We start from the raw sequence: 144179 nt of genomic DNA on the forward strand, positions 1-144179 counted from the left end.
GTACATAGGGGGTAGTATTATAGTAGTTATATTCTTGTACATAGGGGGTAGTATTATAGTAGTTATATTCTTGTACATAGGAGCAGTATTATAGTAGTTATATTCTTGTACATAGGGGCAGTATTATAGTTGTTATATTCTTGTACATAGGGGCAGTATTATAGTAGTTATATTCTTGTACATAGGGGGTAGTATTATAGTAGTTATATTCTTGTACATAGGAGCAGTATTATAGTAGTTATATTCTTGTACATAGGGGCAGTATTATAGTAGTTATATTCTTGTACATAGAGGCAGTATTATAGTAGTTATATTCTTGTACATAGGGGCAGTATTATAGTAGTTATATTCTTGTACATAGGGGCAGTATTATAGCAGTTATATTCTTGTACACAGCTGCCATTATTATTATTCCCACATTGACACACATTAGCTCATCGTGTCCCTGGTTCTTTTATCTTTATGAGCAGTGAATTGCCATTGTCCAAAAGAAAATAGCCTCCTATAAAAATGACCATACTGATAAGCTAGGAGTCGGCCATAAAGCTGAGCCGACCATTTGTCACCTTCATCCCAGCTCTCCCATCACCTGGAGTATAAAGCCAGTGCACATTGCTTACAGATGAGGATGATGATGCCAGTGCCGCCTGTGTCTCCACACTGTGCCTGACACAGATAATGAGGGGTTATTGCTGAGGGCTCTGGTGACATCTCCTTACATCAGGGTCACAGACCAGGAGCAGCAAAAGGACATAGTACAGGAGGGATCTAAGGCCATGTTATCACAGTAAGTAGAGGACTATGTGCGCCCTGCCCACTTGTCTCATTTCTTGACAACTTGTTACAGCAATCACCCTCGAATGATTTTTATCCAAAACAGATTTGTTTCTGCAACTTTCTAACATACTTTTTAAGATCTCTGCTTGCTGTTAGTTATGAGGTGGATTCTTCTTCTTGGGTTGTTAATACTCCCACCTGAAAATAAAGCCACAATCAGGAGTCTGGCTTCTGAAACTCACAGTCATCCTTTTGTAATAGCCGGGGAAGTTGGGTCTAGTAATTAGATTTGAGCAAAATGATTCACACTGCACTGATCCCGTGTCCAATCCGGTCCTCTGACCAATCCGGTCCTCTGACCAATCCGGTCCACTGACCAATCCTGTCCACTGACCAATCCGGTCCTCTGACCAATCCGGTCCACTGACCAATCCGGTCCTCTGTCCAATCCACTCCTCTATGGCAGCTAGACCAGGGCAGTCTTCACTTCAATCGGTGGCATCCTTAGTACCTATGGCGTTTACTAGATCTCGCACCGTAACAACATCACGGCACAATGCACATAATGGCATTTTGTGAAGCTTAGGACTAGGCCTTATAATGTCTCGGAGGTTAGTAAATACCTAGGATGGCAGGCCGAGGAGGAAGAGTGAAGAAGTGAAGACTGCCCGGTCCGCCTGTCATGGAGGATCATACTGGACAAGGAGGAAGGAAGGGAAGAAAATTGGTTTGTGGAGGTTCTCAACTTGAAATTGCTGTTAACAGGGAACAATAGACCGCATTCAATTACACACCAATGTTAATATACACTTGCGCTGCGCAGTGACTTGTGGCCAAGCAACATAAGATCACAAATTCAGCAAGTTTGGATTTGTGCAAACTGTTGTGCTGCAGCAACTTGCGGGTCGCAATGTGGCCACATTTCCGCTGCCTGGTTGCAGTACAGCAGAGCGATCTTAGGTTGCATCACTTATCCATAGCTTTAGTATATCTACCTGTCCAAGTCCTCTGCAAATACATTGATAGACGAGATAAAAATTAGTGAAGCTATCACAGTGATCCTAAGTGATTATTCGACTGTGAGGCTCCAAAGACTTTGTCTCCATTAGAGGGACTCTTCACTTGATGTTGCAGGCATGGACTGCAGACCGTTGGCCTGTATTGTAGTCGAGAGCTGCAATCATAGTTCAGCTAATTGTCGTTGGAAACAGTCAGTAAGCTTGTTATCTTCTTATCTGAGCTCCTGTATTTCGACCAATCTATATGCAGACATTAATTAAGCAAAGAATGTTAAGAGATTTCAGCTCTGAAGCATGCAAAGTTTAAAGAGGTTAAGCCACTAAATCACTAAATCCATTTATCACAAATATATAATCACTGGGGGTGTCCCAGCCTTTCCCCAAATCTCAAGTTTCAATGGAGCATTAATGCGCATGTGTGATCACTATCAAAGTCCGGCCCCGATTGGCAATGTGCAGTAATGGGCAGTTACCTGGTGGACCACGCTATCCAGGACTGGATAGGCAATGTGCCTTACCGGGTAATTTCCCGGCAGGCCGTACAGCCTATCACCACAATGGTCGACCTGTCCCAAGCCCTTTAAATTCCATAATTGTCTTTTTTTATACTGCAAGTCTCAGTGTTTTACTACAGTATGCAGCACACAAAATCCCCCCCATCCTTCCTGCTGCTGGCTAGACATTCTGTGTTGGCGCAGCTAAGCCACCTTCAAGTTATTTTACCCGCTTCTGTCGTTCCTTCTTGTGCACAACCAGGCACTGAGCGGCAGACTTTTTTCTTCGCTTTGTCCTCTCTTGAAATCTAGCTCCTTATGGTGGGCAGCGATCCTGCCTGGTGACAGGGTGAGTCAGTTTCCAACTGACACGCTGAGCAAGTGAAGACTACTCAGACCAGATTTGGAGGAGACCACCTAGATGGCTGCTGTGCAGTCTCAGATGACCAGTCCAGGGATGACTGATTGCGGGCTGAATTCCCTGGGGAGATGATCAGTGCTGACTACTTTCTATATGGATTGGGCTGATTTCTGTTCTACTGGCTAATATTTTAAAAATGAATCATACTTTCAACTAGCATTTCAGAATAAGCTGTCACATGTGTGTAGATGAGGAATAACTCTATTTCTGGCCATTATATGACTTTATATTCTGCATTTTCATCAGTTTTTCTCTTTGCAGGCTCTATCTGTTATTTACTATTGACTCTGAGCTGGTGGGAAAATACTAACTACTAAGGTGTCTCCCATACACAGCACAGCACACAGAGAAGGATTTCTGCTCTTCACTCCTTTTAGAGCACCTAGTGAAGCAGCAGCATGACGTAAATTATACAGCAGTGCTGAGCTGTGTGAATGTGAATCAAGCTCTGATGTGGTGTTAAAGACTTGTTAGAAAGCTCAGCACAATCTTTCTGTGTCTCCCTCTGCTTATTTCCTCCTCACTCTTCCATCTCACCATCAGTGAGCTGGAACGATCTTGCTTGAGCAAGACAGATTTGAGCCGTTTTTAAGAGTGGATAAGTTCAAAAGGCCGGAGGGAGAAGAAAAATGGGACTACTAAGTGGAGAAAGAAGCAGATTTCTCTGATAAGTTACATTACAAAGTTTCTTATATTTACTTGTACTTTATTTTAATTTATGCTAAGTTTGTTGAAAATACTGGTCCCACTTAAGTGAGTGCCTATATTAATTACCAATAATGTTTTGGTGGACTGGAGACAGTGCAGGGGAAGTTGCACTCTAAATTCCTCTCTCCTACTGTCAAAACATGCAAAATCTGAGAAGAGCAAGTTGCGAGCGGTATTGTTTTTTTCTGTTTCCCAGCCTTCTAGTATCTATCGTCAGACTGGTGAAGGGCTCCTTCACAAACCTAAAAGCTGTCTCCAATCGACTTCCCTACATCATTAGCGGAAGCCGGCACGGGTCTAAGAAGTTAATATGCAGGTCAAGCCGCTGGAACGGAGAAACATTCTGCCAGCAAAGCAGTGTAGGATACCATCAGTGTGCACAGCAGAGCTATGTGCTTGCAATGTGCACACAGTTTGTTTCCGATACACTGTATTAAGCACAATCATAGTTTGGCTTTCTGCACATTGCAAAGTATGACTTGTCTTCCACAGCCTCACCTTTTAGCAGAGTTTGTCTCTTCCGCACCCAGTTTTAAACCTCTGACACAGCTATTTCAGTTAATGACATTTTTTCAATCTACATATGAAAATGATGATGATTGTCACCTGTTTGGTATAATTGGTTACTCATAGGCCAAACTGTAAGGCACTTACAGATGGCACAGTACACAGTAGTATCAAGCACTAGAATTAGGAAGGCACAGAAATGTGACATAAACCCGAATTATGGATAAATCATAGTTGTGTTTAGGATGGTGAGAGCATGCTCGGAAATATGGCGGTTGTATTATTCCACTAAGAGGTTCCTGTGGGAGAATATGCCATGACTTAGAATCATGTGTGTGCCCCATTTTTTGTGCATACAGTTAGTCATGCTCCTGACCAGAAGGTGGGGTGGAGTGGGTGTGGATGAGACCTTTTGTAATATTTCACCTAGAAAACCTCATTGTCAAATGCAGGAGAGACAACGGCCCCCGATTCCTCAGAATTCTGGAGCAAAACACTTTAAAAAGTCGAAAAAATTCAAACATTCCAAAAAAAACCTTCTTCTTTCTAAGTCGAAAAAAATTAAAAAATTCCTCCAAAAAAATTTCCTAAGTTGAAAAAATTTTGCGCAATACGAGCTCGCACAAAAATGTAGTGACTTGGGCATGTATATGGTAGTTTTGTAAGTCATGTTCACACTTTGAGTATTTGGTCAGTATTTTACATCAGTATTTGTAAGCCAAAACCAGGAGTGGGTGATAAATACTGAAGAAGTGACTGGTTTCTATTATACTTTTCCTCTGATTGTTCCACTCCTGGTTTTGGCTTACAAATTACTGATGTAAAATACGGACGAAATACTGAACGTGTGAACGTGGCCTTAGGGCACAGCTCCACTATCAGTATTTGGTCAGTATTTTACATCAGTATTTTTTCTCAGGTGTGGGAGCCAAAACCAGGTGAGTAACAATCAGAGAAAATGGAAACAAGTGCATCAATTCTGCATTTATCGCCCACTCCTGGTTTTGGCTCCCACTCCTGAGAAAAAATACTGACCAAATACTGATAGTGGGACCGGGGCCTTGAACGGAGAATGGGAAAAACTGGGGAGAGGCGACACTTGTTCATTAAATTTATGACAAGCTGTGGCGTACCTTACTCCACAAATCTTACTCCAGTCCCTGCCTGACTGGAGTAAGATTTTTAAGATACTCCTAATTCATTAAGAGTGTGCACCTCATAATGAATCAGGAGCATCTGACTCCAACATGCCTCCTTATCAAGACAGGTGTGAACAATCCCCGGTTTTGATGAATCAGAGCCAATGTGTATTGCAGTTCTGTCCAAATTTCTATGGTGGTCTCCTCTGCAAAGAATCTGTCACGATTCCACCCCTCAGTGTGTCTGGTACAGGAGCGTGCTGAAGCTGTCAGTACTTTGATTGACAGCTCCGTGTCCAGTCTGGTGCAGGGGCGTGCTGAGCTATCGCTGTTTTGATTGACAGCTCAGACATCCAATCTGAGACTGGGAGGTGCTGGCTGTCTTCAGGTGTTCATTATCCCAGGTAATTGCGCTGCTACTTAACTGAGCTGTTAGTCCTAGACCTCTGCCAGACGCACATTCAGCTTTTGTGTGATTTGTCTCTCTGTACCTTGTGTTCTGTTTGTAGATCTTTCGTAGTCTGACCTTGGACCTTGTTCTGACCAGCCATCTGTTTAACCCTTTTGCTCTGATCCGCTATCTTCCTGGTATTTTGACCTCGGACCGTTACCTGACTACGCCTTTGTCTCTTCCTTCTGTTTATGATGTACCCCCCTGGCTTTTGACCTCAGGCTCCTTGACTACGCCAACTTATGGCTTGTCCGTGAGAACTGACTCAGCGTCACAGAATCACTCAAAGATCCAATTTGTAAGACGTTTCTGTATTTATCCCTTTCAATTTTATACTTTTTTTTGCTTTCGTGTACATTTCTTTTGTTATTTAATCTTTGTTTTTTAGAAGCACTGTACATTTTTTGTACACTAAATCTAAAATGTAACACGTTTGTTCTTTGCAGCTCTAAACGTGCCCACAACCTCAAAGAGGGAAAGTATTCCTTGATTGTCTTGATTATGTTAACCGGTGAATGCCAGAGTGCAAGAAGAGAGCCTGTCAGGGGCTTGTGTTACCCAGGCGTTGTGGCAAAAATAAGTGTGAACTGGCTGTGAGGCGTCATCCTATTTCGATAGGAGAGTGGATGAGGGAGTGTGAGAAGTGTAGTCCCCCTTACACTCACACCTGAATCACGTGTGCAGTGAGTGTTGTTCATGACACTGACAAAGAAAAAAAGAACTGATCGCGTGACTCGACCATTGTGCAAAAGGGTATTTTATCTAATAGTCTTTCCTACATGCATCTTCTTATTTATTACGGTATCTTTGTTCTTCTGGATAAAGGAGAACATTGAGTCCATAGATTTTATGATGGCATCACGCAGGCTCGTGAGCTCCCGTTTCTTGCGGCCTCATAAGCTGCCATCCTGTGCGCCGTTTCTCTCGACACCACTCCGCACTGGAGCAGCTGCGCCTGGCGCTCCCTGCCCTCCTCCAGTTCCTTCCAATGCTTCTCTTCATAGGAGTCCTGTAAGAAAGAGGATTTCACTGCTAAAGATCCGCAAAAGTAGCAAATGTGTAACACCCAATAAATGTAAAATATTTACCCGCTTCTTCTAGATTCAGCAAATAGACAACATTTATTGTAGCATAAAAAGTTATACAATTTAACAATATACAGTATATATATATATTTTTATAAATTCTGTACGCTTCCAAATTGCGATTTCAATATCTCTGCTTGCTGTCGAGGTTCATTTATTACAAGTAGAGTCTTCAGCTCTTGAAAACTGTAATTAATGTATTGTTAAGTTTTTAACTTTTGATTATAAAAAAAGAATAAACTTTATTGGCTGAAATTGGAGTACCCCCTTTAGGGCTCAGGTTACTCTTCTAGGTATACGGAGACCACCTCAGCACTGAGATAACAAGATTATGGATTGCTTTTTGTGAGGTGATATTTATTCATCCCCGACCAATGTGTACAGATAATATCCAACGTTTCACCTAAATTGGCCTTTGTCAAGATTATCTGTAATGAGCGGAGGTCGGGGAAACTGGAGTGGTTAGAGTAGATGCGGGACTAGCCGCTCATTACAGATACCCTTGACAAAGGCCAATTCGGCGAAACGTTGGATATTGTCTGTACACATTGGTCGGGGATGAATAAATATCACCTCATGAAAAATCAATCTATGATCTCCTTGTTATCTCAGTGCTGAAGTTGTCTCCGTATACCATTGACAGGTATTAAAGGGCATCTGTCAGTAGGATCAACCCTCCTAAGCCGTCTATGTGGGCATGAAGGTCATAGGAAGCTGAATAAAATGATACCTTGATATCTGTGATCCGATCTTTTATTCCAGAAAAATCAGCATTTTTCTTAATATGTAAATGAGCTGTTAAGATCTATGGGTGGGACCTAGATCTGCCTGAGAATCTGCCTCCAGAGCTTACTTTAGATGAAAGGAGGAGTTACTAGTGTGAGACATGTAATGACTGACAGTCTGCTCTCAGGATCTACACAGAAACTGTAGTTTTTAGAAGGGCCCTTAAAGCTGATCACAAAGTTCTCCCAGTTGGGACACTCAGCATTCAGCTCTAATCTATGGGGAAACCTTGAAGTGAGCATTAACTTTTACTAGAGGACCACCACAGAGGAAATTAAAGTGAAATCAAAGTGAATACAGGCATAACAGAGAGGCAAGCAAATCACTGGACATTCTTGTGAAGGGATGTTCCGGCACATATAGTGCCTCTAGTATAAGAGGAACCGCCCACTCAAAAGACTGGAGGGCAAGTTACAGAGCATGAGAATTGGTATAGTTACTGGACATATTGTGCATCAAAAGCGGTTTCCAATGTATTGGTGTGAATGAGGACAATAAGGCCAATACTTTTTTACAGGTATTATGTGAAATGACTGGTACAGTGTAAGGTGGTGCCCACATGAAGCTCAGCGGCCCGGTCCCATACCGTCCTCTTACTTTGATGGCATTACGCTGGGGGTGCAGCTTTAAGGCCTCCGCCTGTCTCTCGCGCTCGGTTATTCTCTTTTCCAGTTTCCGCTGCAGTTCGGTGACTCGATCATTGTTTGCTGCGGCAGTTTTTCCAAACTGAGATTTAGACTTTTTCTCTTCCAGCCTGTCAACAAAGATAAATGAAATAAAACACATCCAGCAGATACTTCTAGAAAAAAGAGATGAGAAAGTGTATTTTTCTGCTCCTATTAAAGCAAGGTTGTATTAATGCGGTGCGGGCTCAGAAATAGCCGCACATTGTGGGGGATTCATTGTCACACTGAGCACGGACTTTACCCGGACTCCGCAGCTTTCAGTTAAGGCGGCAGCTGAAGAGGAAAATTACATTCCCCAGAACAAGCTTCCCCGGCCGCCCAGATCTGTCCGGAAAACAGTCACTCATTTTAGAGACCTCAGAGATCACTTCATGAATCAGGAGCAAATCTCTGCATTCAGGACGACTGGACGGATGGACGGATGGATGGATGGATGGATGGATGGATGGATGGATGGATGGATGGATGGATGGATGGATGGATGGACGGACGGACGGACGGACGGACGGACGGACGGATGGGAGAAATTATAGAGAGTTAAATAGATAGAAAAAGAGAGAGAAATAGAGATACAGGTGCATCTCACTAAATTAGAATATCATCAAAAAGTTAATTTATTTCAGTTCTTCAATCCAAATAGTGAAACTCCTATATTATATAGAGTCATTACACACAGAGGGATCTATTATATAGAGTCATTACACACAGAGGGATCTATTATATAGAGTCATTACACACAGAGGGATCTATTATATAGAGTCATTACACACAGAGGGATCTATTATATAGAGTCATTACACACAGAGGGATCTATTATATAGAGTCATTACACACAGAGGGATCTATTATATAGAGTCATTACACACAGAGGGATCTATTATATAGAGTCATTACACACAGAGGGATCTATCCCAAGTGTTTATTTCTGTTAGTGTTGATGATTATGGCTTACAGCCAATGAAAACACAAAAGTCATTATCTCAGTAAATTAGAATACTTTATAACAGCTTGAAAAATTATTATAAATCTGAAATGTCCTCCTGAAATGTCTGTTCAGTAAATGCCTCAATACTTGGTCGGGCTCCTTTTGCATCAATTACTGCATCAATGCGGCAATGTGGCATGGAGGCGATCAGCCTGTGGCCCTGCTGAGGTGTTATGGAAGCCCAGGTGGCTTTGATAGCAGCCTTCAGCTCGTCTGCATTGTTGGGTCTGGGGTCTCATCTTCCTCTTGACAATACAACAAATGAGAAATAAAGTAATGGAGATTTATAAAGGTTTGGGACTGCAGCGAACCACAGTGAGAGTCATTATCCACAAATGACGAAAACATGGAACAGTGGTGAACCTTCCCAGGAGTGGCCGGCCGACCAAAATTACCCCAAAAGCGCAGCAACAACTCTTCCAAGAGGTCACAAAAGACCCCACAACAACATCCAAAGAACTGCAAGCCTTACTTGCCTCAGTTAAAGTCAGTGTTCACGACTCCACCATAAGAAAGAGACTGGGCAAAAATGGCATGTATGGGAGAGTTCCTAGACGAAAACCACTGTGAGCAAAAAGAACATAAAGGCTTGTCTCATTTTTGCAAGAAAACATCTTGATGATCGCCAAGACTTTTTGGGAGAATACTCTGTGGACTGACGAGACAAAAGTTGAACTTTTAGAAAGGTGAATGTCCCTTTACATCTGGTGTAGAAGTAATACAGCATTTCAGAAAAGGAACCTCATATCAACAGTAAAATATGGTGGTGGTAGTGTGATGGTCTGCGGCTGTTTTGCTGCTTCAGGACCTGGAAGACTTGCTGTGGTAAATGGAACCATGAATTCTGCTGTCTACCAAAAACTCCTGAAGGAGAATGTCCGGCCATCTGTTTGTGACCTCAAGCTGAAGCGCACTTGGGTTATGCAGCAGAACAATGATCCAAAACACACCAGCAAGTCCACCTCTGAATGGCTTAAGAAAAACAAAATTAAAGACTTTGTCGTGGCCTAGTCAAATCCTGACCTTAATCAGATTGAGATACTGTGGCATGACCTTAAAAAATGCTCGGAAACCCTCCAATTGTTATGATAGGCTACAAGCACTAAGGAAAGACAGAAGATCTGTCCCTACAATAGAACTAAGCTAGATCCCTACGATGTAACGGGGAACCTGATCCTGCGATCAGACCCGCTAAAGTCCTCAGCTAGTCTGAACGAAGACCTATAGATGTGAGGGAGGGATCCCTACAAGCACTAGGGACTGGGAGAAAGATGGACACCTCCTAACAGAAATAGTAGCAGTAAAAAGACAAACAGACAACATAGAACATAAAGGTCAAAAGACCTAGCTAAACTGACTGAGAAAGGTTACAAAGCACCTGGCTAGCTTAAGAGTAGAAATTACAATGAAGTCCAGCATGGCCAGAAGGGCGGAGCAGGATTAAATAGGCAAAAAGGTAATGAGACCAGCAAAATAGAAAAAACCTAACAGGAGAGTTCTAACACCAATGTGGCTGAATTACAACTATTTTGTAAAGATAAGTGGCCAAAATTCCTCCAGAGCATTGTAAAAGACTCATTGCCAGTTATCGCAGACGCTTAATTGCCGCTGTTGCTGCCAAGGGTGGCCCAACCAGTTATTAGGTTTAGGGGTAATCACTTTTTCACACAGTGCCCTGTATGTTTGGATTTCTTTTTCCTTTAATAATAAAGACCTTCATTGTCTAATATTTAAATTTGCTTTGTGATCTGAAACATTGAAGTGTGACAAACATGCAAAAGAATAAGAAATCAGGAAGGGGGAAAACACTTTTTCACACCACTGTATAATATCATGGCTTAGATCTATGAAGGGAAGGGGGGTTGTCCATGCGATTGCAGACTCGTTAGGGGCTGATGAGGCTAATACAGAGATAGGAAATTCCAGGCACATTGACTACAGGAAGACGTCTGGTTTGGGCATGGTGCTGCAGTAATGCCCTGGTGCCAGGGTTGCCAACTGTCTAGAAATTCCAGGGCAGTCCGTAAAAATAGGGCACTTTTATGACATGTTCGTAAAAAAAGGTAAGACGTCCATGATTTTTTGGAAACTGAAGAAACCTATACAGATTATGTTGACTGTAATTATCATCACTTTAAAGTTCACAGTGACTGCAGCCGATCTCTTCTGGGCGGCAGACATGTATCACTTATCAACACAATGATTTATTGTGGTTTTCCAATGTGTCCGTAAAAAATATTATTTGTCAGTGATTGTTTCGTAAACTGTCCAGATAAAAGTGGGTGAAATAAATATTGAACAAGTCACCAATTTTTTTAAGTAAATATATTTCTAAAGGTGCTATTAACATGAAATGCTCACCAGATGTCGGAAACAACCCATCCAATCCACACATTATGTGTAATAATGAGAAATGACACAGGGAAAAAGTATTGAACACACTTGCTGAAATTTAGTTAATACTTCGTACAAAAGCCTTTGTTGGTGATGACAGCTTCAAGACGCTTCCTGTATAGAGAAACTAGACGCAGGCATTGCTCAGGTGTGATTTTGGCCCATTTTTCCACACAAACACTCTTAAAATCCTGAAGGCCCCACAGGCTCCTTCTATGAACTCTGAGCTTTAACGCTTATTTCACCCACTCATACAGATACACTCCTTAACAATAAAATTGTAAAACAAAGGTAAAAGGTGTGGAATGAACGAAATCACAGGATGGAGACACGTTACTGATCTGCAAATGATGAATGGAAATAATATTTTCAAATATGAACGCCTCGTCTGCTATCAATGAGGTTATTAATAGTCATCTAAGGAATATTCTGTAACGCTGAATGCACTTGGGCAAATCATCAAAATCCGCTGCTGGCAGCTCCTGTGCAATTGCCGACCAATGATGTCCCAGATGTGCTCAATGGGAGACAAGTCCGAAAATGTGCAGGCCATGGGAGCATGCATAAGAGAGCTCTGCTACTGGAAGTGGAAAAGAAGAACAAAGACAAAAAAATCTAAATAATAAAAATATGGGAGGAAGAGAAACCAATCACAAACTAAAATGTTTTTATACAAATGCACAAAGCATGGGCAACAAACAAGGAGAATTGGAACTACTAATGCAGGAAAAGGAATATGATGTCATTGGAATCACTGAAACTTGGTGGGACGATACACATGATTGGAATAAAAGGCTAAAAGGATACAACTTATTTGCAAGAAACAGACTTGATAAACGAGGAGGAGGTGTCGCATTGTATGTTAGAAAAGCGTATATCTGCACAGAGATTGAAGCTTCAGAGACTGGGAGTTCTGTGGAAACTGTTTGGGTAAGAATACAAGGAGAGAACAACGGAAAGGACACCATTGTAGGCATTTACTACAGGCCACCTGGGCAAGCTGAAGATATGGATGAACTCTTTATGTATCAAATGACCAAGTTCTCCAAAAAATATGACGTAGTGGTCATGGGAGATTTCAACTATCCAGACACTTGTTGGGAATCTCTCTCAAGTAAAACTAACAGGTCAAGCAAATTCTTATCCTCTCTTGCTGACAACTTTATCTTCCAAAAGGTAGGGGAGAAAACAAGGGGATCTGCTACTTTGGATCTAATCCTTATAAACAGGGAGGAAATGGTTGAGGAGGTAAAGGTGGCTGGGACCCTAGGAGGCAGCGATCATGCTATTATAGAATTTTGGATAACTAGAGGAGGAAGACATGTGAAGACTCAAACTTCAAGGTTAGATTTTAGAAAGGCAGATTTTAAGAGACTCAGAAAGAGAATAGGAGGGATCCAATGGCTGGATGTCCTTAAGGATAAAAATGTCCAGGAAGGATGGGAAATTTTTAAAAATGAGATTCTCAAAGCACAATCGTTAACAATCCCAAAAAGTAGGAAGAATGGGAAGCATTTAAGGAAACCAGGATGGATGAACACAGAACTTAAACACATGCTAAAAAGAAAGAAAGAAATGTTTATTAAATGGAAAGAGGGAGGCATATCTAAAGAAGATTATAATGCAGTCTGCAGATCCTGCAGGGCACGTATCAGATTAGCTAAAGCTGACAATGAATTAAGGCTTGCAAGAGAAGTCAAAAGCAATAAAAAAGGATTTTGGGGGTATGTCAAAAGTAAAAGAAAAGTCAAAGATGCTATAGGATTTTTACAGGATGAAAATGGAGAAATGGTAAGAGAGGATGTTGAGAAGGCCGAACTTTTTAATTCCTATTTTGCATCTATTTTCTCTCAGAAAGAAAATGTAACATCAACTGATCTTCACTGTCCTTTTAAAGGAATAGAGGAATCCAAGTTATCAGTAAACAGAAAGATTGTGAGGGAATATTTAGCTAACATAAATGAGTTCAAGTCTCCAGGTCCAGATGAATTACACCCCAGAGTACTGAAGGAGATCGTAGAAGAAATTTTAGAACCACTCTCCATAATCTTTGAAAATTCTTGGAGAACAGGAGAAGTCCCAGAAGACTGGAGAAGAGCAAATGTTGTTCCTATCTTCAAAAAGGGGAAGAAGGTGGACCCAGGGAACTATAGGCCGGTGAGTCTGACTTCTATACCAGGAAAGATCTTTGAACAAATTATTAAACAACATGTATGTAAGTACATGGATAAGAATGAAGTGATTAACCAGAGTCAGCATGGGTTTGTAACTAACAAGTCATGTCAGACTAACTTAATTTCCTTCTATGACAGAATCACTGACTGGGTGGATCAGGGAAATGCTGTAGATATAGTATATCTTGACTTCAGCAAAGCATTTGACAAAGTATCTCACACCATCCTTATTGAAAAAATGACCAAGTATGCAATGGACCAGGCAACTGTTAGGTGGATTCATAACTGGCTTAGTGATCGGACTCAAAGGGTGGTTGTAAATGGCTTCACATCCAGCTGGATGAATGTCTCAAGTGGGGTACCACAGGGCTCCGTCCTGGGACCTGTATTGTTCAACATCTTTATCAATGATTTAGATGAAGGAATTGAGGGTAAACTGATTAAATTTGCTGATGACACAAAGCTAGGAGGGATAGCTAATACTAGAGAAGAGAGAGAGAGGATTCAAAAAGACCTAAATAAACTGGAGCAGTGGGCAGCAACCAACAGAATGGTTTTTAACAGGGAAAAATGCAAAGTACTACATCTGGGCAATAAAAATGAAAAAAGCATATACAGAATGGGAGGAATAGAGCTAAGCAACAGTACATGTGAAAAAGACTTAGGTATACTAATAGATCATAGACTGAACATGAGTCAACAGTGTGATGCAGCAGCAAAAAAGGCAAATACAATTCTGGGATGTATTAACAGAAGCATACAGTCTAGATCACGTGAAGTCATTATCGGTCTTTACTCCTCTTTGGTCAGACCTCATCTGGAATACTGTGTACAGTTTTGGGCACCACATTTTAAAAAAGACATAGACAAACTGGAGCAAGTTCAGAGAAGAGCGACCAGAATGGTGACTGGTCTGCAAACCATGTCCTATGAGGAACGGTTGCAGGATTTGGGAATGTTTAGCTTGCAAAAAAGAAGACTGAGAGGAGACTTAATAGCTGTCTACAAATATGTCAAGGGCTGTCACATTGTAGAAGGATCATCTTTATTCTCATTTGCACAAGGAAAGACTAGAAGCAATGGGATGAAACTAAATGGGAGGAGACACAGATTAGATATTAGAAAAAACTTTTTGACAGTTAGGGTGATTAATGAGTGGAACAGGCTGCCACGAGAGGTGGTGAGTTCCCCTTCAATGGACGTCTTCAAACAGAGGCTGGACAGACATCTGTCTGAGATGATCTAGTGAATCCTGCTTTGAGCAGGGGGTTGGACCAGATGACCCAGGAGGTCCCTTCCAACTCTACCATTCTATGATTCTATGATTCTATGATTCTATAAGCCACGCAGGCTGCTCTCGGTAACACGAGCAACATGTGGCCTGGAGTTGATTGTTGAAAAATGGCTTCTGGAACACTATGGAGATGGTAGTACCACTGGCTCCACAATTGATCCATTCTGTACGGCAAGAGAAAATGGACAACACATACTGAGCCTAAGGCAGCACACAGCACACAAACCATTAGAAGGCAATTGGATGACATTGAGCTGTGAGCCACATATCCAGCCACAGGGGTCCATTGACCTCACACCACCACTGTCAAAGGCCATCATTCTGCAGAACTAGAGGAAATGGAGGCTGGAATGGAATGATGGGTCTCGCTTTTGATTTGGACACAATGATAGCGGGAGACAGTTCTGGAGACCACCTGATGGAATGTGTATTCATCCTGTGATGGAAAGGAAAGAGTAGGCAGCAACCCCTAAATTATAGTGAAAAAAGAGGGTTTTTCTAGACCGACATCAATACTATGTGACATTTAAGCTCATCAAAACATACTCAACCTTTGTCTACAACTTATGGAGCGCTGCCTACTTTTCTATTTTTTAATCAATTGAAAGGTTGATTGTCTGTACCTATCTTTTTCTACTGTTTTTTAGACTAATAGACAGATGATACATACAGTAAGGAAAATAAGTATTTGATACACTGCCAATTATGCAAGTTTTCCCACCTCCAAAGAATGGAGAGGTCTTCAAGCAAGTCAGGGAAAAAGCTGTTTAGAAATACAAGTAGAGGGGAAGATTGATGGTGCAAAATACAGGGATATTCTTGAGCAAAATCTGTTTCAGTCTGTCCGTGATTTGAGACTGGGACGGAGGTTCACCTTCCAACAAGACAACGACCCAAAGCATACTGCTAAAGCAACACTCGAGTGGTTTAAGGGAAACGTGTAAATGTTTTGGAGAGGCCTAGTCAAAGCCCAGACCTTAATCCAAATGATTGCTGTTCACCAGAGGAAACCATCTGACTTGAAGGAGCTGGAGCAGTTTTGCCTTGAGGAATGGGCAAAAATCCCAGTGGCCAGATGTAGAAAGCTCATAGAGACTTATCCAAAGCGACATGCAGCTGGCTGTAATTGCTGCAAAAGGAGGCTCTACAAAGCACTGACTTTAGGAGGTTGAAGAGTTCTGCACACTGAAGTCTTCAGTTATTTTGTCCTATTTGTTGTTTGCTTCACAATAAAAAGAAAACCAAATGTTCACAGTTGTAGGCATGTTCTTTACATGAACTGATGCAAACCCTCAAAAAAAGAAGTGAAATTCCAGGTTGTGTGGTAGCAAAACATAAAAATTGCCAAGGGGATGAATACTTTCTCAAGCCACTGTAGATAACCAGAGTAGAGACTTGTGGGGATCCAGAGCAAAGAAATTAAAAGTTGAGAATGGGATTTTTGTTTGTTTTTATATAATAACATTTCTTGTCTCTCTCCAAACTTTTTTGTAAACCACTTTGGCAACTTTCTAATAGATTACAGTAATGGTATAAATGCCATCTTCATTGCGGGTAATGTGCTGTCAAGAAATGGAACAGGCAGCGAGCTCTGGACCCTGCATCCTTTGTGGCCCCCTCCGATATATGAATGCCCCTGACTTTGCACTTTAATGGTTTATGTGGCGCGTGTATGGGGAAAGTCCTAGTTTACGCTGCCGCAGCCTTACTGGAGCACCACAGATCCCTGTTTTTTCCGTCCCGGTGTCGCCGTCGTTTTACCTCTGCACTATGGAGCCTCTTGCAGCTGCGATATGTAAATCTCTACAGCTTGAACGGTATTTATTAGCGCAGCTGTACCGTGTCTGCATGTAAATGAGCTGTCGAGAAAACGAGCTAATTATGCCGCCACCGCTGCTACATAAATCAGGTAATCGGGTGATTTTTACGGGATATTTTAAAATTAGCTGTTTTTTTTTTTTTTTTTTTTTTAAGAAAACCTTTCACCATAAGTAACGCACTTAGCAATTTACCACCTGAAGATTTGGGTCACTGCCACCTCCCGGCATGCAAGCGGTAATTACATATCCTTCATTATTGCTCCGTATTAAATAAAACATGAGGAAAAAATCAACAAACATAGAATAATATGGAGCATACATAGGGATCTGTGTGTGTACACTCCTCTATACAGCATATCCAGCCAGATCCCAGTGTGTATAGAATATTGTGTCGTTTCATTATTTTCTGGTTAAGATGGAATGTGAAGGCTGCAGCCAATCAATGGCTAGTGACTGGCTGCAGCAGTCACATGAAGTCCTCCACTGCAAGAGGAGAGCAGGTGCTGGTAGGTGAGTATATGTTTCTCTTAATACCCCTATGGGTCTTTTTTTATTATTACAAAATATAGGATACATGTAAAGTTTTGATAGTTTTTTACAGAATTTTTTGGGGGCATGAAAAATGGCAATTCTGAAGTTTAGAACTTTTATTTTTTGCTTTACAGCATATAACGTAGAGGTTACATAATTCAATATTTTGGTAGATCGGACTCTTGCACAATTGTTAATACCAAATATGTCATAAAATATACTTTTTTTACATTTTTCAAATCTCTATTTTTATAATGGCAAAGGGGGGAAATCAAACTATTACGTTTTTGCTTTTTAAAAAGCTTTTTTTTACTGTCTTTTGTCATTTCTGATTAGGAAGCTTGAATCTGCTGATTTCTATTCCTCCTACTTGGTTTCTGGCATCTTTGGTAGTCGACTACTATGAGGCCCCCTTCACATGTCAGAGTCTTCAGTACGTGTGGTGACAGTTTCCACACGTACTGGAGACACTGACGCACGTAGACCCATTCAAATCAATGGATCTGTGCACATGTCAGTGTGTTTCCACGGACCCTGTGTCCGCGGGCAAAACACGCTGACATGTCTGTTTTTTGCATGCAGCACGGGCGGCAAAACGTTGAGAACACGTGCACACTGATGACACATGGATGACATCTGTGTTTCATCAGTGTGACACGTACCATCGCCTGGGAAAAAGAGGTACAGTTAGCGCCGGGTGGAGGCAAGTCTCATCATTGTCCACTGCGTGCACTGAGATCTGCGTGAGCAGGGGACAATGTTGAGAGTTGTATTCAGCCCCCGCTATCTACATGCAGTGTAAAATGAAGAATAAAATAAAAAACACATTATACTCACCTTAACACCTAATCCCCTGAAGCCATTGTCCCCTGTAAAAAAATAAATAAAAAAACAATATCCCTCACCTGTCCGAAGTGTAAAGAATCCATAGTGTCCCACGACTAATCCATCTGTGCGACATTTGCTCATCAGCATGAGGCGACTGCTCATGCTGAAGAGCAGGGGAGAATGACTCGATGCAGCAAGCGTGGGCCCTTGATCTGCAGTGACCTCACTGAGTTCACCGCAGTTCAGGGGTCCGCTCACTGAATCGAGTCATTTTCCACTGCTCTTCAGCATAAGCAGTCGCCTCAAGCCACCGCACATGCTGATGAAGAAATGTCGCACAGATGGATTACGGCGTGGGACACTAAGGATTCTTTACACTTCAGAGAGGTGAGGGATATTTTTTTTTATTTTTGTTTGTTTTACAGGGGACAATGGCTTCAGTGGATTAGGTGTTAAGGTGAGTATAATGTGTTTTTTATTTTATTTTTCATTTTACACTGGATGTAGAAAGTGGGGGCTGAATACAACTTTCAACATTGTCCCCTGCTAATGCTGATTTCAGCACAAGCAGGGGATAATGATGAGACTGGCCTCCAGCACTCGGGAACAGTGTGAACAGTACCGCTGTTTCCCAGGCGCCAGTAAGTGTGATACTGATGCAGCACACGAGCTGCACACAGTTACCACACAGGTACACGGATATCTCTGGTATTGGTTTTTCCAGTATCGGTAATATCAGGACGTGTGAAGGAGGCCTGAGAGCATGCTGTTCTTTTCATGGTTCAGAGACATAGGTAAGTAAGTCTAGACCTGCAAGGTGTAAAACCGTGTCACTTAATTCCCAGGTTGGGAATTAAGGGCCTTCCCCCATTTTTGATGGTCAGCGCTTGGACTTGTCAGTTTTGTGTCTGTGTCTTGGTATCTAATGATAAAAGGAGGAAGATGTTCAGAAGTTACCGGCTGACTAGGATTCATTTGGGCATCCATTTGTTAGATGAGGTTCAATGTGGATAAATGTAAAGTTATGCACGTGGGTACTAATAGTATGCAGACATCATATGTTCTATGGGGGGTAAAACTAGGTGAGTCACTTGTAGAGAAGGATCTGGGTATACTTGTAAATGACAGACTAAATAACAGCGCGATGTCAATCAGCGGCTTCTGAAGCCAGCAGGGTATTGTCATGTAGTAAAAGAGGCAGGGATGTAATATTTCCACTTCACAAAGAGCTAATACGACCTCATCTGGAATACGCAGTTCAGTTCTGGGTACCAGCTCAAAGAAAGAAAAACCTGCAGCTAGAAAAGGTACAAAGAAGAGCCACAAAACTGATAAGGGGCATGGAGGGTCTTAGTTATTAGGAAAGATCTATTTAGTCTTCAGAAGAGACGTCTACGGGAAACATTGTACAAGTGCATAAATGGCTCGTACAAAAGATGGTCAAAAGCTTTTTCATGTAAAATCCCTCAAAAGTTAATGGGACGCTCCCTCCGTCTGAAGTAAGGAAGGTTCAATCTCCAGAGGACACAAGGCTTCTATTCCATGAGAACTATTCATCTCTAGAACAGCCGATATCAGGAGCCGGTCACAGCAAGAACCTTTATGGTTTAAAAAAAAAGCTTAGATGCTTTTATAGAAGAAAATCACATACAGTGGAAACCAGAAGTTTACATACACGATATAAAAAGACACATATTTATTTATTTTACTCACTTATATAGCGCCATTAACTCCACGGCACATCACAGACAATATCGGCACTGTCCCCATTGGGGGCTCACAATCTAAATTATGGTCAGTCCAGAATTCTTTAAAGGCTTAGTCTATGTAAACTTTTGACTTTGCAGTAAGTAATAGAAATGCCTTTAAAAATTTTCGCTCTCTCATTCTGGCATTTGTCAAATATTAAAAATTATGGTAATCCTAATTGACCTAAAACGGGAAAGGTTTATTCTGATTTCAAGTCAACTGTAAATGCTTACATACATGTGTAAAGCTCTTGATCAACACTCGGGATCAGACTGGATCATGCATTATGGTTGTATCTATAGCCCTTTACCTTTATTCTTTCCCTTGCTTCGGTTGAACTTGATGGACATCTGTCTTTCTACTGGACTAACTAAGTAATTATGAAGGGAGGTGTCGATTAACAGGTGTGATCCTTATAAAGGATAGACGCTATTGTGTAGTATCTACCAGAATGGAGAGAATAGAGCTAGGCGCGGGAAACGAGGAGCATTGGAGCTTTAGATAAGGTTTTTATTAGTGCCAAGGCAGTTCGGCGCCGGACCCATGCCTTTCTCAAGGTCAAAAAAACATCTACAGAATGGGAGGAATAGAACTAAGCAACAGTACGTGTAAAAAAGACTTGAGTATACTAATAGATCACAGACTGCACATGAGTCAACAGTATGATGCAGCAGCAACAAAAGCAAACACAGTTCTGGGATGTATTAAGAGATGCCTAGAGTCTAGCTCAAGAAGTAATTAACCCCCTCTAGTCCTCCTTGGTCAGACCCCATCTGGAATACTGTGACCAGTTCTGGGCACCACATTTTAAAAAAGACATCGAAAAACTGGACAAGACAAGAACTGGACAGTTCAGACAATAGCTACCAGGATGGTGACCCGTCTGCAAACTATGTCCTACGAGGAACGGTTAAAGGATCTAGGAATGTTTAGCTTGCAAAAAAGAAGGCTAAGAGGAGACTTAATAGCTTTCTACAAATATCGGACGATACATCACAGTGTAGAGGGATCATCCTTATTCTCATTTGTATATGGAAATACGAGAAGCAATGGAATGAAACTGAAAGGGAGAAGATACAGATTAGATATTAGAAAAACTTTTTGACAGTGGGGGTGATCAATGAGTAAAACTGGCTTCTATGAGAGGTGGTGAGTTCTCCTTAAATGGAAGTCTTCAAACAGAGCCTGGATGGACAACTGTCTGAGATGGTTTAGTGAATCCTGCATTGAGCAGGGGGTTGGACAACTCTAACATTCCATGATTCTATAAGTGACTGTTTAGGATCAAGCTCCAAACCTGATTTCCACATGCCCAGTGTCTCAAAAAAGTAGCATTTATCGCAGAAATCACAATGATGGACACCGCACTGACCTGAGGAGAGCGGCTTTGCCTTGGGCAGCTCTGTGGAGAGAGATCTGCTCCAAAGTGTCCAAAAGATGCTGCTGTTTTGTCTGCTTTTCCTCAAGGATCTGGTCTCTCTTTTCTTCCTCAGCTTTTCTCTGAGCTTCTTTTAGTAAAGCCAGACGTTCCCAGAGCTCCACTACTGACATCTCACAGTTCAGTCCATGCCCCGCGGTCTGAAGAGCAGAGTAACCCACAGAGCAATATCTTAGTGTCCATGAACAGCCAGATCCTTATGTGTGAGCCATGCAAACAATATAAAAATCTCACAATTGTGATTGGTTGGCAAGATTTTTTGCTACTCGAGGCAAACCCTAATCCTGTGAATAATACCCTTAAGAAGGCCTATCGGCATACCACACATCTAGGATTGCAGTGCACTCACCTGTGTTAGATCCACAAACTTTTGTCTAATGATTGGCACTGACTCCATGGCTCGTATCTCACAGATCAGCTCAAATTTCTTCCTCAGCTCCTCCTGTGCCTCCTCTAAGGCCTGGCGTAACAGCTCCCTACTCTCCTCCGCTACTTCTTGTACTAGAGAGGGATAAAACCAGGTCGTAGTAACAGATAGTGGTCCCCAAGAAGACGACATGACAAAAGAATAGCGTAGCGTTAACGTTTCATTGACGGCTATCCTTCCCGACTCTGCTATGCAAGAGCACGATCAGACCGTGGAATGTGTTCTCAATGGCTGGCTTTGCTCTTTTGTATATAAGCGCCTGCAGTTTATTGCTGTATGTATCTGAACACTCCCATTAAGGCAGAAGTTCTTGCTGATTCTCCTGAGCACCCAGCTCCTGGCACACATACCACGGACACCTCATGGAGGGAGACGTCTTCGGTAAAGGTAACACCTCTGGGTAGACTTTCTTTTACTTTACTGTCTAAAGCGAGACTGAAGTTATGACCCAATTCTTCTATTATCACATACCTATTTGCTGCTTGTATTTCTGGAGCTTCAATCTTGCCTGTTTAGGGTTTTTGTGTCCCTCAGACACTTGCTCCACCAGGTCCCTCATCTCCTTCTCTTCTTGCAGACGTTTCTCGGCGTATTCCCGCATCAGCTTCGCCGTCTAAAGACCAAACAACCAGATGATTATAAAAATTGCAAAGTGACGATAATCTTATGATGCATAAGCCTGGAGCTCCTCCGTCTACGTCTGCAGGCTTCACTTGAGAGTAAAGGTCCCCATACACATTAGATGGGTGTTGCTCTCAGAACTTCCTCGGCCAAGTGCTCCTGTGCTTTCTATGCCAGACTCCTCGAGTGGTGTCCCATCTCCACGCAGGACAAAAGGGTCGGTCACTGGGATCCAATATTCCAATCTTCAATCTAATAGTCCTTTAGGTGGGACATCTTCGCGGTGTGCAGGGTGACAGGTGAGACATGTGGCGGAGAGGTGAGATGGACAACGACCGTTTCGCAACCTTCTGGTTCTTCTACAGGTCCAAGGTCCCGTAGAAGCACCAGAAGGTTGCGAAACGGCCTTAGTCCATCTCACCTCTCCCCTGTCTCCCCTATCACCTTGCACACCGCGACGATGTCCCACCTAAAGGAATAATGGACTATTAGATTGAAGATTCGCTGAGTGCTGCCTTTCTTTGCTCTTCATTCGAATTCATTTGCACTTGGCTTGTTGCACCACCAAAAGAATCTAAGAGCACCTTCACACATGGTAATTTCTGCGGATTGCACATGGTGTGGTGCCGAAATAGTTCTCTAACCCAGAACAATATTCCAATCTTTTCCTTCCCCGACATCTTCCATCAAGGGAGAGTCAGGAAGTTTTCACACACATTAGGGCTCGTTTACACGTCCGATTTTCTCGTACGAGTGCTGGGAATATTTTTCATGGATAGCACTTGTACCCATGGTATTCTATGGGGCTGTGTACATGTCTGACTTTTTCCTCGGACCGAGAGGTCCACAAAAAATTATCTGAGACATGTCAGATTTTGATCAAAATCGGCAATGCAAGTCTACACGTCCATGAAAAACAACAGACCGTACTCGGGTGACATCCAAGTGCGATCCGAATTACAGGGATTGTCAGAAAGGAGTAGGTGAAAAAGTTTTTCTTTTTTCTCTCCACGTATGAAAAAAATGATGACACTTGGATCAAACTCTGATCAGAGTAATTGGTCCGTTTTTCTCCTACGTGGAAAATAGTGACGTCTGAATGAGGCCTTAGACTGTCAGCCGATCCTGATAATATCGCTGGGTTCAGCGAACGTCAGTCTAATGTGTATGGGGCCTTAATCACAAGACAGGTAAGGGGATGATCCCCCTCTTTCTATTAAAAAAAACATGCTCAGCAGACTTAAGTACTGTATATGTTTGTGCCGGGCTATTGAGATATTTGTCTGACGAAAGAATGTTGGGCGACGGCTGTCCGATAAGAGAGTCATTCCCATCTTCATAAATTGAGTATTGCTCTTGTAAAAACAAGCGATTCTGCAATTTATTGCTTAAAATTTGCAGCCGTTCTTGAGACATTAAAATGTTTCTTTTGTTTAGCGCTCGTTGCCTTGGAGACCGACCACCGCTGAAGTCTAGCTTGTAAGTACTGCAACTGAAGCCGGCCGGGATTAGGAGGTAACAGCGCTCTCCAGCGATCCCGGCCAGCTTCAAAGCAGCGCTCTCCAGCGATCCTGACCAGCTTCAAAGCAGACATCTCCAGCGATCCAGGCCAGCTTCAAAGTAGCGCTTACAAGTCTGATAGATAAGAGCTTGTATGTACTGCACATGTTCTCTTGTCTAGCAGCGGTGGTCGGTCTCCAAGGCGATGAGCTGAAAACAAAAGTGTTGATATCTCAAAAGCGGTTGAAGATTTTAACAAGTGGTGAATTGTAAACTTGCTTGTATTTACAAGCTCTTTCTGAGAATATAGCCATTTATGAGGATGGTAATAACCCTTTAACAAAGCCCCTGACAGAGACAGTCTACAGATTAATAGCTGGAGTTTTGTAAGGAGACAGAATTTATGATTTCACTTTATCGCCAGTGACAAAATAAGGTTTCATTTTTCTGTTACCCCTATATTCACATATGCCCCCCCGACATCTTCCTTTATTGTTGCGGTAAACCCCTAATGGATTAACAATTGAGACCGGCGGGTTACGATCGCCTGGGTTTTATTCATTTCTCGCTGTCACACTTGAAGTGAGGCTGTTTGTCTAGGAAATTAGAATAAGGATTAATGTCGGGTGGATAAAGGCAACAGATACAGATAAGTGAATCCTTCCTGCTTGGATGGTTCGGAGTAATTCGAGTCTGCGTGGCGGCGCTGCCAATGCCTCAGCGCTGACAGTAGCTTTACAAATCTGCCCGCTTCCACCTCTCACCTCCTCTTTCTTCATTAGGACCTTTTTCTTGTTCTCCTGGATGAGGTTCTGCCGCGCCAGCACAGCTTCCTCACGGCTCAGTTTTCCTTCCAGACGCCGGCACTCTATATCGGCTAGTTGCCTTTCCAGGTCCTTTGCCAACATTTGCCGCTGCCATTCTAGAAACTCACTCGGATCCCGGGCGCCATCAATCAGCTTCTCTATTCTGGAAAGTGTAACGCAAATTAACAGAAACTGTTGGGAATATGCAACGACAAAGGCAGCGACTGTGTCAGGAGTTGCCAAACTAGGCAGCTGCCTAAGGCTCCCTATCCACTAAGGGGTCTGCGGAGCACAGAACCAACCAGAGGCAAACTGTACCTAACATTTGCCACCTTCTTCTACCTTAGATCGCCAGAGAATTTAGCTTAGATCACCAGGGTTTTATTTTTTAGAAAGCGGTCATGTGTGGACATTAGGAATAACATTATTTCTGGCCACTATATGACTTATATCAGCAGATATCCCCTCTGTAGGCTCTAGTAACTAGAAGTCTCAGCAGTTTCATTTTGTGTCTCTTTCTCCCTCCAGCTTCTTTCCTCTCCATAGACTTCTATTAGCAGCAGTAATAGTTTAATCCCTCACTGGAGACAGATCTGTAGACAGATTTGAGCAGTTTATGAGAGTGAATGATTATTACAGGGAAAGAAGAAGTGACTGATGAGTGGGGAAATATACATATTTTCTAATAAAACATATTACAAAGGTTCTTATATTACTTTGTGCTGTTGATTTACCAAAAAAATAAAAAAGTAACTACTGTAGACAGATGTGTTGAAAGATTTGAGCAGTTTATAAGCGTGAATGATCATTGCAGGGAGAGATGAAATGACTGATACATGGGAAATATTAATTTTTTTCTAATAAGACATCTTACAAAGTTTCTAATATTTGCTTCTACTGTTCATTTATGATAAAAAAAAATAAACGAGGAATTACTAAAGAAAGAGTTGTAGATAGATCTGAGCAGTTTATGACCTTGAATGATCAGTGCAGGAAAAAAGTGGCTGATTAATGGGGAAATATACATGTTTTCTAATAAAACATATTACAAAGTTTCTTATGTTCACTCGTACTGTTAATTTATGATACAAAAAATAGAAAAGTAGCTACCATAGACAGATCTGTTGACAGATTAGAGCTGTTTATGAGAGTGAATGGTAATTGCAGGGAGACACTAAATGACTTACAGTATAAGTGGGAAATATACTTTAGTTTTCTATTAAGACATATTACAAAGTTTTTAATATTCACTTCTACTGTTGATTTATGATAAACAATAAAAAATAGCTATTGAAGACAGAGCTGTAGACAGATTTGAGCAGTTTATGAGCTTGATCATGTACATGTACTATGATTGATCAGTACAGGGAAAAATCGTGGCTGATTAGTGGAGAAAGAAATATTTTTCTGTAATAAGACATATTACAATGCTTTTTTTCTAAACTTTTTCTTCATTTATCAGATCTGAACATGAAGATGGCCAGATAAAATATCCAATGTCGCTCAGTACTGTAAAACCGAATGTCCATCACAATTTAGTTTCATGTCAATTATTAGGTCTTAAACTCCTGAGCTCCCCCTGCTGGAGGTTTCTAGTAGGCATATTGAAATTGTCTTCAATCTATGGAAGATAAGCAATCTTAAAGGGGTTGTCTCAACATCTCTAATGGGTAAAATTGCAAAGTGCATATAAAAACATGATTAAAAATCCTAATAGTGGGATTTTTTAAGAGTATTATGTATAAAGGGTGGCTGGTCTCCTAAGCAAGGAGTGCGGTGCTTACAACCCTTTTCTATAGAGTATGCAAGCGCTGCTCTGAAGCTCGCCAGATCACATGATCGGGCCAGTTTCAGTGCCCCTGCGATCCTTTGATGCTGCAAAGACAAAGCTGCCTGTGTATAGTTCAGGCCAGCCCAAAATGTCAATCAATCAGAAGCACACAGCCACAAACAGCCAGGGGAGAGGTTTGCTCTTGTTAGACAACCCCTTTAAGATCAACTGGGTTTCTTTGGCTTCTCCATACAAAAAATTGTTCTTAAAGAGAAACTGTCATCTTAATTTTTATTTAATAAATCAATAGTACACATGAAAATAAGCAACTTTTATTTCTTATCAGAGAAATCTGCTTCTTTCTTCTCCTGGATTGATCTTTCATTCTCAAATTTATGGGTCAAGTTTGTAAAATCTGTATTGAGACAGACTTTCCCATTACTGAGATTGGAGGTGACAGTTGGTGCTTTTAAAATTATATGGAGGAAGGAGGAGCTAGAGGAACACAGACATTCCGCTGCAAGTTCTCCGGAAAGGACAGTTACACTTCTCCATAGAACTTTATGAGCACCAACTGTCATCACCTATCTCAGTAATGGGAAAAAGGAAACCTCATAAATCCTAGTGACAAGTGATCTGCTCCTGTTACGATACTGGCTTAGTACTGCTGGAAACCAATAGAAATAATCCGTAGATAGGCAAGAACAATCTAGGTAAGAATGTTCAGGAGCTTGGAGACTGGAAACTAGGCTAACAGCTAGACACAATACTCAAGCACTTAGTAAAAGGCAATTGCAGAACACAACAGCAGCCTCCAGTGGTAAGGAGTGGGATTGCAGAAAAATTATTAAGGTGAACAATAGCAGCCAGTAGTGGTCAAACTGTAGAAGGACAACTGGAATTCTGACAGCTCCACAGACAGCCTCAGGGGTGGTTGTCTTTTGGTGGAAATCATAGGTTTTGTTACAGTGACTATGATTGCTGGATGATGGTGTGATGTGCCGGTTCAAATGCTAATGAAAATAACTACTAAAAAGAATATTCAGGTCCATGTTCCAATCTATAGGGGGCAGTGATGTGTTTTTATACACTGACAAGCAAAAGGGTAACAATGTTTTGACCTTTTGACTTTCAGGCTCCATATCTCTCCATCCACTACTGCTTCAAACATGAGACTGCCATCATTTTATAGACAATCATCTTGGCAATCTCATATATAAATGTGACTTGCATCTATTTAGCATATGATTAGTTATGCAGATTCTTGTCATGTCGCTGCATTGTTACTGTTTTGCTCCTAAAAGTCTAAAATTTTAATTTTTAATATTTTTTAAATCCACCTTTGGCTTTAAGCACTGCCTGAATGAATTCTTCTGGGCATGTTCTCTATCAGGTTCCAGCATGTCTCCACCAACATCTGATCTCAGCTCTCTTCTACACGTTCCCATAGTTGGTGCATGCTGTTGGACTCACTCGGGTATGTATACAGCTTTTTCTTCTACTCTACACACAAGTGATAGATTCATTTGAGATCTGGGGACTGTGGGGACAATCCAGCTCCTCGACGTCATTGTCATTGAACCATTTCTTGGCCAATCTTGATGTCTGCTTTGGGTCATTGTCCTGCTGGAACACTATGTCATCCTTTTTATACCCATAGTACTTGAATGTACGAAGTAACTCGTCTTGCAGGATACTCACATATAGCTCAGCATTGAGACCACCATCGATCCTGGTCAAGTATCCAACTTCATTGGCTGTGAAGCATCCCCATATCATCAGGCTTCCTCCAATAAACTTAACAGTTCCTTCAATTTCTCCACCCGTTCGCCCCTTTTTCCCTTATTTCTTCCAGACCCATTTGCACCCATCAGAGCTTCGCCTATTGACTTTCGTCTCATCGCTCCCAGTCTCCCGTTTCTAATCTTTCACTTTTCGTACTTTTTCTCAGACTCGAGCTGACACTTCTTATGAGGATATTGAAGTCGCGGCTTCTTCACCTTTTTTCTGGCCACCATTCCAGACTTGTGTAACGTGCGTTGCCCGGTGCTCGCATGGACGTCTGTGATCTATTACGAAGCTTATGAGCCTCCTCCGCTGTCGTGTTTGTCGCACCAGAGCTGATAGACCTTGTGATGAGCGACTTGTTCACTCCGATATTTTGCCTGGACGTCACCTTTTGGCTATTGGATGGACTTCATTTCACATTCTTCCTACTGTCATGGCGCTCACATGATGCAGTTTGGCAATTTTCTTGGCCGAGAGGCCGATATCGATGAGCTGGATGATGCAGTTTCTCTTTTCTTGGGAAATCTTCTTCATGGAAGCTCCTTGAGTGAAATTTCTCTTGGGAATCGACCCAATAACACACGGAGCTATTAGGGAATGTGAGAACAGGTTGTAATTTGTAGTAAACAAGAAGAAAAAGATTTTTCCACCATCAGGAGCAAAACAGTAACAATGCAGCGACATGACAAGAATCTGCATAACTAATCATATGCTAAATAGTAGTCAAATTTATGTATTCGATAGCCAAGAAGATTGTCTATAAAATGATGGAAGTCTCACGTTCAAAGCAGAAGTGGATGGAGAGATATGGAGCCTGAAAGTCAAAAGTTCAAAACATTGTTACTAGTGATGAGCGAGTGTGCTCAGTTACCCCTTTCACCGAGTAAACTCGGGTGCTGACCGAATATTTTCGTCATGCTCGTCAACTATGTTCGAGTCACAGCGGCTGTTAGACAGCTGCGACACATGCAGGGATTGCCTGTTCGTTAGTCAATCCCTGCATGTCTCGTAGCTATTTAACAGCCCAGCTCAGCATTTCGCTCACTCCCTCACAGCACCTTTCTTTCCTCTCTATGCAGTTTTTTAGGGGCGGCATGCAAGGATCACACAGCTCAGCGTTTCGCTCACTCCCTCCCGGTACCACTCTTTCCCCTCTATGCGAGAATCACACAGCTCAGTGTTTTGCTCACTCCCTCCCGGTACCACTCTTTCTCCTCTATGCGAGAATCACTCAGCTCAGCGTTTCGCTCACTCCCTCCCGGTACCACTCTTTCCCCTCTATGTGAGAATCACACAGCTCAGTGTTTCGCTCATTCCCTCCAGGTACCACTCTTTCCCCTCTATGCGAGAATCACAGAGCTCTGCGTTTCGCTCACTCCCTCCCGGTACCACTCTTTCTCCTCTATGCGAGAATCACACAGCTCAGCGTTTTGCTCACTCCCTCCCGGTACCACTCTTTCCCCTCTATGTGAGAATCACACAGCTCAGCATTTTGCTCACTCCCTCCCGGTACCACTCTTTCCCCTCTATGTGAGAATCACACAGCTCAGCGTTTCGCTCACTCCCTCCCGGTACCACTCTTTCTCCTCTATGCGAGAATCACTCAGCTCAGCGTTTCGCTCACTCCCTCCCTTTACCACTCTTTCCCCTCTATGTGAGAACCACACAGCTCAGTGTTTCGCTCATTCCCTACAGGTACCACTCTTTCCCCTCTATGCGAGAATCACACAGCTCTGCGTTTCGCTCACTCCCTCCCGGTACCACTCTTTCTCCTCTATGCGAGAATCACACAGCTCAGCGTTTTGCTCACTCCCTCCCGGTACCTCTCTTTCCCCTATATGTGAGAATCACACAGCTCAGCGTTTCGCTCACTCCCTCCCGGTACCACTCTTTCCCCTCTATGCGAGAATCACACAGCTCAGCGTTTCACTCACTCCCTCTCGGTACCACTCTTTCCCCTCTATGCGAGAATCACACAGCTCAGCGTTTCGCTCACTCCCTCCCGGTACCACTCTTTCCCCTCTATGCGAGAATCACACAGCTCAGCGTTTCACTCACTCCCTCCCGGTACCACTCTTTCCCCTCTATATAAGAATCACACAGCTCAGCGTTTCGCTCACTCCCTCCCGGTACCTCTCTTTCCCCTCTATATGAGAATCACACAGCTCAGCGTTTCGCTCACTCCCTCCCGGTACCTCTCTTTCTCCTCTATGCGAGAATCACACAGCTCAGCGTTTCGCTCACTCCCTCCCGGTACCACTCTTTCCCTTCTATGCGAGAATCACTCAGCTCAGCGTTTCACTCACTCCCTCCCGGTACCACTCATTCCCCTCTATATGAGAATCACACAGCTCAGCGTTGCGCTCACTTCCTCCCGGTACCTCTCTTTCCCCTCTTTATGAGAATCACACAGCTCAGCGTTTCGCTCACTCCCTCCCGGTACCTCTCTTTCTCCTCTATGCGAGAATCACACAGCTCAGCGTTTCGCTCACTCCTTCCCGGTACCACTCTTTCCCTTCTATGCGAGAATCACTCGGCTCAGCGTTTCGCTCACTCCCTCCCGGTACCACTCTTTCCCCTCTATGTGAGAATCACACAGCTCAGTGTTTCGCTCATTCCCTACAGGTACCACTCTTTCCCCTCTATGCGAGAATCACACAGCTCTGCGTTTCGCTCACTCCCTCCCGGTACCTCTCTTTCCCCTCTATGTGAGAATCAAACAGCTCAGCGTTTCGCTCACTCCCTCCCGGTACCACTCTTTCCCTTCTATGCGAGAATCACTCGGCTCAGCGTTTCGCTCACTCCCTCCCGGTACCTCTCTTTGTCCTGTGTGAAGTTTTTTAGGGGCGGCATGCAATTTCAATAATCTAAAATACTGTCTATGCCTCCATTGCAGACGTTTGAGCCCGATGGTGACACAAATCACGGGTCAGACACATTTACTGGCATGAGAAAAAAAAATTAATAATGTAGTCGAAAATGAGTAATTGCTGGCTATGTGATTTCTGCAGGCTACATAATAGTGTATAATACCATATATCCCAATAATATGTACGTGACAATTGGTCAAATGTAAATCGGCCATTTTCTAATGGCTCGCTCACAATGGAGGCAGCGGAGGGCGGCACTGCCTGTGTGCTGCACTACATGAGACTCCTCTGCGTACTCTACCTGTTCAGCTCGTCCTCCACCTGCCTCTGATATAGAGCGCCCTCTCTCAGTATGGCCGCCGCATTCAGTCTCACTGGGACATTGTCCACCTGGAGGGAATAAATATGGAAGAAAACGCTCTCCAATCAATATTGCTAGGATTCATAATCTGGTGCTCCCTGCACACCGGCACCAGGTCTCCCCCTGTGCAAAGAAGGCCACCTCCGCTCCATATCTGTGCCTACTGTCTCCACAGAGCTCAGCACTAGCTGTATACATCCGTGTGCACAGAGCTCCCCCTAGTGGTAATTTTACATAAAATGGATTGTATATTTTTTTCTAAGAGGCAGGTGATGTGATAAGCCGCGGTGCCACCAGTCCCCATCGGTCTCCATTTACTTCCGGTCACGTGCCATCTAGGCATGAGGACAATAGGTGTCATCAATATCACATTAGTAGGGGTCCGACACCCGACATCCCCACCGATCAGCTGTTACGTGCAGTGGTCGGGTGTAAGCAGTGCACAGCGCCACACACTGTAGTGGCCGCTCCTGGTACTGCAGGTCAGCTCTTATTCTCTCCAATAGGAGCGGAGATTTTTGAAGTTGCCACCAACATCCGAGCAGCTGATTGATGGGGGTGTCAGGTGTCAGACCCCCACTGATCTCATACTGATGACTTATTCTCTGGAAAACCTGTTTAAGCCCAAAAAAACCCTTTAAATATTCCAGGACTCTCTGTCGGCACAGCTGAGACTGTTTGGAAGAACATTGATCCTTGCAAGTCAACCAGTGGGCACAAAGCAAGACTTATATGCCGTCCATAAGATGGCAGAAGATGGAGAATCCTGCGACCAGATGTGTCACTCATCCATGGAAACAGCAAATATCCCCCACGGGTTACACAGAATTGGAGTATGTGCACAATTGTGGAGGTTTTGGAGCAAAAGCTGAGCGAAAACTTTCCAACTCCTCCTCCAAATCTCAAAACTCCTCAAAAACTTGGGTTTTCTGCAAAAACTCAGCAAAAAGACTCAGGTGTGGCCGTAGCCGTAGGGTATTTTGAAGTCTCAGAACCACTTTCTATGTAAGAACGACTTGCGGGTCTTATGTTCTGTCTTTTCAGACATTTTTTTAACCACTTCATGTCTCCAAAAGTGTCAAATGGGTAACAGAAGCGGCGTACATTCTGAAGACGATTTCCGCTATGAAGTCGCTCCATACATACAATAAAAGTTAGATTAGCATTCACGTCTTGAAAAATGCTCGCGTTTTATTCATTGCTTGATGGATATAAAGAAAATAAAAAAAAAGACAGAAAATAGTCTCCCAAAAAGTGGTTAAAAACTGCTAAAAAAATACAGTAGATGCCTCCTTAAAGCATCAAAGTTTCCTAGAGCGGTTTCCGTACGAAAATCTCCAATGAAAATTGAAAAAGCAAAACTGTAGTGTGAACATACCCTAAAGGTATGCGAACGGAGAGTTTCTTTGAAGAGTCTTTTGAAACAAGTCCACTTCGAAAAAACTTAAGAAATGGTTAAAGTGGTTTACACAAGAAAATGAGTCGGCTGTAAAATGACTCTGTGTGCACAGAGCCCTAGACTCACCTTCTTTATCGGAGGCGGCTGGAGTTTCGTTTTGTTAAAGGACAATTTGTCATCTTCTTCTTTCCTTATTTCGGATAAAACGCGCTGTAAAGACACCGGAAAATGTTAAAAACTCGATCCAGCCATGAGTTGTGACATTTATTCAGTCAGTATGGCACCACCTGGTGTTCATAATGTATAGCAACGTGCGCATCCACCTATTAAGAGCTGGTGGACGCACATGCTCAGTCACTCTCCCCACAGCCAGATCTCTGCACAGTCATCCCCTCTTCACTCCAGAGCAGGTATTGGAAAAACATTTCTCTCTGGTTGTCAGGAAAGGAGCAGAGTCTGCACAGTAATTAGCAGAACAGCTGAGAACACTGCTTCTATAGGGGTAGTTAGAAGGGACAACATTAGCAGCTGCCAGAGGGGGAAGGAGACTGATTTTATACAGACCTGCCCACAAAAGCACTACTTGGGACAAATGGAAGTAGAAACTATTAGAAAGAGTGTTTTTCTTTATTCTAGAAACATTGAAAATTATTTAAAAAAAAAAAACACAAACAGCTAATACCAACCTTTAGGGACTTTTGTTATGAGAATGATTCATGGGATAATCCATTTCAATCATGAGAGAACATCATTGTTAAGCACCCTTAACACATGAACATATCCATTCTTTGTTTCTCCAATATCAGTCACTGAGGGGCTCTCGAGGTTTCCCTATATGTATTAGATTATATTATTAGCTGGTACTGATAGAATTGATGGATTTGGATAGTAATCTATGGAGTGTGGGCAGCTTGAAGAGGACCTGACATATCTAGAGCATAATTTTTTGTATAGTACTGTGATGCTAGTCACTGCTCAGGGACAAGCCATGAGGTTGGGTAGTCAAGCGGTCCGGGGTCAGATACCAAGAGGGCTCATCATAAAGTAAGGGGAAAGATAGAGGCGTAGTCAGGTCATGGTCCGAGGTCAGAATTCCAGGAAGGTAGCGGATCAAAATAAAGGGGCTAGGCAAAGGGATGGTCAAAGGCAAATCCAAGGTCGGGCAACAAAGATCAGAATACAAGACAGGGAGCACAGAGCAAACACATACCACTTGAGCTAAGCTACAACTGGCAGTAATTGGAGGCAGAGAACCAGCTAAGGAGCCAGGTAATCACTCAGAACAGGAGACACATGGAGGAAGCCTGGCACATCCTTGCCCTGACTAGGCGGCTGGACTGTCACTCAGCACACTGTCAGGAGTAATAATATATTCTTCCATCTATGAATAGTGTTCCAAAGGTAATGGATTGGTAGCAACAATCTACTGCAAATATAAAAAACTAGTGTCATATCTTGAGGGGGTGTCCACAATAACAAGAGGTTGTCTGTGCGCCACTTCAATAGAAAGCAATGGTCCAGATCAGGGATGTCAAACTCAAACACACAGAGGGCCAAAATGAAAAACTTAGACAAAGTCGCAGGTCAACCACTATACAGTATAATGGCCCCACATAGTCCTCCATACAGAATAATGGGCCCCATATAGTCCTCCATATAGTATAATGGGCCCAACACAGTCCTCCATACAGTATAATGGCCCCACATAGTCCTCCATACAGAATAATGGGCCCCACACAGTCGTCCATATAGTATAATGGGCCTCACATAGTCCTCCATACAGTATAATGACCCCCCATAGTCCTCCATACAGTATAATGGGCCCCACATAGTCCTCCATACAGAATAATGGGCCCACATAGTCCTCCATATAGAATAATGGGCCCCACATAGTCCTCCAACCAGAATATTGGGCCCCACATAGTCCTTCAACCAGAATACTGGGCCCCCCATAGTCCTCCATACAGAATAATGGCCCAACATAATCCTCCATACAGAATAATGGCCCCACATAATCCTCCATACAGTATAATGGCCCCATATAGTCATCCATATAGTATAATGGGTTCCACATAGTCCTCCGTACAGTATAATGGGCCACACATAGTCCTCCATACAGTATAATGGCCCCACATAGTCCTCCATACAGTATAATGGGTTCCACATAGTCCTCCATACAGAATAATGGGCCTCACATAGTCCTCCATACAGTATAATGGGCCTCACATAGTCCTCCATACAGTATAATGGGCCCACATAGTCCTCCATACAGTATAATGGGCCTCACATAGTCCTCCATACAGTATAATGGGCCCACATAGTCCTCCATACAGTATAATGGTCCTCTTTAAGGGTTGTCCCAGCAATCAGACTCCACTGATGTCCTAGTGAAATGCTGGCACTTACAGCAGTGGGGAAGCTCCTTCACAGGGCTTGTTCCTACCTGTTGATCCAATAGGGATTATTCATGGATGGGGAAAGGTCAAGATGGCGCTGCTGTACCCACGGGGGCATTGCACTTACCTTGGTTTTCTCTGACTTCTCGGGGTTGGCACAATTGAACTGCCCCATGTTTGCTTCCATTAACAGCTCCTGAAATGAAGAATGAGAAGATAATACACATCATAAAGACGGAAGGGCATACAGACGTCACAGCAAAATCTCCCTGCTAAGGATGTGCCTTGTATCAGCCAGAGAGGAGAGCCCGTGCAAAGGGTCGTTCCTGCACTGGCAGACTTGGCACAAAATTCCATTTTTTCATGGCTTCTGAGCAAAACAGAGACATCTAGCTGAATACAGGTGATATGAACTGACCACAAAGTATGTTTTGGATGATTTATTACTGAAATAACTTTTATTACACTGGATCATAATAACTTAATAATCAAAAAAACTTACGCCCCTGTGATGTATGATTTGTCCACTAGATGGCGCATCTATGAAAGTATTTACTGCGTGGATGACCATGCACTGTAGAGGCAAACTGGGAAGAGTACAAGCTGGGGGGCAGCAACCCTGAGGGTCAACACCTATTAACACTCCCGATGGGTCTCACAAATATTCCAAATATCAATATGTCGCATATTTTGGAGTCATTGTAAGTCTGTAGAAGAGAAATAATATTTCTTCAGTTTTATTATTAATTGGTTTAACTTATTTTGTTGTTTTAACTTGTTTTGTTTTTAAAAACTTTGCAAGTCCCTCAACTGTTTCCCTGCACGACCACCTTCAGCTATCTCTGCACGACCACCTTCTGCTATCTCTGCACGACCACCTTCTGCTATCTCTGCACGACCACCTTCTGCTATCTCTGCACGACCACCTACTGCTATCTCTGCACGACCACCTACTGCTATCTCTGCACGACCACCTACTGCTATCTCTGCACGACCACCTACTGCTATCTCTGCACGACCACCTACTGCTATCTCTGCACGACCACCTACTGCTATCTCTGCACGTCCAGACACTGCTATCTCTGCACGACCATCTACTGCATTCTCTGCACGACCACCTTCTGCTATCTCTGCACGACCATCTACTGCTATCTCTGCAAGACCCTCTACTGCTATCTCTGCACGTCCAGACACTGCTATCTCTGCACGACCATCTACTGCTATCTCTGCACGACCGTCTATTGCTATCTCCGCACGACCGTCTATTGCTATCTCTGCACGTCCAGACACTGCTATCTCTGCAAGACCCTCTACTGCTATCTCTGCACGTCCAGACACTGCTATCTCTGCAAGACCCTCTACTGCTATCTCTGCACGTCCAGACACTGCTATCTCTGCACGTCCAGACACTGCTATCTCTGCACGTCCAGACACTGCTATCTCTGCACGTCCAGACACTGCTATCTCTGCACGACCATCTACTGCTATCTCTGCACGACCGTCTATTGCTATCTCCGCACGACCGTCTATTGCTATCTCTGCACGTCCAGACACTGCTATCTCTGCAAGACCCTCTACTGCTATCTCTGCACGTCCAGACACTGCTATCTCTGCAAGACCCTCTACTGCTATCTCTGCACGTCCAGACACTGCTATCTCTGCACGTCCAGACACTGCTATCTCTGCACGTCCAGACACTGCTATCTCTGCACGTCAAGACACTGCTATCTCTGCATGACCATCTATTGCTATCTCTGCACGACCACCTACTGCTATCTCTGCACGACGACCTACTGCTATCTCTGCACGACCACCTACTGCTATCTCTGCACGACCACCTACTGCTATCTCTGCACGACCACCTACTGCTATCTCTGCACGACCATCTACTGCTATCTCTGCACGACCATCTACTGCTATCTCTGCACGACCACCTACTGCTATCTCTGCACGATCATCTACTGCATTCTCTGCACGACCATCTACTGCATTCTCTGCATGACCATCTACTGCATTCTCTGCATGACCATCTACTGCATTCTCTGCACGACCATCTACTGCATTCTCTGCACGACCACCTTCTGCATTCTCTGCACGACCATGTACTGCATTCTCTGCACGATCATCTACTGCATTCTCTGCACGACCATCTACTGCATTCTCTGCACGACCATCTACTGCATCCTCTGCACGACCATCTACTGCATTCTCTGCACGACCACCTACTGCTATCTCTGCACGACCATCTACTGCATTCTCTGCACGACCACCTTCTGCTATCTCTGCACGACCATCTACTGCTATCTCCGCAAGACCATCTACTGCTATCTCTGCAAGACCCTCTACTGCATTCTCTGCATGGCCAGACACTGCTATCTCTGCACGTCCAGACGCTGCTATCTCTGCACGTCCAGACACTGCTATCTCTGCACGACCACCTACTGCTCTCTCTGGGCGTCCATCTACTGCTATCTCTAGAAGACCCTCTACTGCTCTCTCTGGGCGTCCATCTACTGATATCCTGCCCGCCTCTCTACTGTTACCCTGCACGGTCATCTACTGACACCCTGCATATACTTCCACTGCCACGCTGCACATTCATCTACTTCCACCCTGCATGTCCTTTTATTGCCACCCTGCACTTCCCTTTCCTGCTACCCTGCACATACTTCTACCCTGCTCCCTCTTTTTGTCTTGTGTCCTACCTCTCTTTACCTCTGTTTTGTCTCTGACCTACGCCTATACAGCTGGTCTACCTGTCCTTGCGCTGCCATCCAATCTCTCCCAGGTCAGCAGTGTCAGTGCGGGGAGCTGTGTACAGAGGACGGTGTTGTGGGTCCGGTCAGTGTTCGGAGTGATGATCCCCCTGAATAGCTGAGGTGCCTGTCCATTGTCAGACGTGGGCAGAATCGTGCTGTATGGAGGCTTTTTCTGCCGTCTATCGGTAATCGCAGTAATGGGGCTGTTCCTATTGACGAGCTGCTCTGTTGATTTAACAGCTTTTATACAGAGAACAATCGTCCTTGCAGTGTTCCCTGTCAGGACGGCGTTTATCACATATGCTGACATGTTGCAAAAGAGGAATTGACAAGACCCGGCCAAAATAATTAACAGGGAAAGTAACGCTGGCAATTCTGATGAGGGACACGGCACCTTAGTCTATGGTATTATTGGCCACGGGCCGCTTCCACCTTCAGCTGTGAGGGTGACCTATCCCCATGGGAAAAACTATAGGGGGGCCAAACAGGTAGGAACACTTGGACCCTGGTGCTTGAGGGTCTCCACAATTAAATATTTTCTATTTGAGACTAGACGCTTCAAGTTACGGCTGTGAATATTCCGGCACCCCTTCAATAGATACCGCATGTAGTAGAGAAAAATTGTAAAATCCATAAAGACATCTCCGGAGTGAGGACATATCATTCTCACATTGAACATATTTTATTATTTATAACAGGGAAAGTGAGAACCTCCATTGAAGTAGGACCTCCTGCCGTGAACAGGTAATTACCACAAGGGGATCTGATGAGAACCAGCCAACAAACCTAGGATTCGTATACTCAGAGGCAGAAAAGTACAGGGGTTTCCTCTGTTCAAAGGAATTAGCTTTCTTTGTTCAAACAAATTTTCTCATACTTTCTGGAGCCAGTGGTCAGTGATGAATATTGGGATTTGCATCGATCCGATATTTATGACAGATATATTTTCGCCATCGTAGTGAAAGGACAAACATAACACAATCACTCACATCAGCGTAAGGGCGACTAAACGCCTCCAACTTATAATCGTCAGGATGGATGATGCTATCCATGCCATATTTCATCTCTATAGAAAGGTAAAATAGTAATAGGAAACATGACAACAATATCACCGTCTGGGACCTCCAGGGGTGAAGATATCCTGATAGTTGGGAATCTCATAACCTTCTAAAAGACCTAGTACATCCCATGACCAGACCCCATATGAGCTCACCAAAGAGAGGCATGAGGGCGTAACCGTGATCTAATAAAAATCAGAGTTTGGGTTTTGGTCATTTGTCAGTCCTGGAAGGCACAGCTTGCTGTAGTTATGCCCGTTTCCTAAAGGAGTACCTCCGCTAAGCTCTGAGTCATTTCTGTTACCCAGGTTTAGTACTTTTTTATCTCTATTATATGTAATTGTTTATATTGTATTGTTTTGTTCCCATTTTGTATTGTCTTGTATATTTTTAAAAACACTGCCTACTTTTCCAGATGAAATCTAGAAAATGGAAACAGCACCCCTTAAGCAATACGCTTCCGGTAAAGGGTGTCCAATCGGCCTGTAAAACCTTTTGGTAGTGGCAGCTAGTAGTTCATTTTGTTATTGTGGAGTTGGCAGTTACCGTATCGGGGGTATATATTGTGACAAAGTCGCTGACAAAGTACTAAAGGGGAGATATGTAGCACTGAGGTTGTTAGTTTCAGTAATATACAGTAATATATTCAGTAAAAATCATCCAGCACACTAAGTGCTGAGAGGAGTTAATCAGCTATGTTTAGTGCTAGGATGATTGAGCAGCTGTAGAGTTTCAGGAGTCCAGAGGATAAATACCCAGCTTTCTAGAGCAGTGTGTGGCGTGAGTCTGGAGGTGAAAGTTCTGGAGCTGTGTTTTTGTGTTAAGGAAAGCTAGACCTTGTGTTGATTGTTCCTGAAGCGGACGAATTCCCGTAGCAACAAAGCCTATGCCATATGTTATGTTTTGTTTTCCTGTTAAGCCGGGAAGGCCGTGTTTGTTTTGCTAACTCTGCACTGGTTTTATGCTGTACTTTTAATAAAACCAGTGGAATATTTGAAGAACCAGTGTTCCTGTGTCTACCTCTATGTGCAGCCGAGTGAGCCGATCTACCACAATATTTACACTACCGTTCAAAAGTCTGGGGTCATTTAGAAATTTCATTATTTTTGAAAGAAAAGCACATTTTTTTTCAATGAAGCTAACATTAAATGAATCAGAAATACACTCTATACATTGTTAATGTGGTAAATGACTATTCTAGCTGCAAACGTCTTGTTTTTATTGCAGTATCTACATAGGTGCATAGAGGCCCATTTCCAGCAACCACCACTCCAGTATTTTAATGGTACATTGTGTTTGCTAACTGTGTAAGTGTGACGCCTCGCTCCCGCTCGCTGGCCCTACCCTGAGAGACGGGGGTACTCGGAACCGGGCCTCCTGGTGTAAGGTGGATGCAGTCGCCCAGGGTCATCACAGTAAAAATAAGGGACAGGAGGGACGGTGGTAATCGAGTGGATGTAATGACTACGCCACCTGTGGTGCCTGGTGATTTGCCACCAGCGCTGCGGTAGTCCTCTGAGGTGGGATGTCGTGGCAGCAGAAGATGGTACTACTCCCCACAGGCGGAGCAGGGCCTCAGGGCAGAGAAGACGGATCAGGGGGGTCGTAGTGGGTGGTACGGTGTGGTGTTGCGCTAAAATAAGGGACCGGAGGCAATGGATGCAGTCTTCCAAGTTTACTCATGTTGTTAGGTGTCAGCTGCAAGGTTTCTCCTTGCTCCTCACGGCGCGCTGCGGCCACCAGGAAGGGGTTCAGCATACTCCGGGTAGTTCAGGTGCATCAATCAGGACCCCCTGCACCAGAGTGTTCCTAGACTTTCCCACTAGGTCCTCTCATGTCCGTATGTGGTGCGTGTTACAAGGCTGGGTCTCCCTCTGGCTTTACACAGAACAAGGGTACGGGTGGCAACTCCGCTCCATCCGTTACCCAGTGGGATCCTCTAAGCCTCCGGGCTTTTCTGACTAGGACATGAAGTAACAAAGCCAGATATCGGGGGCCGGTACCCCTTTTGCAGCAGAAATCTCTGACTAGGCCAGAATAGTGAGGACAGGTGGGGTATGCCGCTCCGTCTGCATCCCCTGGGATCCTTTTACCTGTGGAGCTTGTCTCCTCTGCTCCCCTCCAGGCCTTCTTAGGTAGGGACCTTGACCGGGTAGAGATAGCCGTTAACTCTAGCCCGCTCCTCGCCTCAAGGCCGGAGACCGTGTATCTCCTGTCAGCTGCAGGTTCCACCGGAAAACCACGTTCAGTGATGAAGACCACAATCAAAGGACCTTGAACCTAAGATGGCCATTGATTAAATATGATAGAATGAGTGTAACCTAAAGTGCGTCCTCCACCCTCACCCACTACATGATTCCCCCTATCTTTTGGTTCCCCCCATCTCCTCTATCCCGGCTGGGGCAGCACTATGGTGCCTTAAAGCCCCCTCAGGACAGGAGTGGTGTAGTTTTGAATGGATGGCTGAGTCCCGAGAGGTGCTCCACTCTTACCTCAGAGAGGAGATACCACACCTCGGTCTGAGGTGCAGTACCCCTGTGGCGACTGAACCCTCAGGGGCGCCACATAAGAAGGCTAATGGATGTTTAGAAAACCCTAGAAAACCCTTGCACAAGTATGTTAGCCCAGCTAAAAACGGTTTGGCTGATTTGAGAAGCTATAAAATTGACCTTCCTTTGAGCTAGTTGAGAATCTGGAGCATTACATTTGTTTGTTCTATGAAACTCTCAAAATGGCCAGAAAAAGAGAACTTTCATGTGAAACTCGACAGTCTATTCTTGTTCTTAGAAATGAAGGCTATTCCATGGGAGAAATTGCCAAGAAACTGAAGATTTCCTACAACGGTGTGTACTACTCCCTTCAAAGGAGAGCACAAACAGGCTCTAACCTGAGTAGAAAGAGAAGTGGGAGGCCCCGCTGCACAACTGAGCAACAAGACAAGTACATTAGAGTCTCTAGTTTGAGAAATCGACGCCTCACAACTCCTCAACAGGCAGCTTCATTAAATAGTATACGCAAAACGCCAGCGTCAATGTCTACAGTGAAGAGGCGATTCTGGGATGCTGGCCTTCAGGGCAAAGTGGCAAAGAAAAAGCAACCTCTGAGACTGGCTAATAAAAGGAAAAGATTAATATGCACAAAAGAACACAAACATTGGACAGAGGAAGATTGGAAAAAAGTTTTATGGACAGACGAATCAAAGTTTGAGGAATTTGGATCACACAGAAGAACATTTGTAAGATGCAGAACAACTGAAAATATGCTGGAAGAGTGCCTGACGCCATCTGTCAAGCATGGTGGAGGTAACATGATGGTCTTGGGTTGCTTTGGTGCTGGTAACATGGGAGATTTGTACAAGGTAAATGGGATTTTGAATAAGGAAGGCTATCACTCCATTTTGCAACGCCATGCCATACCCTGAGGACACTGCTTGATTGGAGCCAATTTCATCCTACAACAGGATAATGACCCAAAGCACACCTCCAAATTATGCATGAACTATTTAGGGAAGAAGCAGGCAGCTGGTATTCTATCTGTAATGGAGTGGCCAGCGCAGTCACCAGATCTCAACCCCATTGAGCTGTTGTGGGAGCAGCTTGACCGTATGGTACCAAAAAAGTGCCCATCAAGCCAATCCAACTTGTGGAGGGGCTTCAGGAAGCATGGGGGGAAATTTCTCAAGATTACCTCAGCAAAGTAACAGCTAGAATGCCAAAGGTCTGCAATGCTGGAATAGCTGCAAAGGAGCACTCTGTGACGAAAGCAAAGTTTGAAGGAGAAAATTATTCTTTCTAATAAAAATCATTATTTCTAACCATGTCAATGTCTGGACTATATTTTCTATTCATTTTGCAACTCATTTGATAAATAAAAGTATGAGTTTTCATGGAAAACACAAAATTGTCTGGGTGACCCCAAACTTTTGAACGGTAGTGTATATATATTTCATGTGTTGAAATCAGAGGAGTATATACTATATGCTCACTGTGAGTTTCCTAATAACCGGCCTTATTAGTGGAAGCAGCTGCAGCCTCATCCATCACTCATCAGTCAATTGCGTAATTGTCCTGATAATTGGAGGAGTTGCGTCCCCTGACAAATTGGTGGCAGTGGAGGGATCTGCGTGATCTCTCCAGTGTTATTGCCGACACTGCAAATTTCTCATGAATGTACTTTGGGGAAAATTTAGCAAAGTAGCACTCCGGTGTTAAATGTAATCTTTTGTCCCCATTTTAGTGATTATTGTGTATGAAGTGCTGGCACTGATTCACGTTCCCATTGCCGCTTTCTCCTGGTCTCAGCGCCATTCCGGTCCTCATCGGCACCACATGATCTATCCTGCATTGTGTCCTCACCCGCCTGGAGGGAGTAGATTATTTACATGTAACCCACCTCTGCTTTCTTACGGTTTCTCAGTTTCTTCCCTTGAAGAACGTCTTGGTCTTTGGGACTTTTGTACGTGGTGTTGGGAACCTGTGTGCAGAGATGGCGGACATTTATAGCAAATACTGAGACAACTACTGATATCATTATGCGGACAGGAGACCCTTCCCGTGTGTGAATATTCCCCGCGGCTCGGCCATCACCACTTACATTCCTTATAATAATAAGGATGCTCATGTCTGCACCTCTTGTCCCCCCACCCCATCCTCCTTTCCCCCCATCCTCCTTTCCCCCCATCCTCCTGTCCTTCTTTGCCCCGTCCTCCATTCCCCCCGTCCTCCTTCCCTCCCGTCCTACTTTGCCCCATCCTCCTTTCCTCTGTCCTCCTTTCCCGTCCTCCTTTGCCCCATCCTCCTTTCCCTGATCCTCCCATCCTCCTTTCCTCCCATTCTGCTGTCTTCCTTTGCCCCATCCTCCTTTCCTACCGTCCTCCCATCCTCCTTTCCTCTGGTTCTGCTGTCCTCCTTTGCCCCCGTCCTCCTTTGCCCCCGTCCTCCTTTCCCTCCGTCCTTCTGTTCTCCTGTCCATCTTCTTCATGAATAATGCTCAAAGTAACACAACCCCATTCTGACCGGTCAGGACCCTCAGGGTCAACATGAGGCCAGAACGGGGATTTATACAGGTCCATGCTTCCTCATCATTTACAGATGCAGACACTTTTTATTGTAATACACACCTCAGCTGCTGCAGAACCCCATTATACCCACCCCAGCTGCTGCAGAACCTCACATTACACACAACTTCTGAGGTGTGTATTATGAGGTTGTGCAGCAGCTGAGGTGTATTCTGATGTACTGCAGCGGAGGTGTATTATGAGGTTCTGCGGCAGCTGAGGTGTATTATGAGGTTCTGCAGCAGCTGAGGTGTATTCTGATGTACTGCAGCGGAGGTGTATTATGAGGTTCTGCGGTAGCTGATGTATATTATGAGGTTCTGCAGCAGCTGAGGTGTATTCTGTAGTTCTGCAGCAGCTAAGGTGTATTATGAGGTTCTGCAGCAGCTGAGGTGTATTCTGTAGTTCTGCAGCAGCTGAGGTGTATTATGAGGTTCTGCAGCAGCTGAGGTGTATTATGGAGGTTCTGCAGCAGCTGAGGTGTATTATGAGGTTCTGCAGCAGCTGAGGTGTATTATGAGGTTCTGCAGCAGCTGAGGTGTATTATGGAGGTTCTGCAGCAGCTGAGGTGTATTATGGAGGTTCTGCAGCAGATGAGGTGTATTATGAGGTTCTGCAGCAGCTGAGGTATATTATGAGGTTCTGCAGCAGCTGAGGTGTATTATGAGGTTCTGCAGCAGCTGAGGTGTATTATGAGGTTCTGCAGCAGCTGAGGTGTAGTATGAGGTTCTGCAGCAGCTGAGGTGTATTATGAGGTTCTGCAGCAGCTGAGGTGCATTATGAGGTTCTGCAGCAGCTGAGGTGTATTATGGAGGTTCTGCAGCAGCTGAGGTGTACTATGAGGTTCTGCAGCAGCTGAGGTGTATTATGAGGTTCTGCAGCAGCTGAGGTGCATTATGAGGTTCTGCAGCAGCTGAGGTGTATTATGGAGGTTCTGCAGCAGCTGAGGTATATTATGAGGTTCTGCAGCAGCTGAGGTGTAGTATGAGGTTCTGCAGCAGCTGAGGTGTATTATGAGGTTCTGCAGCAGCTGAGGTGATATTCTATCACTAAAACAGAACCTAAGAATGAAGGCTCAGCAGAACTCAGTGACTGTGGCGCCCCCTAACTGTTTATCCCTGCAAGCTTTGATGAGCATGCAGCGCTAAACCAGAGCGATCTCTTCAGTCCCTGGATTATGGGGACGTTGGACCCAACCAGGAGGAGATGGCAAATGATATCAGACGCCATCACTTTATCAGCCTTTAAAACGATTATACAGGATTAGAAATAAAACAAGAACAGCGCTATCCCTGCCTACAGGTTGTGCGTGGTATTGCAGTGCAGTCCCTGACTGTGGGGTTAATAGACACAGTGGTAGACAGGTTCTGGGACACAAATCTGAATACACAACTGCAGCTGCTGAAGAACCTCGCTGTTCTATAAAGCAGGAGCAGCGAGTGTCAGTCCCATCTTCTGCCCCGCACTGTATAACGCCCCCTAGTGGGCGACCACTGACCGGCTGGTGAGGCTTTTGGACGGGTATTTTCTGTGGCAGCGGCAGAGTTCTGGGCTTCGGCTTTGTTATACTGAACTCCTTCACTTCCGTCACTTTAGAGCCTTTTATTATATCCGGACCGTCCGCCATCTTACTATCAATGGAATCTATTAAGTTCAGCACTTCAGGCTGCCACCTAGTGGAGAAAAAAACGTGCACTCATCGCAGTGTGTAACATAGAGTGAGACGATCAGCAATGAATACAGTTTAGGAAAATCAATGTGCCCTGGCTGCAGGTTGTCAAAAAAATACTCACCCTCCCCAGGTCCAGAGCTGAGTCTCCGCTGCAACTCCCAATGTATGTTATTGTCTGCAGCACTGATGTCAGATCGACAGCGCTGCAGACAATCACTGCTCATGCTGTTATGTCTGGCAGACAAGCTGAACTCAAAGATGTGACGTCAGGGCTTCAGGCAATAACAGAAAACAGAAGTAGAGGCGGAGAATCAGTGCTGGACCAGGGGATGGTGAGTAAGGCACAAATACTTTTTTTTTATTATTACTATTATTATTATATATAAATTCTTTCACAGATTTTTCAGTATTTTTTTCACCCATCGAAAGCAATGAGAAAGTGCAAAAAAAATTGCAGCGTTTATTGCGATTTTTGTAGAAAGAAACTAACTTTATTAAACATGTCCTGTAGACAAATCACATGTAATCCGCTCAAAAAAAGCAGCTAAAAAAAGCATAAAAAAACACAAAAATACACTAAAATCTGCAGCATTTTTAATGCCAAGAGAGCAGGTTTAGCTGAAGACAAAGACACTGCGTGTGAACATAGCTTTACAGCGATCACTATTAGATGAAAATAACATTAACTTTATTTCAGAGACAGGTTTAACTTTCTACACAGTAATATAAAAAAATAGAAAAAAATACTGTATATATTTATTTTATTATTTATTTTTAGATTTTTTGTGCCCTTTTTATATATTTTTTTAACGTGGTAATTCTATAGCCCATGCGCCTAGGTTATACACGCCAAGCTCTGGCCCGCAGGGCGGTTTTATTTGGTCCGCAACACCAGAACCACAACCCATATGTAGGCCCATTATTCTGTATGGAGGACTATGTGGGGCCATTATACTGTATGGAGGACTATGTGGGGCCATTATACTGTATGGAGGACTATGTGGGGCCATTATACTGTATGGAGGACTATGTGGGGCCATTATACTGTATGGAGGACTATGTGGGGCCATTATTCTGTATGGAGGACTATGTGGGGCCATTAAACTGTATGGAGGACTATGTGGGGTCCATTATACTGTATGGATGACTATGTGGGGCCATTATTCTGTATGGAGGACTATGTGGGGCCATTATACTGTATGGAGGACTATGTGGGCCCATTATACTGTATGGAGGACTATGTGGGGCCATTATTCTGTATGGAGGACTATGTGGGGCCATTAAACTGTATGGAGGACTATGTGGGGTCCATTATACTGTATGGATGACTATGTGGGGCCATTATTCTGTATGGAGGACTATGTGGGGCCATTATACTGTATGGAGGACTATGTGGGGCCATTATACTGTATGGAGGACTATGTGGGCCCATTATACTGTATGGAGGACTATGTGGGGCCATTATACTGTATGGAGGACTATGTGGGGCCATTATACTGTATGGAGGACTATGTGGGGCCATTATACTGTATGTAGGACTATGTGGGGCCATTATACTGTATGGAGGACTATGTGGGGCCATTATACTGTATGGGGGACTATGTGGGCCCATTATACTGTATGGAGGACTATGTGGGGCCCATAATACTGTATGGAGGACTATGTGGGGCCATTATACTGTATGGAGTACTATGTGGGGCGATTATTCTGTATGGAGGTCTATGTGGGGCCCATTATACTGTATGGAGGACTATGTGGGCCCATTATACTATATGGAGGACTATGTGGGGCCATTATTCTGTATGCAGCACTATGTGGGGCCCATTATTTTGTATGGAGGAATTTGTGGGGTCATTATTCTGTATGGAGGACTATGTGGGGCCATTATTCTGTATGGAGGACTATGTGGGGCCATTATTCTGTATGGAGGACTATGTGGGGCCATTATTCTGTATGGAGGACTATGTGGGGCCATTATTCTGTATGGAGGACTATGTGGGGCCATTATTCTGTATGGAGGACTATGTGGGGCCATTATTCTGTATGGAGGACTATGTGGGGCCATTATACTGTATGGAGGACTATGTGGGGCCATTATACTGTATGGAGGACTATGTGGGCCCATTATTCAGTATGGAGGACTATGTGGGCCCATTATTCTGTATGGAGGACTATGTGGAGCCATTATACTGTATGGAGGACTATGTGGGGCCATTATTCTGCATGGAGGACTATGTGGGGCCATTATTCTGTATGGAGGACTATGTGGGGCCATTATTCTGTATGGAGGACTATGTGGGGCCATTATACTGTATGGAGGACTATGTGGGGCCGTTACTCTGTATGGAGGACTATGTGGGGCCATTATTCTGTATGGAGGACTATGTGGGGCCCATTATTCTGTATAGAGGACTATGTGGGGCCCATTATACTGTATGGAGGTCTATGTGGGGCCCATTATACTGTATGGAGGACTATGTGGGGCCATTATTCTGTATGCAGCACTATGTAGGGCCCATTATTCTGTATGGAGGACTATGTGGGGCCATTATTCTGTATGCAGCACTATGTGGGGCCCATTATTTTGTATGGAGGACTATGTGGGCCCATTATACTGTATGGAGGACTATGTGGGCCCATTATACTGTATGGAGGACTATGTGGGGCCATTATTCTGTATGCAGCACTATGTGGGGCCCATTATTCTGTATGGAGGACTATGTGGAGTCATTATTCTGTTTGGAGGACTATGTGGGGCCATTATTATGTATGGATGACTATGTGGGGCCATTATTATGTATGGAGAACTATGTGGGGTCCATTATACTGTATGGAGGACTATGTGGGGCCATTATACTGTATGGAGGACTATGTGGGGCCATTATACTGTATGGAGGACTATGTGGGGCCATTATACTGTATGGAGGACTATGTGGGGCCATTATACTGTATGGAGGACTATGTGGGGCCATTATACTGTATGGAGTACTATGTGGGGCCATTATACTGTATGGAGGACTATGTGGGCCCATTATTCTGTATGGAGGACTATGTGGGGCCATTATACTGTATGGAGGACTATGTGGGGCCATTATTCTGTATGGAGGTCTATGTGGGGCCCATTATACTGTATGGAGGACTATGTGGGTCCATTATACTGTATGGAGGACTATGTGGGGCCATTATTCTGTATGCAGCACTATGTGGGGCCCATTATTTTGTATGGAGGACTAAGTGGGCCCATTATACTGTATGGAGTACTATGTGGGGCGATTATTCTGTATGGAGGTCTATGTGGGGCCCATTATACTGTATGGAGGACTATGTGGGCCCATTATACTATATGGAGGACTATGTGGGGCCATTATTCTGTATGCAGCACTATGTGGGGCCCATTATTTTGTATGGAGGAATTTGTGGGGTCATTATTCTGTATGGAGGACTATGTGGGGCCATTATTCTGTATGGAGGACTATGTGGGGCCATTATTCTGTATGGAGGACTATGTGGGGCCATTATTCTGTATGGAGGACTATGTGGGGCCATTATTCTGTATGGAGGACTATGTGGGGCCATTATTCTGTATGGAGGACTATGTGGGGCCATTATTCTGTATGGAGGACTATGTGGGGCCATTATACTGTATGGAGGACTATGTGGGGCCATTATACTGTATGGAGGACTATGTGGGCCCATTATTCAGTATGGAGGACTATGTGGGCCCATTATTCTGTATGGAGGACTATGTGGAGCCATTATACTGTATGGAGGACTATGTGGGGCCATTATTCTGCATGGAGGACTATGTGGGGCCATTATTCTGTATGGAGGACTATGTGGGGCCATTATTCTGTATGGAGGACTATGTGGGGCCATTATACTGTATGGAGGACTATGTGGGGCCGTTACTCTGTATGGAGGACTATGTGGGGCCGTTACTCTGTATGGAGGACTATGTGGGGCCATTATTCTGTATGGAGGACTATGTGGGGCCCATTATTCTGTATAGAGGACTATGTGGGGCCCATTATACTGTATGGAGGTCTATGTGGGGCCCATTATACTGTATGGAGGACTATGTGGGGCCATTATTCTGTATGCAGCACTATGTAGGGCCCATTATTCTGTATGGAGGACTATGTGGGGCCATTATTCTGTATGCAGCACTATGTGGGGCCCATTATTTTGTATGGAGGACTATGTGGGCCCATTATACTGTATGGAGGACTATGTGGGCCCATTATACTGTATGGAGGACTATGTGGGGCCATTATTCTGTATGCAGCACTATGTGGGGCCCATTATTCTGTATGGAGGACTATGTGGAGTCATTATTCTGTTTGGAGGACTATGTGGGGCCATTATTATGTATGGATGACTATGTGGGGCCATTATTATGTATGGAGAACTATGTGGGGTCCATTATACTGTATGGAGGACTATGTGGGGCCATTATACTGTATGGAGGACTATGTGGGGCCATTATACTGTATGGAGGACTATGTGGGGCCATTATACTGTATGGAGGACTATGTGGGGCCATTATACTGTATGGAGGACTATGTGGGGCCATTATACTGTATGGAGTACTATGTGGGGCCATTATACTGTATGGAGGACTATGTGGGCCCATTATTCTGTATGGAGGACTATGTGGGGCCATTATACTGTATGGAGGACTATGTGGGGCCATTATTCTGTATGGAGGTCTATGTGGGGCCCATTATACTGTATGGAGGACTATGTGGGTCCATTATACTGTATGGAGGACTATGTGGGGCCATTATTCTGTATGCAGCACTATGTGGGGCCCATTATTTTGTATGGAGGACTAAGTGGGCCCATTATACTGTATGGAGGACTATGTGGGCCCATTATACTGTATGGAGGACTATGTGGAGCCATTATACTGTATGGAGGACTATGTGGGCCCATTATACTGTATGGAGGACTATGTGGGGCCATTATTCTGTATGCAGCACTATGTGGGGCCCATTATTCTGTATGGAGGACTATGTGGAGTCATTATTCTGTATGGAGGACTATGTGGGGCCATTATTATGTATGGATGACTATGTGGGGCCATTATTATGTATGGAGAACTATGTGGGGTCCATTATACTGTATGGAGGACTATGTGGGGCCATTATACTGTATGGATGACTATGTGGGGCCATTATACTGTATGGATGACTATGTGGGGCCATTATACTGTATGGAGGACTATGTGGGGCCATTATACTGTATGGAGGACTATGTGGGGCCATTATACTGTATGGAGGACTATGTGGGACCATTATACTGTATGGAGGACTATGTGGGGCCATTATACTGTATGGAGGACTATGTGGGCCCATTATTCTGTATGGAGGACTATGTGGGGCCCATAATACTGTATGGAGGACTATGTGGGGCCATTATACTGTATGGAGGACTATGTGGGGCCATTATTCTGTATGGAGGTCTATGTGGGGCACATTATACTGTATGGAGGGCTATGTGGGCCCATTATACTGTATGGAGGACTATGTGGGGCCATTATTCTGTATGCAGCACTATGTGGGGCCCATTATTTTGTATAGAGGAATTTGTGGGGTCATTATTCTGTATGGAGGACTATGTGGGGCCATTATTCTGTATGGAGGACTATGTGGGGCCATTATTCTGTATGGAGGACTATGTGGGGCCCATTATACTGTATGGAGGACTATGTGGGCCCATTATTATGTATGCAGCACTATGTGGGGCCATTATACTGTATGGAGGACTATGTGGGGCCATTATACTGTATGGAGGACTATGTGGGGCCATTATACTGTATGGAGGACTATGTGGGGCCATTATACTGTATGGAGGACTATGTGGGACCATTATACTGTATGGAGGACTATGTGGGGCCCATTATTCTGTAAGGAGGACTATGTGGGGCCCATAATACTGTATGGAGGACTATGTGGGGCCATTATACTGTATGGAGGACTATGTGGGGCCATTATTCTGTATGGAGGACTATGTGGGGCCATTATACTGTATGGAGGACTATGTGGGGCCATTATTCTGTATGGAGGACTATGTGGGGCCCATTATTCTGTATGGAGGACTATGTGGGGCCCATTATACTGTATGGAGGTCTATGTGGGGCCCATTATACTGTATGGAGGACTATGTGGGGCCCTTTATTCTGTATGGAGGACTATATTGGGGCCCTTTATTCTGTATGGATGACTATATGGGGCCATTATTCTGTATGGAGGACTATGTGGGGCCATTATTCTGTATGGAGGACTATGTGGGGCCATTATTCTGTATGGAGGACTATGTGGGTCCATTATACTGTATGGAGGACTATGTGGGGTCCATTATACTGTATGGAGGACTATGTGGGGTCCATTATACTGTATGGAGGACTATGTGGGGCCATTATACTGTATGGATGACTATGTGGGGCCATTATACTGTATGGATGACTATGTGGGGCCATTATTCTGTATGGAGGACTATGGGGGCCATTATACTGTATGGAGGACTATGTGGGGCCATTATACTGTATGGAGGACTATGTGGGGCCATTATACTGTATGGAGGACTATGTGGGGCCCATTATTCTGTATGGAGGACTATGTGGCGCCATTATTCTGAATAGAGGACTATGTGGGGCCATCATGCTGAATAGAGGACTATGTGTGGCCATTATACTGTATGGAGGACTATGTGGGGCCCATTTCTCTGTATGGAGGACTATGTGGGGCCATTATTCTGTATGGAGGATTATGTGGGGCCCATTATTCTGTATGGAGGACTATGTAGAGCAATTATTCTGTATGGAGGACTATGTGGGGCCCATTATACTGTATGGAGGACTATGTGGGGCCCATTATTCTGTATGGAGGACTATGTGAGGACAATTAGACTGTATGAAGGATTATGTGGGGCCCATTATTCTGTATGAAGGACTATGTGAGGCCCATTATTCTGTATGAAGGACTATGTGAGGCCCATTATTCTGTATGGAGGACTATGTGAGGCCCATTATTCTGTATGGAGGACTATGTGGGGCCCATTATACTGTATACTGGTTGGCCCGTGACTTTGTGCAAGTTTTTCATTTTGGCCCTTTGTGTGCTTCAGTTTGACATCCCTGTCCTAGGTAGTAGGAGGATTGAGGACTGAGAGCCTATATTAGGTCCCACAATCGTCAGATCCCTCTATGCCGGCTCTTCCCAGCGCTGCTAGAGGTGATTGACAGGTTTCTCCCACAGTGAGAGGGAGACATATCAATCACCTGCAGCAGCGCTGGGAAGAGCCATCTGGGGACGTCACAGTATATTTTCTCTGAAAGTTTGGGCCGCATGAATCACCTGAAAGGTTCCCTTTACAGGAGCTTGTGTCCCTAATCTGCGCCCAGCCCTTCCTTCCATGCTACAAGAAGATACATTATACTCACTTCAGTAATGGATTAATCCAGTTTTCCTTCACGTAATTTGAATCATAGATCTGACTCCATTCATCTTTTATCCAAGTGCTCAGGTTTAGGACATTAAAGAAAAATCTAAGAAACTGACAAGACAAGTTAATTAGTGGAAGAACACAAGTAACTCATCACCTGTATGGTCAGCATAAGGAGATTATAAATACAATGCATTACTTATCCTGTACTACTCCAGAGCTGCACTCACTATTCTGCCGGTGCAGTCACTGTGCACATACATTACATTACTGATCCTGTACTGATCCGGAGTTACATCCTGTATTATACTCCAGAGCTGCACTCACTATTCTGCTGGTGCAGTCACTGTGTACATACATTACATTACTGATCCTGTACTGATCCTGAGTTACATCCTGTATTATACTCCAGAGCTGCACTCACTATTCTGCTGGTGCAGTCACTGTGCACATACATTACATTACTGATCCTGAGTTACATCCTGTATTATACTTCAGAGCAGCACTCACTATTCTGCTGGTGCAGTCACTGTGTACATACATTACATTACTGATCCTGAGTTACATCCTGTATTATACTTCAGAGCTGCACTCACTATTCTGCTGCAGCAGTCACTGTGTACATACATTACATTACTGATCCTGTACTGATCCTGAGTAACATCCTGTATTATACTCCAGAGCTGCACTCACTATTCTGCCGGTGCAGTCACTGTGTACATACATTACATTACTGATCCTGTACTGATCCTTAGTTACACCCTGTATTATACTCCAGAGCAGCACTCACTATTCTGCTGGTGCAGTCACTGTGTACATACATTACATTACTGATCCTGAGTTACATCCTGTATTATACTCCAGAGCTGCACTCACTATTCTGCCGGTACAGTCACTGTGTACATACATTACATTACTCATCCTGTACTGATCCTTAGTTACACCCTGTATTATACTCCAGAGCTGCACTCACTATTCTGCCGGTGCAGTCACTGTGTACATACATTACATTACTGATCCTGAGTTACATCCTGTATTATACTCCAGAGCTGCACTCACTATTCTGCCGGTACAGTCACTGTGTACATACATTACATTACTCATCCTGTACTGATCCTTAGTTACAGCCTGTATTATACTCCAGAGCTGCACTCACTATTCTGCTGGTGCAGTCACTGTGTACATACATTACATAACTGATCCTGTACTGATCCTTAGTTACACCCTGTATTATACTCCAGAGCTGCACTCACTATTCTGCTGGTGCAGTCACTGTGTACATACATTACTGATCCTGTACTGATCCTTAGTTACACCCTGTATTATACTCCAGAGCTGCACTCACGATTCTGAGTGCATTTACCATGAAGAAATAAAACAACTTTGTAAACAGTGTTCAGTGTTTTGTCATCTATACGGATCTATGTGTGTCCATGGTAACAGACAACAGATAACCCCGGTGTAGTCTGATCCGACAGTCTCCTTGATTTGTTCCTTACTTCCTGCTACTATAAGAAATGGATGTTAGGAAAAAGTAGTGGAGGAAAGTAACTGAGTGACTGCAGGGTCAGACTACAAAGATTGTGTGTTGTCCTTTACTGTGGAGACACATAGCTCTGCATGGGAGCTGGGACACATTTTTAATAAAGGCTATTTACAAAGTATTTTCTTTTTTAAAAGGGAATCTGTCACCAGGTTTGTGCTCCCCTATCTGAGCGCAGCACGATGTGGTTACTCACTTGCTGCTGTTTTGATCAAAAACTGTTTTCTCTGCTGTAGATCTGACAGTGCTGTGAATGCCAAGCCCTGTACAACCCGCCCATTCTCTATGTGCCTGCTGAGTGCCCGCTCCACTCATTCTCTATGTGCCTGCTGAGTGCCCGCTCCACTCATTCTCTATGTGCCTGCTGAGTGCCCGCTCCACTCATTCTCTATGTGCCTGCTGAGTGCCCGCTCCACTCATTCTCTATGTGCCTGCTGAGTGCCCGCTCCACTCATTCTCTATGTGCCTGCTGAGTGCCTGCTCCACTTATTCTCTATGCCCCTTCTGTGTGCCCGCTTCATTCATTCTCTATGTACCTGCTGATTGACGGCTCCACTTATCCTCCATGTCCCTGCCGATTGACGGCTCCACTTATTCTCTATGTGCCTACTGAGTGCCCGCACCATTCATTCATTCTCTATGTGCCTACTGAGTGCCCGCTCCATTCATTCATTCTATATGTGCCTGCTGAGTGCCCGCTCCATTCATTCATTCTCTATGTGCCTACTGAGTGCCCGCTCCATTCACTCTCTATGTGCCTACTGAGTGCCCGCTCCATTCATTCTCTATGTACCTGCTGAGTGCCTGCTCCACTTATCCTCCATGTCCCTGCTGATTGCCGGCTCCATTCATTCTCTAAGAGCCTGCTGATTGATGGCTTCATTCATTCTCTATGTGCCTGCCGAGTGCCCGCTGCACTTATTCTCTATGTGCCTGCTGAGTGCCCGCTCCATTCATTCTTTATGTGCCTGCTGAGTGCCCGCTCCATTCATTCTTTATGTGCCTGCTGAGTGCCCGCTCCATTCATTCTTTATGTGCCTGCTGAGTGCCCGCTCCATTCATTCTTTATGTGCCTGCTGAGTGCCCGCTCCATTCATTCTTTATGTGCCTGCTGAGTGCTGCGCTCAGCTTTTTCTGGCAGTCCTAAAGAGAATGAATGGAACAACGGTCGGGCATCTGACCATTTTGTAATGGGGATAGAAGTGCTCCTTCGGGAATAAATTAATATTCGCCGTTCTGCCGATCAGTTCAGGTCCCAGCGGTCGGACCCCCACCTGTCAGGAGGTTCTCTTCTATCTTGTTTTCCCCAGACAGCAGAGTGTACAATGGTCTGAACCCCAGTGCTGAGCCCGATGCCGCAGGCTACTGGCCACATTACAGCAGTGCAGTGGTCACTACGCGAGACCCTAGCCGACTGCGGCACATCCTGGGCAGGATCTGGAATTTACCCTCTTGCACGGCCGGCCTGCGAAGGGATAGTAAATGCAAATTAGGGCATCTGCAGTGTGGGAAGGGAGTTTGCTCTGGGACCCTTAGGACCCCTTAGTTGCCCCCTGACAGCCCACTTGTGAATGCCATGAGGACAGTACATACAAGACCTATTCCTCTTTCTATGGTCATGGTGATTCTGTAGCTCCAGAGGCCTCATATATGTTCCTCTACGGCTGTGGATTTCTGACGGAGCGGCGCTCGGCTTCTGGCAGACGAAAGCTATTTTGGTAGCAAACAAGACTTTCCGAGAGGCAGAGAAATCTAATTATAGGCGGCTAATTTGTGAGCTGCATATGTTCATTACTGTGGAGGTTGTGGTGCGGGGTGTGATGTCACCGGTGAGTGGGCCGCATCCCACCTGGGGCGCCAATACTCTCCGCTATTACTACAGAAACAGGTGTGGGAGCGCGCTCTGCTCAGACATCTCCTCCAACGCAACAACAACCACCACTACCACGCCTTTACTGACCGCCATAGCACCCAGAGCGTGAGAAGCCGGAGTACGCGGGCTGCGTATAATACTTCTGTGTAATGGAGGATGCTCAGCACACGACAAGCCCAAAGTCATCACTGCAGACACAAGAGGCCTGTGACTACCTCTGTGACTACCATCATCGGGGCCCAAAGGCCAAGCCGCTGATCGGGCCAGGACTGCGGGCCCCTTCAGATCAGAACTGAATCCATAGTATGTAAGGACTTGAATAAAATCTCTACCTATGGCGTCTATAAACCTCACTGTTCTTACCGGCATAAATGACATTAAAGTGAACTTCTATCTTTTAACTCCTTCCTGCTACAGCTAATGTTCATTTTTTGCTCTTTGGAGCAAAAGCCATAACTTTTAATTTTTCCATCTACATATGAAGACTTGCTTTTTTTTTTTTTGCAGGACAAGTTGTAGTTTTGGATGACACCGTTTGTTGTATCATCCAAAAGAAATCCAATTATGGTGAAAAATAAATTATGATTTTATGATGTTCATTGTGCGGTAAAAAGATGACCTTACATTATGATTTTCCAGGTCACTCCGATTATGGAGATACCAAACTTGTATAGTTTTTTTTTTATAATTTAACTGGGGGAAAAAAAATCTGAAATTTGTAAAATAAAATACATAAAAAATATTGTCTTGTGTTGCCATTTTCTAAGACTATGCTATGTGGGGTTCATGCTGTATATAAGAGGCTATGTGGGGGCTCATACTGTATATTGGAGGCTATGTGTGGGCTCATACTGTATATAGCAAGCTATGTGTGGGCTCGTACTGCATATAGGAGGCTATGTGGGGGGCTCGTACTGTATATAGGAGGCTATGTGGGGGCTCATACTGTATATAGGGGGCTATGTGGGGCTCATACGGTATATAGGAGGCTATGTGAGGGCTCATACTGTATATAGGGGCTGTGTGGGGGCTCTTCTGGTATATAGGAGGCTATGTGGGGGCTCTTACAGTATACAGGGGCTCTGTGGGGACTCATACTGTATATATGGGGAAAGCTGTCTGCAGGCTCATACAGCATATAGGGGGGATGTCAGCATACTTAATTCTGCTCAATATTTAGTGATACAACATTAATATAAAATAATTATTAATATATTGATATTAATATTGAGCAGAATTAATTTCAGCCTATTGGTTTGGCCTCCACAACAGTCATGCTCTCATGTGGCCTCTTGGGAAAATTAATTGCCCACCCCTGTTTTATATGATACCATTTGGGGTACATACCTTATTTTGATCACTCTTTATTTTATTTTTTTAGCAACATGTGGAGACCAACAGCAGCAATTCTGGCATTTCATTTTTTTTTCTCTTTACGATATTTACCATTCGGATTAGGATTAATTAATTTTTTTACTTTGATAGATTAGACATTTACGGATGCGACAATACCAAATGTTTATTTTTTAAATTCTTGAACTGGGAAAACTTTTTTTTTAATTCAAATTTTATGTATTTTTAAAAAAAAATTAAAACGGTTAAGCGGCATCGATGGGGGCTCACACTGGACCCACTAACTATGTAGTGACCATTATATTCACTGATGCACCAAAACTGTAAAAACAAAACCCCAAAAACTACATTGAAATTGTTTTTTCACTCAACTTGGAATTAATTCTTGATTTTTCAGTACATTATATGGTAAAGTAAATGCTGTCGATCAAGACTACAAGCCGTCCCGCAGATAACAAGCCAACATACGGCTGTGACGACGGAAGAATAAGAAAGTTATAAAAGAAGTGGAGGAAAAAATAAAAGTGCAAAAATAAAATTTGGCGGCAGTGGAAAAAATATATAATAATAATAGCAATAATATTAAAATAAAACGTTTTATGCTTTTGATTTTTTAGAAGTTAGGAAACTAATGGTCCATATAGGGGGTATACCTTGACCATCTTGGTGAAATCTTGGCATTTGATGATTCTACCAAAGGTCTGAAGACCTAAATCTCCAATCCTAAATATGGCTATGTAACTGATCACTGCAAAAAAAAAAGAAAGAAACAGTATTAATAAGCATCAATAATAATAATACACTCTGGTCAGTGTGCTATAGATGAGAACGCATGATGTCCTTCTGGACATCTGTCAAGTCAGCAGTCTTCCCCATGATTGTGGAGCCTACTGAAACAGACAAAGGGACCTGTGTAAACGCGTAGGAAGCCTTTGCAGATGTGTTTTGTTAATTATTCTAATTTACTGAGATAATGACTTTTGTGTTGTCATTGGCTGTAAGCCATAATCATCAACATTAACAGAAATAAACACTTGAAACAGATCACTCTGTAATGACTCTATATAATATAGGAGTTTCACTTTTTGTATTGAAGAACTGAAATAAAGTTACTTTTTGATGATATTCTAATTTAGAGAGATGCACCTGTATAAATAAACTTGAGGGTAGCCACACGGGCAAGCGGTTAACCCACTGAATGGGGCTATTCACCATGTGAATCCGCAGCGGTGCAAACTGAAAATCCACGGCAGAAATCGGAGGTTCAGTTTTTGATTTCTGCTGCTGATTTTCTTTCTTATCAGTTCAGCGTTCTAAGCGGAATATCAAAATGTCTCCAAAGATTTCCCTGATTTTCAGGTCATCACATCAAGGTACATTTAATCTTTCCCACTCATCAATGTAGATCTTTCCACCCCTTTCCTGCACCAAGTTGACCCGTTGTTCACTTTCATAGCTGGGAGCTCCTACTTACCAGCAAACAAAGACCGCTCTGACAGTAGATAATGCTTCCCGTCCCGGGCATAGAAAGCTCGGACAACAACGTCCAGGAGATTTTTATATTGAACACATCCACAAAGAACGTCAAGGACAAACTGTTCTTCTTCATCATTAAGAATCTAGGAGAGAAAAGGCAGGAAATCTACAGGTGGATGAACTATAGCTACAAGAGAAATGTATCGGGACTAATGATAGAAGGAACGTGCTTAACACTAAACATTCTGTCAGCAGATTTCACAATACAAAACTGCATACATTTGTAAACAGATCTTTTAGACCTGATGAGGCTGGTGTACTTACAGTGATAATGCGTGACAGAATGGCTGTACAATACTTTTTGAATGTTTAAACTCAATTTCCTTATTTGATTGTCAGCTTCTCAATGTCCCTCTCCCTCTTGTTATGAATCTCTGCCCACCTAGCCCTACTGCCAGCTCCTCAGTGTTCCTCCTACCTGCTGTTGCTGAATTTCGATGAATCAAGCTTCATTGACAGCTCTTCAGTGCCTCTCCTCCCTGCTGCTACTGCTGAATCTCCGGGTATCAGGCCTGATTGAGAGCTCCTCAGTACCTGTCCTCCCTGCTGCTACTGCTGAATCTCCGAGTATCAGGTCTGATTGAGAGCTCCTCAGTGCCTGTCCTCCCTGCTGCTACTGCTGAATCTCCGAGTATCAGGTCTGATTGAGAGCTCCTCAGTGCCCCTCCTCCCTGCTGCTGAATCTCCACCCAAATGACATTGTGCTGTCCTCCTACCTGCTGTTGAGACCTCACACTGCTCAGTACAAGCTGCAGCTGACAGGCTCGGTGGGTGGAGACGGAATACACGTTGACTCATCAGTTCTGTTATACTTTGGCTGGACTCATAAAATGCTCATAGTAATATTAGGATTATACAGCCATTAAGACATGGATTTTCATAGTAAGTACACTAGTCTCAACAGGATATATATTCATATTGTATGAATCTTTCACTGCCCCTCATAAAGAGTGTGCCTAAGGTGACAATTTAAAACAATTATATAGTTGAGCTACTAATAGCGTAGTTAATAAAATATCAATTTGCGGTGGTCTGACCACAAGGTATTAGATAATGGGTCGATTCTTCACGACTAGCACACGCTCATGCTACGCCGGTCTTGACGGAGTACAAGAAGCACCATATTCATTAAGAGGTACACGCCATTTTAATTGAGTTTAATGTATGAAGCATGAAAAACGTTGTGTCAGTCTTCACTTAGTTCCGTCATTCTATTCTTAGTCCAGGAAGATTGAGCTGACTAATTTCACCAAGTACTGATTACCATCATCTGTGTGAATACAATCAGCGAGGTCAACAGGGTAACCTCTGCACATATACGTCATTGTGATTTCAAGGCAAATTATCCCCTGAAGTTGGACGCCGGTCCTGCAGCATTCATGACGAGACGCACGAGGAAATATTATTAATCACAAGGCAAATGAACAGAGGTTTCCTTCTTCACTAAACGCCCCATAAAAAAAGTCTTAAAATTAGGTAACTACAACCTTGGATGGAGAACAACGCCTGGCAAATGACAGCGCGTCATTATATATCAATAAAAAACTAGGCCTAAATGCAAAAGCAGTGAGAGAAAAAGTAAGTACACCCTTACTGCCTTTGTAGTAACTTAGCCGGGTCCTACTAATCAAATGCTCTTGATGAATTGTTTTTCAGCAAGTGTGACCGCTATAAGTGTGACCGCTATACGTGTGACCGCTGTAAGTGTGACCGCTCTAAGTGTGACCGCTATAAGTGTGACCGCTATAAGTGTGACCGCTATAAGTGTGACCGCTATATGTGTGACCGCTCTAAGTGTGACCGCTATAAGTGTGACCGCTATAAGTGTGACCGCTATATGTGTGACCGCTATATGTGTGACCGCTATAAGTGTGACCGCTATAAGTGTGACCACTATAAGTGTGACCGCTATAAGTGTGACCGCTATAAGTGTGACCGCTATAAGTGTGACCGCTATATGTGTGACCGCTATATGTGTGACCGCTATAAGTGTGACCGGTATAAGTGTGACCGCTATATGTGTGACCGCTATAAGTGTGACCGCTATAAGTGTGACCGCTATATGTGTGACCGCTATATGTGTGACCGCTATAAGTGTGACCGCTATAAGTGTGACCGCTATAAGTGTGACCGCTATAAGTGTGACCGCTATAAGTGTGAGCGGTATAAGTGTGAGCGGTATAAGTGTGACCGGTATAAGTGTGAGCGCTATAAGTGTGAGCGCTATAAGTGTGACCGCTATAAGTGTGACCGCTATAAGTGTGACCGCTATAAATGTGACCGCTATAAGTGTGACCGCTATATGTGTGACCGCTATATGTGTGACCGCTATATGTGTGACCGCTATATGTGTGACCGCTATATGTGTGACCGCTATATGTGTGACCGCTATAAGTGTGACCGCTATAAGTGTGACCGCTATAAGTGTGACCGCTGTAAGTGTGACCAGTATAAGTGTGACCGCTATAAGTGTGACCGCTGTAAGTGTGACCGCTGTAAGTGTGACCGGTATAAGTGTGACCGGTATAAGTGTGACCGCTGTAAGTGTGACCGCTATAAGTGTGACCGCTGTAAGTGTGACCGCTATAAGTGTGACCGCTATAAGTGTGACCGCTATAAGTGTGACCGCTATAAGTGTGACCGCTGTATGTGTGACCGCTGTATGTGTGACCGCTGTATGTGTGACCGTTGTAAGTGTGACCGCTATAAGTGTGACCGCTATAAGTGTGACCGCTATAAGTGTGACCGCTATAAGTGTGAGCGCTGTAAGTGTGACCGCTGTATGTGTGACCGCTGTATGTGTGACCGCTGTAAGTGTGACCGCTGTAAGTGTGACCGCTATAAGTGTGACCGCTATAAGTGTGACCGCTATAAGTGTGACCGCTATAAGTGTGACCGTTGTAAGTGTGACCGCTGTAAGTGTGACCGCTGTAAGTGTGACCGCTATAAGTGTGACCGCTATAAGTGTGACCGTTATAAGTGTGACCGCTATAAGTGTGACCGCTATAAGTGTGACCGCTATAAGTGTGACCGGTATAAGTGTGAGCGCTATAAGTGTGAGCGCTATAAGTGTGAGCGCTATAAGTGTGAGCGCTATAAGTGTGACCGCTATAAGTGTGAGCGCTATAAGTGTGACCGCTATAAGTGTGACCGTTATATGTGTGACCGTTATATGTGTGACCGCTATAAGTGTGACCGCTATAAGTGTGACCGCTGTAAGTGTGACCGCTGTAAGTGTGACCGCTATAAGTGTGACCGCTATAAGTGTGACCGCTATAAGTGTGACCGCTATAAGTGTGACCGCTATAAGTGTGACCGCTATAAGTGTGACCGTTGTAAGTGTGACCGCTGTAAGTGTGACCGCTATAAGTGTGACCGCTATAAGTGTGAGCGGTATAAGTGTGACCGGTATAAGTGTGAGCGCTATAAGTGTGAGCGCTATAAGTGTGACCGCTGTAAGTGTGACCGCTGTAAGTGTGACCGCTATAAGTGTGACCGCTGTAAGTGTGACCGCTATAAGTGTGACCGCTATAAGTGTGACCGCTATAAGCGTGACCGTTGTAAGTGTGACCGCTGTAATTGTGACCGCTATAAGTGTGACCGCTATAAGTGTGACCGCTATAAGTGTGACCGTTGTAAGTGTGACCGTTGTAAGTGTGACCGCTATAAGTGTGACCGCTATAAGTGTGACCGCTATAAGTGTGACCGTTATAAGTGTGACCGCTATAAGTGTGACCGCTATAAGTGTGACCGGTATAAGTGTGAGCGGTATAAGTGTGAGCGGTATAAGTGTGAGCGGTATAAGTGTGACCGCTATAAGTGTGACCGCTATAAGTGTGACCGCTATAAGTGTGAGCGCTATAAGTGTGAGCGCTATAAGTGTGACCGTTATATGTGTGACCGTTATATGTGTGACCGCTATAAGTGTGACCGCTATAAGTGTGACCGCTGTAAGTGTGACCGCTATAAGTGTGACCGCTATAAGTGTGAGCGGTATAAGTGTGACCGGTATAAGTGTGAGCGCTTTAAGTGTGACCGCTATAAGTGTGACCGTTATAAGTGTGACCGCTATAAGTGTGACCGCTATAAGTGTGACCGCTGTAAGTGTGACCGCTATAAGTGTGACCGCTATAAGTGTGACCGCTATAAGTGTGACCGGTATAAGTGTGAGCGGTATAAGTGTGAGCGCTATAAGTGTGACCGCTATAAGTGTGACCGCTATAAGTGTGACCGTTATAAGTGTGACCGCTATAAGTGTGACCGCTATAAGTGTGACCGCTATATGTGTGACCGCTATATGTGTGACCGCTATATGTGTGACCGCTATATGTGTGACCGGTATAAGTGTGACCGCTATAAGTGTGACCGCTATAAGTGTGACCGCTGTAAGTGTGACCAGTATAAGTGTGACCGCTATAAGTGTGACCGCTATAAGTGTGACCGCTATAAGTGTGACCGCTGTAAGTGTGACCGGTATAAGTGTGACCGGTATAAGTGTGACCGGTATAAGTGTGACCGCTGTAAGTGTGACCGCTATAAGTGTGACCGCTGTAAGTGTGACCGCTATAAGTGTGACCGCTATAAGTGTGACCGCTATAAGTGTGACCGCTATAAGTGTGACCGTTGTAAGTGTGACCGCTGTAAGTGTGACCGCTATAAGTGTGACCGCTATAAGTGTGACCGCTATAAGTGTGAGCGGTATAAGTGTGACCGGTATAAGTGTGAGCGCTATAAGTGTGAGCGCTATAAGTGTGAGCGCTATAAGTGTGACCGTTATAAGTGTGACCGCTATAAGTGTGACCGCTATAAGTGTGACCGCTATAAGTGTGACCGTTGTAAGTGTGACCGCTATAAGTGTGACCGCTATAAGTGTGACCGCTATAAGTGTGACCGCTATAAGTGTGACCGCTATAAGTGTGAGCGGTATAAGTGTGACCGGTATAAGTGTGAGCGCTATAAGTGTGAGCGCTATAAGTGTGACCGCTGTAAGTGTGACCGTTATAAGTGTGACCGCTATAAGTGTGACCGCTATAAGTGTGACCGCTATAAGTGTGACCGCTGTAAGTGTGACCGCTATAAGTGTGACCGCTATAAGTGTGACCGCTATAAGTGTGACCGCTGTAAGTGTGACCGGTATAAGTGTGACCGCTATAAGTGTGACCGCTATAAGTGTGACCGGTATAAGTGTGACCGCTGTAAGTGTGACCGCTGTAAGTGTGACCGCTATAAGTGTGACCGCTATAAGTGTGACCGCTGTAAGTGTGACCGCTATAAGTGTGACCGGTATAAGTGTGACCGCTGTAAGTGTGACCGCTGTAAGTGTGACCGCTATAAGTGTGACCGCTATAAGTGGGACCGCTGTAAGTGTGACCGCTGTAAGTGTGACCGCTATAAGTGTGACCGCTATAAGTGCGACCGCTATAAGTGTGACCGCTATATGTGTGACCGCTATAAGTGGGACCGCTGTAAGTGTGACCGCTGTAAGTGTGACCGCTGTAAGTGTGACCGCTATAAGTGTGACCGCTATAAGTGCGACCGCTATAAGTGTGACCGCTATAAGTGTGACCGCTATAAGTGTGACCGCTATAAGTGTGACCGCTATATGTGTGACCGCTATAAGTGGGACCGCTGTAAGTGTGACCGCTGTAAGTGTGACCGCTATAAGTGTGACCGCTGTAAGTGTGACCGCTATAAGTGTGACCGCTATAAGTGGGACCGCTGTAAGTGTGACCGCTGTAAGTGTGACCGCTGTAAGTGTGACCGCTATAAGTGTGACCGGTATAACAGCAGAAGTTCTGGCAGTTTGCTGGTCTGGAGCATTCAGGCCTGTGCTATTCTCAAGTATGAAAGTTACTTTCCATCCAAAAGATCGGGGATAACTAAGACCCTTTCCCACCAGCCGTTCCCACTCTCGGGCCCATGTATACAGCGGAGCAATCAGATAAACAGCAAGTAATACAATGTGCATCGGGCTGTGTATAAGGAGTGTAAATGAGCGCTGATTGAGGATTGGCGCTCGTTACGAGTAGACCACGGCGGGGGGAAATTCCACGGGAGACCACTGACTAATGAGAGCTGACGCCACGGCGTACGGCGAGCACATCACTCACTTCTTCAATCCTGGATTAAAACTTTGACATCCGAAATGCTCAGAATCTCTCGGAGGCAGCGGAGGAATCAGATGTTCATCGGGATTTCAGTTACATTTCTGGATTTGCCGGAGACAGATTTATGATTCCAAATGACATCTGTCTGACATTGTAATATCAGATCTGCAGCTCTGGAGCTCGCGGGAAGTGAGACGAGCGCGCAGGCTTCAAGTGCGCAATTAAATGCCTCATTATGAATGTCACTCCACCGCTGGCAGATATACAAAAGCCTTCTGTAAAATGATTAAGACGTCTCGCAGGAGCAATTAGAATATTTCTTCTGCTCTGACAGTTGTTAGATTGCTGGAAACCAGGATCATGCTGTGCATGGAGGTCGGACCCCCTACATACTTGTATATACAGAGAGACGCATGCCTGGTGGACGTTGGGGATCATGCTGTGCATGGAGGCCGGACCCCCTACATACCACATACTTGTATATACAGAGAGACGCATGCCTGGTGGACGTTGGGGATCATGCTGTGCATTGAGGTCGGACCCCCTACATACCACATACTTGTATATACAGAGAGACGCATGCCTGGTGGACGTTGGGGGATCATGCTGTGCATTGAGGTCGGACCCCCTACATACCACATACTTGTATATACAGAGAGACGCATGCCTGGTGGACGTTGGGGATCATGCGGTGCATGGAGGTTGGACCCCCTACATACCACATACTTGTATATACAGAGAGACGCATGCCTGGTGGACGTTGGATGCATCTACATTCTCATGCTGCATTTCTAGCAGCAGCAGCAGAAATGCCACATCGGTATTTAATACATTTGTTTTTTTGTGATAATGGCATTATTTTGATTGGTCAGGAGACGGGGGTCCTGAGAAAAGTGTAGGGGCGCCCGTATTATCCTGCATAGGCTCAATAGAAAGTCCAAAGATCTGTATAACACCGCTCATGATCTGAGGATGAATTGCTTTTTCCTTTGACCAGCTATAGGTGCCAAGTACCTGAATACTCAGGCGGCGTCCTGCTGCCTGAGCCTTCCTGTAAAGCCACGGAGCATGATGTCAAAGGAGCGTGCCGGCTTACCATAAAAATACTTTGCACTCAAGAAAAATGTGATTCAAGATGTTTTATTCATAAGTGTAATCCACAGACAAAAGCATAAAGTTTCGGTCCAATCTTTGACCTTCATCAGATGCACCAATTGTGTTGGAAAACACAAAGAAAATGAATCAGCATCTTCCTGGAGCCATTCCTACAGTGATGCTCTGCCATACCAGGGCTCTTTTTATTTTGCCTTGTACTTCAGCTTCCACGGCAATTGGTATATCCGATTTGGCCGAAACGTTATGCTTTTGTCTGTTAGTTGAACACCTTGAATAACATTTTTCCTGAGTGCCAAGTTTTTCTGTTGAAAGTTGGCGTACGCTCTTGTGGCATGATACTGCCTGGCTTTACATGCCGACTCAGGAAACCGCAGGCAAGCAGGGACGTCAGGAAATCGCAGGCAAGCAGAGGACGTCAGGAAACCGCAGGCAAGCAGAGGACGTCAGGAAACCGCAGGCAAGCAGAGGACGTCAGGAAACCACAGGCAAGCAGAGGACGTCAGGAAACCGCAGGCAAGCAGAGGAAGTCAGGAAACCGCAGGCAAGCAGAGGACGTCAGGAAACCGCAGACAAGCAGAGTACGACAGGAAACCGCAGGCAAGCAAAGGACGACAGGAAACCGCAGGCAAGCAAAGAACGACAGGAAACAGCAGGCAAGCAGAGGATGTCAAAAATCGCAGGCAAGCAGGGACGTCAATAAACCGCAGGCATGCAGAGGACGACAGGAAACCGCCAGCAAGCAGAGGACGTCAAGAAACCACAGGCAAGCAGGGACGTCAGGAAACCGCAGGCAAGCAGGGACCTCAGGAAACCGCAGGCAAGCAGGTGGAGTGCAGGAAACCGCAGGCAAACAGGTGGAATGCAGGAAACTGCAAGCAGGCGGACGACTTCAGGAAAACGCAGCCAAGTAGATGGAGATCAGGAAACTGCAGGCAGGTGGCGTTCAGAAAACCACAAGTAGGCGGAGTACTTTTGGAAACCGTAGGCAAGCAGGTGGAGTGCAGGAGACTGCAGGCATTTAGCAGTAACCCTCTGGAGTAACGGGAAAGTCAGTAACCGAAGCCGTACACAGCCAGGAAGACGTCCTGAAAACAACAAGTGTACACAGAGAAGAGGTCCAGAAGACCCAGGGACAGGTAGCCAGCAGAACTCCGGAGTCACTAAAAGCCGCAGACAAGTAGGAAGAAGCACTAAAAGCTGCTGATCTACAGGAGACGTCCTCCAGCCCGCACCTAGATTGCTGTGCACGCACAAACTGCAAGTCTAGTCTGCAGAAATTACTTTATTCTGCAGTTCAGTGATGGTTTGGTTGATGGCCTATACTAACGGTGGCCATATACATTAATTGAATCACAGCCATGCATGCTGATTTTAGCAAGACCAATGTATGTGGGGGGCCTTCAGACTTTTCTCATCATTTTGGGTTAATGAAGGATTGGGCATGCTGGACGTGAACCTGTATGACTGTTTTATTATTAATGCAGATAAACCATCAGAGGCGTCTAGCAATGGCCGCCTTCCTTTAGAGAATACATGAAGCTCGGCTCAGTATACAGTACAGACCAAAAGTTTGGACACACCTTCTCATTTAAAGATTTTCCTGTATTTTCATGACTATGAAAATTGTACATTCACACTGAAGGCATCAAAACTATGAATTAACACATGTGGAATTATATACTTAACAAAAAAGTGTGAAACAACTGAAAATATGTCTTATATTCTAGGTTCTTCAAAGTAGCCATCGTTTGCTTTGATGACTGCTTTGCACACTCTTGGCATTCTCTTGATGAGCTTCAAGAGGTAGTCACCGGAAATGGTCTTCCAACAATCTTGAAGGAGTTCCCAGAGATGCTTAGCACTTGTTGGCCCTTTTGCCTTCACTCTGCGGTCCAGCTCACCCCAAACCATCTCGATTGGGTTCAGGTCTGGTGACTGTGGAGGCCAGGTCATCGGGCGTAGCACCCCATCACTCTCCTTCTTGGTCAAATAGCCCTTACACAGCCTGGAGGTGTGTTTGGGGCCATTGTCCTGTAGAAAAATAAATGATGGTCCAACTAAACGCAAACCGGATGGAATAGCATGCCACTGCAAGATGCTGTGGTAGCCATGCTGGATCAGTATGACTTCAATTTTGAATAAATCCCCAACAGTGTCACCAGCAAAGCACCCCCACACCATCACACCTCCTCCTCCATGCTTCACGGTGGGAACCAGGCATGTAGAGTCCATCCGTTCACCTTTTCTGCGTCACACAAATACACGGTTGTTGGAACCAAAGATCTCAAATTTGGACTCATCAGACCAAAGCACAGATTTCCACTGGTCTAATGTCTATTCCTTGTGTTCTTTAGCCCAAACAAGTCTCTTCTGCTTGTTGCCTGTCCTTAGCAGTGGTTTCCTAGCAGCTATTTTACCATGAAGGCCTGCTGCACAAAGTCTCCTCTTAACAGTTGTTGTAGAGATGTGTCTGCTGCTAGAACTCTGTGTGGCATTGACCTGGTCTCTAATCTGAGCTGCTGTTAACCTGCGATTTATGAGGCTGGTGACTCGGATAAACTTATCCTCAGAAGCAGAGGTGACTCTTGGTCTTCCTTTCCTGGGGCGGTCCTCATGTGAGCCAGTTTCTTTGTAGCGCTTGATGGTTTTTGCAACTGCACTTGGGGACACTTTCAAAGTTTGCCCAATTTTTTGTACTGACTGACCTTCATTTCTTAAAGTAATGATGGCCACTCGTTTTTCTTTACTTAGAATTTGTATTATGGAAAGAAAAAAGCAACTAACAGTCTATTCAGTAGGACTATCAGCTGTGTATCCACCTGACTTCTGCACAACACAACTGATGGTCCCAACCCCATTTATAAGGCAAGAAATTCCACTTATTAAACCTGACAGGGCACACCTGTGAAGTGAAAACCATTTCCGGTGACTACCTCTTGAAGCTCATCAAGAGAATGCCAAGAGTGTGCAAAGCAGTCATCAAAGCAAAAGGTGGCTACTTTGAAGAACCTAGAATAATAGACATATTTTCAGTTGTTTCACACTTTTTTGTTAAGTATATAATTCCACATGTGTTAATTCATAGTTTTGATGCCTTCAGTGTGAATGTACAATTTTCATAGTCATGAAAATACAGAAAAATCTTTAAATGAGAAGGTGTGTCCAAACTTTTGGTCTGTACTGTATGTGTACATGGAAGTCAGGAGGGATAACTTTTGGCCAATCAAGCATTCAACCAACAGTGTCACTGATGTATCAGGTTTGACAGTCGTTCTGGATCCAGCTGTAGAAGGTCGCTGCGCTTGGCTTTTCAGACACCTTCTTCATCCTTTCATCTCTGGAGTGTAGTGGTATGCTTCTTTCGCTAGGACCCAGCAGTGATCTCCATCTTCTGCTGCTAATTGACACACCCTTGCTTGATACAGAAAAACCCTCATTGCCTCCAGAGAGTCACCGGTGATAGTACTATTTCCCCTGCTCAGGCCTGGGGTACTAGCAGTCGGCTAGTGTCTTCTTGAAGTTTCTTGGTGGATTATTGTCGTCTTCTCTCTGGTGTCTTCTCAAGCTAAGAGTATCCCCTTGTCTGTTTCCCTTGTTTGTCTTTAGTTGCAGTGGGACTGACTGGTGCTCACCCCCCCTCCCTACCTAGGGCCTATCGCTAGGGGCAGTCAGGGATTAGGCTTGCTGCTCGGCGATAGATGCGGAACCTATTTAGGGACGATAGGGGAGTCAGGGTGTTGTAAGCTCTGCCTAGGGGTCTCCACTCTCCCTTTCCCTAGTTGCTGGCCTTCTCCCCCTTTTCCCATCATCATACACTTGGTCCTTCCCTCACCTAGCATGACAAAGAGCTAACTGAAGTAGAAGTCATCAATATAAAATCACGGAAAAGCCCATTAAATACTAACTGGTAATACCAATACTCAATTATAACATTTATTCTGGATAAAACCTAAGAAACAAAATGCAATTTAAGTAAACTGTGCTATCTAACTTGTTAGGCCACGGCCCCACTATCAGTATTTGAACAGTCTTTTTTCTCAGGAGTGGGAGCCAAAACCAGGAGTGGGTGATGAATGCAGAATTGGTGACTTGTTTCTATTTTACCTTTTCTCTGATTGTTCCTCACCTGGTTTTGGTTCCCACTCCTGAGATAAAATACTGACCGAATACTGACCAAATACTGATAGTGGGGCCGTAACTCTGCCTGTTGCAATTCATCAGTGTTAGCAGAGACACTGAGACAAATGACAGGAAGCTGGGAGCGAGTCTTTGTGTCTCGGCTCCTGCTCTCCCGTCTGTCAAACTGCAGATAGTCATGAGAGACGTAGGGTTTACTCTAAGGCTGTGTGCCCACGATGCGGATTTAATGCGTTTCCGCGGCTGCATTTCCGCCGCTTGTTAAGTTGTCTGCTATGTTTCCCAATGATAATCCGCATATTGTGTGACCAACTTGTCAAGCACTTTTCCAAGTGATGCTCAAAATTGCTTGGTAAAGCGCTTGAAAAAACGCATGCGGAAATGCTTAAAAAACGCTTCTCCCTGGCAGAAAAAAGCATGTACAAACCACATGTGTTTTTTCTGCCAGGGAGAGGCAGAAACTCTCAGGAAAAATCCACATCAATTCTGTATCGTGGGCACATAGCCTGGGGGCAAAGCAGGTATCAGGCACAATGCATGCTCAGAAGTGAGAAAAAGGAAGTCCCAGGATCTAAAGTGCTGGTAGAATGCTGATGATGACAAACTGACCACAAAAAAAAAGAGTGGATGGGAACTTACAGAGTATAGGAACTGGGGTAGATCCTGGACATATTAGACCGGTATGACAACAAAAATAAATTAACTCCTTGGTGATGAGGGCAGCAAGACTGTGCATTTTTACACGTCTTGTGTGAAGGGATAAGGAACGATAGTCAGCCTCATTTTTAATGGAATGTTTAGGTGTGTAATTTTCATTACCACATAGCATTGTTGAAACCAAAGGTAATTTATGTGTATTTTCCCTTATCAATAAGTCATTAATAATATCTACAGTCCCTTTACCTTCAGCTTCTCACAGTAATTAAAACAGAAGCAGAACCAGTATCAAAGGACAGCAGAAAACGAGGCTGCCCAAAACTGGAGGTCCCCTTCCATGCATTACATTAATGGGGGTTGCATCTAATAGTCACACTCCATAGAGTCAATGATCTGCTAACCTGAGAAATCTCTGTGTGGAAGGACCTGGAGGGGCTGTAGTGAAGCTTCTCCTTTTTTGGTAACGTCTTTGGGTTGAATTACACAGATGAAAGCAGGCATAAAACAGTGAGTCAGGTCAGAGAGACTACAGGCCAGCGCTGTTTTATACATTTCTCCAGCCTCTTTAACCGGATATCAGCACCCCCACTTAGTAGATCCATTGGGGACCTTGTGGTGAATATCATGGTGTCCTTTTGGAATTGTCACTTGAAGTTGAAGGTCCCACCACCAGGACTAATAACGAATAATCTCCAGTATGGACAAACCCTTTAACGCAGGTTGCTTCTGATTGCCATCCTCCTAAGAGCTAATGAACTGCTCTGAGAAATCAGTGTATGAAAGGTCCTGGAGAGGCTGTAGTGAAGCTTCTACTAAACTGTTAGCACAGATTAAATGATTGTGGGTAGTTTTTACATTTTATATCTTAGCTCTTCTTCTGATTGTCCAAATCAGGTTTTTATTTTTAATGTATTATTTCAAAAATGATGGTCAATTTTTTTGCAGTTTTTTTTTTGTTATTTTTCACATATTTCAAATTGAAAGCAATTTTCACAGTGGCCACTAGGCCTCATTTACAATTCACACTTCCTGTTCATTCAGGAAAGCTACATGGACATTAGCTTAGCTCTGTCTGACCATGTAATAAGCATTCTCTCATCTGGGCAAAGGTCACTGCGATCAGAGGGGGAGGAGGTGAGCTGTGACATCACATAGTGTGAATGGTGGATCCTGTGTTATCTACTGTATATAGAGGTGTTATCAGTCATTGTACAGGAGGAGGAGGTGAGCTGTGACATCCCCTATTGTGAATGGTGGATCCTGTGTTATCTACTGTATATAGAGGTGTTATCAGTCATTGTACAGGAGGAGGAGGTGAGCTGTGACATCACCTATTGTGAATGGTGGATCCTGTGCTATCTACTGTATATAGAGGTGTTATCAGTCATTGTGCAGGAGGGGGAGGAGGTGAGCTGTGAGGTCTCCCCTATTTCTGGCATGTATGAGTATTAGGCATAACTGAGCACATTCTCTTACCTGAAAGTCCTCCATAGATTCTTCTAGGAAGTGCTCCAGGCTCCGATCCTCCGGATTATACTTGCTATGGAGCTGGATTATCAGGCTGAGGCATCTTCCATAATGAGTCATCTGTAACCATACAAGTCCGGCAAGAAAGCTATGACGTCAGGACACTAAAACACGTGATTACTCGGATCTTTTTCTACGTGATACGTGACACTTTACTATAACGTCTTCACACTTTTTATTGTAATAACATAATTGCAGTCATTATAATCACTATTATCACAGAAAGTACGGATGCATTTACCTTGTCAGTGACACAATACAGTCCCTGCTAAACGCATCCCCCCCGGATATTATATTATGTAGGTACTAAGAAAAGTAGCTGCAACCATCACAACGAGGCGAACACCTGGGGTTTAGCTCTTAAAAAGTTTGTGCTCACTGAGCATTTTGAGGAGTTTATTAGAGCAGGTCCAGCAAAAAAAAAAAAAAAAAAACACACAAAAAAACTTTTTCTGATGACATTGCGTGTTTTTTTTAGCGCTTTCAGATTTTGAAAAACACCTGGCAGTAAAAAAAAAAGAAAATGCATGTCAGTGGGTCCTGATAGAAAACGCTCCAAACTAAGCACTATCCAATCAAAAGGCTGCAAAAAAACATGAACGGAGAAAAAAAAAAGATTCAAAAGCACTTAAAGGGGACATTTCACCAGTTAAGATGGCCACATCATAGAATAGCGGCTGCAGAGCTGAGTAAAATGTAGTTTTTATTGTTTAATTTCTCCTCTCCGTTACGGAGATATTAGTGTGTAAAGTTTAGGTTGTAATTCATGTAGTTCAACTAAGCGTTACCATAGATGTCTCTGGGGGCGTGTACTTCTTCCCCTGTATGAAGTCGACCAATCATAAGCAGGCAACAATACACAAGGGAGAAAAGAACACACCCTCCTCTTCACTGATTTCCGCAGCAACTATGTAGAGAAATAGTGTGACTGAGTTATGTATCAGTACAAACACTTCACTTCCTTTTGCTCGTTTTTGCCTCTGGGGGTGTGTACTTCTTCCCCTGCATGAGGCTGACGAATCAAGCAGGCAACAATAAACAAGGGAGAAAAGAACACACCCTCCTCACTGATCTCCGCAGCTACTGTGTAGAGTAATAGCGGAGCTGAGTTATTTATCAGTACAAACATTTCACTTCCTTTTGCTCGTTTTTGCCTCTGGGGGCGTGTACTTCTTCCCCTGCATGAGGCTGACGAATCAAGCAGGCAACAATAAACAAGGGAGAAAAGAACACACCCTCCTCACTGATCTCCGCAGTTACTGTGTAGAGAAATAGCGGAGCTGAGGTATGTATCAGTACAAACATTTCCTTTTGGTAATTTTTTCTTTTTTTTTTTCTTTAACTGTATAAACTAGTGAGCGGCTTCCAAGTAGAAGCCCCCAGAAGAATGGACCAGTTACTTCTTTTAACAGCTTCATGGATTTTGAAGCCAGAAAGAAGCTCCAAAAAGACTGACTATGTGCACAGCAAGTCGTTTTTACATTGTTATTTATATGTTCATTTTTTATTGCATTTTATTAAGAGCTTTTTCAGGTGGATTTCATGTGAATCCGTCATGTCCTGTGTTCAATTTGGGAGGGTGACTGCCTGCTCTGTTTATGTTACATACGGTATATAAAATTGTTTGGAAAAACAAGTTTGCATGAGATTTCAGAAATTTCATTCATTTTTCTGTTAGGGCTTGTTCACACATTGCATTTTTTTATTTGCAGGAAAAAAAAAAAAAGTATAGTACCAGCACAGTGAATGAGATTTCTGAAATCTCATACATAGCCTATTTCTTTCCTTGTAGATTTGAAGCATCAAGGCCTTTTATGAACCTCTATTTTTCACTGTTTTCTGCAGCGCTTTTCACCCATTCAAGAGAAAAAACACATCAAAAATGCACATATTTTTCCTTCCAACATTCCAGTATTGCCAGCTGATTTTTATTCTCCAAATACTGTCCGTGTGCAGATTCCCCTATTGTAAAACGCTGCATTTTTTTCTGTCCAAAAAAATGGACGAAAAATATATAAAAAACACATTGTGTGAACAAGCCCATTACCCAGAAGCATGAAATCCTCAGTCTGATGGAACATGCCACAGTTTTCTTTTGTCTGACTAATATCCCTAGCCAATATTTCATTAGGGCATCGGACCCGAAAAACATGGGCCACACATTAATAGGCCTTTTTATTTTTACTCTTCAGGTATGTGAACATGACGACTTTTTTCAAGCAGATTCCGCTCTGATCTCGCCTCAAAAAGCCCTAAAAGAAAACAGCAAAAAGAACGAACATACTGCACAGCAATGTCAAAAGACTTCCTCGCTCGTGTTCCGTCTTTTTGAGCTTCGAAAGCCGTAAAGCAGCTAAAAGTGACCCGGCGATTCTTCAGGCGGCTTCCAGAAGATTATATACAAAATAAAGAAAACAAGAAAAGTCAAGACAAGAAAAATGCCAAAGACTTTCTTCAATAAAAACACAGCCAGCGTTTTTGTTACGACATAGCTTATAATCTTAATCAGCCAGACGTCTAGAATTGTTAAGCCAAGAGAAATACACTATTGTGTTTATGTTGACTTGTAAATGTATGAGTATTTCTGTGGTTCATCAAAAAGGTCATACTATTTGTATAACCCTGACTGTTGTCTCCTCTTGGTTCGGTGAACCATGAATGTTTGCTAAATATGTTGATTAACCATTGTGTGGACCCTGTGGCTTGTTGACTCACAAAACAGGAGGACAAACTATGTAAATTCATTAAATGCTCGAACAATGAGACCTGAGCACTTTACCTTTCCCCCCAACCTGTAACTGATGACCTTACACAGATGTAACTGTAAACAAGGATGTCTGTAGTGCTGCAAGCAGAATCAAGGAGAATCAGAAAGACTTTACAAGGAGAATGAGAGACATCCTTCAGGACAGTAGATGGATAGCATGGCGGCTCCATCCAAAGAGACACAGATTTGGATTCTACATGATTTTGGCCTAAGGGTATATAGCCTAGACTGGAAAGATCCGGATCTGCTCCATTGACCATCAGAGATCCCATGGATACATTTGGGGAGACCAGGTTGGGACGATGAAGTCACCTGGCCCCATGGATATGTTCTTTGGGGTTGCCAGGTGGGACCCTCCGGTCGCCTGGAACTCATGGAGACATTCGGAGAAGCCAGATTGGGACCAGCTGGTCATTTGGCTCCATGGAAACTCTCGGACAGGCCAGGGTGGGACTCCCGGGTCTCCATGCCTTGTACCTCGCTGGACTGCTAGCTTCCTAAGCTTGCCGCTATCTTCTCTCGGTGGGGGCCTACCAGAATCGGGGGGCCACTGGTTGAGGTAGTTGGCCCTGGAAGTCCCAAAGTCGCAGCTGTTGTATCCCAGGCGGGCCAGCGGAATGGTGAGCCTGTGTAATGTTGTACCATCTTGGGTATTAGCTGGGACTGTTCTATGTGTTTTTTGTCAGTTTTGTGGTGCAATAAAGTATTGCCGCACAGTTTTACCCTCGCCCTGTGTTGTCTGAGTAGTATTACACACACGGAAGACCCCGGGTCTTCACAGTTTTCCTATAACGTCTTCCACTGCAAAAGTTCTGTGGGTACGCCGGCATCTAGACGCCGCCGTGGGCACATGCCTTTAATAAGTGATATGTATAAAACCTATGCAGGATTTGTGTCTTCTATGGCTGTTTGACATAAGTGAGTTTTTCCGCACTACTGAGCGTGATGTCCTCAATGGTCTAATTAGACTCCATCTCTTCCTGTCCACAGTAAATATGACAGTCCTAACCTATGAGGACTGCCACGGCTGCTGATCCAGTCTGAAGTTTGAGCATTTTCCAAGTCTCTGTTTGCTTGTGAATACTGGACGGCAGCTAATAAGACTGCAGAACGGCGTGATCATGAATGAAACACTTAGCGGCAAGTGAGTAATGGCGCCACACCTGCAATAATTGGCGGTGCAGATGGACCCGTGTGACCACATAGCAAATTGCAATGAAGTGACTGTGTTGAACCCATGAAGACATTTCATCATTTCCTCCGCCTTGTGAAATAGCTCAGGCTGTCATATGTTCAGGTAGTGACTATCCAGACCCTGCAAACGTACAGGGAAGTGTCTGCGAATATAAAGAATAATGGGAGCGTAATATACTGTACGTAGAAGAAATCACAACAAACCTCATCTACACATTGCTGGGAATTTCTGCAAGGAAATTGACCTGCGGTTTGGATATTGAAATCTGCAGCAGGTCATATTTTTGTGTAGATTCAAGTGGATTTCACCAATTACAATGGAGTCTGATGGGTAACATCTCTCCTTATGGAGAGTGACATACTGGTGTAAGGAGACTTATAGGCCATGCAATGCTCCTCTGGGGAATTAAATATGCAAATTGCCTCTTCAGAAAGGAACTCTAGTGCCACCTACTAGAAGTTGTAATTTGCATATTTAATTTCCAAAAGGAGCATTGCAAGGCCTATAAGTCTCCTTACAATGGAAAGAGTGAAATCTGCAACAAGTCCACAAGAAAACCCGCGGGAATATTACTGCATATAGGATTTGTTCACGCGCTGCTTTTTTTCCAGTGTATTTTTCAAAGGTAAAAAATGCCTTTGTGAAATCTCATGCACCCGCTGCTTATTTTTTTTCTTGCGGATTTAAACCATCAAATCTGCAGCACGTCAATTCTTTCAGCGTTTTTCACCTATTCAAATAAATGGGGAAAAATATATAAGACATGCACATAACAAGTATAAAAGGCACTTATTTTACTCAGGTTATTTTTGTTACACTCTGGTTTTTGGTGCAGAAAAATCTGCTGCAAATACTCAACGTGTGCACACGGCCATAGGCTGCAGATGCACTGCTAAAAAATACACATCCAAATATGTAAAATATAGAGATTCCTTTTAATATGAAAGGGTGAAATCCGCGCTAAATCCACAAAAAGTGCTGACAAGCTGCAGACTTTAAAATTCGCACCACTATATTTAACAGGTACAGCTGAAAGCAGAAGTCTCCACACACTATATAAAAAGACACATCTGCAGGTTTATCTCAATATCTAACATGGAATAAGAATAAACCTTTCCTGTTTTAGATCATTTAGGATTACCAGAATTTTCAATATTTGCCAAATGCCAGAATAGTGAGAGAGAGAGAGAGAATGTTTTAAGGCATTTTTATAACTTACTGCAAAGTCAAAAGTTTCCATACACTAAGATTACTATGCCTTTAAACAATTCTGGACTGCCCATATAATGATGTCATGTGTTTGGAAGCTTCTGATAGGTTTTTTGGCAACATCTGAGTTAGAGACACACCTGTGGATGTATTTTAATGCACACCTGAAACACACTGCTTCTTTTGTAGCATCATGGGAAAGTCTAAAGAAATCAGGAAGAGAATTGTGGACTTGCACAAGTCTGGCTCATCCTTGGGTACAATTTCCAGATACCTGAAGGAGCCTCGTTCATCTGTACAAACAATTATACGCAAGTACAAACAAGATGGGAATGTCCAGCCATCATACCGCTCAAGAAGGAGACGGGTTCTGTGTCCCAATAGATGAACGTGCTTTGGTCCGACATGTGCATATCAACCCAAGGACAAAAGCAAAAGACCTTGTGAAGATGATGGCAGAAACTGGTAAGATTGTGTCAATATCCACAATGAAACGAGTACTGTATCAACATGGGCTGAAAGGCCACTCTGCCAGGAAGAAGCCATTACTCCAAAAGAAACATAAAAAAGACAGATTAATGTTTGCAAATGCACACAGGAACACAGACCTTAATTTTTGGAGACATCTACTGTGGTCTGATGAAACAAAAATTGAACTTTTTGGGCATAAAGACCATCGTTACGTTTGGAGGAGAAAGGGAGAAGCTTGGAAGCCTAAGAACACCATCCCAACTGTGAAACATGGGGGTGGCAGCATCATGTTGTGGGGTTGTTTTGCTGCAGGAGGGACTGGTGTACTTCACAAAATAGATGGCATCATGAGAAAAGAAGATTATGTGGCAATACTGAAGCAACATCTCAAAACATCAGCCAGGAAGTTAAAGCTTGGGCAGAAATTAGTCTTCCAAATGGACAATGACCCGAAGCAAACTGCCAAAATGGTACCAAAGTGGCTTAAGGATAACAAAGTCAATGTTTTGAAGTGGCCATCACAGAGCCCTGATCTCAATCCTATTGAAAATTGGGCAAAGCTGAAAAGGCTGCGAGCAAAGCGAGCTACAAACCTGGATCAGTTACATCAGTTTTGTGAGGAGGAATGGGTCCAAATTCCGACCAAATATTGTGAGAAGCTTGTGGAAGGATATCCCAAACATGTGACCCAAGTCATTAAGGGCAACGGTACTAAATAGTAATGAAATGTATGGAAACTTGACTTTGCAGTAAGTAATAAAAATGCCTTAAAACATTCTCTCTCTCATTATTCTGGCATTTGGCAAATATTAAAATGATGGTAATCCTAATTGACCTAAAATGGGAGAGCAGGAAAAGGTTTATAGTGTGTGTGTGTGTGTGTGTGTGTGTGTGTGTGTGTGTGTGTGTGTGTGTGTGTAACATATATATAGTACAGACTAAAAGTTTGGACACACCTCATTTAAAGATTTTTCTGTATTTTCATGACTATGAAAATTGTACATTCACACTGAAGGCATCAAAACTATGAATTAACACATGTGGAATTATATACTTAACAAAAAAGTGTGAAACAACTGAAAATATGTCTTATATTCTAGGTTCTTCAAAGTAGCCACCTTTTGCTTTGATGACTGCTTTGCACACTCTTGGCATTCTCTTGATGAGCTTCAAGAGGTAGTCACCGGAAATGGTTTTCACTTCACAGGTGTGCCCTGTCAGGTTTAATAAGTGGGATTTCTTGCCCTATAAATGGGGTTGGGACCATCAGTTGTGTTGTGCAGAAGTCAGGTGGATACACAGCTGATAGTCCTACTGAATAGACTGTTAGAATTTGTATTATGGCAAGAAAAAACCAGCTAAGTAAATAAAAACGAGTGGCCATCATTACTTTAAGAAATGAAGGTCAGTCAGTTCGAAAAATTGGGCAAACTTTGAAAGCGTCCCCAAGTGCAGTTGCAAAAACCATCAAGCGCTACAAAGAAACTGGCTCACATGAGGACTGCCCCAGGAAAGGAAGACCAAGAGTCACCTCTGCTTCTGAGGATAAGTTTATCCGAGTCACCAGCCTCAGAAATCACAGGTTAAGAGCAGCTCAGATTAGAGACCAGGTCAATGCCACACAGAGTTCTAGCAGCAGACACATCTCTACAACAACTGTTAAGAGGAGACTTTGTGCAGCAGGCCTTCATGGTAAAATAGCTGCTAGGAAACCACTGCTAAGGACAGGCAACAAGCAGAAGAGACTTGTTTGGGCTAAAGAACACAAGGAATGGACATTAGACTAGTGGAAATCTGTGCTTTGGTCTGATGAGTCCAAATTTGAGATCTTTGGTTCCAACAACCGTGTCTTTGTGCGACACAGGAAAGGTGAACGGATGGACTCTACATGCCTGGTTCCCACCGTGAAGCATGGAGGAGGAGGTGTGATGGTGTGGGGGTGCTTTGCTGGTGATACGGTTGGGGATTTATTCAAAATTGAAGGCATACTGAACCAGCATGGCTACCACAGCATCTTGCAGCGGTATGCTATTCCATCCGGTTTGCGTTGGACCATCATTTATTTTTCAACAGGACAATGACCCCAAACACACCTCCAGGCTGTGTAAGGGCTATTTGACCAAGAAGGAGAGTGATGGGGTGCTACGCCAGATGACCTGGCCTCCAAAGTCACCAGACCTGAACCCAATCGAGATGGTTTGGGGTGAGCTGGACCGCAGAGTGAAGGCAAAAGGGCCAACAAGTGCTAAGCATCTCTGGGAACTCCTTCAAGATTGTTGGAAGACCATTTCCGGTGACTACCTCTTGAAGCTCATCAAGAGAATGCCAAGAGTGTGCAAAGCAGTCATCAAAGCAAAAGGTGGCTACTTTGAAGAACCTAGAATATAAGACATATTTTCAGTTGTTTCACACTTTTTTGTTAAGTATATAATTCCACATGTGTTAATTCATAGTTTTGATGCCTTCAGTGTGAATGTACAATTTTCATAGTCATGAAAATACAGAAAAATCTTTTAATGAGGTGTGTCCAAACTTTTGGTCTGTACTGTATATATATTATATTATACATATAATGGCATAAATGTTTAAACAACAGAAAAAGTTTTCCCAGGTCATAAGTCAAATAAAAATAAACATATCCTTAACTTTGTGTCCATTTATTAAAATCAAAAATTATTTCAGCTTGTACTATCACCAAAAAAAAATCTCACAACTACAGAATTGTTCCTTTTTGTTTGCTGCAATTCTTAGAAAAGATAAAATAAAAAGTGATAAAAAAAATCAAAAAAAGCGTATCTAGCCCAAAATGGTGCCAATGGGCGCAAAAAAAAAAAAAAAAAAAAAAAACCTCTCTCACACCTCAATCAACCAAAAAGTACAAAAGTTACTACGGATCTTGGAAAATGACATGACACAAAGCAAATGATTTTTTCCCTTTACAGAATTATTATTTGTCTTTCACCATATACAGGTGCATCTCACTAAATTAGAATATCATCAAAAAGTAAATTTATTTCAGTTCTTCAATACAAAAAGTGAACCTCTTATATTATATAGAGTCATTACACACAGAGGGATCTATTATATAAAGTCATTACACACAGAGGGATCTATTATATAGAGTCATTACACACAGAGGGATCTATTCCAAGTGTTTATTTCTGTTAATGTTGATGATTATGGCTTACAGCCAATGAAAACACAAAAGTCATTATCTCAGTAAATTAAAATAATTAACAAAAAACACCTGCAAAGGTTTCCTAAACGTTTAAAATGTTCCCTTAGTCTGTTTCAGTAGGCTCCACAATCATGGGGAAGACTGCTGACTTGACAGATGTCCAGAAGGCAGTCATTGACACACTCCACAAGGTCCCAGAGTCTGGAGGAAGAGTGGAGAGGCCACAATCCAAGCTGCTGGAGGTCTAGTGTGAAGTTTCCACAATCAGTGATGGTTTGGGGAGCCATGTCATCTGCTGGTGTAGATCCACTGTGTTTTATCAAGACCAAAGTCAGCGCAGCCGTCTACCAGGACATTTTAGAGCAGTTCGTGCTTACCTCTGCCGACAAGCTTTTTGGAGATGGAAATGTCATTCTCCAGCAGGACTTGGCCCCTGTCCACACTGCCAAAAGTACCAATACCTGGTTTACACAACAGTATCACTGTGCTTGATTGGCAGCAAACTCGCCTGACCTTAACCCCATAGAGAATCTATTATAGAGAATCTATGGGGTATTGTCAAGAGGAAGATGAGAGACCCCAGACCCAACAATGCAGACGAGCTGAAGGCTGCTATCAAAGCCACCTGGGCTTCCATAACACCTCAGCAGTGCCACAGGCTGATCGCCTCCATGCCACATTGCCGCATCGATTATTGCATCAATGTGGCAAAGAGCCCCGACCAAGTATTGATGCATTTACTGAACATACATTTCAGATTTTAAAAACATTTTTCAAGCTGGTGTTATAAAGTATTCTAATTTACTGAGATAATGACTTTTGTGTTTTCATTGGCTGTAAGCCATAATCATCAACATTAACAGAAATAAACACTTGAAATAGATCACTCTGTGTGTAATGACTCTATATAATAGATCCCTCTGTGTGTAATGACTCTAAATAATAGATCCCTCTGTGTGTAATGACTCTAAATAATAGATCCCTCTGTGTGTAATGACTCTATATAATAGATCCCTCTGTGTGTAATGACTCTATATAATAGATCCCTCTGTGTGTAATGACTCTATATAATAGATCCCTCTGTGTGTAATGACTCTATATAATAGATCCCTCTGTGTGTAATGACTCTATATAATAGATCCCTCTGTGTGTAATGACTCTATATAATAGATCCCTCTGTGTGTAATGACTCTATATAATAGATCACTCTGTGTGTAATGACTCTATATAATAGATCCCTCTGTGTGTAATGACTCTATATAATAGATCCCTCTGTGTGTAATGACTCTATATAATAGATCCCTCTGTGTGTAATGACTCTATATAATAGATCCCTCTGTGTGTAATGACTCTATATAATAGATCCCTCTGTGTGTAATGACTCTATATAATAGATCGCTCTGCGTGTAATGACTCTATATAATATAGGAGTTTCACTTTTTGTGTTGAAGAACTGAAATAAATTAACTTTTTGATGATATTCTAATTTAGTGAGATATATATATAGTTGCATTAGCAATTCTTACCCCGATAGATGTGCACACAATCTAATGATTCCTCTTCCGCTGACTTCCCGTTGCGTTCCTGACCCCGCTTATACCGGTATTGTGGGGTCTCTGTTTGGTTTTGTGTCTTTCTATTGTATCAGACAACCAGCGTGACATCTGATCTCTCCCTTGCTGGCATTGTGCCCACGTGCTGCCCACACGCTGTCTGTCCCGCTCTAAGCTGCCAGGGTATCGTCTTCCCAGCGTGTAAGGAGTTCTCTACAGAAGGCACTGATATTTCGGTGCCCCCCATCTCTTTTTGCGCTTTCTTTTTTCCTCCCCGTCTTCCACAATGCCGCACTAGGGCTTGTTTTTTTTGTTGTGGGACGAGTTGTACTTTTGAATGAAATCATCATTTTATTGTGTGAGTCCTGGAAAGTGGGAAAAAATTCCAAGTGCGGCGAAATAGTAAAAAAAAAAATCTTTTTTTTAATTTTTATTCACCATTTTCACTACATGTAAAATTGACCTTGCAATCTGATTCTCCAGGTCAGATACTAAACACATATAGTTTTTTTTTTTTTAGTTAAGCCTTTGTCCAAAACCCGTAATTTTGTAATTTTTTGCGGGATCTGGGGCAGTGTGAGGGCTTATTTTTTTGCACCCTGAGCTGACGCTTTTACTGTTACCATTTTGGGGTAGATACGATGTTTCAATTGCATTTTATTGCAATGTTGTAAAAAAAAAGTAATTCTGCCGTTTCGATCCAATTTCTCATTCCACCGTTCACCGATTGGGTTAATTTATTTTATATTTCAATAGATCGGGCTTTTACGAAAGGCATCGATACCAAATATGTGGGTTTTTTTAATAGGGTGAGATTTGAACTTATATATATATATTTTTTATTTATTTATTTATTTTTTGCATATTTTTATTAACTATCCGCGGCTGTTAGCGGCAGATGATGGCTGAATAATTCAGACATCATTTGCCGGGAAAGATGCAGGCTCAGCTTGCGAGCCCGCGTCAAAGTAAGGTAGGCGGCATATGACATAACCGTAACTGTACGTCATATGTCGGTAAAGGGTTTAGTATATGGTGAGTCGCATGCGACCAGAAACTGAAGATCAAACACTTTTGGAAACATTTTGGACTTTATGTTGTGGTACGTCACTGGTCACAATGTAACACCGTAGGGAATCATTAGGTGTAATATCGCAGCGTGGCACCACGATCTCAATGTCGCCCCAGCCTTAACGGACTTGTTACCAGGTGAAATGGGACCAGTTTTTGATCTAATTTTATTCCCTCTACTCCCCTGATTATTATTATTTTTATTCCGTCATACGGTTCCAGAGATATGGCCCTTTTTATTTAATGCTAATTTTTATGGCCTTTACAAGGAGGCGCGGCTCACAGGATCCTCGGGGGCGTGTCTTCAGTTTGCTCTGCATAATTAGCCTGTTGGCCACACCCCCTTAGTAAAAGACCATAAAAATGAGCACTAAATAAAAAGGCCCATATCTCTGTAACAGTATGGCAGATTAAAAAAAAATGCTCAGGAATAAACTGCCCACTTTTGACCTCGTTCTCTTTAAGGGTGTATTCCCAAGTTTGGAAGTCGTCACCTAACCGTGGTATAGTGAATAATGTCCAGATCCCTGGGGCTCTGACCACTAGGACTCCCACCTATGGCGAGAGCCCCTTGTGAGTGGGTCGATCAGCGCTCTAATCTTCCTGTGCTCAGCTATCTCTGACGTTCCCATTAAGAATTAATTGAGCAACAGAGCGCATGATCGACCACCGCTCTTTTCAATCGGGTGAAGAGCCCTTGTTCCCGGGACCTGTGGAGGTCCGAGCGGTCGGACCCTCAGTGATCGGGAAGTTTTCCAGACTGTGCAGGAATTTGTAGACAACTGGCAATGATGCAAATGACTACTGTACCAATGAAACAGACCACTAAGGCTATGTTCACACTAGGTGTTTTTTCAACATTTTTTTTGCTGCTTTTTTTTAATGCAAATTTTCTGCTGCGTTTTACAGTACCAGCAAAGTCGATGAGATTTCAGAAATCTCCTGCACAGACATTGGTTTTTGTTTGATCAGTATTTTGTGCTTTGCATGTTATTTTGCAGAATAGAACATGTCACGTCTTTAAGCGTTTTTTTCTGCATTTTTTTCAGAGCTTTTTACCCATTGAAAGTAATAAGTGGTGAAAAAAATGCCTAGAGTGAACATAGCTATCAGGTTTTGGTGCCTTTTTAGTAAAAAAAAAAAAAAAAAAAAAAAAAAAAAAAAAGGAGAGCAGTATGTGAAACTCATTTATTTTTGTCATTTTACCATCTTGTCTTTGTCACGTGAGATGGCAGTTTGGATTAGTACAGTGTAATTAAATTAGAGATGTGTATAGTGTAAACAATGGCTGAGCAAGGTGTGAGATTGAACAATACCTGTGGCCCAGGGAGGTGTGAAATTGAACAATGCCTGAGCAACCCAATGGCAGACCATAGTGTGAAAGTAAATGGTGTCCTACAAACTCAATGCACTGCCAGTGTCTTAGGTAAACTAGTTGGCCATGGTCCCACTATCAGTATTTGGTCAATATTTTTTCTCAGGAGTGGGAGCCAAAACCAGGTGAGGAACAATCAGAGAAAAGGTATAATAGAAACAAGTCACCAATTCTACATTTATCACCCACTCCTGAGAAAAAATACTGAACGAATACTGACCAAATACTGATAGTGGGCTTGTGGCCATACTGACCAATACACCTCCCCCCACTGTTACATTTGTAATTCTGGTTAATATGGTTTCACATATGTCTTGCATTGGTGACCTGTGTTCATGCTTCTGTGGTGGAAGGGATCCAGAAAAACGCACCAAAACCTGTGATTTTGACGCAGCTTCTTTCCTGCCAAGAGATCAAGTTTTGCTGCAGAAAAAAAACGCTGAAAAAACGCCAAGTGTGAACATAGCCTTAGTGTCCGTTTTTTTAGAAAGGAATAAAAGCACAACATGCAGAATTTTTTTTCTTCTGTTCCAAAAAAAACCTGACATTTAAAGGGAACGACCCATCAAAAACAAGAAATACCTTTCCATGGGGTAGATGATAACTTGCGGATTGTTTAGGGGGATGTGACTGCTGGGACCGGCAATATTCAGCAGAACAGGGAAGATTTATCCTAGATGGGGGGAATTTTATTACAAAATGGAGCAGCAAGTTGGATGCTTCGCTCATGCTCTATGGGGCTGCCGAAAAAGCCGAACACAAGGCTTGGCAGCCCCATATGGAATAAATGGAGCGGCGGTCGCACATGGGCATTGATGCTCCATTCTAACGGGGACATAAAGATCCCTCTTCTGCCGATCAGTGCGGGTCCGAGAGGTCAGACCCCAGCGATCAGCATGCTATCCTGTGCATAGGTGATAACAACACCTTTAATGGAACCCAGGCGGCCCCCATAAGAATTAGTGGGCTCCTCCCCTTCTGACTGCATCAGTTCACGCGACGGAACGGAACATGTTCTCATATCCTACATTTTCCACTCTACTGCTTAGGAAATTTGTCTATTTCTGCACTGCAACATTTTGTACCAGTAAGGCTATGTTCACACGTTGCATTTTTACTGCAGTTTATTTCTGCAGGCAAAACCTGCTCTCTTGGCAGGAAAGAAGCTGCTTACAAAAAGCAGGTTTTGCTGCACTTTTTTTTTTTTGTCCCTTGTTCCCCCTAAAAAAAGATGATGCAACTTCCTTAGGTTTTCTGCACCGAAAACACAGCAAAACCTGATACCTGCGTTTTTTTCTGCATTTTGCACTTATTTATTGCTTCCTATGGGTGAAAAAATGCTGAAAGAAGTGACATGCTGCATTTTGCAAAAACGCAGCAGTTTTCCAAGTCAGTCAGAAAAAAAAAAAAAAAAACAATGTGTGTGGTGTGCTGGAGATTTCTGAAATCTCATAGCTTTTGCTGGTACTGTAAAATGCAGCTGAACATTTGCATAAAAAAAAGCAGCAAAAAAAAAAAGCAAAAATGCAATGTGTGAACATAGCCTCAGGCTATGTTCCCACGCTGAGCTTTTGGTGCGTTTTTGACGCTGTATATTTTTGCATCACTGACCGGAGAGTGACAGCTGCATAGAAATACATGACGCTGTCACGCTCGGGTCAGAAGAGCCGCCGGCCAGTCCGAGCATTGCGATGTAATCCTCGTCCATGTTATACGGCCATCTGTCTGCATCCTAAGAAAACACAAGTAACCTAAATACTAGGTGCAGAAATGGAGCACAAATAGTGCAACATACAAAACTCATCAAAAGATCATAGCCTTAGGGTATGTGCACACAATCAGGATTTGCTTTGCAGAAATTTCTGCAGCGTTTTTTTAATGCGTTTTTTGCCATGCGTTTTTTCCAATGCATTGTATAGGAAAAAGACAAGCAAAAACGCCCAAAGAAAGGACATGCTGCTTCCGAACATGAAATTCTGTTAGGAAAAATCCTGATCATGTGTACAGATCTTGCAAAATCTCATAGAAAATGCTGGGATAAGGTTTCCAATGCGTTTTTGGGGCCAATTCCGCACGGATTTACTGCATAAAAAACGCACCGTGTGCACATACCCTAAGGGTACATTCACACCGCGTCTTTTTCCGCAGGTCCTTTTTCAAGCAGAAGATGCTCCAGGAATTGTCCCCTTTCTTTGGAGTTTTTTTGTCATTTCCTCAGCACTTTTTCAGGGTTTTATTTTCGCTGTCGTTATTTATTTTAAAAAAAAATTGAAGCTTCTCTTTACTGATATTTTCCAGACATTTTTTAAAATTCTACAAAACGATGAAGACAATGAAGCCAAAACGCTGACAGAATGTTCAATAAGACGCCCGGGCGCCATCTTATCCTTCCCATTGACTTCATCTGTGAAATATCGAGTGACTTCTCGGCAGAAAACACCTGAAGAATCTGAGGATCGGCGTGGAGCCGCCGGACGTCACTTCTTTAAACGCTTTGGCGCCTTTTGGAAGCCCGGACATACGGACAGAACGTCATTTTTCCCGCACAAATTAAGAGGATCAGTGTTTTGATTGTTTTCTTAGCGCTTTTTCCGCCATTTTTTTAGCAGACCCGCTCATAAAATTGGATTTTTTTATTTTTTGCTCTGCTATGGAAATAAGTGACATTATCCTGCCAAAAATGATCCTTTTGGAAGGTGATCTGCATAATTTATTAAAAAGATCTTAGACCTGATGAGACTGGTGTATTTACTTTGAAAAATCCCATTTCTGAATGGCCTGTATAATCTTCATGGTATGATAAAGGCTAAGAACTGGATATGACTATATGGATATGAATGGGGCAGAACTTTCCAAAGAGGACTACACAGCCATTGTGAGCTGGATTTTTTCCCAAAGTAAATACACCAGCCTCATCAAGTTTAAGAGGGTTTTTTTCTATGCAAATCAACACATTCTTAATTTGCTTCTTATGCAGATGTAGGAATAATAGGAAAGCTGAGTGACAAGTGCAATAAGGAAGAGTGATACTGTTTGTCACCCAGCTTTCCCAGAAGTAGACCCCACTGTGGTGAGCCCTGCATCTGATGCCCGTGGATGATGTGGAGAATGCAGCCTAGTCTTCAGTAAAGCAGTCACTTACCTTCTGCGACATTCCCTGCTTCTTTAGGAGCTCAGAACAGTCCAATAGTAGTTTCAACAGCGGTTTCTAATGCAGCGCGATGACTGCTGGGTATTGTAGTCCTAATGTTAACAGCGCAGCAGTTCTAAAATGGTTCTCTGCTAAGAGAAAAACTACTATTCCCAGAGTGCAACTCGGCCTGGTTACTATCCTTATGTTTGATCGCCGCCCTAGCAACCGGAAAATATAGAGGACGGTGATTGGTGAAAGTAGGAACACGTGGTTCTGTCCTGTTTGTTTTTTTCCTGAATTAGGTGTTAATAAAGTTGGTTTTAAAATAGGAAGATGTAGTTTGTATATTGAATTAAAAATGTGATATTATATTAATGTGTAACATCAATTGCCCTGTAATTGGCCATTTTGAGACCGCCCACTCTTAAAGGGGTTGTCCAGACGTGGGGCTCTGGTTTGTAGTCACTCTGTGTGACTGCAGACTTGTGAACCCTCACAGCTCGCACAGTGTGCGCTGTCACGATTCGCTGGGAGCAGATGGTACTCACCGTCCACATTTCGACTAGACGAGCCCGGCCTTGTATTGAGTGAGGCTGTGCACGACTAGTCGGCACGTGACCACATGTATGCAAATCACTTACTTGCACTCACGCGCCAGCCCGCTCCCAGCACCGACAAATCCTGACAGCGTGCACTGTACGCAGAGGATTCACAAGTCTGCAGAGGATTCACAAGTCTGCAGTCATATAGAGTGACTATAGACCTGAACAACCCCTTTAACGCTTTTTCATTTGGGCCTTCATTTTTACCTCCCCTTATCCCAAGAAACAGAACTTTTCCATCAAAGTAGCCATTTGAGGGTTTGTTTTTTTTGCAGGACTAGTTGTAGTTTTACTCATATTACTATATGATGTACTGAAAAACATGAAAAAAAATCCAAGTGAGGTGAAAAAAAAACACCAGTCCACCATTGTTTTCTGGGTTTTGTTATGACAACGTTCATCATGCGGTATAAATTACCTGGAAACATGATTTTCCCAATCAGTATGATTATGGTAATACCAAAGTTGTTTATATACATAAATATATATCTATATATTATATATATATATATATATATATATATATATATATATAGATATAGATATAGATCCTAAAAATATATATTTTAATGGTTTAAAAATATTAGGAACTTCATAAAAAAAATAATTAACTTGTGCCGCCATTTTTTCACTTTTCCGTGTGAAGGGTTCTTTTTTTATTTTGCCGTGGCGAGCTGATGTTTTTATTGGTACCGTTTTTGGAGCACATACTATGTTTTGATAGCTTTTTATTGTATTTTTTGGGGAAGGTGCGGTGACTAGAAAACACTAATCTTGACTTTTTTTTTTCTTTACGGCTTTTGTTGTAGGGGTTAAATCATTTCATATTTTGCGATGTCGGACTTTCACAGTTGCAGAGAAACCAAAAATGTTAATTTTTTCTTTTTGTTTTGAGAGCGCGAGGAAGGGAATGATAATTTAAAGAGTTTTTGTTTTAGTTATTTTTTTAAATTCCTTTCTAGTTTTTTTTTTCCGTAGTTTCCCTAGGGGACTTGATCCTGCAGTTTTTGATCACTTGCAATGCATAATGCAATACTTTAGTATATAATGCTAATAACAATCTCCTATGACTGGGCGTCAGAGGAGGACCAAGCTGGCCCTTATAGGTGCTTTCAGTGGGCCCGCCGCCTTTTGAGCCCACTGCAGCCGCACTACAGGAAAGTTTCTGCATCACTTGCCAGAGTGATGGCACATTTAGAAGATTGGTAATGGGTAGTAGAGGGGTTAAAAATCCTTCGGCGGCATAACCTTACAGAAGCCCATTGCTAAAATTTGACACGTCTGCCTATAGAATTACATGTCCTTAAACAGCTTTATTCATCAAAACTCACAGTTCAAAACAAAAGCTGTCCTCCGGATCGCAGCCGGGATGTCCACACAGTTCATAAGACCCTGTTGCCGTGGGAGACGGCCGCGCCATGTCACTCAGGGTGCATCAGATGTGGAGCCTTCACAGACCTGTGTTCAGCCTCACACAAGCCTGTACAGAGCAGAGCACTGCTTGCAAACCAGAAACTGACATACCCAAACCTTTGCTGCAGGTTTTAAACAGGAATCTGTGGCCATGAGCCACCTATAAGACCCGGGCTGGAGGAAGTGGACTGCCCCACTGCCATTCCTGCAGTCCACTCCAAGAATAAAAGCCCATGCCGGGTTTTACCAAATCTGCCTTGGACAACTAGTTTGACCAAGTCCAAACTTACTTTTATCCTACACTGCAATCATATATGTATACACACCGCTGCACTACATTATGATGGAGAATGTGAGCAGTGTGAGCTGAGGCATACCCCAACACCAGCTGCATGTCTATTATTAGGCCTGCCACTTTGCAGCCTAGGCCAACAGACAAAATGGAGGAGCTACTAAAGCAGTTTGTACTCACCCAGCGGCAACAGCAGGAGCGGGATCAGCAGCACAATCAGCAGCAGCTACTGTACCAGCAGCAGCAGCAAAAGACTAATGAACTGATTCTGCAACAGATTGCTGCCCTGCGAGAAACGGCGCAAACGCCGAATATCTCTCCGACGTGAGGCCTGGGACAAAGTAAGAGCACCGTTAAGGAAGATGGGTCCTGAGGACGACATGGAAGCCTTCCTCACAGTTTTCGAATGCACAGCGGAGCGGGAGTGCCTGCCAGTCCATCATAGGGCTGAAGTGGTGGCTCCATTTCTGATGGTCGAAGCTCAGAAGGCCTACTTTGACCTCAGTTGGGAGGATGCCCAGGACTACGAGAAGCTGAAAGGTGAAATCCTTGCCCAACTGGGGGGTAATACTTATGTGTGAGCCCAACGCGTGTACCAGTGGTCCTTTGCGGAGTCCCGACCCGCTAGGTCTCAGGCATATAACTTGTTACAGTTGGTCAAAAAGTGGCTCCAGCCTGAGACCTTGAGCCCAGCCCAAATGGTAGAGAGGGTGGAGGTGGACCGGCTGGTGCGAACTCTGCCAGCAGCCATACAGAATTGGGTGGGGCAAGGGGACCCAGGTAATCTCGACCAGGTGGTTAGCCTGATTGAGTGGTATACAGCCACCCAGGACTTTTGAACGGGACTCTGCCCCAATGCAAATGGCACGCCGGCCCCTGCAAGCCCCGGAGTCTGGGAAAGGGTCACGGCCCTCTGGTGGGGACAGTAAGAACCAAGCCCACACTGTGGGGGTACCCCAGAGTGAGGGTGGCAGGAGACCAGTTTCTCCTAAATTGGTCTCAAGGACTGGTGGTGCCCCCGCTATTAGGTGCTGGTGATGCCAAGGGCCAGGACATATGGCTGCTAACTGCCCCCTGACTGTTGAACCCATGGACTGCAGGTTTAACCGCAGGTTGTCTAGGTATGCATGGACCATCGGCACCGCAGACCCTGTCGGAACAACAGGGGAGCTCCATCTGTGCCAAGTGCGGAGAGGTTAAACATGTGGTTGGAGTGGTAAAGACTCTTCCTTACGGGACTGTGCTGGGAAGAAGTTTGCCACTGTTTTGGACCTTGTGGGAGAGTAAGATTAACCCTCCCAGAATAAAAGTGTGTCCGGAAGTGGAACCCGAAGATCCCGACTCAGAGGTACCTGCCGTAGGGGTCGCGAACCTAGGGACAGAGTGTGAACCCAATAGGTTTCCCTTAGAGGTATTGACAGGAGAGGTTTGTTTGTGTGGGGGTGTGACTGTGGCACTACTAGATGTTCAACGACCTTGTCCCGGATCTTGTCAACCCTATAGAGTAAATCTTGGTTGACCGCCATGCGTGGAAAGACAGTCTCTGCACCCGGTTGCTGAGCCACCCCATTTACCTCTATTACCCATTCTCGTGCCCGGGTCAGGGTAGGATCCTATAGCTGAGCTGTCCCAGATAGATGTATACATATATCTATCTATATATATATTATAGGCATAAATATTCTTTTAAAACTGTTGTGATAATATATTATTTTTGTCAATTAACAAAATGCAGAGTAAAGTTTGATGGATGCAAAAAAATCTCCGTAAAAATATATATAATTTTTTTTATTGATAATAGGATAGAAGGATAAGGGAGGGAGAAAATCAGGAATAGAATCAATAGGTGAAATCATAGTCAGGAGCACAGCCGGGGTCAGATACCGGGTGATCAGTAAAAGCCCAGACAGGCGAGCAGTATGAATACCGCGGAGCCTGGTGACAGAGGTGATACATGTCCGGGTAGAGATGGAACAGTCAGAAGGCCTCAGGTAGATGGTGAAGGTCCTTCTATACAGGTCCAGCAGTGATGGTGGATCTGCTGGACTTCAGGTTTTCTGTCTTTTAGATGGTTTTAGGGCAACAGTGACAACATGCAAATGCACGAGCAGCCCTGGATAATCCACGCCGGCAGGATGATAAGATCCGGCGGAAGATGGAACCTATGAGAAGAGAAGTAAATATAATGTAAGTGATGGGACTCCATAATACATGATACTACTGTGCGGTCACTGTGCCGGACGGCAGAGGAATCTCATCACACAGAGGTCAGGGATCATTGTCAGCCATCACACATGTGACAATCCCATCACTGACAGATGACATCTGCTCCACATGAATTATTCTCACTGACCGACATCACACAACATGGAGATGACTCTCACACTTACCTCGTCTCTTTTTCCCCTTTTCTCCATTTTCTGGTTTTTGTTCTTCTATACTCAGATTTGATGCAGATTTTCTTTCCTCCTCAGCTGGAAATTCTGATCGGAAAGTAAAAAAAAACCTCATTAACGACATATTCTTCTGGGATCTGCTTTGTATCTTTCATATACATAGTAGAATTGTTCTAGTCATGTCTCCTATAGTCCTGGTAATCTGGCATTACATAATAGGGCAGAATAAGTCCTATATACCACACACGACCTTATCTGAGGGGCATTAAAAGTATCACTAATATGAAGCCGCGAGCGCCCTGTGTGCCGCCATATGGTGCATCCCTAATGAGCGATATACTACTATAGGAGACGATGTCTCATTATGATGACGTAGGTCACTGGATGCCCCAACGTATCTCACATAATCCATGAAAAAACTGTACAAAATGTAAGGAAACTGAGATACAATATGGGCCCATGGGAAATATCATTGGAATCCATGAAACATGGATAACATAGTAGACCTATTACAGAAAAACCTTGAGGAAATATTTGAGTCTTGATGGCAACATTTCCATTCTTTGTGCTGTAGACATGTACATACCTGACAATGGGGACGAGGATGGTAAGCTGATTATAGCGTCGTCTCTGTCAGATTGACGGAAAGATTCTTTCTGCCTGTTTGGATGAAGAAAATGTGTAAATCACAAGTAAACGCAGGATATAAGGGATTGTCTCACTAGAACAACACCGACTATAAGGACTAATAGGACATGTGACTGTCATCGTGGGGAAGGTCTCCTGCTCAAAACTATCTTCTGTGGATCAGAGCAGAAAACAACTACCAAGAATGGCTGACATGTAATACTACATCTCTCCTACAGTGTGGGCAGCAGTGAAAATGCATGACTAGCTACAATTATGGACTGCTATCACCAGCGATTTCTGAAGCCAAAAGTACAATGACCGCTAATCATGGGGCGGTGGATGCTACTTTTGATATTATCGTATTTATGTCCTATATTTGGTGTTGTGGTAATATATCAGCATGGAGCTCCCAGTAATGACCCCTTAATCTACTTACATTTCTGAGATGTTTGTACTGGATGATTGGGTACACTCGGGAGAGGACTTGGGATCCTCATCATTCATTGTCCTGGTAGCGGAGGTATGGAGCTAAATACAAGCAAAAATAAGATATGAAATACTTTTTTACTTTTAGAGTTTTTTTTTACGTATTCTGGATTTATTGATCACCTACTTACTTTAGAAAGCCTTTCAGAAGATGATATAAAATTTTGGAAGTCAAGGCTCTCATTGTCCTCACTTGTGTCCTTCTCATCCTCTGAGACCAGATAATTGCTTATATCAGAGTGATCTACAAGACATAGGTAATGAAGTGTTATTAAGGGTTGTCAGTATAACACAGTCTCCATTAATCACTATTATTAATGGGAACCAATTGTCACATTTTATGGAAGACGAGACAAACAGCCGCTTAGTCTAGGTGACGTATCTTTCTACTTACTGATAAATAAGCTGGTGTCCTCATCTGACACAAGCTGAGGAACGTACTCCGGCTTCTGACTTAGAAGGTTGTCAAAATCTAAGTCACTCAGGAACGGATGGCCCTTGATCTCAAATGCTCCTCCTGGAAAAAAAAAAACAGAAGTGATTCGGACATTGTCAGAGACAGCTCCATATCTGAACAGTATATCTTAATCTGAACTAATAACATAAGCAAGCCAACATGAAGGAAATAGACTTAAAATCATAGTATGGAGAATTAGAAATAGGCAAGCAGATAGAGAAGTGCTGATCCTCATGGACATGAGCGATATATCCTTGGTTTAGTAAGAAATATTAATGCTGTTATATCTGTTACCTGTCCCAAGTCTATGTGCCGGATTTCTTTTGAGCAGCTCATTGATGAGGTCCTGAGCATCGGGAGGAGGAGCATGATCGCAATCCCAAATTATGTCTCCTGTTATATAGAAAATTACAGAAAATAAAAACTCTGCATTTAACTGTAAGATAAAGCAAAGGAAATAACTAAACCAATGTAACCAGTGAAAGCAATGATTGGATTATTCTACCTACCAACTTGGCCAGTTCTATAAAGCTCAGTTAGTGAGTTCTCATCAAATGGTACAGATCCCACAAGGAATTCGTGCAGGATGATCCCCAGTGACCACCAGTCAATAGGTCTTCCGTAGCCTTCGTTCAGGAAGACCTCTGGGGCGATGTAATATGGGGTGCCACAGATCTGGAAACGAACAGAAGATCAAGATGAGAATCGATGAAACGATTATTGTGAAAAGTTCTCGCCATAAAAACACAATGACAAAAGACAAAATATCAGTGGAAAAGTTCTCTAGAAATGAAGAATGTAGAGAAGAGACAATAGTGTAATGAGATTTGTAAAGAACAAGCTAAGTTCCTGTAAGTGATGCTGACCTCGCTGTCCAGGAACTCTCTGTAGATGTCCACCGCTAATTCCTTGTGGACGTTGGTTTTTGGTATCATGAGACCAAGTTTGGAAGCTCCAAAATCGGTGACTTTTATGTGTCCAGCAGATGTAATCAGGAGGCTGTGAAAGAGAAGATGGTTTTAGACTCACAGACCATGTGATAATAGATGATAGCTTTACCCCTTTATTATACTACAGGGGGCACTTACTTATCCGGCTTCAGGTCTCTGTGCACCACACCATAGCTATGGAGGTATTCTACAGCAACAACCGCTTCTGCAAAGTACAAGCGGGCCAAGGGGACAGATAACGGACCCCTGGTGCTTAGGAGGGTCCCACAGTCTCCACCTGTAGAAGAAAGGAAATATGAGCGGTGAGTGGTTTATACAGCAGATCGCCATGATGTATGATGAGAAGTGAGCGGAGACATTGGGGCAGGAGAGAATATATACAGATATCATGTATAGTGCACATAATATTAGTCTGAAGTCATGGTGAAACGTCGTCCATGTCACTAATAACATAAAGTGATGTCACATCTCGTCTACAGCTGGAGATACTGACGTGCTCAGTGCGGACATACAAGGAGATCACACACATCAATGACTTTCCAGGCATCTTGGTAATAGATAACCTGTAGTAAATGCTCTGTGGGGATGTAACCGTCCACGGGGAGAATCCTAATGATGAGATGTCAGCAGACATGAGCTGAATATAATACAATGTACGTGTCCTACCTCCTACATACTCCATGACCATACACAGGTGAGATCTCGTAGGGAAAGAGCAGAGCATGGAGGCCACAAAGGGACAATCAGAGAATGTCAGGATGTCCCTCTCCAGAAAGGCCGCTGGTTTATCCAGGTTCCGCTTGGCCATTTTCTTCATGGCAAAGATCTGTTTTGAGTCTTTGTGGTGCACTAAGTAGACGGCCCTGGAGAGAAGGAGAATCCATGGGTTATAATGAATCATTATTAGCAGTCCGTCTATAGAAGTTATTATTAGTGTTGAGCGAGTATGTTGTGTTAACCCTTTCGCCGAGTATGCTCGGGCCGAGCTCCGAGTATTTACAGCTGCTCGGTGATATGGTTGAATCGCTCCCGTGTGCTTGATTTACAACTGTTTGACAGTTTTAATACATGTGAGGAATGTCTATTTCTTACACATTCCTCACATGTAATAAAGCTGTCAAACAGTTGGAAATCATGCACACGGGAGCGATTCAACCATATCACCGAGCAGCGGTAAATACTCGGAGCTTGGCCCGAGCATACTCGGAACAGAACATACTCGGTCAACACTAGTTATTATATGATCTTCTGTACTAATGTTTAATACTAGAAGTCCGGCCGTCACTAGAAATCCACATCTAGAAATACATGAAATAGCACTATATAGATCACCTATGGGAGGTCTGCACAAGCCACGTCTGTCAGACCCTCACCCAGGTCACATTATCACCTATGTGAGGTCTGCACAATGCCATATCTGCCCTCACCTAGGTCACACTATCACCTATGGGAGGTCTGCACAATGCCGCGTCTGCCCTCACCCAGGTCACATTATCACCTATGGGAGGTCTGCACAATGCCACGTCTGCCCTCACCCAGGTCACATTATCACCTATTGGAAGTCTGCACAATGCCACGTCTGCCCTCACCCAGGTCACATTATCACCTATGGGAGATCTGCACAATGCCACGTCTGCCCTCACTCAGGTCACATTATCACCTATGGGAGGTCTGCACAATGCCACGTCTGCCCTCACCCAGGTCACATTATCACCTATGGGAGGTGTGCAAAATGCCACGTCTGCCCTCACCTAGGTCACATTATCACCTATGTGAGGTCTGCACAATGCCACGTCTGCCCTCACCCAGGTCACATCATCACCTATGGGAGGTCTGCACAGTGCCACGTCTGCCCTCACCCAGGTCACATTATCACCTATGGGAGGTCTGCACAATGCCACGTCTGCCCTCACTCAGGTCACATTATCACCTATGGGAGGGCTGCACAATGCCACGTCTGCCCTCACCCAGGTCACATCATCACCTATGGGAGGTCTGCACAATGCCACGTCTGTCCTCACCCAGGTCACATTATCACCTATGGGAGGTCTGCACAATGCCACGTCTGCCCTCACCCAGGTCACATCATCACCTATGGGAGGTCTGCACAATGCCACGTCTGTCCTCACCCAGGTCACATTATCACCTATGGGAGGTCTGCACAATGCCACGTCTGCCCTCACCCAGGTCACATTATCACCTATGGGAGGTCTGCACAATGCCACGTCTGCCCTCACCCAGGTCACATTATCACCTATTGGAGGTCTGCACAATGCCACGTCTGCCCTCACCCAGGTCACATTATCACCTATGGGAGATCTGCACAATGCCACGTCTGCCCTCACTCAGGTCACATTATCACCTATGGGAGGTCTGCACAATGCCACGTCTGCCCTCACCCAGGTCACATTATCACCTATGGGAGGTGTGCAAAATGCCACGTCTGCCCTCACCTAGGTCACATTATCACCTATGTGAGGTCTGCACAATGCCACGTCTGCCCTCACCCAGGTCACATCATCACCTATGGGAGGTCTGCACAATGCCACGTCTGCCCTCACCCAGGTCACATTATCACCTATGGGAGGTCTGTACAATGCCACGTCTGCCCTCACCCAGGTCACATTATCATCTATGGGAGGTCTGCGCATTGCCACGTCTGACCTCACCCAGCTCACATTATCACCTATTGGAGGTCTGCACAATGCCACGTCTGTCCTCGCCCAGGTCACATTATCACCTATGGGAGGTCTGCACAATGTCACGTCTGCCCTCACCCAGGTCACATTATCACCTATGGGAGGTCTGCACAATGCCACGTCTGCCCTCACCCAGGTCACATTATCACCTATGGGAAGTCTGCACAATGCCACGTCTGCCCTCACCCAGGACACATTATCACCTATGGGAGGTCTGCACAATGCCACGTCTGCCCTCACCCAGGTCATATTATCACCTATGGGAGGTCTGCACAATGCCACGTCTGCCCTCACCCAGGTCACATTATCACCTATGGGAGGTCTGCACAATGCCATGTCTGCCCTCACTCAGGTCACATTATCACCTATGGGAGGTCTGCACAATGCCACGTCTTTCCTCACCCAGGTCACATTATCACCTATGGGAGGTCTGCACAGTGCCACGTCTGTCCTCACCCAGGTCATATTATCACCTATGGGAGGTCTGCACAATGCCACGTCTGCCCTCACCCAGGTCATATTATCACCTATGGGAGGTCTGCACAATGCCACGTCTGCCCTCACCCAGGTCACATTATCACCTATGGGAGGTCTGCACAATGCCACGTCTGCCCTCACCCAGGTCACATTATCACCTATGGGAGGTTTGCACAATGCCACGTCTGCCCTCACCCAGGTCACATTATCACCTATGGGAAGTCTGCACAATGCCACGTCTGCCCTCACCCAGGTCACATTATCACCTATGGGAGGTCTGCACAATGTCACGTCTGCCCTCACCCAGGTCATATTATCACCTATGGGAGGTCTGCACAATGCCACGTCTGCCCTCACCCAGGTCACATTATCACCTATGGGAGGTCTGCACAATGCCACGTCTGCCCTCACCCAGGTCACATTATCACCTATGTGAGGTCTGCACAATGCCATATCTGCCCTCACCTAGGTCACATTATCACCTATGGGAGGTCTGCACAATGCCACGTCTGCCCTCACCCAGGTCACATTATCACCTATGGGAGGTCTGCACAATGCCACGTCTGCCCTCACCCAGGTCACATTATCACCTATTGGAGGTCTGCACAATGCCACGTCTGCCCTCACCCAGGTCACATTATCACCTATGGGAGATCTGCACAATGCCACGTCTGCCCTCACCCAGGTCACATTATCACCTATGGGAGGTCTGCACAATGCCACGTCTGCCCTCACCCAGGTCACATTATCACCTATGGGAGGTGTGCAAAATGCCACGTCTGCCCTCACCTAGGTCACATTATCACCTATGTGAGGTCTGCACAATGCCACGTCTGCCCTCACCCAGGTCACATCATCACCTATGGGAGGTCTGCACAATGCCACGTCTGCCCTCACCCAGGTCACATTATCACCTATGGGAGGTCTGTACAATGCCACGTCTGCCCTCACCCAGGTCACATTATCATCTATGGGAGGTCTGCGCATTGCCACGTCTGACCTCACCCAGCTCACATTATCACCTATTGGAGGTCTGCACAATGCCACGTCTGTCCTCGCCCAGGTCACATTATCACCTATGGGAGGTCTGCACAATGCCACGTCTGCCCTCACCCAGGTCACATTATCACCTATGGGAGGTCTGCACAATGCCACGTCTGCCCTCACCCAGGTCACATTATCACCTATGGGAAGTCTGCACAATGCCACGTCTGCCCTCACCCAGGTCACATTATCACCTATGGGAGGTCTGCACAATGCCACGTCTGCCCTCACCCAGGTCATATTATCACCTATGGGAGGTCTGCACAATGCCACGTCTGCCCTCACCCAGGTCACATTATCACCTATGGGAGGTCTGCACAATGCCATGTCTGCCCTCACCCAGGTCACATTATCACCTATGGGAGGTCTGCACAATGCCACGTCTGCCCTCACCCAGGTCACATTATCACCTATGGGTGGTCTGCACAATGCCACTTCTGCCCTCACCCAGGTCACATTATCACCTATTGGAGGTCTGCACAATGCCACGTCTGCCCTCACCCAGGTCATATTATCACCTATGGGAGGTCTGCACAATGCCACGTCTGCCCTCACCCAGGTCACATTATCACCTATGGGAGGTCTGCACAATGCCATGTCTGCCCTCACCCAGGTCACATTATCACCTATGGGAGGTCTGCACAATGCCACGTCTGCCCTCACCCAGGTCACATTATCACCTATGGGTGGTCTGCACAATGCCACTTCTGCCCTCACCCAGGTCACATTACAGATGAGAGAATCTACCGATATTCATCCCGGGCAGATTCGCTATATTTCACCAGTAGATACTATTCAGTCCAAATAAAAATTGGTCTAAATTGAAAGTCGTCCAATGGCCGTAAGAAGTTTATTATGCTCCCCCCACACATTACAAGGCATAATTGCTCAACTGTATATAGCTGAGCTGAATAGTGATCATTAGATGTGGACAGTGGTGTGGACTCATCATGTCCCTATGATAACACTGAATGGCAGCACAGCATTGTCATAGGGAACCCTTAGAAATGTGGATGATACAACAGAAATCTCACCCATAACATCCGCTGCTGATCAGTTTGGATGTTTCGTAGTCGCTGATATGCGGCTTTCTCGCCGGGATCAATGATTCCATCAAGTTCTAGAAAAGAAGAAAGAATGATATTAAGATACAGAAGATACAGGAAAAAAGCTCCAGATACAGAAACTTCTCCCCTATATTATGTCCCAGCGGATGTGCACTGATCCGATGTAGGGAGGATACAAGCCGGACGCTCCGCAGACATGGATGTAATATAAGGGGGGATCCTCCCGGGGTTATATGGAGGATAATACTGGACGGCTCATTCACACCCCATGATCCGGTGATACACAGACATCTCCCCCTATGATACTTACATCAGCAGATTCTTGGATCTCCGGGATCTCACAGATTACACTGTCAGGATCCGCCAACTCAGCTGTTTCTAAAATAGTGATAAAACAATGAAGAAATAAAATGTATTAGATGATATTAATCCTACATAGATAATACAGCAATATAACGGGGAAATGACAAGACGTCTGTGAATGGGATTAATATTCGTTATATGGGGATTCTAATATGGGAGTGTACGGCGCATCCATAGACATCAGTAGCATCGCTATCTGTAGGGAGTGGCAGAGGGTGCGGCTGGGGCGCGCTCAGAGGGTCCTACCAGGAGCATCATACATCATATTATGCATAGGGGAGCTGTGGGCTCACTATACGATATATAGGGGAGCTTTGTGCTCATCATACTTTGTATACGGGGAGCTGTGGGTCCATCATATTGTGCATAGGGGAGCTGTGTGCTCATCATACTGTGTATACGGGAGCTTTGGGCCCATCATACTGTGTATAGGAGAGCTGTGTGCCCATCATACTGTGTATAAGTGAGCTTTTGGCCCATCAAACTGTGTATACGGGAGCTGTGGGCTCATCATACTGTGTATTGGGGAGCTGTGGGCCCATCATACTGTGTAGAGCGGAGCTGTGGGTCATTCATACTGTCTATAGGGGAGCTGTGGGCCATTCATATTGTGTATACTGTGTATAGGGGAGCTGTGGACCCATCATACTGTGTATAAAGGAACTGTGGGTCAATCATACTATATATGGGGGAGCTGTGGGTCCATCATACTGCGTATAGGGTAGCTGTGGGCCCATTATCCTGTGGATAAGGTAGCTTTCAACCCATCATACTTTGTATAGGGGAGCTGTGTGTTCATCATACTGTGTAAAGTGTCACTGTGGGTCCATCATACTGTATATAGGGGAGCTATGGGGGCATTATACTGTGTATAGGTGAGCTGTGGGCCCATCATACTGTATATAGGGGAGCTGTGGGGGCATTATACTGTATATAGTGGAGCTGTGGGAGCATTATACTGTGTATAGGGGAGCTATGGGTCCATCATACTGTGTATAGAATAGCTGTACATGGGGGTCTCAGGGGACATTATTAAATGGGCACTTGAGCATTATTATTATCGGGGCACTCAGAGTATTGTGACCGACAAAGATCCATATGTGGACTTTATCACTTTTATAGGGGCAAAATGTGGAAACTTTTCTAGGACACTTGCACAGGGCAATGATATTTTCTAGGGGGAAATTTTACTATCTAGAGGGAACAAAGGGGGCAATTTACTTTGTAAGAATCACATTGGTGGCATTACTATGTGGGGCAGTAAGAGGATCCCTGTTTTTGTGCGGCACAGCAGCTGCAGTAATAGGGACACATAGGGCAGCAGCGGCTCAGTATTGGGGTATCAGCAGGATGAGGAGTTTGTGCAGGTTGGGAATAGATGGGGACGTGGCAGGAAATGTGAGAAGTCTAATGTGTTTGGAAATATCTGGATATTCCTTGTAGAAGGTCGGGTGGTCGCTCACCTGTAATCAGATCGCTGTTCAGCTCCGGCTGACTCATATTAGGGTCAGCGATTCCCGGGATAAGATTTTGTTCATCTTTGGTGTCGCCTTCTGCTGTTTCCTGATAGATATAATATATGTAATTAATATGTGGAAGATGTCACTAAATCACCAAACACATAAATCAGGAAGGAGTAAACCTGCATTTATAGATGCACCAATTGTAACTGCACAAATCACGCGCCATCTTGAGAACAAGGGCAGCTTGTGGTTGCTTCAATAAAATCAGTGTTTTATCAGCAGGAGATTATCACTAGAGGACTATCTGTCTCACGTCATCTAGTCTTATTGTTCTGTGTAACCTCGCCAGCACCTCTGAGTAGCAGCTTTCTGCCCATGCACAGTGTACACAGAAAGCTACCAATCACTGGTGTGGGCGGGGTTATACACAGATATCTGCCAATCACTTGTGTGGGGTTATATAAAGAAAACTGCCAATCACTGGTGTGGGTGGGGTTATACACAGAAATGTGCCAATCACTGGTGTGGGCGGGGTTATACAGGGCTCAGCATTCAGAGCACTGCCAGATCTGCAGCAGAGAAAACAGTGATTATATCAGAACTGCTGCCTCCAGTAAGGTTATCGATACATCACTGGAATCAGGGTCTCTGCCCCTCCATCATGCTGCTCTCAGATGAGTAGCAAAAACCTGGTGACAGATTCCCTATAATATAAATGCTATTATGTAACGCAATGGTGTCATCTCCTCTTAGAATAGCGACGTCCTGGGGTTATATGGGGATAATACTGGACGGATCATTCACACCCCATGATCCGGTGATACACAGACATCTCCCCCTATGATACTTACATCAGCAGATTCTTGGATCTCCGGGATCTCACAGATTACACTGACAGGATCCGCCAACTCAGCTGTTTCTAAAATAGTGATAAAACAATGAAAAAATAAAATGTATTAGACGATATTAATCCTACATGGATAATACAGCAATATAATGGGGAAATGACAAGACGTCTGTGAATGGGATTAATATTCGTTATATGGGGATTCTAATATGGGAGTGTACGGCGCATCCATAGACATCAGTAGCATCGCTATCTGTAGGGAGTGGCAGAGGTTGCGGCTGGGGCGCGCTCAGGGGGTCCTACCAGGAGCATCATACATCATATTATGCATAGGGGAGCTGTGGGCTCACAATACGATATATAGGGGAGCTATGTGCTCATCATACTTTGTATAGGGGGAGCTGTGGGTCCATCATATTGTGCATCAGGTAGCTATGGGCCCATCAAACTGAGTATAGGGGAAGCTGTGGGTCCATCATACTGTGTATAGGGGAGCTGTACATTGGGGTACTCAGGGGACATTATTAAAGCGCACCTGTCAGCAGGATTGGCTCAGTAAACTACATACACTGTCAGGTGGGTGACATTACACTTATTAATATGATACCTTGGTTCATGAAATACATCATATGGTTCTTGTGTAATCTTCACTTTCATTTTGGAGATAATGATATGCTCAAGCTTCGGGGTGGGACTGTAGGGGGCGCTCTCTCTGGTGATCTGCTTTCATATTCATTTGTATGCTCTTATGACAGCTCACTGTGCCTTCACTGACCTGCCTGCTATTTTACCTAGCCCTACACTACTAGATGCATTATGTAAAATAGGAGGCATGTCAGTGAAGGCACAGTGAGCTGTCATAAGAGCATACAGATGAATATGAAAGCAGATCACCAGACAGAGTGCCCCCCACAGGCCGCCCCGAAACACGAGCATATCATTATCTCCAAACTGAAAGTAAAGATTACACAAGAACCACAGGACGGATTTCATCAACCAAGGTATCATTTACTCAGTCGCCTACCTGACAGTGTATGCAGTTTACTGAGCACAATCCTACTGACCGATGCGCTTTAAATGTTAAATGGGCACTTGAGCATTATTATTATAGGGGCACTCAGAGTATTGTGACTGTCAAAGGTGCACATTATGGCATTATCACTTTCTGGGACAAAATGTGTAAACTTTTCTAGGACACTTGATCAGGGCAATGATATTTTCTAGGGGTCAATTTTACCATTTAGAGGGTAGAAAAGGGGGCAATTTACTTTGTAAGAGTCACATTGGTGGCATTACTATGTGGGGCAGTAAGAGGATCCCTGTTATTGTGCCGCACAGCAGCTGCAGTAATAGGGACACATAGGGCAGCAGCGGCTCAGTATTGATGTATCAGCAGGATGAGGAGTTTGTGGAGGTTGGGAATAGATGGGGACGGGGCTGGAAATGTAAGATGTCAGAATTGTCTGTGTTGTAATCTCTGCAGACGAGTCCTGGCCGGAAGTTGTTATGTCAGTCTGGGCCAGATGGAAAAGATGGGAAAAGTGATCGACTCCATCAGAAAGAACATAATATGTAACCATCTATAACTACTGTAATCTCATATAAATCTAACATTATCCCCGTCCTCTGTAATATCTGGATATTCCTTGTAGAAGGTCGGGTGATCGCTCACCTGTAATCAGATCGCTGTTCAGCTCCGGCTGACTCATATCAGAGTCAGGGATTTCCGGGATTAGACTTTGCTCATCTTTGGTGTCGCCTTCTGGTGTTTCCTGATAGATATAATATATGTAATTAATATGTGGAACCTTCCTCTAAATCACCAAATACATAAATCAGGACGGACTAAACCAGATCTTCTGAGATCTGACCGGTGATCTGGAGAAGATCAGAAAACAAGGACGTGTGATAGAGAAGATGATGGCTCCTTACCGGGCGTTCCGATGAGCGGGCCGGACGTTCCAGTACACACAGGACTTTTTCGGCCAGTTCTTTAATAAAAGCCAAATCTCCATATTGAGATCTTTTTTCAGCCTATAAAGAAGAAAGGAAACAAAAAGGAAAATTCTGAGATGAGAAAGGTGACAATGGAGGCCGCCATTGTCTGTGACATCTGCTCCTCTCTCTGCAGATACAAGACTACATATCTGGGGACTCGTCGTGCTTTATATGGAGGAAAGAAGAATCTTCTATCCCACCATTATTATCTATTATCAGGTCCCTCAGACCCTCATTCATCTGAACTGTATTGCAGCCCAGAGACCGGCTCTCTGCACCACAATACCTATAGCAGCCACCGGCCAATCAGAGGCCAGCAGCTGATGTCGGCATTGCGGCACGGCTGCACATGACGCCATTCCTAAGCGCCCCGGCTGTGGAGGAGGAAGAGGTCAGGTGAGATGAATTTTTTTATGTGTATGTAAAAAGCAGCAGAATGGGGGACATTGTTACAAGATGGGGCCAGGATGGGGACATTACTATAAGATGGAAAACAGGATGGTGACATTACTATAAAATGGGTCCAGAATGGGGACATTATTATAAGATGGGACCAGGATGGGGACATTACTATAAGATGGGACCAGGATGGGGACATTACTATAAGATGGGACCAGAATGGGGACATTACTATAAGATGGGGACCAGGATGGGGACATTACTATAAGATGGTGACATTACTATAAGATAGAGAACAGGATAGTGACATTATTATAAGTTGGAGACCAGAATGATGATATCACTATAAGATGGGGACATTACTATAAGATGGGACCATAATGGGGACATTATTAAAAGATCGGGAACATGATGGTGACATTACTATAAGAGAGGGACCAGGATGGGGACATTACTATAGGAAGGTGACATTACTATAAGATGGGAACAGGATGGTGACATTACTTTAAGATAGGACCAGGAAGGGGACAATATTATAAGATGGGACCAGGTTGGTGACATTACTATAAGATGGGGACAAGGGTGGGGACATTGCTATAAGATAGAGAACAGGATGGTGACATTATTATAAGTTGGAGACCAGGATGGGGACATTACTATAAGATGAGGAACAGGATGGGGACATTACTATACGATGGGACAAGGATGGGGACATTAGTATAAGATGGTGACATTATAAGATGAGACCAGGATGGAGACATTATTATAAGATGGGGAACAGGATGGTGACATTACTATATGATGGGACCAGGATGGGGACATTACTATAAGATGGGACCAGGATGAGGACATTAGTATTAGATGGGACCAGTATGGGGACATTACAATAAGATGTGTCCAGTATGGGGACATTAGTATAAGATAGGACCAGGATGGGGACATTAGTATAATATGGGGATCAGGATTATTATGGAGAAGTTTTGTACGGAGCTTCCGCCACTTACCTGCTGTAGTAATGTCTTGATGTTCTGAGATAAATCCATCAAATACTCTGAGGTGAGATGACCTTCTTGGTATTTTGTCAGGCAGCCCTTTACTAGCTCCAGCACCAGCCGGTGAGTGAAGCTAAGGACGCCGTCGGGTGGTAGAAGCTCAATGTCAGGGCGATTGGTGGTAAGAATCTCCCTTAGTGCTTCTACCTGAAGATTGTCCATAAGTAATTCAGCCATAGCAAGAAACTGCAAGTGCAATCAGTCACTATGGAATAGCGAGAAACTGCAAGTGCGATCAGTAACTATGGAATTGTGAGAAACTACAAGTGCAATCAGTCACTATGGAATAGCGAGAAACTGCAAGTGCGCGCAAGTCACTATGGAATAGTGAGAAACTACAAGTGCGATCAGTCACTATGGAATAGCGAAAAACTGCAAATGCGCTCAGTCACTATGAAGCCAACAAAGGCACCTGTGACCCTGTGTACATTGTATAAGTAGTGACCGTGAGCTGTGATGTCATAATGGCCGACAATCACCAGTGATGTCATCATGGAATCTCGTGATGGAATCTTCAAGGTGCAGCTCTGCACAAATAGATGCTGCCTGGCGATATTTAATGTGGAAACACCATAGAATTACATATGTCTCCATGTTTTGATGACCGTTCTCGTTTATTTCCAATCAGAACACAACCATTATAAGGGTAGGTTCACACGGTGCGTTTTTGCAGCATTTTTCTCTGCACCAAAAACCACATTGTTTTTGCAGTGTTTTTACTTCAGATGAATGGGTGAAAAATGCTGCAAAACCCCTGAAAGAACTGACAAGCTGCAGATTTTAGAAAAATGCAAGGAAAAAATGCAGGGTGTGAATGAGATTTCAGAAATATCCAGCACTAAGCTGATACTGTAAAACGCAGTTTGCAACAGAAAAAAAAGATCGCTAAAACAGGGCAACTTGTGAACATACCCAAAAGATATACTCCGCCATATTCTGGGAAATATTGTGTGTATTTATTGCCTCACGTGTCTTTTTTTCTCCATAGACATTTACCTCTTTGGCTGCAGAGTTTCCTATTACCAGCTGTGACTGTGATAAATCATTCACATCATTAATATTAATGGCTGTTCTCTGTGATCTTCCTTCCTTTCCCGTGTGGGTTTAGGTGGTGATCGTGCGGCTGCAGGAGCGGAGAGCGGCTGTCAGACCCGGCCAGACTCCCTATAAAGATGGTTTATTACAAAGATCTCCGAGCATCAAATCAGTCACAAAAAGACGAAAAATGTATTATACAAAGTGATACCTGTTATTGTAATATGCAAAATACACGCTGGGTTTCCTCCTTTGTGAAGCTTTACCCCTTTAACCCCTTAGTGACAGAGCCAATTTTGAACTAAATCGCCAGGCCAAATTTTAGAAATCTGACCAGTGTCACTTTATGAGGTAATAACTCTGGAACGCTGCAACGTATCCCACTGATTCTGAAACTGTTTTCATGACATATTGTACTTCATGTTAGTTGCGAATGTTGGTCAATATGATTTGAGATTATTTATGAAAATATCAAAAACTTGACAAAAAAATGTAAAATTTTGCAATTTTCAGACTTTACTAGTGATGGGCGAGCACTAAAATGCTCGGGTGCTTGTTTCTCAGGTCGAGCACATTGGAATACTTGGGTGCTCGACCCGAGCAACGAGCCCAATGTAAGTCTATGGGAAACACGAGCAGTTTTCCGGCGGCTCCCCCAGGCGGTCTGCAGAGGGACTAAAAATTGCCTAAATTGATGGGAACAGTGCTCAAATGACATGGGAACAGCATGAGGAAAACCCCTGGAAGCATTTCGGACTCCCAGGTCACTGCTGTCAACAAAGTTGTCAGAGGTATTACGCTACTTTTACGGACTTTCAATAAAACATACAAAAACGAAACCATAATGGACTTTCCTGGGAAAAATGTTAAGGAACATCCTTTCCAGGATAATGACTTGTATATAAGGCAAAATAAATAACCAAAAACAAAAATGCTCATCCACACCTTGGGCTATGTTCACACATAGCGTTTTTGATGTGGTTTTGCACTTTTGCATTGCTTTCAACGGTGAAAAATACATTCACCAGTAAATGTCATTTTAACATTTTACAACCTTATCTGTCCATGTGGTGTGTGACACATCATCAGACACATCCTGTTTCATTTATGAAGGAGGGATTGTGAAAGTCACAAACACTATTTTTACAGCCTTACTATTCTTAAAGGGCCAGCAGTCGGCTATGCTTTGCTGTTCCCATTATTAAATAGTGGGTTTCCTATACTGTTAGTGCGTATGCAGTGACTGCAAGGGCTGGCAAAAATTTGCACGCAACCCAATACCCCTTTGAAGAGACATAGACGAGGGTCTCAGTAAAAAAAAAATTCCCATTATAAAGGATCGGGTCTCCTATAGTGGTAATGCCCATGCTGTGACTGCAAGGGCTGCCAAAATTTGGGAAAAACCCACTAACAATTTAAAGACACATAGAGCTGGGCCACAGTAACGACATGTTCCCATTACAAAGGAGACGGTCTGCTATCCAGTTATAGGGTATGCTGTGAGTCCAACGGCAGCCAAAATTTAGGAAAAACCCCACTAACAATTTAAAGGGAATGTGTCACCCCCCTGGGCGATATCAGACCTCTACTATGGGCATACAGGTGATAGAAAAGTAAATCTATACTTACCTGTATGGCCCATAGCACAGGTCTGATAGCAGAGAAATATGGTTTTATAAAGTCTGCTTTCCTGCTCTGCCTCCCCTCCTGGTCATGCGCAAAGCGCCTTTCCCATGGAGCGCGCTTCGTTTCCCTCCGGCCCCGTTTGGCTGGATACTGCCAGTGAAGCGGAAGTCTCAGTGACTCACCGTCGCTTGCGCAATACAAGGCTGCGGCGCAGTACGCAGCCAAATGGGGCTGGAGGGAAACAAAGCGCTTTCCATGGGAGCGGCACTTTGCGCATGCGCGGGAGGAGAGGCAGAGCAGGGCACGTCACAGGGCCTGTCATATGGCCCTGTGACATGCAGGGGAGTGAGGGGAATATGATAATTTAGCACAGAGGCGGCGATATAGGGGAATAGTAAGCAGATAGGAGGGGTTTGCCTGGCGTACCCCGGACGCCAAGCCTCTGGCAAACAGACTTTATAAAACCAGATTTCTCTGCAATCAGACCTCTGCTATGGGCCATACAGGTAAGTATAAATGTACTTTTCTATACCCTGTATGGTCATATTAGAGGTCTGATATCGCCCAGGGGGTGACAGATTCCCTTTAAAGACACATAGAGCTGGGCCACAGCAACGACATATTCCCATTAGAAAGGAGAGGGTCTGCTATCCAGTTATAGCGTATGCAGTGAGTCCAACGGCTGCCAAAATTTAGGAAAAACCCCACTAACAATTTAAAGACGCATAGAGCTGGGCCACAGTAACGACATATTCCCATTAAAAAAGAGAGGGTCTGCTATCCAGTTATAGGATATGCAGTGAGTCCAATGCTTGGCAAAATTTAGGAAAAACCCCACTAACAATTTAAAGACACATAGAGCTGGGCCACAGTAATGACATGTTCCCATTAGAAAGGAGAGGGTTTGCTATACAGTTATAGGGTATGCAGTGAGCCCAACGGCTGCCAAAATTTAGGAAAAACCCTACTAACAATTTAAAGACACATGGAGCTGGGCTACAGTAATGAGTAAGACATGTTCCCATTAAAAAGGAGTGGGTCTCCTATACTGTTTGCTTATGGAGTGAATGCAACGCCTGCCAAAAATGTTAAGGAACTCCAGTGTCCCTTGCAAGAGACGTAGAGGTCGGAGGGCCTCCTGAAAACAATGTTCCCATTATTAGGAAGTGGGTTTCCCGTACTGTTTGCCTATGCAACGGCTTCCAAAAATTGGGAGGAACTCCAATGCGCCTTGCAAGAGTCGTAGGTATGGTGATATTGTAGATATGGTGGTGATATGAAGGAGGATGTGAAGGATGAGGGTGAGGAGAATGACAAGAGCAAATAGACAAAATCAGGAAGCGTATACCCATGTCTGGATGTGAAGACATAGGTGCATGGGAATAGAGTTAGACCTCACAAAAAAAAGACACTGTATTTGAGTTTATGTTACGCTACTATCATTCGGTGGTGTTGAGAAGTCTGGCCCAATCCAGCCCTTGTTCATTTTTATAAGAGCCAGCCTGTCAGCATTTTCAATTGACAGGCGGATGGATGTGCCTATCGGTTATAATTCCACCAGCGGCACTAAAAACCCACTCTGACAAAACGCTAGCGGCAGGGCAGGCCAGGACCTCCGAGGCGTAGAGAGCCAGTTCATGCCACGTGTCCAGCTTGGATACCCAATAATTATAAGGCACAGAGGAATCACGGAGGACACTGGTATGGTCGTCAAGATACTCCCTCACCATCTTCCAAATCTTTTCCCTCCTTGGGAGAGTACCCCGCGCCTCAGGGCCTGTGCGATGGGAGGGTCTGAGAAAACTCTCCCACAACTTTGACAGTGTTCCCCTGCCTCTGCTGGATTGTATTTGTGTCTCTCTCGCCTGTACTCCTTGGTTGTACAACGAACTGTGACCTCTTCCGCCAGCATTTTCATATGGGAATTTTTTATATAATTGCGCAGCAAGGGCCTTCTCGTACTGCACCATTTTATTAGGCCTGTCCTGCAAGGGAATAAGAGACAGAAAGTTCTCCTTGTAGTGTGCGTCTAGAAGTGTCACCAACCAGTAATGACTGTCACCCAAAATTTTAACGATGCGAGGGTCACGGGAAAAGCAGCGTAACATAAACTCAGCCATGCTGTTAGACTACTAACAGGCAAGACTTCCGTGTTTGTACCAAGAGGATGACTGACCATGCTCTCCTCCTCCTCCTCCCTGTTCTCAGGCCATCCACGCTAGCTCCTGTTTTTCCTCCTCTTCCTCATTATTACCCAATCCATGTTGGGATAAGATGAGGCTGGGTTGTGTGGAATCACCCTGTATGGTTCCTTGCTCCATCTCATCGTGCTCCGCCTGCAATGCATCCTCTTTAATTGTGAGCAGAGCGTTTCAGAAGACAGAGAAGAGGGATGGTGACGCTAATTATGGTGTCATTGCCACTCACCATCTTGGTGGAGGAATCAAAGTTTTGGAGGATGGTACATACGTCTGACATCCATGTCCACTACTGAGGTCTTATGTGTGGAGTCTGACCTGAATACTGATGGCCTTGTTGTTGCTGGTAGTCAACAACTGCCCTCTTCTGCTCACAAATCCTTCCCAACATCTGCAATGTAGAGTTCCAACGCGTGGGGACATCTCAGATCAGTCGGTGAGCTGGAAGCCGCAAACGCTGCTGAAGCATGGCAAGGGAGGCGGAAGCTGTAGCTGACTTTCTAAAATGGGCACACAGGTGGTGTACTTTGACAAGCAGGTCCGGCAGATCTGGGTAGGTTTTGAGAAACCGCTGAACCACGAGGTTTAGCACATGGGCCAGGCATGGAACGTGTATGAGCTCGCCTCGCCTCAGAACCGCCACCAGGTTCAGGGCCATTGTCACACACGACCATGCCTGGCTGTATGGTCAGTGGTGTCAGCCACAGATCTGCCTGCTCTTTCAGAGCTGTTCACAACTCTTCAGCTTTGTGCGCTTTGTCACCTAAGCATATTAGCTTCAGCACAGCCTGTTGCCATTTGGCCGAGTCAGTGCTGCAGTGCTTCCAGCTTGTGACTGATGTGGTAATTTTCAGAGACGGAGGCTGAAGAGGAGGAGGGGGAGGTGCAGGAGCTGTAGAATGTGGGGGCAACCCTGATTGACCCAGGACCCACAATCCTCGGCATCAGGAGGACGTGTTCCGTCCCAAGGTTTGGCTGGGTTCCAGCTTCCACTATATTAACCCAGTGTGCCGTCCGCGAGATGTACCATCCCTGCCTACAACCACTTGTCCACGTGTCCGTGGTTAGGTGGACTTTCCCAGTAACTGTGTTGTTGAGTGCACGGCTAATGTTGTGGGGCACGTGCTCGTGTAATGCGGGGATGGCACACCGGGAGAAATAGTTGCAGCTGGGGACCGAGTACCGAGGGACAGCCAACGCCATCAGGTTGCGGAAAGCTTCCATCTCCACGAGCCTAAAAGGCAACATTTCAAGTGCAAGCATTCGTAAAATGTTTGAATTTAGTAGTGTGGCCTGAGGGGTGTTGGCTGCATATTTCTGCTTGCATTCCAAAGTCTGGGGTAGAGATAAATGAACACTGTGCTGGGACAAGGACATGGACGTGCTTGCTGATGGTGCTAGTTGAGAGTGTGCAACGACACTTGCAGGGTGGGAGGCATCTTGGCATGCGCCATAGACAGAGGATCGGCGTGCAAGCACAACAGCAGAAGAAGCAGTGGTGTCACCTGCAGACACTGTTTCTGGACCCTGAAGTTCGGCTCACTTATTTGCTGCCATGTGCCTGATGCTGGTGGTGGTCAGGCAGCTATTTTTGCTACCCTTGCTGATGCTGGCCTGGCAGGTGGTGCAAATGGCCTTTTTGGGGTTATCTGCAGAGTTTTTAAAATACAACCAGACTTGGGAAGACCTAACAGTTTTACTGGCAACTTCCGTCATGTTGGCGTTACGAGGAATGCTTTCCTTGTGTCTGCTCCACCACACTGCTTCTTCCTGACTTTTGTCCTTGCTCTGTATGTCCCCCTGCCAGGTTGGGTCAGTTACTATATCATCCACCACCTCATCTTCCACTTTCGCACCCTGGTCCTCCTCCTGACTTTCTGGCAATTGTGTCTCATCATCATCATCATCCACCTCTTGGCACAGTAATTGCACTCTCCCACCATTGCCTTCATGTGACCGTGGCTGCTCCAATATTTGGGCATCGCTACATGCGTTCTCCTCTTGAGTTGCTTGAAGCTGGCCAGGCGAAAGGCCCGAATCTACAAATGGAAAAGTGAACAGCTCTTCTGAGTGTCCGAATGTTGAATCAGTTGTCTCCGGGCACTCGGTATGATGCGAAGAAGGGGGCTCAGGGTGAAGAATATGCGGTCCAGACTCACGGCTACTGAGACTTGACCGTGTAGCAGACAGGGTGGTGGTGGTGGCAAAGTGACTGGAAACATTATCTGCTATCCAACCAACAACTTTTTGACATTGCTCTGGGTTCAATAGTGGTGTACTGTGGTCCCCTAGTAATTGGGACAGGTCGAGCGACAAGATGTGGGTGTTTGTTGTGGCACAATTTCAGCTTGCCCACGGCCACGTTCTCTGCCTCGGCCTCTGCATGCACCATCACCAGCATGTCCACTTCCCCATCCCTTGCCATGCACCTTTCCCATTTTAAAAGGAGGACAATATTTTCCATGCTCACAAGAAATGGCTGGTTTTGGAACGCAGATATATGTGATACGTCTGACAGAGAACCATGGTTTTAAATAGCAGGCCTGTAATTTACTATTATTATTCTACACAGAGACCTAGTGTGAATAGCTTGACCGACACACTGCAACGAAATGAAAATGGAAGAAATAGCTGATTTTCGAACACTGTTATAGGTGATATGTCTTTATTGCTGAAATATGGAACAGATCTGGCTGTATTCTGCAGTGCTAACAAGCACATGGAGCAGAAAAATGGTGTTCCTTGGATTGTTTTTTAAGCAAATAACCAGGATTAAGCAAAAAAAAAAATTGCCCTGGCCCCTGATATCTGGGGCTATGTCTACAAATATCTGAAATTATTACAGCAGCAGCAGATAGGACGTTCAATGGACCTTCTTGCACTATATGCACTGCAGTCTGCTGCATACACTGCCTGCCTGCCTAACTCCTGCTGTCACCACTGAATATATGCAGCTGGATTACTCCTCAGAAGGACTGTTAGTTAAGATGGATATACTGTATATATATGTTGTGGAATACCTATACTAACTAGAAACAAGCAAATCTCTCCTAGACTCAGCATCACCTCTCCCTACTCTACCTGTTTCGGGGTAGACTGTGACGAGCATGGCGGCACCAGGTCTTATATACACCTGATGACGTTGTGTGGCCAGCCAATCACTGTAATGCCACAACCAACATGGCTATGGCATTACAGTGAGTGGCAGGCAATCCCTGCATGTTCATTGGTTCTGTGAAGAGCGCTAAACATGCAGAGATGGGACCCGAGTTTCTGTCCGAGCAACCCAGAAATACTCGCTGAGCGCCGAACTTGTCGAGCACCGTGATGCTTGGCCGAGTACCGAGTAGTGGCGAGCACGTTCGCTCATCACTAAACTTTATATTTTTATTCCCTTAAATCAGATAGCTACACCACACAAAATCGTTAATAAATAACATTTCCCATATGTCTTCTTTACATCTGCATCATTTTTGACACAATTTTATTTTGTTAGGAAGATCTCAAGTTCTCAATTTTTCAACAAATTTACAAAACCTATTTCTTTAGGGACCTATTCAGATATAAATGGACTTTGAGGGTCCTATATATTGGAAACTCCACAAAAGTGATGCCATTTTAAAAACCGCACCCCTCAGATACTTCAAAACTGTTGTCAGGAAATGTTTTAACCCTTTAAGTGTTACACAAGAATGAATTCAAAGTAGAATGCAAAAAAAAAAAAAATTACCTCTAAAATGCTGCATTAGCCCCAATTGTTTCACTTTTTCAAGAGCTAACACCAAAAAGTGGACCGTACAGTTTGTTACCCACTTTCTTATGAGCGCGGCGATATCGGAAAGAGCAATAGATGAATTTTGGAACACAAATTTAGCTGAAATAGATGGCGGGCACCATGTCGCATTTACAAGGCCCCTCGGGTGGCTAAACAGCAGAAGCCAGCCACAACTGACCCCATTTTGGAAACAACACCCCTCAAGGATTTTATGCATGGATATAGTGAGCATTTTGAACTCACAGGTACTACACAGAATTTGATAACATTAGGTCGTCATATTGAAAATATTAATTTTTTTCACAAAAATCTTGCTTTAGCCCCAAATTTCTCACTTTTGTAAGAGGTAACACCAAAAACTGGACCCTATAATTCATTAACTACTTTCTTACGAGTGTGGTGATACCCCACATGCCTTCTGGGGTGTAAGGGCGATTTCTTGGTTGGTTAGGTTATTAATTAGTTTAGACGTCTGAGCCCAAATTTTTTTAATTTGGGGCAATTCCAAAAAATGTGGATCAGATCTCCGTATTGCCCGTAGTTTCTCCTACAGAGAGGGGAATTGTTGGGGTCTATATGCGAGAGCCTTAAAGGGGTATAGTACCAGCGTGATAGCGTTTTATAGTATCCCTCATGTATCGCCATGCAAATGTTGGAGGAATATGACGAGCAGAGGGCGTTTTCCCACATCTCCATTGTGAAGGATGTATTTAAGTCTACTTCCCATTTTTTCATGAATGTAGTTTTTTTTAAAAGTGCGTCTTTGTTAAAGCTCGAGTAGATATATTTCAGACTCCAGAAGATGTTGTGGTTTGTATTGTGAAGTAAGTTTGTAGAGGCCTCAGACATTGATTTCCTGTTGGATAGAAATATCCCAATCATGTCCTTAGTCATTGAGTAGTAGAAGAACTCGTCGGAAGTCAATTTAAATTTGGATTTTAGTTCTGGAAAGGGAATAAAGTTGCTACCATTAAAAATGTCTTTGATATTGATTATGCCTATGATGAGCCAATGAGAGGGGAATGGGTGATTGTAGATTGCTGCGATATATGAAAGAGGAAAACTCAGTGAGTTATTTGAATTGTTTTTGCTTCTATTGAGAGGAATGAATTTTCCTCAAGCAAATAAAGCAGCTTGGAAGATAGGGTGGGATGGAGTATACCGGGATTTCTTGAAAAGTTTATTAAGGAGTAGATTTTGGGGAAGACGGTTACCATTGAGCAATGTCTCCAATTCAATCCATGCTGGAGGGTGTTTTGAATGTAACCAGTATTGGCTTTGTTTAATTAAATTTGCTAAATAGTAAGCGTTCACATTGATGAGACCAATGCCACCATTAACTTTGCTTTTATATAGCAAGGCTGTCGGGGTCCTCGCTTTTTTACCGCTCCAAATGAATGTATTGATAAGGCGTTGCATCTTGGTTATGTATGGGGCGGGAATAATTAAGGGAAGGTTTCTTAGTACGTATAAGATTTTAGGTAGTACAAATGCTTTCAGGATTAGCGACTTGCCTAACCACGATAGATCTTTGTCGTTAAAGTATTGTAAATCTTTATTTATTGTTTCTGTAACTGAATCTATATTTTTGGTGATAATTGAGTTTATATTTTTTGTGATGATGATTCCTAGGTATGTGAATTCCTCCTCTTCCCAAACGTAGTTAAAGTCTTTTTTGATTTCATTTATTGTGCATTTGCTTAGGTTCATAGAATCATAGAATCATAGAATGGTAGAGTTGGAAGGGACCTCCTGGGTCATCTGGTCCAACCCCCTGCTCAAAGCAGGATTCACTAAATCATCTCAGACAGATGTCTGTCCAGCCTCTGTTTGAAGACGTCCATTGAAGGGGAACTCACCACCTCTCGTGGCAGCCTGTTCCACTCATTAATCACCCTAACTGTCAAAAAGTTTTTTCTAATATCTAATCTGTGTCTCCTCCCATTTAGTTTCATCCCATTGCTTCTAGTCTTTCCTTGTGCAAATGAGAATAAAGATGATCCTTCTACAATGTGACAGCCCTTGACATATTTGTAGACAGCTATTAAGTCTCCTCTCAGTCTTCTTTTTTGCAAGCTAAACATTCCCAAATCCTGCAACCGTTCCTCATAGGACATGGTTTGCAGACCAGTCACCATTCTGGTCGCTCTTCTCTGAACTTGCTCCAGTTTGTCTATGTCTTTTTTAAAATGTGGTGCCCAAAACTGTACACAGTATTCCAGATGAGGTCTGACCAAAGAGGAGTAAAGACCGATAATGACTTCACGTGATCTAGACTGTATGCTTCTGTTAATACATCCCAGAATTGTATTTGCCTTTTTTGCTGCTGCATCACACTGTTGACTCATGTTCAGTCTATGATCTATTAGTATACCTAAGTCTTTTTCACATGTACTGTTGCCTAGCTCTATTCCTCCCATTCTGTATATGCTTTTTTCATTTTTATTGCCCAGATTTAGTACTTTGCATTTTTCCCTGTTAAAAACCATTCTGTTGGTTGCTGCCCACTGGTCAAGTTTATTTAGGTCTTTTTGAATCCTCTCTCTCTCTTCTCTAGTATTAGCTATCCCTCCTAGCTTTGTGTCATCAGCAAATTTAATCAGTTTACCCTCAATTCCTTCATCTAAATCATTGATAAAGATGTTGAACAATACAGGTCCCAGGACGGAGCCCTGTGGTACCCCACTTGAGACATTCATCCAGCTGGATGTGAAGCCATTTACAACCACCCTTTGAGTCCGATCACTAAGCCAGTTATGAATCCACCTAACAGTTGCCTGGTCCATTGCATACTTGGTCATTTTTTCAATAAGGATGGTGTGAGATACTTTGTCAAATGCTTTGCTGAAGTCAAGATATACTATATCTACAGCATTTCCCTGATTTGGATTATTTTTGATTTTTTGTTGTTTATTTTGAAATACGATATTTCCGAGAATTTTTCCAGGGTGTTTGTTACCTCTTTGACCGAATTGAGGGGGTCGGCTAGTGTAAGGAGGATATCATCTGCAAATAGACTAATTTTAAATTGTCGGGAGCCTGCCTGTATACCTTTGATATTTTCATTTTCCCTGATTTTCTGTGCAAGGGGTTCAATTGCCAAAGCAAACAAAAGAGGTGATAGGGGGCAACCCTGCCTGGTTCCGTTGTTTATTTTTATTGGGCTAGATAAATGATTGCTGGCATATATTTTGGCAGAGGGGTTAGAGTATAAGGCGAGGATGGAAGACAACATTTTTTAGTCAAAACCAAATTTCATTAGTGCAAGTTTTAAATATAGCCAGTTGAGACGGTCGAATGCTTTTTCAGCGTCAGGAGAATTGATGGGGTTTTGGATAAATTCAATAATTTGATAATATTAATGAGGAGTCTCGTTCCGTCTGTAGACTGTCTTTTTTCGACAAAGCCAATTTGGTCGTTGTTTATTAAGGTAGATAATATAGATTTTAATCTATTTGCCAACACTTTGGAGTATAGTTTAACGTCGGTGTTTATAAGGGAGATGGGCCTGAAGTTTTTGACATCCTCCGGATTTCCTTTGGGTTTGGGTATAAGTATGATTATGGCTTCTAGCATTTCGTCTGGGAATGAGCCCTGAGACGCTGCCTTATTGAATACTTGGGTGAGGTGAGGGGTAAGAATAGATTCGAATGTTTTGAAATATTCGTTGGTGAATCCGTCGGGGCCTGGGGATTTATGGGGTTTTAGTTGTGTTATTGCCTCGATGACCTCTTTTTCTGTAAAGGGGGATGATAAGGTTTCTAAGTCGTGGTTACTGGCTTTTGGTAGATTAATTGAGGAAAGAAATTTGTTGATGAGTTCTTTGTTAGGCTTTGGTATGGAATCATTTGTGTTAATATTATATAGTTTATGATGGTATTTCTCAGACGTGGAGACTATCTCTTTTGGGTGATGTTTAAGTGTGCCATCCTCCGATAGAACTTTATTAATTCTGTTTTGTATCCTCTTTTTCTTAATGCGGTTCATCATAAATTTGGTCGGTTTGTTGAAGGATGCAGAAACTTTAAATTGTGAATTCTTGACTAGAGATTCGAAGGGGGCAAATAATTCTTTTTTGAGTTCTACTCTTAAATTGTTAATTTCTTGGCCAGTTTTTTTAGAGGGTGGGCAAGTGTTGGTTTGGATCTCCTCCTTAGATCTAATTAGGGCTTGGAGTTCTATCATTTTAGCCCTATTCTTCTTTTTGATGGAGGATGACAGTTTCAGCAATGTCCCTCTGAGGACTGCCTTATGAGCATTCCACAGAGTAAATGGACTAATGGTTTCATCTTCATTTTCAATGAAGTATTGTTTTAAATTTTCCTCAATTATAGATCTATACTCTGGTGAATAGAGGAGGGACGGGTTGCATTTCCAGAGAAAGCTATTAGTGAGGGGAGGGCCAAGCCTAATTTCTCCCAGCAAAGGGGAGTGGTCAGAGATAGTTTTTGGGAGAATTTCAATTTTTTCAATTTTTGAGATGGAAAAGACATCAGTTAGAATAAGGTCTATTCTAGACGCAGTCTGGTGGACGTCTGAAAAAAACGTGTACTCTTTTGAGGTAGTGTTGATACACCTAAATGCGTCAAACAGCTCGTTTTTTATTAGCCACGGGTTTAGGGAAGCAGATAGACATCTTCTGGGGGATGAGGAGTCCATATGACCATCAGGAACCATATTGAAATCACCCAGTATAAACAGTTCTCCCTTCTTGATTTTGGAAATCTTTTTCATCACCTTGTTAAGAAAGCTGATTTGTCTTTTGTTGGGAGCATAAATGTTTACAATTGTACAGGTCTTGTTATTGACCCTACAAACAAGAATATGATCTCTGCCATTTGGGTCAGAAACCTCTTCTTCAAGTTTAAAGGGGACGGTGTTTTTGATTATAGTGGCGACCCCCGCTTTTTTTTTATTCTTGTTTGTAGACTCAAAAATGTTAGTAAAGTTTTTATGGCCGAATTTGGGGTGATTGGATTCAGAGAATTTTGTCTCTTGTAGACAGATAATGTCCGCTTTTTGGGAGTTCATCTCTTTCCAGAGGCAGAATCTTTTATTCGGGCTATTTAGTCCCTTAACATTATATGATGATATTTTAATGCTCATGTTGGAGAATGCTTATACTCAGTTGGGAAAGGTGGAAAGATTTAGGAGTTGGAGTCAGGTAGTATGTTAAAGCTTTTTAGATGACTACACAGGTGAGTTATTATAAATGTGTCATAAAATATGTGAACAGATCACAATGCAAACAACAAACGAATGAGAACAATAATACAACTTTTAGATTGTACGTGATAATCGAAGTGAATATTTGTATAATAAAGTCACGACTTCTAGACAAACCTCCAGGGGATACCTACTAGTCCGTAGGTTTTTTTTTATGGGGGAAAAAGTTCGTGAAATTGTCCGATGAAGAACAACCAAGTTGCTAGAAGAGAAAATCCCAATATGAAGAAGTCCAGTTAGGATTGCATACAGTTGGTATATAACACATTACGAAACGCATAATAACTGTATGATGAAAAGGTTATATAATTATAACATAACATTAAATCCTTCAACAACGTGGAGGGAAACTGCAGCTTTTTAAGGAGTAAGCAAATTTTTTAGAAAGGGTGACAGCCGGAAGTTCAGCGATTGTCCCTTTGGGAGAGAGGAGGAACTTTAAATAAGGAATCGTCCTTCAGCGAGGCAATAAATTTACGCCCTTCCTCAGGGGAGGAAAAGAACGATGGTTTTCCCTTTGTGGAAAACTAATAGTTTTAACGGGAAGCCCCATCTGTAGGGCACTCCCGATTCTCTCAAGTATGTCATGGTGTCTCTGAAGGATTTTCTGGCATCTATTGTTTCCTTAGACGGGTCTGTGTCGATCTTTAGATCTTTAAATGGTTCAGGAAAGGTTTTTTGTACCTTGATGAAGTTTTGATTTTTTTTCTTTTGTTTGGTAGAAGTGAATTCATAAAATTGTATCTCTTGGGGTGTCGGCTGCAACTGAGTTGGGACAGGGTAGTCTGTGGATCCTGTCTATAGAGAGTTCTTGATTGGATAATGAGGGCAGAGCTTTTTTGAACACTGATTTAGCGTAATCAGATAGGTCTTGTGGTGGGACCTTCTCCGGGATACCTCGTATTTTGAGGTTGTTCCTGCGGTTACGGTCCTCCAAATCCGCCAGTTTTGCTCTGAGTTAGTTGATTTCTGTGTGGGTATTATACTGGTCATTTGTTGTTTATTTCGGATTTGACTTCTACTAAGATAAGCCTTTTTTCATAATCCTCCAGTCTTTTATTGAAAACTTGGAAAGTGGAATTTATTGTTTCTGTTTGTTTGTCCAGAGTAATTTTCATATTATCGTTGATCACCCTGGCCAATTCTAACATATAGGATTCAGTGTTATTTGAGGGAGGTGGAAATTCTTTGAAAATGCCTGAATTGTAAGAAGCTTTATCGGGGGTCTTGGGCCCGTGGTCTGTTTTCTGCTTATTTTTTTCCGGGCTAAGATTTGGGGATGAGTCTGTGAAGTCGGAGTCTGAGTCAGACTCAGCGTGATCCTGGCACACTGTGCCCTTGTGACCCCAGCTTTCAGGTTTCGATCTTTTATGAGATATTGAGGTGTCCATTCCCTCGAAGTTCAAATTATTAGATGCGGTTGAAGGAGGGAGGTCCTTGTTTATGACTGTTGGAGGGGATAGGATAGAGGAAGAGGGATTTTGGAAAGAAGTTTGTGACACTTCTTTTTGGGAGGTTGATTTTTCTTCCCTTTTCAGGGGAGATGTGGACTTGAGAGGGCTTACTGTATTTGGAGGGTCCTCCAGGGGATTACAGTATGTGTGGTAATGAGGATTTTTCTCGGTAGGATTTTTAGATTTATTTGTAGAGTTAGAGGATTTGCTACTTGCAGTAGCACTTTTTTTAGTAGAGCTCATGTTTGACCGTGTCAGCTACAGCAATATTTGAAATTTTTTTAGTCAGGATTTGATTTTGAAATGAGTTTATCCGGCACCTCTATAGTTAATAGGTTTTTGTAAAGAAAAATGTTGTTGACTATTAAATGATATCAACCGAGCAGAGGTGATCTGTCAGAGATATAATTAACCTGTATCGCTAAGTGAGAAAAATACAAGTTAGACAGTTGGAAATAAGTCCGTGGGACTCTGTAATCCTAACGTTTAATATGATTTTTCCTTCTTTTCCAGTGACAGGTTGAAATCTATTGCCTGAGCATAGGAGAGTTTTGTAGGGAATCCAAGTAAATGATATGAGAATTGAACCTTAAGAGATCAGCAGCACTGATTTATTGTGCCAAGATTGAGGAAGTCACAACTTTGTCGTGTTATATGTGTCATAGATTTTGCATTCAGATGTGATCTATGCTCAAGATTGGCAGCTGGCGGAGGTAAATCAGAAGATGCAAGTAGGGAGCAGTGTTACGTTTTGCGATTCCAATCAGTGCTGCGAGATGCACTTAGGTTCAGCTGTTGAGGCAGTTGACTGTCATGTGTAACACTGTAGGTGTTAGGGAAGTTGTAGCTGCGATATGCAGATGGTAATCTGTATTCACACTCTGAGTTCCAAAAGAGACAGAACTGCAACCTATAGATGCAGTGTGCTACAAGGTCCAGTTAATATTTATATGCCGAGCAGTCAGCAGACTGTATTCACACTGTGGGAGCTGAGAAGGATGCGACTGCTATTCATAGAGCGAGATTTTGTGGATCAGCACAGAGTTGTGCACTACAGCTTCGGCTGTCAGGGATCCGCTTGTTGGTGCAGAGACGAGGACAGTAAAGTCTGAGACCTGCGTTGTGAGTCTGTCACAGCACTCAAATAGATCCCAGTCCTTAGACTAGCAAGGGTTAATGTGCCCTTAGTGGTTTATTTTAGTCGCCCCACGAGTGGTCCGATGCTAGCTGTGGGGTTGTATATGTGGCGCCAGTTTATATGTGAGTGGCGCAGCTGCGGCGCTGGAGCAGGGACGGAGATAGTAGCAGGCCTCGGGTTAGTGACGCCGGCCGGTATTGTCAGGTGGTATTCTCCCCCACACAGATCCCCGCGATGTTTCCTTCCTGTACCGGGTAAGGATAGACGGGACGGGGGAATAGATACTGGCCTGTGATTTGTCACCGCTGGTCCTTCGTCCGCGTCGTTCCTTCCGTGCAGTCCGCGCTGTCCTCTTCTTCGTGGTGCTGGATCCTCTCCTCCGTGCTTCACCGTGTGGAGCCTCGGCCTTCCTCTTCAGTATCCAGGGATGACAGGTAAGTAGCTGGTCACCCGAGCGGCACAACTGTGGCGCGGGAGCAGGGGCGGAGCCAGGAGCGGGCCTCAGGTCTGCGACGCCGGCCGGTATTGTCGGGCGGTATTCTCCCCGCACGATTCACCGCGATGATTTCTTCGTTCGCCGGGTAAGGGGGGGGGGGACGGGACGGGGGAGTAGGTATTAGCCTGTAGTTTGTCTCCGCTGATCCGGCGTCCACTTCTCTCCCTCCGTGCAGTCCGCGCTGTCCTCCTCACCGTGGTGCTAATATATGAATTTTGAAACACAAATTTGGCGGAAATAGATTGCGGGCACCCTGCTGCATTTACACAGCCCCTAAGGCACCAAAATAGCAGAAAACCCCCACAAGTGACCACATTTTTTGACTCGAAGTTTGTCTCCTGTGCCGTTGAGTCAAATGGGAGACACTAGATCATTTTCTCCTGGAACTGGAGGAAAGGGAGTGCTGCTTGTGACTTTTTGTACATAACAAAACTGTTATCGGTAGCAATCTGTATGGGGTAGACCCTGGTCATTCGCTTCACCAGATACGGTTGAAGCACCTGGTCTGACAGGTCAATGCCTCCCATACATTTAGTATAATCTGTGATGCAGACCGTTTTTTGCTTGTCCTCGGTGGCGCCCCTGTCTCTGACCGTCACAGTGCTGTCCGCATGCAGTCTCAGCATGTAGACGTCTTTCCTGTCATTCTATGATTCCGCTTCACTGCAAGAAGTTGGTTACTTGCAAGTGAGAATGGCGCCCCCTTCTCCAAACGTCTGGACACCAACTGCGATGGAAAACCTATTCATTTTTTCTGACTGACCCACAGGCCCTCATATTTGTAGCGTGGAAGGATTGGTATAGGGGAATGCTAGTGTAATAGTTGTCGGTATACATGTTGTACCCTCGATGTAAAAATGGCGTCGTTGGCGCCCAAACAATTTTAAACAAGAAAGCCAATTGTCTGGGGGCAGTTTGTTGGGTTAATTTGGCGGTCCCTTGTTATGCTATGTATGGGAAGGACTCAGTGTACGACGACTGGAAAGGGGGGAAGCCCAGCAACTAGGGAAAGGGAGAGTGGAGACCCCTAGGTAGATATAATTACGCTCTGACTCTCCTTTCATCCCTAAATAGGTTCCACACCTATCGCCGAGCAGGATACCTTAACCCTGGGTGACCCTAGAGCTAGGCCCTAGGTAGGGAGGGGGAGGGATGAGCATTAGTCAGCCCTACTGCAACTAAAGACAAACAAGGCTAACAGACAAGGGGATACACTTAGCTTTGAGAAGACACCAGGGAGACAATGACTACAATCTACAAAGGAACTCCAAGAAGAATCTAGCCGACTGCTAGAACTCCAGGCCTGAACAGAGGAATATACTTCTATCACCAGCAACTCTCTGGAGAAACTGGATGTTATTTAAAGATCCAGCAAGGGTGTGTTAATTAGCAACAGAAAGTGTAGATCACCGCTGGGTCCTAGAGAGAGAGGGATGATGAAAGGATCAAGAAGGTTTCTGCATGGTCAAGGGCAGTGACCTTCTACAGCCAGATCCAGAATGACTGTCTGTCAAACCTGACACACCCATGACATCCCTACCTTCATATATTACGAAGGTGCACATGTACTTTGTTGTGCTCTCACACATTTTGTACAATTTTACGCCGTATTTGGCTCACTTGGAGGGTGTAGTGCCGGCGTCCCTGCCCTCTGCTAGGCAGGGACGCTGTTCCCCTCACCGCTCTGCTCCGTGCCCGGCGTCCCTCTCCCGCTCTGCTGGCAGCGCGCGCTCCTTCCCGGCCACTGTGCTTAGGGCGCGCGCGCGCGCCCTCCCTCCCTCTTAAAGGGGCCGCGCGCGCCGTCCTAAGGAGTCCCCGGCCAATGGCCGGAGGACTTTACCATATATAAGGCACCTCCTCCAAAATGGAGGTGCCCGAGCAATGTTGTTGCACCGTTCTACTCTGCTTCAGCCCTCAGGTCCCGTTGCCAGTTACCTGCCAGTTACCTGCCAGATTCCTGCCAGCTTGCTGTCCTAATCCTGCCTGATTTCCTGTTACCTGCCTGCCTGCCTGAGGTCCGACGGTCTGCCTTACAACTCCGGTCAGTCTGTCTATGGACCAGCTTGCCCGCTCACCTGGGAGCGCTTCTCCGCTACCTGCCTGCTTGCCTGCCCAGAGGCTCCGCTGTCACGTGCTGTGACCACCAGCTATTCCAGACTCTTGCCCGCTCACCTGGGAGCGCTTCTCCGCTACCTGCCTGCTTGCCTGCCCGGAGGCTCCGCTGTCACGTGCTGTGACCACCAGCTATTCCAGACTCTTGCCCGCTCACCTGGGAGCGCTTCTCCGCTACCTGCCTGCTTGCCTGCCCGGGGGTTCCGCTGTCACGTGCTGGGACCACCAGTTATTCCAGAGACTCTTGCCCGCTCACCTGGGAGCACTTCTCCGCTACCTGCCTGCTTGCCTACCTGGAGGCTCCGCCGTCACGTGCTGTGACCACCTGCTATTCCAGAGACTCTCGCTTGCTCACCTGGGAGCACACATCCTCCATCTGCCTTGCTAGCCTACCTGGAGGTTCAGCCATCACAGGTCGTACCTACCCTTTACCTAGAGACTGCCCCGGTCACTTGCCGTGACCTCCAGCCCGTTCTTCCAGAGACTGCCCTGATCACTTGCCGTGACCTCCTGCCCGTACACCCAGAGACTGTCCCGGTCACCTGCTGTGACTGCCTGCCTGGTCGCCACCCGCTCCCTTACAAGGACCGCTCCCTTGTATAGTAGCCCAGAGGTTCCGCCTCCCAGACCCGTTACAGTTTGCTCGGGCCATGGAACCCGGTGGCACCCAAGCTCTCTCGCTTTCGGACCTACGTCATGAACTGTCCCGTCAGAGGTCCCAACAGGAGTCCATCCTGAGTCATCTGCGGAATGTCAACTCTTTCCTGGACACTCTGACTGCTCCACCAGCAACCACCGCTAGTGTCATGACTCGCAGCCCGGCAGCGCCGCTGCCCACCAATACCATGGCATCCTGCCCCGGACCCCGGCTTTCTACACCTCCACGCTTCGGAGGCGACACCGCTCAAGCTAGGGGCTTCATAAACCAGTGCACCCTGCACTTTGAACTATTGTCCCACCAGTTTAACTCCAACCGAGCCAAAATTGCATTCATCATGTCCCATCTCACCGGGGAGGCCCTGGCCTGGCTAAATCCTCTATGGGAGAGAGGAGACCCCCTGGTGTCCAACTTGCCTGCTTTTCTCACGGCTTTCCGGAAAGTCTTCGACGAACCCGGACGGAAGACCTCATCCGCATCATCGTTGCTACGCCTCCGTCAGGAAAGTCTCACCGTGGGCCAATATGCCATACGGTTCCGTACCCTTGCCTCGGAGCTGGCCTGGGATAACGACGCTCTGGTTTCCGTCTTCTGGGAGGGTCTGTCCGGCCGTATTAAAGATGAACTTGCCGGTCGGGACATTCCTACCACTCTCGATGACTTAATAACTCTTGCCACCCGGATTGACCTACAGTTCCAGGAGCGTGCCAGAGAGGTCACCCGTGAGAGGAGGTTACCACGTCTAGCTCCTACTTTTCAGAAACCCGTCACTCCTTCTGTCTCTAACCAGGTACACCCTCCTGAGCCTATGCAGGTCGACCAGACCAAGATGGTCAAGACCCGTCAGGACTTACGCCATGCCGAGGGGACCTGCTTCTACTGTGGCAGTAAGGAGCACCGGATCCGTGCCTGCCCGGAGAGGTCGGGAAACGCCTGTGTCTAGGTTCGCTCAGAGAGGTCCACCTAGACAAGAATAAATCCTCTCCATCCCTGCTGTTGTCAGTTTCAATCGTCTACGGGGAGAACCGTTATTTCGAACTAGCCCAACTGGACTCTGGAGCAGCCGGGAATCTTATTTCACAGTCCCTGGTAGAGAAATACCGCATCCCCACCAAACCTCTGGCTGTACCCTTGTCTGTTGCTGCCGTGGATGGGGGGCTCTTACCACGCCCCATCCAACTCATCACCGAATCCATTACTCTGCAGGTGGGAATGCTGCATTCTGAAAGTATCTCCTTCCATGTTCTGCCTGGACTCTCTCACGCCCTCTTGCTAGGCCTACCTTGGCTCCAGAAACATGCACCCGTTCTTGACTGGCAGACCGGAGAAGTCCTTCGCTGGGGACAGGGCTGCCATAAGACCTGTCTGGTTCCCGTTCATCCCGTCCGTCCTTCTCCTACCCCAGCTAATCTACCTGGACTTCCGATTCCTTATTGGTCTTATGCTGATGTCTTTAATAAAAAGGAGGCAAAGACACTACCCCCTCATAGACCATACGACTGCCCTATCGACCTGTTACCTGGTACTTCTCCTCCCCGTGGGCGTATTTATCCATTATCCGCTGCTGAGACCCGGTCGATGTCCGAATATATTGAGGAGAATCTGGCCAGGGGATTCATCCGGAAATCTACCTCCCCGGCAGGAGCAGGCTTCTTTTTCGTCAAAAAGAAGGACGGCTCTCTCCGTCCCTGTATAGACTATAGAGGCCTTAACCAGATCACGGTGAAGAATAAGTACCCCCTTCCGCTCATTCCGGAGTTATTTGATCGTCTGAGGGGGGCTAGAATCTTCACCAAACTGGACCTCCGTGGGGCGTACAACCTGGTTCGTATCCGTCAGGGGGATGAATGGAAGACGGCATTCAACACCCGGGACGGCCACTATGAATATCTGGTAATGCCCTTTGGCCTCTGTAACGCTCCTGCCGTCTTTCAAGAGTTGGTCAATGACATCTTCCGGGACCTTCTCTACTCCTGCGTAGTGGTGTACCTGGACGACATCTTGGTCTTCTCTCCGGATCTCCAGACTCACCGGAGGGATGTTCGTCAGGTCCTGCTCAGGCTCAGGCAGAACCATCTCTACGCTAAATATGAGAAGTGCCTCTTTGAGCAGACCTCGCTTCCGTTTCTGGGCTACATTATCTCTCAGACCGGCCTACAAATGGATCCTGAGAAACTGTCTGCCATCGAGAAATGGCCCCGACCAGAGGGGTTGAAGGCTATTCAACGGTTCCTGGGCTTCGCCCACTATTACCGCCTCTTCATCCCGCACTTCTCTTCCCGGACTGCCCCAATTTCCGCGCTCACCCGTAAGGGTACTAATCCCAAAGAGTGGCCGCCCGAAGCAGAGGAGGCCTTTCTTTCCCTAAAACAGGCCTTCTCTTCCGCCCCGGTGCTGCATCGCCCGGACGGCAACAAGCAGTTCTTCCTGGAAGTTGACGCCTCCTCCTCTGGAGCCGGAGCGGTACTTACTCAAAAATCATCTTCCGGGAGAATGGTAACTTGTGGCTTCTTCTCCAAACTCTTCTCCTCTTCTGAGCGCAACTATTCCATAGGAGACCGAGAGTTATTGGCCATCAAGCTGGCGTTGGAGGAGTGGCGTTACCTACTCGAGGGGGCTCTTCATCCGGTAATAATTTACACTGACCACAAGAACTTGGCTTACCTCCAGAGTGCCCAGAGACTTAACCCGCGCCAAGCCCGGTGGTCCTTGTTTTTTGCTCGCTTTGATTTTGTTCTTCATTTTCGCCCGGCTGACAAAAACGTCAAAGCAGACGCCTTGTCCCGATCCTTTCTGGTGTCCGATCTCGAGGAAGAACCTAAACATATCATCGATCCCGCCAGAGTAATGCAGGTGGCTCCCGTGAGTCTAAATCGTCTCCCTCCCGGTAAGACGTTTGTTTCAGTACCTGATCGGGAGAAGATCCTACACTGGGGCCATTCGTCTAAACTAGCTGGCCACGCCGTTCAGAAAAAGACCCTCCAGCTTATTGCCCGGCACTATTGGTGGCCTACCCTGCACAAGGACATAATAGACTTTGTTTCTGCCTGTGTGTCCTGCGCCCGCAACAAAGTCCCGAGACATCTGCCAGCCGGACGCCTCCTTCCGCTTCCTGTACCTGCTGCCCCCTGGCAGCATATAGCAATGGACTTTATAACTGATCTCCCCGTCTCTGCCGGTTGTACGGTCATTTGGGTGGTCGCTGACCGCTTTTCCAAGATGGCTCACTTTATTCCCCTGCCAGGCCTTCCGTCTGCACCCGAGCTGGCTAAAGACTTTATCCGCCACATCTTCCGTCTTCATGGCCTGCCCCTCCACATCGTGTCGGATCGTGGGGTACAGTTCACCTCACGTTTCTGGAGAGCCACTTGTAAACTACTAGACGTCACCCTGGACTTCTCTTCCGCTTACCACCCACAGTCCAATGGTCAAGTGGAGCGGATCAATCAGAACCTGACCAGTTACCTCCGGCACTTCGTTAATGCCCACCATTCTGACTGGGTGGATCTCCTACCATGGGCCGAGTTCTCTTATAATAATCACGAGAGCGAATCCTCCTCCAAATCCCCGTTTTTTGTAGTCTTTGGTCAGCATCCTCGGATTCCTTTTCCTGTCTCCACCTCTGTGGACAACCCGGCTGCGGAATCTCTCGTTAGCAAATTTTCCTCCATATGGGAGAGTACCCGGTCCGCACTCCTTCTGTCATCCGAGCGTATGAAAAGACACGCTGACAAAAAACGCCTGGATCCTCCACAATTTCGTCCAGGAGATAAAGTCTGGCTCTCATCTAAATATGTTCGACTCAAGATACCTTCTTACAAGTTAGGGCCTCGGTTCATCGGTCCTCTGGAGGTCATCAGTCAGATCAACCCGGTGGCCTATAAATTGAAACTCCCAGCCAACTTACGGATCCCTAACTCCTTCCATGTATCTCTCCTCAAACCCGTGGTGCTTAACTCTTTTTCCAAGTCTACAGGTACGCCTCCTGCTCCGGTTTCTGCTGAGGACGAGTTTGAGGTAGAGAACATTCTTGCCACCAAAAGGGTAAGAGGAAAGACCTTTTTTCTGGTAGATTGGAAGGGGTTTGGTCCTGAGGAGAGAACGTGGGAGCCCCGGGAGAACATCCATGCCCCTCTCATCCTAGCTAAATTTCTATCTGGCCTAAAAAAGGGGGGGCCTAAAGGGGGGGGTACTGTAGTGCCGGCGTCCCTGCCCTCTGCTAGGCAGGGACGCTGTTCCCCTCACCGCTCTGCTCCGTGCCCGGCGTCCCTCTCCCGCTCTGCTGGCAGCGCGCGCTCCTTCCCGGCCACTGTGCTTAGGGCGCGCGCGCGCGCCCTCCCTCCCTCTTAAAGGGGCCGCGCGCGCCGTCCTAAGGAGTCCCCGGCCAATGGCCGGAGGACTTTACCATATATAAGGCACCGCCTCCAAAATGGAGGTGCCCGAGCAATGTTGTTGCACCGTTCTACTCTGCTTCAGCCCTCAGGTCCCGTTGCCAGTTACCTGCCAGTTACCTGCCAGATTCCTGCCAGCTTGCTGTCCTAATCCTGCCTGATTTCCTGTTACCTGCCTGCCTGCCTGAGGTCCGACGGTCTGCCTTACAACTCCGGTCAGTCTGTCTAAGGACCAACTTGCCCGCTCACCTGGGAGCGCACATCAGCTACCTGCCTGCTTGCCTGAGGTCCGACGGTCTGCCTTACAACTCCGGTCAGTCTGTCTATGGACCAGCTTGCCCGCTCACCTGGGAGCGCTTCTCCGCTACCTGCCTGCTTGCCTGCCCGGAGGCTCCGCTGTCACGTGCTGTGACCACCAGCTATTCCAGACTCTTGCCCGCTCACCTGGGAGCGCTTCTCCGCTACCTGCCTGCTTGCCTGCCCGGAGGCTCCGCTGTCACGTGCTGTGACCACCAGCTATTCCAGACTCTTGCCCGCTCACCTGGGAGCGCTTCTCCGCTACCTGCCTGCTTGCCTGCCCGGGGGTTCCGCTGTCACGTGCTGGGACCACCAGCTATTCCAGAGACTCTTGCCCGCTCACCTGGGAGCGCTTCTCCGCTACCTGCCTGCTTGCCTACCTGGAGGCTCCGCCGTCACGTGCTGTGACCACCTGCTATTCCAGAGACTCTCGCTTGCTCACCTGGGAGCACACATCCTCCATCTGCCTTGCTAGCCTACCTGGAGGTTCAGCCATCACAGGTCGTACCTACCCTTTACCTAGAGACTGCCCCGGTCACTTGCCGTGACCTCCTGCCCGTACACCCAGAGACTGTCCCGGTCACCTGCTGTGACTGCCTGCCTGGTCGCCACCCGCTCCCTTACAAGGACCGCTCCCTTGTATAGTAGCCCAGAGGTTCCGCCTCCCAGACCCGTTACAGAAGGGATAAATTGGCGAAATAACAGACAGCCATTCAAACTCATCAAGAACTCATCAACTGCAACATTTTGCTCCGGGGTATAGGAATTTAGAAATTAATCTATTAGGAGGGAAATTAGGGGTCCCAATTTGTTAAGGCGATCGTAGTTGGGACCTTTTCTTAAAGGGGCTTGGGAGTTACCACTAAAATTAAGGAATTTCATTGGGGCTTCATAACGGGCTTGGGACATGACAGCTGTAAATACAGGGGTGCTTATGGCAAACAGCGGAGGAAAGGTAAGGACTAGCTGCCATCTTGATCCCTACCTGAAGCGCCGCATGGGCTGGGAGTCCACAAAGGAGTTCGTAGGAGACAGTGCGGCGTCTTCCAATCTGGCAGTCGCTTGTCTTGGTGACAGCACTGTGCAAGCGGAGGGCTCGGACCAGGACCAGGGGAGCAGCTGTTGGTATTGTCAGGAGGCCTCCCGCCGGCCATTTTGGAATTGATGTACAGCGGGAAGGATAATCGCTGTCAGTCACTGACCGCTGGTTTGGCCATACCATTGTCAGAAGCCTAGGATCAGCCTTTCTGAAAAAAGGGCTTAACCAGCCCAGAAGTAATCACAAGCTTGAGACATAGCCCGCAAGCCAAGCATATTGGGAGTTAGCCCCTGTTGGAAAATAAACTACAGGAAGTCAAGAAATAAGTAACAGCTTTAATTAGAATATTTGAAAACGCACAGATTTATACTCCATACAGGCTGTGTTTTCTCTGAGATTATATGCCTCATCTAATATTCCAGCATGTTATTGGGATCACAGTGACATCTAGTGGTCAGCTGAGAACCTTGTTGAAGATAATTCTCTGAAGTTAATCTCATTGGATTTACAGTGACATCTAGTGGTCTATTGAAAACCGCACCGAATGTTCATCTCTTTCTTAGGGATGAGCGGATTCATGGAAGTTCAGATTCTGGTACTCGACCCAAACTTCATTCCAAAGTTTCTCGTCTGGTTCTAGAACTGTTCCTGAACTTCAACCAGAACCCGAACCCTATTGAAAACAATGGGGACCTGGACATTTCTCTCTTTCTCTTTCCAACGGACTTCCCTCGGCACGCCGAACACTGCAATGCACTTCCGGGGAAAGCCCGTGTTCGGCGTTTAGCATCAGACAGTAACTGTCCGCTTCAAACGCCAAAATGTTAAGTTCGGTTCGCTCATCTCTATTCTTTATCTCATTGCATTTATGGTGCAAATTGCCTCTTCAGAGAGGAAGTGGACTTGAACTCTATAGCGCCACCTGTTGGAAGCAGCAATCCTACAAGTCTTATCGACCCTTTCTTTGCGGAAGGCATGTATTAAGTCAGCATACCAGCGCCATTATGGACATACCTTTAGTTTAATATGCATAACCCTGATGACAGGTTCTCTTTAAATGGCTTTCCAAATTGAACACAATGAGAGGATGAATATCCTTGAATTATACATTTCTCCACGTCCCTATAGACTATACCAGTATATCCCAAACTCCAGTCCTTTCAAGTAGAAAGAATCCATACATCCAATATGATTCTGACATGTGAGATCTTTACAGCAGCGTAGCTACCGGGGGGCAGAGGGGGCGGAGGCCCTGGGTCCCGCTCTCTCAGGGGCCCACCCGGAGCTACGCCAGTGTAACTGCATCCAAATGCACAAAACGCAGCTGATACAGTTACACTGTGGGGCAGAGCAGGGAGACTCGATGTCCCTGCATTACCAGGTGGCCGCTATCGGGCCCTTGAGCAGGAGGGGGAGGCCCCGGTGCTAGCATAGGGCCCCCCGCCAACCACCCCAAGTTCAACGATGAGAGAGGGAGAGCGACGCTCCCTCTCCCATCAGTCCCCTCTGCGTCTGACGTCACTGACCAGACGCGATGACGTCTTCACTTGGCGCCCGCTGTTCTGAGATGTGCGGGAGCTCAGTGTAGCATGGGGAACAAGGAGGAGAAGTGAGTATTGTATTTATTTATTTATGGGGTGCATTATACTATATAGACTGCCTATGGGGGTGCATTATACTATATAGACCTCCTATGGGGGTGCATTATACTATATAGACTGCCTATGGGGGTGCACTATACTACATACTCTGCCTATGGGGGATCATTATACTATAGACTGCCTATGGGGGTGCATTATACTGAAGACTCTGTCTATGGGGGAGCATTATACTATATACTCTTCCTATGGGGAGCATCATACTCTGCCTATGAGACTGCATTATACTATATAGACTGCCTATGGGGGTGCATTATACTATATGTGCATTATACTATACTATAACAGAGGCTGGACAGACATCTGTCTGAGATGATCTAGTGAATCCTGCTTTGAGCAGGGGGTTGGACCAGAAGACCCAGGAGGTCCCTTCCAACTCTACCATTCTATGATTCTATGATTCTATGATTCTATGATATACTCTGCCTATAGGGCTGTATTATACAATATAGACTGCCTGTGGGGGTGCCTTATACTATATATTCTGCTTATGGGGGAGCATTATACTATATTCTCTGCCTATTGGGGAGCATTATACTATATACTCTGCCTATGGGGGAGCATCATACCATATACTCTGCCTCTGGGGCTGCATTATATTATATAGACTTCCTATGGGGGTGCATCATACTATATACTCTGCCTATGGGGCTGCTTTATACAATATAGATTGACTGTGGGGGTGCATTATACTTTATACTCTGCCTATGGGGGAGCATTATACTATATACTCTGCCAATTGGGGGTGCATTATACTATATACTCTGCCTATAGTGGCATCATACTATATACTCTGCCTAAAGGGGTGCCTCATACTATATAGCCTGCCTATGGTAGAGCATTATACTATATACTCTGCTTATGGGGGAGCATTATACTATATATTCTGCCTATGGGGCTGCATTTTACTATAGACTCTGCCTATCGGGGTGCATTATACTATAGACTCTGCCTACGGGGGAGCATTATACTATTTTCTCTGCCTATGGGGGAGCATTATACTATATACTCTGCCTATGGGGCTGCATTATACTATATAGACTGCCTATGGGGGTGCATTATACTATATATTCTGCTTATGGGGGAGCATTATGCTATATTCTCTGCCTATTGGGGAGCATTATACTATATACTCTGCCTATGGGGGAGCATCATACCATATACTCTGCCTAAGGGGCTGCATCATATCATATAGACTTCCTATGGGGGTGCATCATACTATATACTCTGCCTATGGGGCTGCTTTATACAATATAGATTGCCTGTGGGGGTGCATTATACTATATACTCTGCCTATGGGGGAGCATTATATGCTACACTCTGCCTATGGGGCTGCATTACACTATATACTCTGCCTATGGGGGAGCATTATACTATATACTCTGCCATTTGGGGCTGCATTACACTATATACTCTGCCTATGGGGGAGCATCATACCATATACTCTGCCTATGGGGCTGCATTATATTATATAGACTGCCTATGGGGTAGCATCATATATATACTCTGAATGGGGCTGCATTATACAATATAGACTGCCTGTGGGGTGCATTATACTATATACTCTGCCTATGAGGGAGCATTATACGTGATACTCTGCCTATGGGGCTGCATTATACGATATATTCTTCCTATGGTGGAGCATTATACTATATACTCTGCCAATTAGGGATGCATTATACTATATACTCTGCCTATGGGGGCATCATACTATATACTCTGCCTATAGGGGTGCATCATACTATATAGACTGCCTATGATAGAGCATTGTACTATATACTCTGCCTATGGGGGAGCATTATACTATATACTCTGCCTATGGGGGGCATTATACTATATACTCTGCCTATGAGAGAGAATTATACTATATACTATGCCTAAGGGGGAGCATTATACTATATACTCTGCCTATTGGGGGTGCATTATACTATATACTGTGCCTATGGGGTGCATTGTACTATATACTCTGCTTATGGGGGAGCATTACACTATATACTCTGGCTATGGCAGAGCATTATACTATATACTCTGCTTATGGGGGAGCATTATACTATATACTCTGCCAATGGGCTGGCATTATACTATATACTTTGTCTATTGGGAGTGCATTATACTATATACTCTGCCTATTGGAGAGCATTATACTATATATTCTGCCTAGGGGGGAGCATTATTCTATATACTCTGCCTATGGGGGTGCATTATACTATATACTCTGCCTATGGGGGTGCATTATACTATTTACTCTGCCTTTGGGAGAGCATTATACTATATACTCTGCCTATGGGGGAGCATTATACTATATACTCTGCTTATGGCGGTGCATTATACTATATACTCTGCCTATGGGGGTGCATTATACTACACACGTGGTCAAAATTGTTGGTACCCCTCGTTTAATGAAAGAAAAACCCACAATGGTCACAGAAATAACTTGAATCTGACAAAAAGTAATAATAAATTAAAAATCTTTGAAAATTAAAAAATGAAAGTCAGACATTGTTTTTCAACCCTGCTTCCACAGAATTAAAAAAATAAATAAACTCATGAAATAGGCCTGGACAGAAATGATGGTTCTTCTTAACCGGTTCCCGACAGCCCACTGTAGATAAACGTCGGCGCTTGCTGGGCTCTGTGCAGCGCCGACGTTTAAAAACGGTGGGTGGTCCCGCAGCGCTCAGGACCCCCAGGGTCCTGCAAGCGCTACGATTCCAGTGCAGAGCGTTAGCTCTGACAGGGGACATCATCGGGACCTGATTGGATCAGGTCCCAATGATGTTAACCCTTTTCTATGTTCTATATGCCACGATCTATAGTGATCGCGGCATATAGAAGATAGACAGAGGAGAGGGGGTCGTCTTACTTACCTCTCCGACGACCCCTGATACCTTCCAGGACCTGGCGTTGCTATGGCAGCTGAAGGTCACATGACCGCCTCCAGATCTGCCATATATGGTGTCCTGCCTGGCTCAGCCTGCAGCTTATGCCTGGCAGGAGACTCTGACTGTGAAACAGTCAGCCAAGATCTCATGTAATGTAATACAGGTCTATTACATTACATGAGATCAGTGATCAGAAAAAATAAAAATTAATGTCCCATACAGGGACTAAGTAAAAATGTAAAAAAAATGTAAAAAAAATGTTTTTCAACTGTTAAAAAAAATTACAAAATAAATAAAAATAAATAAATAAAATATTAAACCAATAAATCCGTATATTTATGCAAAACCAAAAAAAGTGCACATATTTGGTATCGCCACGTCCGAAACAAGCCGAGCTAAACTGTCACACTAATTAACTCCTTCTGTGCACACCGTAATAAAAATAAATAAAAAACGGAGCAAAAAAATATGCTTTTTCATCATATCGCCAAACAAAAAGTGGAAAAAAATGCGATCAAAAAGCAAAATGGAAATAAATATGGTACCGCTGAAAACGTCATCTTGCTCCGCAAAAAAAAAGCTGCCACATAGCTCCATCAGCCAAAAACTAAAAAAGTTATAGCGCTCAGAATAAAGCAATGCAAAAAAAATATTTTTTCTATAAAATTGTTTTATTGTGTAAAAGCGCCAAAACATAAAAAAAATATACAGTAAGTGTAGTATCGCTGTAAACGTACTGACCCGAAGAATAATGCTGCCTTATCACTTTTACCACATGCAGAACGGCATAAAAAAAAACCTCAAAAAAAAAATTCCTGAATTGTTGATTTTTGTTAATTTTACCTCCCAAAAAACGGAATAGAAAGCGATCAAAAAATGTCACGTACCCAAAAATGGTACGAATAAAAATGTCAACTCGTCCCGCAAAAAACAAGCCATCATATGACTCTGTCGGACGAAATATGGAAAAATTATAGCTCTCAAAATATGGCGATGCAAAAACTAGATTTTGCAAAAAAAAGCATCTCTTAGTGTGTGACAGCTGTCAATCATAAAAACCCGATATAAGTCTGGTATCTCTGTAATCGCACCGACCTGAAGAATAAAGTAATCTAATCAGTTATACCACACGAGGAACGGCGTAAAAAATAAATAAAACCAATTCTTCACCTGCTACTGATTTGTTTATTATGTCTCCCAAAGATCGCAGTAAGGCTCAGCTCACATTTATCCTGTGCTCTGCGCTGAGCACTTACACCAGAGTTTCCGTGTAAATCTCTGAAATATGTGATTCAGCCGGATCCCATGACCTTAGATTCCCTGTAATGAGGCAGATTTAGGCCACTGTGGATGCCGTCTGGCCTGTGATCCCATGGTGTAATTTTTTTTAGGCGTGCATAAAAGTGCGGTTGGCCACAGTTTTGTGCATTTCTGAAAAAAAGGACATCGCTAAACAAAGGCCAGACGGAGTCCAGAGTAACTCTGCTGCCTCATTACAGTGAATGGATCCTGCAGGGGTTTCATCTGAATTACATCACTTGGAAATTTAGATGGAAACCCCGATGTAAGTGCTCAGCCTAGAGCGCCGGATAAATGTTACGTAAAATGTTCCCAATAAAAGCTTCAACTCAGTCCTCAAAAAAAGCTAGTCCCCACTCAGGTCCGTCATCTGTTAAAAATATAAGGGACTTCCAAGTTACTGGTAACAGAAAGGCTCTGGAAAAGCGAAATGGCCCTTGCCCCCCAAAAGAAATTCAGAAAATGTTGTGCTCCCAAATCCAAATGCCTATTCTACAATAATTTGTTCTCCAATTGTCAAATAGCGCTCCGTCCCCCCCAGATCTCGCCGTATGGCTGAGCGGTACGATACAGCCACATATGGGGTATTGACACTTTTAGAAGAAATTGTGTGACACATTTCGGCACCATTTTTACCCATTGCCCTGTGTGAAAATGTAAAATCTGAGGGTAAAACATTTTTTTGTGGTAAAAATATAATTATGATTTTTTCACTGCCCAATGGTATAAATTTAAAAATTAAAAAATGCTCACTACTTCCCTAGATGAATTCCTTGAGAGGTGTAGTTTACAAAATGGGGTCACTTGTGGGGGTTTCTGCTGTTTCGGCATGTCAGCGACTCTTCAAATGTGACATGGTGTCTGCAACCTATCCCAGTCAACATAGCGCTCCTTTCTCTTCCGAACCCTGCCGTACACCAAAGCAGTGGTTTTCCCCCACATATGGGGTATCGGCCTACTCAGGAGAAATTGCCCAACAAATTTCATGGTGCAATTTATCCTGTTACCCTTATGATAATGCAAAATTAGGGAATGAAAAACATTTTTTGTGGGAAAAATGTGAAAATTTTATTTTTACAGCTCATTATTATAAACTTCTGTGAAGCACCTGGGGGTGCAAGGTGCTCACCACACATCTAGATAAGTTCCCTAAGGGGTCTAGCTTCCAAAATGGTGTCACTTGTGGGGGGTTTCCACTGTTTAGGCACATCAGGGGCTCCCCAAATGCAACATGGCGTCCGCTAATTATTCAAACAAATTTTACATTCAAAAAGTCTAATGGCGCTCCTTCCCTTCCGAACCCTGCAGTGCGCCCAAACAGTGGTTTTCCCTCACATATGGGGTATCAGCACGCTCAAGAGAAATTGCACAAAAAATTTTGGGGTCCATTTTTTCCTGTTACCCCTGTGAAAATAAAAAAAAATTGGGTCTAAAGTTACATTTTTGTGAAAAAAGTTAAATGTTAATTTTTTTCTTCCACATTCCAAAAATTCCTGTGAAGCACCTGAAGGGTTAATAAATTTCTTGAATGTGGTTTTGAGCACCTTGAGGGGTGCAGTTTTTAGAATGGTGTCACTTTTGGGTATTTTCTGTCATAAAGACCCCTCAAAGTGACTTCAAATATGATGTGGTCCCTAAAAAAATGTTTTTGTAAATTTTGTTGGAAAAATGAGAAATCGCTGGTCAACTTTTAACCCTTATAGCTCCCTAACAAAAAAAATTTTGGTTCCAAGTAGACATGTGGGAAATGTTATTTATTAACTATTTTGTGTGACATATCTCTCTGATTTAAGGGCATGAAAATTCAAAGTTTGAAAATTGCAAAATTTTAAAAATTTTCGCAAAATTTCAGATTTTTTCACAAATAAACGCAAGTGATATCGAAGAAATTTTACCACTATCATGAAGTACAATATGTCACGAAAAAACTGTCTCAGAATCAGGGGGATCCGTTGAAGCGTTCCAGAGTAATTGCTTCATAAAGTGACAGTGGTCAGAATAGAAAAAATTGGCCCGGTCACGAAGGCAAAAACAGGCTTTGGTGCGAAGTGGTTAATTGATGACGGATTATTGAGGGAAAATTCCATGCAGCTAATTAAAGAACTTTTGATATAATTGTCCAATACTTTTGGTCCCTTTAAAAAGAGGCAAATACATATTAAAGAGTTTTAATTCCTAAACCCTTACTCCAGTTAGGATTAGTGATGAGCAAACGTGCTTACCACAACTCAGTACTCGCCCAACAATCACAGTGCTCGACAAGCTCGGTGCTCGCCGAATATTTCCAGGTTGCTCGGGCGGGAACTCGGGTCCCCGCCCTGCATGTTTGGGGCTCTTTAGAGAGCCAATGAACATTCAGGGATTGCTTGTCACGCACTGTAATGCCGTAGCCATATTGGTTGGGGGCATTACAGTGACTGGCTGGCCGCACAGCATCACCAGGTGTATATAAGACCTGGCTCCACCATGCTCATCATAGTCTACCCCGGAACCAGGCAGAGTAGGGAGAGGCGCTGCTGCTGAGTCAGGGAGAGATTTGCTTGCTTATAGTTAGCATAGATATTCCACAACATATACAGTACAGACCAAAAGTTTGGACACACCTTCTCATTTAAATGTTTTTCAGTATTTTCATGACTTTGAAAATTGTACATTCACACTGAAGGCATCAAAACTATGAATTAACACATGTGGAATTATATACTAAAAAAAAAGTGTGAAACAACTGAAAATATGTCTGATACTCTAGGTTCTTCAAAGTAGCCACCTTTTGCTTTGATGACTGCTTTGCACACTCTTGGCATTGTCTTCATGAGCTTCAAGAGGTAGTCACCGGAAATGGTTTTCACTTCACAGGTGTGCACTGTCAGGATTAATAAGTGGGATTTCTTGCCTTAAAAATGGGGTTGGGACCATCAGTTGTGTTGTACAGAAGTCAGGTGGATACACAGCTGATAGTCCTACTGAATAGACTGTTAGAATTTGTATTATGGCAAGAAAAAAGCAGCTAAGTAAAGAAAAATGAGTGGCCATCATTACTTTAAGAAATGAAGGTCAGTCAGTGCGAAAAATTGGGAAAACTTTGAATGTGTCCCCAAGTGCAGTTGCAAAAACCATCAAGTGCTACAAAGAAACTGGCTCACATGAGGACCGCCCCAGGAAAGGAAGACCAAGAGTCACCTCTGCTTCTGAGGATGTTTATCAGAGTCACCAGCCTCAGAAATCGCAGGTTAACAGCAGCTCAGATTAGAGACCAGGTCAATGCCACGCAGAGTTCTAGCAGCAGACACATCTCTACAACAACTGTTAAGATGAGACTTTGTGCAGCAGGTCTTCATGGTAAAATAGCTGCTAGGAAAACACTGCTAAGGACAGGCAACAAACAGAAGAGACTTGTTTGGGCTAAAGAACACAAGGAATGGACATTAGACCAGTGGAAATCTCTGCTTTGGTCTGATGAGTCCAAATTTGAGATCTTTGGTTCCAACCACTGTGTCTTTGTGCGACGCAGAAAAGGTGAACGGATGGACTCTACATGCCTGGTTCCCACCGTGAAGCATGGAGGAGGTGTGATGGTATGGGGGTGCTTTACTGGTGACTCTGTTGGGGATTTATTCAAAATTGAAGGCATACTGAACCAGCATGGCTACCACAGCATCTTGCAGCGGCATGCTATTCCATCCGGTTTGCGTTTAGTTGGACCATCATTTATTTTTCAACAGGACAATGACCCCAAACACACCTCCAGGCTGTGTAAGGGCTATTTGACCAAGAAGGAGAGTGATGGGGAGCTACGCCAGATGACCTGGCCTCCACAGTCACCAGACCTGAACCCAATCGAGATGGTTTGGGGTGAGCTGGACCGCAGAGTGAAGGCAAAAGGGCCAACAAGTGCTAAGCATCTCTGGGAATTCCTTCAAGATGGTTGGAAGACCATTTCCGGTGACTACCTCTTGAAGTTCATCAAGAGAATGCCAAGAGTGTGCAAAGCAGTCATCAAAGCAAAAGGTGGCTACTTTGAAGAACCTAGAATATAAGACATATTTTCAGTTGTTTCACACTTTTTGTTAAGTATATAATTCCACATGTGTTAATTCATAGTTTTGATGCCTTCAGTGTGAATGTACAATTTTCATAGTCATGAAAATACAGAAAAATCTTTAAATGAGAAGGTGTGTCCAAACTTTTGGTCTGTACTGTATATATCCCTCTGAACTAACAGTCCTTCTGAGGACTAATCCAGCTGCATATTTTCAGTGGTGAAGCTGATTGCAGAAGTTAGGCAGGCAGGCAGGGTATGTGACAGACTGCAGTGCATGATACAGCACAAGAGGGTCCATTGCACGTTCAACTTCTGTTCTGACTGATCCTGCTGTGACAAATATTTGTAGACATAGCCCCAGATGTCAGGGGCCAAGGCTATTTGTTTTTATCTTAATCCTGATTATTTGCTTAAAAAGCAATCCTGATTACACCACTTTTCTGCTCCATTTGCTTGCTAGCACTGCAGAATACAGCCTGATCTTTTCCATATTACAGCGATAAAAATCCAGAAATTTGAACTGAACGTGGAAAATATTTGCCTCCATTTCCATTTGGTTGCAGTGTGTCAGTGAAGCTATTCACATGAGGTCTCTGTGAAGAATAGTATTAGTAAACTACAGGCCTGCTATTTAAAACCACGGTTCTCTGTCAGACGTATCACATATAACGGCGTTCCAAAATCAGCCATTTCTAGCTTCCATTTCCATTTTGTTACAGTGTGTCGGTGAAGTTATTCACACGAGAACTCTGTGAAGAATAGTATTAGTAAACTACAGGCCTGCTATTTAAAACTGAGGTTCTCTGTCACACGTATTACATATAACAGCGTTCCAAAATCAGCCATTTCTAGCTTCCATTTCCATTTTGTTGCAGTGTGTCGGTGAAGTTATTCACACGAGGTCTCTGTGAAGAATAGTATTAGTAAACTACAGGCCTGCTATTTAAAACTGAAGTTCTCTGTCACACGTATTACATATAACAGCGTTCCAAAATCAGCCATTTTCTAGTGAACGTGGAAAATATTGTCCTCCATTTAAAATGGGCAAGGTGCATGGCAAGGGACGGGAAAGTGGACGTGATGGTGACGGTGCATGCAGAGGCCAAGGACGTGGCAGTGGGTAAGCTGAAATTGGGCCACAACAAACACCCACACCCTATCGCTTGACCTTCCTGTCCCAATTACTAGGGGACCACAGCAC

General features: G+C 44.4%; 2 protein-coding genes across 4 annotated transcripts; both read right to left on the reverse strand.

Moving 5' to 3' along the window:
* Positions 1-6261: 6261 nt before the first annotated feature.
* On the reverse strand, positions 6262-89129 carry LOC141162570 (cilia- and flagella-associated protein 99-like). Of its 3 annotated transcripts, none has more exons than XM_073648805.1 (17): positions 89027-89129; positions 76996-77169; positions 73015-73125; positions 59460-59604; positions 58639-58733; positions 53215-53327; positions 45597-45771; positions 43435-43515; positions 35353-35421; positions 32956-33039; positions 31371-31459; positions 24599-24803; positions 22185-22326; positions 21636-21787; positions 21221-21426; positions 7985-8141; positions 6262-6525 (listed from the first exon to the last, which is right to left on the reverse strand). In XM_073648805.1, the coding sequence occupies exons 2-17, from the start codon at positions 77077-77079 to the stop codon at positions 6364-6366; spliced, it is 2070 nt and encodes a 689-aa protein (XP_073504906.1). In that variant the 5' UTR covers positions 77080-77169; positions 89027-89129; the 3' UTR covers positions 6262-6363. The 3 variants fall into 3 exon arrangements, with proteins under 3 accessions (XP_073504906.1, XP_073504914.1, XP_073504924.1); XM_073648823.1 differs by lacking the exon at positions 6262-6525 and adding an exon at positions 6719-6787; XM_073648813.1 differs by lacking the exon at positions 76996-77169.
* A 2449-nt stretch (positions 89130-91578) lies between these two features.
* LOC141193164 (microtubule-associated serine/threonine-protein kinase 3-like) lies at positions 91579-102252 on the reverse strand. Its single transcript, XM_073662116.1, has 13 exons — positions 102223-102252; positions 101498-101583; positions 96910-97106; positions 96382-96520; positions 96160-96292; positions 95803-95968; positions 95588-95686; positions 95231-95353; positions 94968-95080; positions 94787-94878; positions 94307-94380; positions 93715-93807; positions 91579-91655 (listed from the first exon to the last, which is right to left on the reverse strand). Exons 1-13 carry the CDS (start codon positions 102250-102252, stop codon positions 91579-91581), a joined length of 1422 nt encoding a protein of 473 aa, XP_073518217.1.
* Positions 102253-144179: the final 41927 nt, after the last annotated feature.

The sequence above is a fragment of the Phyllobates terribilis genome, unplaced genomic scaffold (genome assembly GCF_046119375.1).
Source record: "Phyllobates terribilis strain yellow unplaced genomic scaffold, ASM4611937v1 Scaffold_1__5_contigs__length_1240528914, whole genome shotgun sequence".
NCBI classification, from domain to species: Eukaryota; Metazoa; Chordata; class Amphibia; order Anura; family Dendrobatidae; genus Phyllobates; species Phyllobates terribilis.

Coding starts and splice junctions, on each gene's coding strand:
- LOC141162570 (XM_073648805.1), bottom strand. CDS start 77,079: ATGTCTTCATGGGTTCAACACAGTCACTTCATTGCAATTTGCTATGTG. Junction 21,427..21,635: donor AGTTTGTGGATCTAACACAG/GTGAGTGCACTG, acceptor TCTGCTCTTCAG/ACCGCGGGGCATGGACTGAA. Junction 8,142..21,220: donor GGCAAAGCCGCTCTCCTCAG/GTCAGTGCGGTG, acceptor CTTTGTTGACAG/GCTGGAAGAGAAAAAGTCTA.
- LOC141193164 (XM_073662116.1), bottom strand. CDS start 102,252: ATGATGGACCCACAGCTCCCCGTATACAAA. Junction 97,107..101,497: donor ATCAGCAGCGGATGTTATGG/GTGAGATTTCTG, acceptor CCTTCTCTCCAG/GGCCGTCTACTTAGTGCACC. Junction 94,879..94,967: donor CTTCTGAAAGGCTTTCTAAA/GTAAGTAGGTGA, acceptor GCTTGTATTTAG/CTCCATACCTCCGCTACCAG.